Below are 144,179 nucleotides of genomic sequence, written 5' to 3'. Positions count from 1 at the left end.
TCAGCTTAAAATCGCAAGTAAAGTTGCCTATAAATAAATAAATAATATAGTCATGTTGACCCTTCTGAATACTAAAATCTTGCATTCTCCCAGTCCCTCTCAGGGAAATTACCATAATTGTATTTCAGCAGTTTTCAGAGAGCTGTGGTCTGTGTAAGACCTCCTCTAACATGGCCCCTAATGAAACTACCTGCATGAGAAACTGTAAAAATCATCCTAGCCTTCTTCTGAGCCTCCCCGCAATGCTGTCTGCACTACCCTTCTCAGCTCCACTGAACTGATTGCTTCCTTTTATGACTAGCATTTTCCTGCCTTAGAGTTACTACATGCAGATACACTGCTGCACTTCAAATGGTATAACTGTACTACAACTTTGTGAACAGCATATCTATGTTTGATTAAGTTTGGGGTGGAATTTAATGGAGGTGGTGCTTGAAGCAGTCTAGTTCTTACCCAAAGTGAAACTTTCTCAAAATGGAAGGTCAACATCTTCATCAGATCCGTCTCCAAAATGCTTTTGTTAATGAAAGGGAAAAAAAATATGCTCCTTTCCTACCTAGAACTCTATTATATTTTAGTTAAAAAAAAAAAGTGCCATTCCTCACCTGCACGCACCATGAAGCATGCAAAGATTAATAAACTGTCCAGCATGCAAAATACTCCTGAGCATAGATCTGCATCTGCTATTGAGCCTCATGTATCATTTCATGACTAGCATGAGTATACTTGCAGCGAGGTGGTCAAGTATAGTTAGTACACCCACATGGAAGGCTATTCCAGCAGGTACTGCGGGGACTTGCTACGCACTTTTGACTAACTAAGCTCTCCTCTATCCGCTGCTTCCTCTCTCAGGAGCCTGTTGACACTCATAAAACAATGGCTTTAAACTAAACAGAGATTAAAAAAACAGATGGAGAAATGTCATACCTTTCTCCTTCACAGTGACGTACTTTTGAGTATTTGTTGTGGTACCTCAGCTACTAGCAAGGGCCCTCCCAAGGGTATTACCGCTGGGCTACAGCCAGAGAGGTGGTGTGGTCGCTGCAACAGTGCCGTCACCCATAGAGCACCGGTGATGGTGGCAGTGGTACCCCCCTGGCAGAGGAGAGTCTGGGCCCTCTGTGAGGATCAAAACTTTCTCCAGCCACAGTCAGTGATGTTGCCATGTGATCCTGTGGCCAAGAAAGCCCTTTAAAAGTCCTCTTGTCCCTTTTAAACTCCAACTTTAAAATCAAGGGATGCCAGTCTGAAAGTATGTCTTCTTTCCTCCCCACCCTCCCCCCAAGGACTCAGGTACACTTCATTGCTTTTATGATTGTTGTTTACCTGTTGTTGCTTTATGGTTGACTTTTCCCTCTGGTTTCTCATCATCTGAAGCCAATTTAGGTTCTATGAGTTTCAGCAGTTTTCCTGGGAGAGGCATTCATGGCCAGAGCACAGCTGATGTGTTCTAGCAGTAAGGCAGCTTTTGTGTACGTGACTAACAGCATACAGAGTGATGGGTGTGTGCAGACTTCTTTTCCATTCAGGGTCTGAACAACATGATCATCTTGAAGTACGGAATGGGAAATCTGAGCTGTAGCACACTTGTATTGAGTTATATGGGTATAACACAGAACATATCTAGCCAGATAGATACACATGCACGCATATGTACATGCAGCACGTTATCTATATGAAAGAAAAAACCTTTAGCTTTAGAGAAGTCACTGAACATACAAAAGGTGAACTTTGGTGTGTAACATCAGTTGTGCTAGGAACTGCAGCTGAGAAAGGTTGTTTACACTGCTATGAAACTATCACACAGAGCGTTTTACCTCAAGGGAAAGACCTATTTCTTACAAAGGGGTTTGTAGGCAATGGGACCAAAAAAAAAGCACTATAAAGGTGCATATTTTGTTCTGTAATTTCACATAATAGCACGGCAAGAGGTTTTTCATGGCAAGCAACAGCAAAGGACTTAAATAAAAAATACTCACAGCATGACTGATGAAATGTGGCATTTCTGTTCACAAATTAATGCCTCCCAAATAAGGGAATTGTGCATGAATTACAGAGGAAAAAGCAATGGAACAATAGGAGGACAGAGAAAAGGGACTGGCATTGTTAAGCTAACATCAAACGTGCTTCTTTTCTGTTCTCTGTAATTGCCTGAGCCAGTGTCAAAAACCTAAATAATCATAACTGAGAACAATTTCAGTAATAGACTCCAGATCTGAATCAGTATAACTTGCACTGCAGCATTCCCAGGATTACTTAAAGTATCTTGACAAATAGATATTAAAGAGCAGTGGTGAGGGGCATGAATGTGAAATGGCTCTGTCACCTGTGGGGGATGCGGAGGCAGTGGCAGTGCCAGCCCATGACTTGCACCTCTGTGTCACTACCTGAGTCCTGCTACAGTTCACCTTAATCAGTGTTTTATCCCTTTCAAAGGATAGCCATGGACTTCAGTGAAATCACTTAGTTGCTAATGAGGGATAATTTAATGATGGGCAATTTAAGCCCCAACAGAGCACTTGCATTTCAGGTCACAAGCTGCCACCACTGGCTGGTGGTCTTAGCAGAAAGGCTGGTTGCTGAGCAGAGGAGAGCCAGCTCGTCTCCATCAGTGCTGCTCGGCACAGAGCTAGGAGGAGCGGGGGTTGACCCTCCTGCGTTATTGCTCCTGTCTGCCCCTCCTGTAATGGAGCAGGAGCTCACAGTCTTCTCCAGCGGGCTCCTGGCTTTGCTTTTCCAAGCCACTTCTGAGCAGTCACCTCTGCCACAGCACCTGGCTGGGCAGACAGCTCCTCCAGGTATGGATGTGGCAGGGTAGCAGCGGCCAGTCCCATGGGGCTGGCGTCCGCCGGAGCCCATCAGTGACGGGCGAAGAGACAAAGCTGGCTCTGTTCCCCTCCTGGGAGCCTGCCATGCTCTGTGTGGAGCTGTCTCTGGCAGCTGGGTGCCAGAGAGTGTCTGTGAAGCTGGAGAAGGGACAACACGTCCTGGGACAGCGTGGGATGCCGGGATTGCAGGGCTGGCTCTGAGGACTGGCTCTTCTCTCACGTGAGCTGCTGGTGTTTAAAACCTCACTGGTGCAGAAATAAATGCAGAACCAGCTCTCTATTCACACCCATGTTAACAAGAAAGTATCATCCAGAGAGGCCTTGGCAGGCTTGAGGAGTGGGCATGTGTGAACCTCATGAAGTTCAACATGACCAAGTGCAAGATCCTGCACCTGGGCTGGGGCAACCCCCAATAACAATACAGACTGGGGAATGAGTGGATTGAAAGCAGAGAATAAGAAGGACTTAGGAATCCTGGTGGATGAAAAATTGGACGTGAGCTGGCAATGTGCGCTCGCAGCCCAGAAAGCCAACCATATCCTGGGCTGCATCAAAAGAAGCGTGGCCAGCAGGTCGAGGGAGGTGATTCTGCCCCTCTACTCTGCTCTGGTGAGACCTCACCTGGAGCACTGCGTCCAGCTCTGGGGTCCCCAGCACAAGAAGGACATGGACCTGTTGGAACAGGTCCAGATGAGGGCGATGAAAATGATAAGAAGGCTGGAACAGCTCTGCTATGAAGAAAGGCTGAGAGGGTTGGGGTTGTTCAACCTGGAGAAGGCTCCAAGGAGACCTTATTGTGGCCTTTCATTACTTAAAGGGGGCTTAGAAAGACAGAGATTTTTTACCTGGGCCTGTATTGACAGGACAAAGGGCAACAGTTTTAAACTGCAAGAGGGTAGGTTTACATTGAAGAAAGGAAGAAACTTCTTACAATGAGGGTGATGAGACACTGGACCAGGTTGCCCAGACAAGCTGTGAATATCCCATCCCTGGAAGTATTCAAGGTCAGGTTGGACGGGGCTTTGAGCAATGTAATCTAGTGAAAGACGCCACTGCCCATGGCAGGGGGGTTGGACTAGATGACCTTTAAAGTCTCTTCCAACCCAAACCATTCTGTGATTCTGTGATTCAGCACGGAGACTGCCCTAAGCGCTAGTATACAACAGCTGTATACAATGCATGGTTTTGAGTTGTCTAAGTTGACTTGTTTCTCCCACCAGTGCCTAGCACATTTTACTTCTGTTGATGCATGTAGCACCCTGATGTGGACACTCCAGAGGTCCCCTGTCCAAGTTGCACAAGCCACCCCAGCAGCTCGCACCAGCTTTGCTTGAGGTTGATGCTGACTTGCTCATGGCGAGCAGCGGATCTGCACTGACCTCTGATGAGCAAAGTACACTGACAGGACAGGCTGGGGCAGTATGATCTGACACAGCCTGTGCAAAAGCCCAGCCAGCAGCAAACCTCCACCTGAGCTAGTTATAATCCCATTCCTTTGGTGCTCCTTAATGCAATTTAAAGCATTAAAACCAAATTTACCTTGCAAAAACCAGCAAAAAAGGCAGCTTCTCTTAAGATAATCTGTTGCTTCAGTAAGCAATGAAAGCTTCTGTGAGAATGTGTTGATCATTAAGAGCTCAGCTGAACTCCTGGTCAGATTGAGGACAGTACACTCTCCTCCCTGGGGTGGTGGCTGATTGCTGACAATGATTTCAGCTTTCTCAAGCTGCTAGCTGCTGGTGTAGAGCATATGCTGCTACAATGCTTTTCACTAACTGTGATAACAGAGGTCATGTTCTGCATGGAAACACAGCAAACACGCAGCAAAGACACGACAGCAGCGCACAGCACTCTTATTTGTGGCAGCCACCCAGCACTTGCTCACCCTTCTCTCCTTGGGTCAGCGTTTGTGAACTTGTGTTTACAGAGAGTAAACCAGTGCTCGGCAGGGAAGCCAAGCACCTAGGGCTCATGCAGGTGGACATCAGGGGCCTGAGATGCCCCTTCTGCTGGGTAGGTAGTGCTGGCACACAGAGGAAGGGCAGTTAATGCTGCACTTGTTTACTGCATCCACACTGCTATTCCCAACTGCATGACTCTGTTCGTGAGGGACATTAAGGCTGCCCTTCTTTCTGCAAATCCTTAGCTGACACTATCTGCAGCTTTAGTACCTGCGCTTCAGTAGGGCTGAATACCATCTTGCAAATAGGTTTATAAACAGTGCTGCCGTGATGGCTGCCATCTACAGCAAGTGCACCCACAGATGTGCTGGGGACCCCCGCAGCCAAAAACACGGTTCTTCCCCAATTGCATCGCAAAGCAGAAGCATGCACTGGCCAGTTGCTTCCTCACCGGGCGGTCACTGAAGGGACCTCTGCTTGTGGTCCCAAGAGGATAAGTCCCAGGAGGACTCACACAGGTGTGGTAGCTGTCCTCTCTGCCAGCAGCCCCAGCTAAATCAAAGATGGCCGGAACTTCCAGCCAAGGCTCCCTGGTGTGGTGGAATCACACATGCAAAAGGCTTGGTGGCCTCCTCAGTGGTGCTGTCACCGGCATGACACATGACATGGAAGCAGCTGGTGCTGATCCAGCGGGAAAGTTAAATACAAATATAAAAGATTCTAGATACATTTGTAAGTACAGAGGATGACCTTCAAGATGCTTCAGTAAATGGGACTGCAATGCCCATGGCTGTGCGCGAGCAGCTGTTCAGCACGTGATGGCCATGCCAGCCCATGGAGCCACCCAGGTCCAACTGTCGGTGCCTGCTGGGGTGCTCGGAGCAGAGCGTCTGCCCGGGGTGCTGGGGGCCTCTCAGGTGGGCACATGTGGAAAGGGACATCGTGGAAAGTGCTGATGATCTTCCTTGTTTTACACTCCTGCTGAGCAAAGACATAAAAGCAGCATGGGTCTATGCTATTTCTGCTGAGCCTTCATAGGGCATCTTCTTTGTATTTTCAAAACCATGCTATGCAATATTCTAAGAAAAGTACCATCCTCCCCTACTTGTTAATATATGCATTTCTAGAAGTTAAAAAGAAATGGTTATATGCTCTGCATCTTTGTCTTATTGTATTATGCCTTTTTTTTTTTTTCAGTGAAAAACCCTCAAACCATTTATTTAGGTCTCTCAACATTAAAGCAGGTACTGTGTCAGCCTGATCTAGGACAATGGCTCTTGTGCCACTCAGTCATGTGTTATGGTGGGAGAAGAGGCTGAAACAAAACTGAAACATGTCTGTGTTTTCTTGTCTTTCCCCAAGTGCAACTTGTTTTTTCCCCCCATATAATAAAAAATTTAGGAGGTACACTTTTGACTTGAAAAGCCAGCCTTGGCAGACAGTCTGGTCTGGCAGACCTCCTGTGCCTTTTGCAAAGGAGCAAAACCAACATCACTTTGTGTGATTTGAGAAGTACACTTGCTAATGCAAGCATTGAGTTTGACCTGGATGGCAAGCTCCTGCCTACCTGTCTGGCTTGGTTTCTACCAAGCCAGGCTCCTGTGGTTTGGGCAGTTGCCCAAACCCCCCTTCTCCAGGAGGACCTTGGGCACTCAGGTGGAAGCTAGGTCAGCCGAATCTGGGAAAAAAATCAAAACTTCTGTCTGAGTAAAAATGTGGAAACACTGCTTTTAAAATGAAATTTCTCTGTTTAACACTTCTGTTAAAGCGGGACCAAAATGACTTCCCAAATTTGCAGGCTGTTTGAATCTCCCGATTTCTGTTTGCTGAGAATTGACTAAGCAGTTTTGCCAAGCTGTAGTCACCAGATCCAAATGCAATGCCATCCAGAGCTGGTAAGTGTTGCTTCTGCCTATAAAACTTTTATTTTCCCAGTGCTTTGCTTTCACATTTCCAGTGGTTCACAGTTTGAGATTTTGAGAAGATAAGTAGTTTGCGGAGAGTCCTTCAAAGAGGAAATGCACAAGGTGCTCTTTCACTGACATGACTTCCGGGATTTTTTTTTTTAATTGCCTCACATAGACTACAGAAAAATAATTTGCCATTAATATTTTATCTTTTTGCCTTAGTATAGAAAAATACTACCATGAACTTTTCACATGGGCCATGTTTGCTTGTTACTCTGAGTGTTGTTTTGTAAATAATGATGCTTGCTACTTTTATAAAAATGCAGGACAAGTCTTCTGTCCACCGGGTACATTCCAGTGATGCTAAAACAGAAAACAATGAAGATTTCAGTGGACTCACTGTTCCAGCATCTTAACATATTTTAACCAACAGGATACGATAAGAAGATGCAGCTTGCTTCTTCCAGTGTATAACCTCTTTAAACCTGCAGCTGACTTGTGTAAACAGTTATTTTCTCAATAATTTCTTCTATAAGGAGCCTTCCTGTGAATTGCATAATTTGAGGCAGAAAAAACACAGTGAGCAAAAATATCACTGGGAGAGCCTAGAGCATGAAAGGAAAAGAATAGGTATTTTTCCCTCCTCTGATTGCCAGCAGCAACGTGTGTTGAGAACATGCATCACGCAAGTCTGATCTCCCAGGACAATGGCTGCAAATTCAATTGCTTCCCCACTGCTGCCTCCAAGCTTAATGTCTCCCCTCACCAGTAGTTCAGTGTGAGGTGTATGCAGAAACTGGCACAGGTGATGGGGAAAAGGAACAGTGACAAGTGGCAGGGATGGAGCTGTTAACTTCACACATTTCTGAGCAGTGGAGAAAGAGTTTGAAAGTGAAGGGCGGGGGGAAAGGTGTAGGAGGAAACAAGAAACAGCAGGAGTGGTGGAAAAAGAAAACTGGTTGAGGAGGAAATAGCAAAGATTGATGAGGTAGGGAGTATGGCGCCCCAGTAAGAGGTAAAGTAGCTGATTACAGGGAAATGAGGTGTGTTGTCTCCTTAATTTGGAAGATAACTTTTTTTTCTGCAAGTGCATACATTCAATTGATATCAGATGTCAGGGGATAAAGAGATTTCTGTCTTATTATGACCCAAATCCTGTCGTTTCTATAGAGGCAATGACTCAGAATACATAATGGTAATTTGTAGCATCGTCACTACATTTCCTGCAACGTGAGCATTAGATTGCACAGTACCCTAGTCATATAGACAAAAATTACCTCTAATCTAGAGTAGAGGTACCAGCCGTGAAACAAAAAGCCCACTGATAAACCCGTCAACTGAAAGGATGCAGGGGAGGCTCTCCACCTCTCTGCTGGGATGTCCCTGTCAGATGGCCTGGCCGGGGCCAGGGCTGGGTCCCTCACACCTCCCACCCCACTGCAGCACCATGAGCAGGTACATTCCCAGGCAATACAGCAAGTCTCGTGTCTCTTAGAAAGATGGGGCAATCACTTTAGAAGTATGTTAGTGCAGACTGGCCGCAGGTTTAAGATCAATCTGTAATTCAGATTTACCAGCTTGGTATGGGGATGCTGTCTGCCTCCGCTCTGAAGCCTCGCAGCACCATGCGGCACACTGTGCTCCGGTGATGCCTAGCACACCTGTACACGGGACATATTGCAAATAGCCCAGCATAACAGCAGCTGAAGTGCCTTTCCAGGTCCCCGCCCCTGTCTCACACACAGCTGAGGCAGTGATTTCTCTTAGGAGTTGTATGCCTGTTTCTAGTGAGCAGGTGTCTCCTCGCCGCCTGCAGTCCTCCCTCCTACAAGTGTGTGCTCTACAGAACGCAGTGGTTTTGGCTCACATAAAACACGGTGCGAGAAGTGACCTGACTGGGTTCATCCTATTTCTATTCTTCTTTTTTTTTTTTTTTTTTTTTAGTTTTCTACTCCTACCCATTTCCTGTACGCTTGCTCCCAGCTTGCTAAACCTTTGCACTGGGTGCACAGTCGCAAAGAGCTTCATATGCTGAGAGGATCCATGTTTCTTCACACTCCTCCTACACGACTTCAAAGATGAACTTGTTATGGGGCATTCCAAATTATAAGAAATCCCCACATTGACTATACGGACTGGCTTCTACTTTTTAAGCTGTGCTATCAAAATCATCCTAGCTACCGGTCAGCACAAGCAGAGTTGTGCATTTATTGGACTAGTAAGTTAGGCTGTGGCTAGAGGAAGGCATGCTGTGTTTTGCCAATAACATATTCTGGTTTCATCCTGAGAGGAAAGTAGGCTGATAACTGTTCTCTCCAATAAGAACAGCACTAAGACACAAACACTTAACGACATGTCCATATCCCACTTTGGCTTCTGTTACACATCCTTATGGGAAATTCTTTATGTACGTAGATGGCTCGCACTGCAGTCCAGCTTATATCCACCTCTAAGTTGATGGGATTTAATTGAATCAAAGATGAGCTGGTATAGAAAGGTGTGGGTGGAAAAGAAAGAGAAGGCACCATACAGGTGTTCATGGAACAAATACATACAGCCAATAAATGTCTTCTTGTGAATGACACAGTGAGGAAGTAAAAAACTTTCATCACACTAATGCTGTGGGAAAATCTGTGTGTAGCTCAAGCACGTCAGAACAGAAGAGGAACCTATTAGTGTATTGGTGTCTTTTGAGAACTGCCTGGGGTTTTTTTGTCAGTATTAAGCCCCTGTCCATCTCATTTATTTTATACACCCAAGTTTCAAAATTATAATCTCCTGGTGAGAGTGGTAGATAAGTAATTAGCAGATACGCTGCACGCAACAAGCTACTTGTTCTGCAGTAGTGCTCAGAGGCAGAGAGTGTATCATCATTTTTCCAGACAGTCAGTGTGTTTAATTGATAGCCTCTAAAGATGACAGTCTCTTGTTGTTGCCTTTTCATTCTTGCTCACCCTTTTCTACCATTCTTTGATACTCCCATAAAGCAAAATAATCCCCCAGAACTGCTAAAAAGGAGTCAGCATCCTCTGCCCACATCTTGCCTGTCTCTGCAGTAAGTCTCTTGGATTTCATCAAATGTGTAATGAGGGGTGACACTGTGATTCTCATAAATGAATACTGTCTTATGTCAGAAGTGTCCTAAGTGACAAAAAGAGGTCATTTTAATGGAGACCGTCATCACCTTTTATTTTTCTTCCTGAAGAACTGTCTGAATTCCACCTTTCAACCCTGCTCAATGTCAGGAGAGATGCTTGTACAGAGTTTGCCCTGACAGTCTGGTCCAGGTGTGCAGCCATACGTAGGTGAGGCAGGGAAGGTGCATCCATTGCATTGCAGAGGGTCAAACATTAGCAGCGTGTTTCCCTGATCAGATTCTGTTTCACCACAGTGCTGGGAATTGTTTTGTGCTGCTCGACATCTCTCTAGGTCTACCTGATAATTGCGGGGGGACCAAGAACAGTTCCCATGCTGCAACAAAGCACAATGAAAGCTCAATTAGGCAACCTACTTCCAGCTGCTGCCTCCAAACCTCTGCTTTGGGGCAAGTTATTTCTGTGCCTGAAAGGGGCAGCTGTGTCATGGTGCCTTTGACCTGCTTCTGACTGGGGCAGCAGGATTGCCAGCCACATTTTGGAGACAACTGCAGAGAGGAGAGAGTCTTGCCTCAGACTCGGAAATCTCTTTTCTGCACCACAGGAAGCACAGAGAGCTGCCAGGTTCCCTACAAAGGAAAAATTGATGGGTGAGAGGAAAAATAATTTCAGATCATTGTTCTGTCTCAGTCATCGCCCTGTTTTACAAAATATTCTGCTTTAAAATGGGATGCCTCACAATCCAAGATCTGGGATGCCTCACAATCCAAGCTCTGTTTCTTTGTCTCCTGATACAAGGTTCAGGTGAGATGGACCAAGTGTCACAGACTACTTTGATTTTCATGGAAGCCCATATCAAACACCAAATGCCTGTGTCCAGATTACCCCACCTCATCCTAGTTTGGGGCTGGGATGTGTGAGTTACATCTTGTGCTTTTCAGCAGTTGTGTACGGGGTCCTGCACTTCATTTGAATTGGCCCTGAAAAAAATCCTAACGCTTATAAATATTTTGACCTGCTGCTGGGCTATAGAAATCTATTCTTAGCAGCAAATGGTGCTATGGCAACTGTCCCTGCAATATGACACAGCAGCAAGAATTCTATCTTCTTTTAATCCATAACTCCCAAAATACCTTCTGCACATCCCAAGCCACCTGGCTTTCCCCACCCTCTTCAGAGCCAGGGAAGCAGCTCCTTCCCAATTTATTTTTCTAGTTCAGTCTGAGGCAAAGCTATCTTGAGCCAATTTAAGTAGATCTGAAATAACACACTCAGTCCCAGCTGTCATAACCTATATTGCAGGATATTCCCCTTGCTTTCCTATGACACTTTTCCAGTTGCTCATATGATCTCTTTTCCCCTCAGGACTTGCTAAGTAATTCTTTGACATGGGCTCTTCCTCTTTGAATAGCCTACCAAAGGTGAGTTGAAATCTTCTGCTTGCACATATTTAACCAATATAACATACTGCTTATTCAGAAGTTAACATTTCTATACAAAGCCTCCTCTGACAAGACAACCTTGTGTTTTCTGAATTAGTTTATGTCCATTACAATAGCTAGATTTTTGGGAGCCCATATGTGTCGGGAGCTTGCTTTGGTTGGGATCTACCTACGCTCATGCTAAAAGATGGGTTCTGCCTTAAAGAGCTGAAGACCTGGTATTATAAACATGCTCAGAACTAGCCATTACACATTCAGATCTGTCAGCAATAGACCTATAGAAGAATCTGAAACATTTCAACTCTCCCGATCCACGCTAATTATCTACTAATTTCTCAAGTACACTGTGGGCTTGTACATGGCATCCTGCTAGTAATTGGGAGCTGCAAGTGCTATTTGCTTGAGTACCGAGCCACCTACAAGTTTCACAGCATTTGGTGAGTAATTGAAGGATTTGTGTGTTCAGTACATCCCATATGCCATGAATGTCTTCAAGTGGCAATACAGTGATAGCAATAACATGGTTATTGAAGATTGTTATCTGCAGATAACAGCTAAATTCACCTCTGATGTAACCCCACTGGCTTTAGCAGGCTGACAACTACCCTGCAGGTGGAGAAGCAATGGGCAAGGCTGTAGGATGTAAGGTGGCTCTTCCTGCTATCCTGCTCGGGCTCTCTTTGTGCTGCTGCCCTGACAGCATGCCACTTGTGTGTGTGCAGTACCAATTTGCTGAGGCATGGCTGATAATATCATTTACAGCTCTTCAGCAGGGTCCCACAGGCATTAGAAAAGTAAATTGTCATTGCCAGAATGTGGGCATGAATAAAAATACTTGCCCTGATTTCTCTGCCATAATAATCATAATTTCTAATATAAATTATGGTAACCTTCTTCCTCTCATGAAAGGTGTTTTAACCCTTCAGTGAGAAAGGCTGGTGGCAGACTAAGTATAATGTAATGTGTTTTAAAATTAAGCACTGCTTCTCCGATTTTTTTCTTCTTGCTTAATTTTACTGGTCCTGAAAAGCATTTTAAGGCAACTATCTTCCTTTTATGAAATGCAGTTTTCTGAGACTTTTGCATTTCAACTAAGTTTTTTCTGCTGGAACGTAAGTCCTCTAAAATATGTACTGTTCATATTCTGTGTATTTCTTCCAGCTTTCTGGTCATCTTCCTGCTCCACAGGAGGACGAATCATCAAAATGTTAAAGCTTAGCAGGGAAAAGGGAGGGAAGGGCAAGTGGATCACAGGTCAGAGCCCTTCTCTGCCGCAGCTGTGGGATGAGAGACCTAAGCTTCACCCTCAGCCGCTGGAGCCGAGTAGTTTCACTCTGTGTCGGCACCTGTTAATTGGAGCATAGGTTTGAACTCGATGCTCATGCCTCAGGTGAATGCCCTGAGCCATCCGTCTACCCAGCCTGCGACACTGCCATCCGGCGGGTACTGAATCATCCATGCAGCAAGGAGCATCTTCAGGAGGAAAGAAAGTGACATCCTGACATGCCCTGAGTGAGAATTTGGACCCTCAGCCCCGAAGGCCAATGGTCTGTCTGCTAGGGTCTGGGACAAGCCTCTTTGCCTGGACAGCTTTAGGGTTAATCAAGCTGTACCTTCATTTATCTTTTTTTTTAAAAAAAAAAAGAGAAAGCTACTTCCCTGGCAGAAAATGCCGTGCTGCTTTAGTGCACCCTGAGCCCGTGTTTTCAGCAAAAACCCCACAGGCAGGCTGCAGCCCCCATGGATGTGCCACAGACATGCGCCGTCAGCTCTCGCTCTGACAGCAGCACTCGTGTCATTGGAAAAACTCCCTCCTGCTGCGCCTGCATAAATAACTCTTCGTTGTGCGTGTGCATTTACGTAGTCAGAGTTTTCTGAAGTTTCTGGGGGTACAGGAGGGGGAAGAAGTGTAAACCCCGCTGGGACTAACCCTGTCTGGCTGTGTACAGCTCTGCCTTCGTGTGTTTTCCCAATCCGCTCCTCCCCTGCCTCCTCTCAAGCTCTCATCTTTTCTCCCTCTCACACCCACCGGCAGAGATGAGCTGTTGCAGCAGTGACTAATTGTGTCAGCTCGGTGGCAGGACGGCAGCTCCCTCCCTTCCTCAGGTGCTTTCTAGGGGAGTCACTCAAAGCTGCAGGTTTTTTGAGGTTTTCTTTGGTTGGGTTCATGCATGCCTACCATAGACACTGGAAGCCAGCTACCCACGCAGCGGGCATTGATGTCCAGCGGCATCTGAGATCACTGTGGCACCCAGGTGTTGATAAATGAGGTGAAAACCACAGGGGCAGTCCACATCACCACCTCCCCGGGACTTACATTTAGTCAAGCCCTTACGCTTTGCATCATGCCTTTTGTTTGTTACCATCTGTCGTGCATTTAGCACACGTTTTTAACTGGGTAATTATTTTATCCTTATGCTAAGCATGTACTCCAGCACCCGTCATTAGCAGTACCATGTGTTCAGTTCATGCCATACATCTTCGAGTACTATATTTGGATGTCTTTGTCATAAAATACCACAGGTGTCTTGTGGAGGCCTCAGATAGTCCTTTGATGGACTCCAGACATCCTCGTCATTGGCCCATTATCTAGTTGTTTACCAGTTGCACTCTCAATCACCCTATTATATTAATTGCAACGTTCCAGTAATTAGGTTTCCTGTTTTTCAGGCCTGTATGCTATTACTTCAGCCTGCAACTACACACAGACCAGGAACAAGTGCTGCCAATTTGCATCACATACCAAGCAAAGGCAAACCAAGCAAACTTCCTCAGAGAGCAGGGGAGGACATTGAAGTCTGCGAGGACATCGGGCACTACAGGGCAACGCAGCTCTCTCCCCACTGAAGAGAAAATTTGAACCCCAATTCCAATTTATCCTACAAGAATTGAGATTTCCCAAGCCATTAGCCAACTGCATCATGAATACCAGCAGTAGTAGTTTCATCTCATCTTTAGCATCTTTAGCATTTATTTTCCAAATGCAAGAAGATATTCAGCCTTTTTTATACAAGGTCTCCTGGAAACTTCTTCAGCTTTATTTTTTTTTTCCTTCAGTAAATCACTCCACTCATTATCAGTTGTTCCACATGTGTCTTCCCGTAGGAATTATTTGCAAAATCATTTTATTCCTATAGAAATGCATTTATATCCTACAGGTATCATTTGCAATAAACACATTTTATTCTGCTGCATTGGCCACATTGAAAACTGTCTCAGGCGTAGGCATTTTCCTGTCCTTGTGCAAAAATACATGATCTTGTTCAGGTTCTGAAAATGTTGAAGGATCTGCTTGACACTAAATTAAGACTATTTACTTCCAGACTGCCTCCCCCACCCCTACCCTGCCACCCCACCATCCTGACCCTCTCCATTACCAGGCTTCCTACACCTTGAGTGTTTATGCCAATGAAGTTGGTGGAGGAATCCTTTCTGCCGAATGAAGTCTTACTCATTAAGCAGCAATTTGTTGTTATATTTAGCACTGGTTTCCTCACTGAGCACACTCTACAATGTATCCCAGAAAGTACCTGTGGTTTCTGTGGGAGCTTCGTGTTAGTTGCTTATGAAATATTACCTGTTATGCATGTTCTCCAATGAGGACCGAGCTAGAGTGGAGACGTTTCCAGTGAAACTTTTGGATCAGCTGGGACTGAAGTTATTCCAGCTCTAGCAAATAAAAAGCAGCATGGTAAGGAGCCTGGGAATGCCACTGACACAAGAAAACACCAGCCCCTAAAACTGGCAAGGACACTGCAATGGGAGCAGCATCCAAGGGATGCGGGGCACTCACTGGGCACTGAGGGTAACGGCGTGCAATGGTCTGCACAGGACTGCGACACCTGAAGGCACAGCCAGGACCCTCCAAACATGGGCAGTTTAGCTAGGGCTAATCACTAGCCTGTCCAGAAGAATCCTTTTTCTGGCCCCGTCTATGCTAATATCTCAATGGGATGCTCTGTTTTGGTGTAAGAAGGAAGGTGTGTACAACACATGCTCGGGGTCACAGGGCTGAGGTGAGCATGGAACAGCAGTGGGTTCTCACCTTAAGGAGAGGTAGAAGAGGTTGTGCTTGCACATTGAATCATAGAATCACAGAATCCTTTAGGTTGGAAAAGACCTTTAAGATCATCAAGTCCAACCATTAACCTAACACTACTAAGTCCACCACTAAACCATGTCCCTAAGCACCACATCTACACATCTTTTAAATACTTCCAGGGATGGTGACTCCACCACCTCCCTGGGCAGCCTGTTCCAACCCTTGACAACCCTTTCCATGAAGAAATTTTTCCTACTATCCAATCTAAACCTCCCCTGGTGCAACTTGAGCCCATCTCCTCTTGTACTATCACTTGTTACTTGGGAGAAGAGACCAACACCCACCTCGCTGCAACCTCCTTTCAGGTGGTTGTAGAGAGTGATAGAAGTCATTCCTCATAGGAGATACCAGTTTTATAGTTACTTCACAGTCTTTAGAAATACATATTTATTCAGTGCTAACAATAGTTTAAAAAAAAAACGATTAAAATAATAGTGCCTGTTTTAGTACTTGTTGAGGGAAAATGAAAGATTGGACAGGTTTTTAGGTTGAGTACACTCCCTGGTCTTATCACATATGCATCACGTTTCCTACTCCCCATATCTTCTACAGTATTTTTTAGTTCCTTTTAAAATACTCCTCCTGCTGAAGTGCAGACAGATGCATCTGATTAATTGTATCACGGTAACATTCCTCAATGGCTACACAAATAGTTCCTTCTTCTCCTTCTCCTTCACTTCCTTCTCCTTCTCCTACTTTCCCAGCTTAAGTGACATTTATTTTTATGCATTGCTGGATTTGAGGCCCAAGTACTACTGAGGGTTTAACTGAGGCCTAATGCTACATTTTGCACTGTTCTGAGAAACTGGGAGCGACAATTTCATGTTTCTCCTTTGTTCCACAATGGACAACACTGTAAATGGTGGGGAGCTACTGGACATAAGCCACTCCTTCTTGCCTGCAATATGAGTTATGTTCCTAAGGAGGTTTTTTTGCCTGGAAAAAGATGATAAAGCAAATCTTCTATGTCAGTAGAAAATCCCATGCATTTCCATTCTTATTAACCAGAGCAACTACTTATCTTTTTCCTGCAGTGCAGCTTGGACACAACATAGTCATACTGTTGAGAGAAGACTCAACTGGAGGAATGACTGAAAGGACACAGCAGAAAACAGAAAACGATCACAGCTCCTTGAGAACCAGCTACTAAATCCTGTTCTAAAAAATATATATACACCAGCAATGAGCACAGAGCAATTACTTATTTCAAAAAGGCATTAATGTACAGAGTACAAGAATAAGCAATTTATTAGCACACTGCTTTTTAGTATAACAATTTCACAGCCTAAATGCACTTTAGAAGCAATTATCTCTTGTAATATGAGCTCTGGATACAATGGAAACAGAAAAAATATCTCTGTAATTAATGACAACTTAAAATCTTCTGCATCAAAAGACTTTTGCCTGCAAGTCTTTTCACATGCAGCTATGTCTGTGAGGCTAATGCGTTTTTCATGTTTTCACATGCCACAGTGCAGGTTTGGGAAACGGGGTGTGTGGCTGCCAGCTTCCAGGGCTGAAGTCCAGGACCACCGCGACAGGGACCAGTGGCTGGGGCATCTCCCCTTCCTGCAGCTTGCGTGCTTTGGAAATCCCAGCAATACTGCATGCTTTTCCATCAAGATTTGGATGCTGGCACAAAGCCACTGATGCCTTTATCCCCAGCAATGCTCTTGACCAGGAAAGCTCTGATTTCAAGACCCACTCCTGCCCTTCCAGGACAGGAAGGTAGCAAAATTATGTTTTCATCAACATGAACTTGTTATTGAACCCTTGTCCAAGAGAGTTCTAAAACTGCTATATAATTGCACGTTATATTTTAATCACCACCTAACCACATCCTTTATGTACTTTTTCCTTTAGGGAAGAGGCCCTGTCCATGCTGGGTAGAGGGCTGGTGGGTATAAGTTTCTGTGCTTGTCTGGAGGTTCTGATGTGTATAGGTACTCTGATTTCAGATATGCTTAGCTGGCCAAGGTAAAGCATATGGGGAAACCTAGGCCCTTTATGGGCAGCTAAGCTGGTGTCAAGCACCCTAGCTTCATAACAAGCTTGTTAACAAGGACTAGGACTGCTTCTGCCATGACTTCACAGAGCTAATGTGTCTGGAAAAACACGCCCTTTTTTGCCATTATGGAAAGATATCTAGGGAAGCTAAGAACCTACTCGGATCAACTAAAATATATATTTTTTTAAGATCGTGGCTCCACCTGTGCTAAAAGGACTAACTTGCTATCCCTACACACCAGCTTAGAAATACTGATTTTTTTTTCACTGTGGACCAGACAAAAGGCATGAACTTTCCTTAGGTGACATAGGTAGGGCTCCTAAATTTGCTGATCACCAGTAACACCTTGCTAACTAACACCTTTGTATGTTCCAGTTTGGAAACACTATCTACGTCTACTGTCCAGTACACAGGTACACCACAGCTCAAAGCCAGAGCACCTGTTTGGTCACCCCACACAACCTCTGGGTAACTCAGGTTCAGGAATTACACCCAGCCACTCTTGCACCAAGTTCAACATTTCTTGTTTGCATAGAGCATATCTAGCACGAACTAGTGTAGTAAACTTGAGGGCTGCACAGAAGCTAAGGCTCCCACACACTGCTTAGTTGGACAGCCACATGTACATATACCTGTCACAGAAGGTGTGCAAAGAGTCTTCAGCTAATTTTAAGGAATTTTACATAGGCATATAGAAACTTTATTTTCAGAAGGGTACAAGTGGATCCAGCAATTCTGGGGTTTTTCTTACTAGAGCTGTTGACTGGGAAGTTACAGTGCATCAGGTCCCTGCTTTTGCAAAAGCATGATGTTATTCCTCAGGCTATTTTATGGCTGAGCATTTCTTGTTAACCAAATTAGTGGTTGCAAGCACAAGGGAGGAATGCAATGGGCCTCTGATGTAACAGAAATCCACTGGGGTTGGAACAATCTGTTTTGATCTATAAAATTCCTACAGGGAAGTTGTAAAAGTCACAAAGGTCTCAGAGTTACTTACTGAGGTAAATACTGGGTCACCATATATTTAGCAATGATAACACAAACCACAGAAAAATAGAGAGTAGGAAAAAAATCTTCCTCCACGTTACTATAGAGGGGGAAATAGGAAGGGGTTTGCCTGAATGTGTTCTCAGTTGCTTCTCTTTGTACAGATAAATCAGTGAATGCTCTGTTGTGTTTTCTGTGCTCTAGGAGGTCAGAGTGCTCAGAGAGCGTCTGTAATTATTTCACTCAGAGTCTTCCCTCTATGGAGAGAGCGGAAAAACAACTGCAGCAATCTCATTGAAAAGTTGGACTTTGGGGAGAGAAAAAAATTCTGTCATGTTCTGTCTTCTTCTGCCACCTGGTTGGTGGAATAATATTTTGTGGCTTACAAGCATCTGCAAGATAACAAGGTGGTACCCTAAGATTAGATCAAGTGGGCATTTACTCCCTATAGCAGTGGATCATACTGCAATGATGAGGTAAAATCAGAACAGATGTCTCTTGGAGATTTTCTTAGGGCTCCTTTGATCCCCTGTACAGTCTTGCTTTTGCCACAGAGCAAAGAAGGTCAAGGCCAGGCGCTTCCTGAAGGCAAGCAAAAGGCTCTGACTGCCAGAGGATGCTACCCTGCCTGTTTTGTACCAAACAGATGTGAAACCTAGTTATATGCACAGAGCAGTTCATGGCTGATGTCTCTGTAGATATTTTCTCATGGTGGAGAGGGCTCCAAGTCCTTGGGTAGACCAAAGGTCAAAAGCTCCAGGCACTTCCATTACATGCTGTGATAACTGGAGATGATTTCTAGCTGCTTGCCAGGTTGCCTCCTGGGTGCTTTTGAAAGGCTTTTTTTTAATAAAAAGGCACGTGCAACACACAGTGTCTAGGCTATGCAGTGTTCTAATATGATTACTGTAGTGCAGCACCATAGCAGAGCTCACCTGACAGGTGTGTGGGGGGTCTTTTTTCAGTGATGCCTTTTCCTGCTGGCATGCAAGACATCATGAAACCCAGCAGGTACTAGTACTGCAGACTGTAATGAGAAAAACATCAGAGATAAATAGTAAATGAGCAGAAACCTACAGATTTTGCTGAGCATCATGGTATGAGCAGGAACACCAGGTAGAGCTCACCTAAAATCTCCAGTCAGGAGGTGGCTCATCAAAACTGAGGGACACCCAGTGAGTTCATATGAAACATGCAGATCTGGCCTGTCATGATGCACCTCTTGGCACCCAAAACAGTGGTGTGTCTCTGTGTCCTGAATGGGTCCCTGCTGGAGGAGGTCTGAGCAGAGGTAGGTGTTTCCATACTGTGCTACTTTTAGCTGGGATAGAGTTAGATTTCTTCATAGCAGCTGGTATGGGGCTATGTTTTGGAGTTGTGCTGAAAACAGTGTTGATAATACAGGGACTTTTTAGTTCCTGCTGAGCAGTGGCTTACGCAGAGTCAAGGCTTCTGCCTCTCACCTCACCTCACCTCACCAGCAAGCAGGCTCGGGGTGCACAAGAAGCTGGGAGGGGACACAGCTGGGACAGCTGACCCCAACTGACCAAAGGGATATTCCATACCATATGACGTCATGCTCAGCAGATAAAGCTTGGGGAAGAAGAAGGAAGAGGGGGATGTTCAGAGTTACGGTATTTTGTCTTCCCAAGTAACCGTTATGTGTGATGGAGCCCTGCTTTCCTGGAGATGGCTGAACACATGGCTGCCAATGGGAAGGAATGAATGAATTCCTTGTTTTGCTTTGCTTGTGTGTGAGGCTTTTGTTTTACCTATTAAACTGTCTTTATCTCAACCCACGAATTTTCTCACTTTTATCCTTCCGATTCTCTCCCTCATCCCAACGTGGGGGGAGTGAGTGAGCAGCTGTGTAGGGCTTAGTTGCTGGTTGGGGTTAAACCACAGCGCATACTTCTGGATGGTGTATTTCCATTTCTCTTTTAAATATTTGGTCTTTCTTAACTATATCATGCTGTTAGAATTGCAATGCTCAAACTTTTCTTAATTTCTCTCAGCTACTTTTAGAATAGAATAGAATAGAATCGTTTAGGTTGGAAAAGAACTTTAAGATCATCCAGTCCAACCATTAACCTACTCTACCAAGTCTACTCTAAGCCAATCAAGGGTAGACTAGACTAAACCATGTCCCAGAGTGCCACATCTACCCGTTTTTTGAACACTTCCAGGGATGGTGACTCCACCACCTCTCTGGGCAGCCTGTTCCAATGCTTGACTACTCTTTCCATCAAGAAATTTCTCCTAATATCCAATCTAAATCTCCCCTGGCGCAGCTTGAGCCCATTTCCTCTCGTCCTATCACTACTTGGGAGAAGAGACCAACACCCACCTCACTACAACCTCCTTTCAGGTAGTTGTAGAGAGCGATAAGGTCTCCCCTCAGCCTCCTCTTCTCCAGTCTAAACAACCCCAGTTCCCTCAGCTGCTCCTCATAAGACCTGTGCTCCAGACCCTTCACCAGCTTCGTTGCCCTTCTCTGGACATGCTCCAGCACCTCAATGTCTTTCTTGTACTGAAGGACCCAAAACTGGACACAGTATTCCAGGTGCAGCCTCACCAGTGCCGAGTACAGGGGGACAATCACCTCCCTGCTCCCGCTGGCCACACTAGTCCTGATACAAGCCAGGATGCTGTTGGCCTTCTTGGCCACCTGGGCACACTGCCGGCTCATGTTCAGCCAGCTGTCAACCAACACCCCCAGGTCCTTTTTGGCCAGGCAGCTTTCCAGCCACTCTTCCCCAAGCCTGTAGCATTGCATGGGGTTGTTGTGACCGAAGTGCAGGACCAGGCACTTGGCCTTGTTGAACCTCATACAGTTGGCCTCAGCCCATCGATCCAGCCTGTCCAGGTCCCTCTGCAGGGCCATCCTACCCTCCAGCAGATTGACACTCCCACCCAACTTGGTGTCATCTGCAAAGTTACTGAGGGTGCACTCAATCCCCTCATCCAGATCATTGATACAGATATTAAACAAGGCTGGCCCCAAAACAGAGCCCTGGGGAACACCGCTCGTGACCAGCCACCAACTGGACTTAACTCCATTTACCACTACCCTCTGGGCTCGGCCACCCAGCCAGTTTTTTACCGAGTGAAGACTACACCCATCCAAGCCATGAGCTGCCAGCTTCCCAAGGAGAATATTATGGGAGACTGTGTCAAAGGCTTTGCTAAAGTCCAGGTGATTCTTCTCTGACTCTCCCCAGTTCCTCTAGTTATTGTATAACTTTTTTTTTTGTGTGACATGGCACTCCTCTCTGCTACAGAGTCCTCCACACAGCATCGCCATGGGTTTTCTTCCCACAGAAGCTCTAGCACCTTCCTTTCACTGTTTTGGTACTTCAGCTCTATTCTTGTTCAATCTCTTTGGTTGGGTGGTTTGTTGTTAGTATTGCCAAGCATGGCAGGGCAACAACGAAAGCTCTTCCAGCTCTCATATTCTTCTCAGTTGTGACTCTTTCTGTCTGAGTTTTAACTATCTGTTGTTGTCTTTATCCCATTGCACCAAGCTTATTAAACTGATCCTCTACCATGGTTGTGTCAAAACATGTCCTAAAGCGCATACAATGGAAATCTCTTAGTTCTTTCCTTTCAAAGTAGTTGTTTCTTTATTTAAATCAATTCATTAGAGTAATATTTCTGCTTACTGTGTCTATGTTAACTTCAGCCTTCTTCCCTCTTTTTCTGATCAGTGATTTCACTACCTTCTGCACCACTGAAGGCATACACTGCTGAAAGCAGGAGGTAAAGCTTCCTGTCCTGCTATCCACTCTCACACTCAAAACTGCAACTGATGCCCGACTGTGACAGCACTCCAACTTTCTGTGCTATTCCTTTAGTCTAGTTTTGTAATGAAACTCCAGTGAGCGAACATGTTCTATAAATGTCCCTTTGTATCTTGGGTATCTTGGGCAAAATATTGCAGTCCTTACTAACTTTGCACATTTTGCACCAGGGTGCAGAGTTTCATCTGAACAGCACTAATATAAAAGCATCCACTAAGATCTGGAAGTTACCCATTGCACCGATCCTTCTCTGAGCACAATGATGACTTGCAAGAAATGGGACGAAATAAGGGTGAAGAGCCCTTCCACCTGGAAAGACTCCCTCTCCAGCTGTCCAGTTCTGGTTCAGCCTGGCTTGTGATGCTCATGCTGGGCACTTCTCAAGTGGTCTCTTAATGCAGATGTTCTGCTTCATGCAGTTTTGTTTCCTTTTGTCTGCTGACACATTTCTTTCACAATGTGGGCTGATTTCTAGATGCACCATAGATTAGGGAGCTGCTGAATTTAAACACTGACCTTTAGCTTTCCTACCACCTCCACTGATGCACAATTTAGTTTCACTCATATTGAAATTTGCAGAATTACTCTGGGTAAGAACACAAAACACTTCCATCAGTCACGAATCTAGAATGCAGACTGATTTGATCAGTTTCACTTGATGTATTTTAATAGGAATAAACCTCACTGCAGCTAGTTTGGGGAAAATTTGTCAGCTACTTTTGTTTGTTAAAAGTTACTCCCCAAGAAGCTCTATAAGTTTGAGTTATTAGATATGTTTGCTGAGGTTCACATTATTTCTCCTCATGTTATGGAAAATATAAATGTTAGGAATGTTACAACTGAATGTTTTGATATAACTTTCTGTGGTTCACAGGAAAAGAAATACTTAGGCTTTAACTAAGTAAATTTAATCTATGTTACATGATATAGCCAAAAAGGACAAAGTTAGAGGTGAGGTTAACATTTGACTAATTAGAATAAAGCTCCAGAGATTAGGCAGTACTGTAGCGCTGCGATATTTCTACTCTGAGAATTTGGGTATGAAAGATAACTAGAGGTTCAGCTCTGACTCTAATAATCCTTATTAACAGATGGCTGCACAAAACTCCAGGATGTGACAGCACAGTAAGTCAATAATGCTTTGTGAATAAGTGTGATGAGTGATCAGCTTCACTAACTTGAACTGCTAGTATTTGCTTTTTGTCAATCCTTTCTTCCAAACATGAAAATTTGTGCATCAGAGAAAGTTTTGGAACTCTGTGGCAGCTGTTCATCTGCAGCATAATGCTTGACCAGTGCTGTTGGCTCACTGCCATTCACTACTCCCCCACTGTATGGGTTTCAAGCTGGCTTCAAGCTGGCTGTCCCTGAGCACAAGCCACAGCAAGGCTTGGGGAAGCAATGGCACAGGAAAAGGGAGAGCAACAAACCAAAGACATTACTCCAGAGCAACCCACAGGTTAAATCAGCTTTAATGAATGCACCCAGAGAAGAATAAAATTAATTCCTACATCTTGAAACTGAATAACATTGTCAATTCATTAGACAAGGCATAAACAAGTATGTAGCTCAAATAGGATCTGTCTATTAGTGAGGGAAAAATCTCCAGCTTTATTTCTGTGGCAGAGCAGTCCAGACAGGATTGCTGAAATCCATTCTGCAGATCTCCTGAGCTGCTCTGATATCTGTAATTTTTATATTTGTTAACATTTTGGCACCTTCCTCCACACAAGATTAACCGTAACATTATTCATCCTCTGAATGCTTTATGGTATTGAATGGTTGTTTCTTCATCTGCTTAAAAATAAGGATGAGCTATTATATTTAATTAAATACCTTAATTATATCCAGGAATCACCTGTTGAACTTGTCACGGCTCTGCAATACTTTTCATCTTGTAGATCAAATCCTTACAGCTGGATCTGACTTTTATCCCACCTTTCTTTGAGCAGATCTCCAACTGACATCATACATCGTCCCTCTGAATTCCATACACATTCTGGATATAAAAATCTCAAAGTTGCAGAAGCACTTTTTTGCATGTTACAGCAAACTAAAAGCTGGCTCCCTTCCCACTAGATACACAGCTGTGCTGTAAAGGTCCACGCTTTTGTGTCCCATGAGCCTGATGCTTGCAATGCCTTGCACCTGGCAATGAACCCACAGTCACTGGATGGTGCACTATGCAGCACCCTCTGATTTCAGCTGCTGGGAGCAACACAGGAATATCAGCCCAGTGCTCTCATTTCTCATGCTGTTTAAAACTAAAGCCCAAGTCTAGATTTCCAAGGCCTACATGGTTTGGCTTGAGACGTTGGAGGGGCTAAAATTGATAATGACAATATCCAGTCTCCTGGGTTTGGATAACAACCTTCTCCTGATGCCTGGTCTGCAGGCAGGCCTTATTCTCTCGTGGAAGAGTATTCCCATAAAACAGTTTCTGAATCCCACTTGCACAGGAGAGCAACACTAACTGAGCAGTCTGGTGGTAACTTGGCTGGTTGTGAGACAGTTGCCATCTTCGGATTTGCCACGTGTATGACCTGGCTGTGGCTGCAGGTCCCCGTGCACGGTCAGAGGACTGAAAAGTGAGTGCATCCAAATCTCCCTGTACTGCTTCCTGTGCAGCATCTGTGAAACACATCCCTCCTCTTAGACCTGTCTGCCATGCTTTTAGCAGAGGTAGATTTTTCTGGCTATGTATTACCAGGCTAACTGTGCATCAAACTTCAAAAACAACTGGCAGCCTATAAATGCAGTATATATAAAAATAAATAAATAAATCAAACACGTCTTTGTTGCTACTTTAGAAGAGCTCTGGGACCACATTAGCCTGGGTGAAGCATAAAAGAGCAAACAATAAAGGTGAAAAGCAAGCCAATATATGTAGGTGGCTAAATGGACTTAAACATGTGATTATGTCACAGGGGGGTATGGGTATGAATCACAAACTGCACTGCCATTTTTAAAATGAGTGATGCAGTGAAATAGACCATGCTATCATTTTAAATGACATAAATGGGGCTTAACCTTATTTCTTTCTATCAATCTTGATTGATTATAACTTTTTAAAGAAGTATTTAATTGTTAGGAATGCATTTTGCTCTGTTTTTCAGAGTGCACTGCTGATGAAGTGTATGATGAGTCACCTAATTGAACAAGGATGTGTGTCATTATATAAGGAGAAAAACAGATTAAAAGTACCACCCAAATGCCAATGTGTATTCTGATTTTGATTGCAGTAAATAGACTTGGGAATATTTTATTTTATTAATAAAAAAATTAAATAGGTTGAAAATTGGTTTAGGCTGGAAGATGAGGGACATTAGTTTAAAAATAAACAAACAAATAAACAGAAAAAAATATGCTTGCATCTACTGATCCGCTGAAAATTTCAATGTCTTCTGGTATTTCTGGTATGAGAAAGAAGAAAATTCTCCTCTTTTCTCAGCCACTAAAGAATCTGGTATTTCCATAACACCCACTAAGAAGATGCTTGGAGAGCAAGTGATGTTTCCAGTACAAGTTCCAGGCACTAAAGCAGTGGGTGGTTTAAAAATGTGGACAGTAGCCCTAAGGTGAAGATGGAGGCCCTGCAATCGCTTGCATTATGTGTCTGGGTGTGCACACACTGCAGGGTTAGTGCCAAAGGCTGTGGCAAACAACAGCCCATTATTCTTTCCGTAAATCCCTGACTGATAATGACATCAGAGCCATTAAAAATAATGAGCTGCTCATATCTCATAGACGTAAAACCCCTTATGCAGCATTTTCTGGGGAGGTGGGAAGGGCAAGAAAAGCTCTTTCCCCACGTGGGGACAGTGAGCATGCTGTCACAGGCGCCTGGCGCAGGGCTCGGCCCTGACTGCCACCTTTCCTCCAGGCACAAACAGCCTTATAGCTGTGCTGGTACATGGTAGGAAGACCACCGGTACCGCTAAGGTAAATTATTTCCTCCTGTGAAGCTGTCCCTGCAGAAAGCTCAGCCTGGAGTTACTTAAGTCTGACCTTTCCATGCTGGACTGCAGTGCCCTGGCATCGCCCAGCACGCTGCCTGCCTGATGCAGATGGAAAGCATCCAGAAGTTTCGGACAGACCGTCCCTATGGCCTAACTTGGAGCTCGGTCCGTATATCCTCCATATAACCATACAGTCAAACCACTGCTCATGGTGACCGTACGAACCAGACCTTGCTCGGGGTGACTCCTGGCCCTCCAGCTGCAACTCCTCAGGATAAAAAGCTCTGTAAAACCTGCAAGTTTTAGCCCACAATCAATTACCCCTTCTTCCCACTTCCCAAACCAGCACTAGCTGCTTCTGTAGGTTTTTGAGGCTACTTTACAACCTGCTTGCACCGTGAAGCCCCGCACCTTTTCAGGATCCAGTTGGGACCCAACCAAGTCAGTGGTGGAACACTGCCTGGCCAGGGACTGGGGTCTGTGTGCAAGGTGGGGTGAGCAGGCAGGGGACAGATGAGGGTGGGCGGGCAGGCAGGCAGAGGTTCGCGGGAAAGGAGATGTCTCCATTTGCCACCCACCATCCCTCTCCTCTGGCCAGTCTCTGGCCTCTGGAGGAGACCTCCCGGTCTCCCGACCCCACTGGGAACTCTGCGGGTGACGGGCACTCCCCACCCGTGGTGGTAGAGACCGATTCCCCCCCATCTCAGGAAGCATCCATACTGCGAAAGGCCAGAGGAAACAAAAGCAAACGGTGGACAGGGCTGGTACGTGGGTCTAGTCTTCCATCTCCTATGGCTGCTTTTCAAGAATTCATTTTCCTTCTGATAAGGTACCCAGTCCTGCCCCTCCTCCCACCGCCCTTTCCCCACAGGAATAAATCTCCTGGAGAGTTTCCACTTGCTAGGCTTCAGGCGGACACAGACCTGGTCTAATATAGCTTGGGCTGCTGTAGACCACTTTTCTATTAATAACTCTTCGTTGCTCCAGGACTTATGGCCCCTTGTACTTCTCAGTAAGTTATATTTATATGGCACTTATATGACGCAGCAAGTTTGTAAAAAGCCACAGCTGCGTAAACAGAGTCTGTTGGGATCAACTGATTGAATTCAACCAAGCTCCTCATCTGCTTTCAAATCAGACCGTACTAATTTAGAGAGACTATTGTTCACGTGCCATGAAGCAAAACTTACCTTAAGAGTGTTTTACATTTAAATAAACAGATAAGGAGAACATACAGGCATTCCTGGGCAAAACTACACCCATAGCTTGAGTTATACCCACATAGATACTGAACCACCTGCAATAAACATTCAGAAAAGACACAAGCTGAAAGCCATACTGAAAAGTGCATGTAGGAATTGGGGGAGTGTGTGCAGGTCAGCGTTATAGCAGTACGAACTCATTTGCATACAAACACTTGCATGCAAACATAGACAGTCAGTTGTGCACGGGCTTTGCACAGCTCTTGTAGAGCTCGCTTTTTATATTAGCTGGGCTTAACATATAAACCTCAGGATCTAACTTTTATATTAATGATAAACAGTTGCTTGTTTTAGAATGAGCCTAGGTGGATCAGTTAATTAAAAATAATAATAGATTGCCACCTGCTAATTAAGAGATTAATTAGTCACACAGTAAAGTGTCACTTCTCCATGTGAAGGCGCTGACTTCAAGTTGTCTTGGAGGAGACTGGCTTTCTGCCAATACCAGTAAGTATATTCACAGAAAAAATAAACTCTGATTATTGATAAGTACTTTTCCTTTGAATAACAGGAGATCTGTACCCTCAACGAAATTATGAACTGCAGCCTCTTCATAAAAGAGCTGTATCCTCCCTCTTTTGGCAGAAAAGAGCTTCTGTGAGGTTCTAATGACCAATATTAAAAATGAAATGCATGAGGATAAAAATCTTCAGGGTAAGGAAAGTTAGTTATTTGTTGATGTAAGATGTTGGTTTAATCTACTTGGTTCTCTGGTGTAGTAAATAGTTGCATGAAACCACTGCTCTTTGGGTGGTAAGTGAAACACTAAAATGGCAGACTCTATCAGTAACTTCCCACCTGTATCATCCCAACAGCAAGCTGCATTTAACAAAAATGTCAACACCCTTAAAGCCTCCTCCTAGCAGACCTTTGCTGGTCTCCAGCTCCCAAAAAACCCACATATAATGGCAAAATGGAGAAAGCAACCACTGTGCTTGCAAGTAAGTTAAAAAGTGTGTCTGAAAATGTTCAAAGACAGGAACAGACTGTCTCGACATCAGTACAATTTCAGGCAGCCCCACGTTAATTCCCTAGCTAAGAACCAACATAACCTCGTAAAAAGCCATGCTACCCTAAGGAAATGGCTCTTAGTAGCTATAAGGTGCAAGACGCGTCGTACTGCCTCTGTGTGACTACAGGTGTGTTAATAATAATATTGGGAACACAAATACAAAAGCCATCATGTTGAAGGCCCAGGAAAACAGACACCCTTGTGACATCAGAGCTGAAATTATGTTGGATTTATGAGATCTGACTAAGATAAAAGATGGCCTGCAAAATTCAGCTAGGCATATGTGTTACTCATCTGCATCAGAAGTTCACCACCAGAACAGAGGTGAAGCTCTGCATCTATAAGCACATGAGCATACCATGATGCTGTACACCTAAACGGGCAGCAAACACAGACTCATGTGCAAGTGAGTACCTCAGAGGAGCTGCCGTGCCTGCGACAGTACCTGTGATCACCTCTGATGAGAAATGCTGCAACTGCATTGCTGTGGACAGTAAACCTAGCTTAACTACTGGGACAGGAGGAGGGAAATCATACCTAATTAAAACTGTGGAGGATGGGATTTAGACAGGCAGAATGTAATCCTTCAGTCCATCTTCATGGTCAGTCTCAAGGGATAGTGAAGCGGCCAGCATCTCCCATAATACCTGTCAGGTGAAAGCCCGTGCTGCAGAGTTACGTGGTGGGCGCAGAGCCAGGACTGGATGGGAGGGAAAGATGCAGTTTGCCACACCTCCAGAACTGTTTTTAAAGCACACAAGCTTAACAACGCAAACACAGTCCTGGCTTTGGATGGTACATGCCAAGTGAGACTACCAATCCAGACAGGCTTCAAGACAGGACTTTCTTAGAGTTTTCCACAAATCTGTTTAAAAGTCACGTTTAACAAATTTGAAGGGCCTACAGGAAAGTAAAATTACCACAATGATTCCAGCCATTATTAGAAGAGTGTTGCTTTTTTAATCAAATGTAAGAACATAATCTGTGAACAAGTTTCAAAGAACCTCCATATCCTACTGATGCTGCAGGGACCCAAAACCTTTGGCAGTCAGGCAACAAAAATCTTACCAGCATTTTGATACCTGGCATTGGTGTATTCCTGTGCTCTGAAGATGCACGTATATGCTGTGAAAGCACCACCTAATGCCACCTGTCCTTCTCCTCTACTCCAGGCATACTCCTTGGAGCAGTGGCAAGGGATTACCCAGTATTTCAGTCACTAGGACGACAACAGAAAACGTTACATCATGGCATTTCAAGTGAAGGAGGAGCAGAGGATATGTCCTGTAATTTTAACAAAAGAGAGATACTGTCGAGCAAAATAAAATTAACCCAGTCAATGAATTGTGCTTCATGTGAATCTTCTGTACAGTAATTGTCATGGACAGAGACATACCCGCACACATTTTTGCAGCTGAAAGGAAATATTCCATTTCCAAGTTGTTACCCAAGGCTGGCACCTGTTTATTAGGAGACAGGCTGATCCCATGCCCTTTATTTGAGACATCCCCGCTTTGATCCCCTAATGGAAGAGCAAGAGAACCTGTATTAAAAATAGCAGGAGACCAAATTTCCAGCTATGGCAAGCCAGAAGTGACAGTAGTGGATCGATGAAGAGGAACAGAGAGAACGCCATAACAGGTGTGGGTTCGCACTAGCCCAACACATTCCTGCCCTCTGAGGCACATCGCTCCTCACAGCGGTAGGCAGAGCAGCTTGCTGCAAACTGGTTGCTTTAAGACGAGCAGTTCTCTGTCCCTGGTGAGATGAGAGTTCAGGACACCATACCTATCAGTGGGATGGCAGCAGGTGCTTGCTGTGCCAGTCAGGCAAAACGGCAAACGTAGCTCTCAGGATGGCGGGGTAGCAATCTTGAACCTTTTGTCAGTTTTGCAAAGCACTCACTGCCTGCACTGATGTAGTAACAAGGTGATAGCTGGCAGCATGTTTGAAAGCTGGTGCTGGAAGATCAAAATGAGGAAACATAAAGTAATAGCAGGCTCAAGGGCGAGAGGATTACAAGATTACTTTTTGTAAATGGTTATTTTTTCATTCTCAGTTGTGAGTGAGTCCTGAGAGGCTGTAGAACAGAGCTCAGAGAGGTTTGTTCGTTGAACAGACCTCCTCCTTCTTATGGACAGCACTGTGTCTCCACAAGTATGTGTGATTTTTGGATGGTATGCCAACTCTGGATGGACAAAATTGGTGCTAAGAATCTTCTAAAATCCTTGCCAAGGTAGAAAGAGAAGTTGTGTTGGCCTCACTAATTTGGTCAGGTTCCCTTTGGCACCTTATGGTGGTAAAGTCTTTGAACACTTCTTTTATAGTCTATCCTTGTGTGAATTCCAGGTAAAGTTGTCACTGAAGGATCGTGACTGCAGCATTTTATATACTTGTGAGCTCTCTGCCTAGAACCAAGAGGAAAAAGAAAAGGCCTGTGCAGTCTGCGATGGAGCCTTGGGATTAGGCTGTGGAGGACATAGACAACGTCTTTCTGTTGATAGCCCTTTGTGATCACTTGGGGGTTACAATCTTGTAACAAATATTCCTTTAACCATGTAGCTCTCCAGTTCCGTCCCCAAAACAAGGGAGCTCCAACTCAAACCACTGCCCAAAGTCCATGTTGCACAAGCAAGGCATCCCAAGGCAGAGGTGTGGGGTCTGTAGTGAGACTCCAGCAGTGCCATGGGGAAAATACATGCCATGGTTTCATCCCTTGCTGCTCCAAACTAGTCCCTCACACTGGCAGGACTCAGGACTGTTGCTGTGCAAGACTAGTAAGGAGGTGGTAAATCTTTACACATGTACTTATGGCTGGGATCGAGACATGGGCAGGCTTGCTGGCAGAGTAAACCTGAACATGATGAAAAGAAACATTTTAGATGTTGACTGTGTTGTACACTTTGCACCAATGTTCAGGTACGATGGTCCATTCTCAGCATCCTGCAGAAACACAGGAAAGCAGCACATATTGCAGAAGTACCACAATCTCTTTTCACAGCTAGGGTATCAGACCTGTGCAGAGCTGCCAGCTCCGCCCCTTGTAGGCTGCTCATAGTCCATATAATACAGCCGGTCACACCAATGTCAAATGGCACATACAAATAATGCTGAATGAAGCTAGAGTCACAGTGCCGGCGAGGCAGCACAGGCACAGACGTCCTGTTCCCCAGTTGCACAGCACCGGCCGTGGGGCCACGCTGAAGCCCTGCACGTTTGCAGCCACATGACGTGCAGAAATTCGTTAGTCACCTGGGCAAAACCTGAGACAACAAGGATCCTGCGGACCTTTAAGCAGGGTTGAGCACTCTTGCAACTGTGGGCTGGCATGCCCTGCAGGGTTATCTGAGGCTACCCAGCTATTTTTTTGCCAAGCAGGTAGCTTGTAATGTATTTCTGAATATGCAGTGCCGGAGATGACAACCAAGTGAGTCCAGACACTTTTCTCCTTTTGCTATAAAGCATTTGCATGCTTTCCAGTTAATCTGATTTTGTTCAACCAATTCTTAGGCACAACTGGTTGAACTTTTTCAGGTAGCAGGATCAGTCCCACAGAGTTAAGTATGTCAGCTCTTGCAATCATCCCTTGTCTTTTGAAAAGGAGCAAAGCTATGACCTTCTTGTGCAACTACCATACCCAACATACTACATCCACTCGGAGCAACACGGATACAGGGCCCACCAACTCTGCTCCTGACTTGCGTCCTTGTGTCTCCTTCACCCTGCCCAAACAGTAATTTGAATCAGTCCACAAATTTGTTTTAGGTCCTGTTTTCAAAGAGCCAAAAATCTGTTGGGGTCCCTATGCTGTCATGCAAAGAAAATAATACAACCATGTTTTGTGTCCATGCTCTCTGTGAGCCATGGTGAGGCACACGTTATCAACATCAGTCTTTCAGCCATGGTAGGAAACACAGGGAAAATTTTCTGTGCAGGTTTGGGGTACACTTTCTGCAGAAAGTTAGCACAGGGTTGGGCATTAATGTTGGTCAGAAAGTATTTGGCTTCAATAGTCATGTAAATAACATTTTTTTGGTACAGAGTTGAACATTTCATATTAGGAGTACTCCCAAATACCTCGCAGAAGATGTATTTTGTGTCCTCCATCCTCCCATTCTGCCTTAGTTTACGAAGTCCTAGTAAAATTGTATCTCTTACACCTCTCCCTTCCCCTTCCTCTGTTTCACACCAAAAGGACACTCAGGCCAAATGTGAACATTTCATTTGTCTGATGAAGATGCTTTCTACAGCTACATTTTTTCCATTAAAACTACCAGCCCTATCTTGAGCTTAACCGTGATTTCAACAAACTTTAAATGGTATGTTGACCTTTTGTTTTCCCTGTAGGCAAATTAATTTTCCCCTAAAACCACACACTAGCTAGACAAAGACAACTTTATTCCAGCATGCTTCCAATGCCTTTTGCTCAGGTTGATAGAAGATTATGCTGAGTAAGGGATATATACAAGCTCTCTTACCATGCAGGAACCCAAGGCAATTGCCTCGTCACTCACTCTGTAATAAGGAAATCACATCAGAAGAAGAAAGCAATGTGTCCCGCATATTAAAAAAAATTAAAAAAGAAAACAAATATGTAGCGGAAATGAGAGAGATAGACAGGATCTTCTCAGACATGCAACAGCTTCAAGAGCCCCAGACCCCAGCTGCAGCGGAGGTGCAGGCAGAGCCTGTCCCAAGCAGAACTGCAAGTGCAACCTCTGGGGAAAGCAAAAGATGGAAGCTAGTGACTTCTGGCACTGAGAGGAAGGCTCCTGCTCTATCTAAAGGCCTCTAACTACAACACAGGTTCACTGCCCTCAAGCCTGAGGAGGAGCTGGGTATGCTTTCAAGAGAAGCATCTGGGCCAGCTGACCCTGAAATATGCAAGACCACCAGCAGGAAGTGACAAGTGACAACAGTGTTGCAGGGGACAGAGGCACCCACCTGCCACCCCTGGATCCGGGATGCTGTGGGGAGACCACTGAGGCTTGCCTGACCCTCTGACTAGTACCCCGTGATGTTCTTACATGTGGGCACCAGTGACACTGCTGGGGAACCTGGAAAGCATCAAAGGTGACTACAGAGCTCTGGGGGTGACAGTCAGGGGCATGGAGGACCAGGTGGTGTTCTCAGTCCTGTCAGAGAGGGTAGAGGGTGTGAGGAGGAGGAAGGCACTGGTACTGCCTGTCAAAAACTGGTTGTAGAGCTGGTGTCAGCCAACAGGGTTTGGTTTTGGACCACGGGACCCTGTTTGGAGAGCAGCATCTGCTTGGGAAAGATGGGATCCACCCCACTAATCTGGGCAAATGTATCTTTGCCTGGAGGATGGCTGTCTTACTAAGGAGAAAAAAATACAACTAAAATCTTTCGTCAAAGGCATAAATATCTATTTAAACTATTATTTCTGAGAAAGAAGAGAGATATTTTTTGCAGAACAGAGGGCTGAAGGCTAAACTAAACACCACAAAAACCAAAGTCCGCTGTAACTAAATCTGGTGGAAGCTCCCCACACAGCACTGGCACATATACACTGTGGTGTGACATGGAGGACCAACGTGATCTGATGTTTCAAAGGCTGGAGTCTGAGGACCAGAGGAAATGTCCCTAAGTCCCATTCAGATGTTTGCACATGCAGGCCCTGGTACTGACCCTGGTGGGTGCCCACGGGATGGGGGGACCCTTGCCTGGGGCAGGCACCTTCTCCCCAGGTATAGGACATCTTGCCACCTAAGCAACAAGTGCCAAACCAGAGTTTGTCTCTGTGTCCTTCTCCTCCATTGCGTGGGTCATGCACAGAGGGCTTCCAACTTGGGTCAAAAACCAGGAGCAGGTAGACGAATGTACCCCCCTCAGGGTACGTTTGCAGGATGGCACCAGCATCCAACAGCCTCAGCCCTCAGCCTAAGGCATCTCAACAGGCAAGGAATAAAAACCCTGCTTGTGTGACGGCTCCAAACAGACGCTCTGCCTTTCAACAAAGGGTGCTAGCACCCAGCCCACCCGGGGACTCACTGGTGTCTCCGACAGGTCCAGCACGCTGCAGCAGCACGATGGCTTGTGCACGCCGAGCAAGCCAGTGCATTCTGGGCTGGCTGGCACCCTTGTCCCAGCAGGTTTCCAGTGCACCACCACCCCCCTCTCTGCAGCTAAACTGGTTGAGTCCTTAATAATGAAAGTGACAGCTGGTGCATGCACTGCCCTTTTTGGGGGGGGGTCAGTGCTGAGCAATGGTACTTGCAAATTAACATCTTTGATAAACACACCAGCTGCCATGCTCGGTGTTCTCCAGCCAGCGGGGGGTCCTCACCTGGCATCTCGATTCCTGCCAGAATTTCTGCTCCTTCCTGCTCCTCTAACGTGATCACTCACACCTTTACATAAGAGAGGTAAAATTTACCAAAAAAAGAAAAAAAAAAAAGAGTTTACATGACAAATTATTGTTTGGCGAAATTCTGGTCTAGCGATGAAAAAGATAATGTCACAACTGATACCTAGTATTTTGCATAATATTAATAACATGGCATAATCCAAGTAATGCTATTATTACTATCAAGTGTGACTAATTAGATATGTAAAAATAGCTTTTCTCATCTCTAGAATACCTAAATACCCCTTTTATTTAAGATTTTTAATTTTGAGTGCTGAACACGTGAAGCAGAGTTTGACAGCTAAGAGCATTGCTTGTCAGTGAAGACTGGATAATTTTTGCAGAGCTGTGGGTATGACAGAGAAGGTATTCTGCAACTTGAGTACCCAGACCATGTTTGTACAGCACCTAGGGGACTGAGCTCTCCTGCCTTAAGGTTTGTTACTGCTGCCAAAATGCAAATATGAAGTCATTAAGCTGCATGAGCCCCTCAGGAGCAACAACCTTGGGGCCCCCATTGCACAAGGCCACTGTACAAGCAGGCAGTGACACCAACGCCAAAAGCGATGGGCTCAGCAGTTAATCGTTAACAGTGGGAGCCGTCTCTTTTATTGTGCCTCTGTTTGCAGGGTCTCCCAAGGCAGGCCAGAAAACCCCTGCTCGCTTTCGATCGGTTTGGGAAGTATGAAATGAGAGGGTCCATTCTAGAGGAAAGAAAAGCTCAGCAGGTGTGAATTGAAACAGGTCCATTGATTTTGCACCAGTTTGTACCAGTAGACAAATTCTCTCATTGTCTTATCCAATTTAGCCCTGCAGGGCTGATGTTGTTAACAGTGTTGTTGAAATGTCTGATAACAGACAGAAAAAAGTGTGCGTATTTTTAAATATGTGTACATATGTCTAGAAAGTGATGGGGGTAGAGGGAGGAGAGGGCGAGCTAACAAAAACTCCCAGGCTTCAAACTCTCTTGCCTTTTTCACTGACTTTTACTGACAACCTTTTTCTGATGCCTTTTTTTTTTTAAATGACAGTAAATTTATTATGGCTGTCACCACAACAGGTAATTGGTATGCTGTATGTGCTAAGGAATGGGAAAGTAGTGGGTGACAAAATTGCACTACTGTGCATAATTGTGGACTGGATCAGAGCACATTGCTGGAGAGCTGCAGTGGGTCTGGAAACACCCCGCTCCTTCCCCTCCCCTCAGCCGCCTTCTAGTTCTCCTGTTATTTTGGGGGTGCTTCAGGATTCTCCCAACCCCTCACCGAAACTCTGCCTAAAAAGTACCTTTCACATCATATCCTTCACAGTATAAAAATGAAAAGCCTTCCAAATCATGTGCTAATAGGGACAATTATTTCCTCAGTGTGTAGTGGTAATTATTAATGACTTAAACCCACTCAGCACTTTGGATAAACTGAGCAGTGGGTATGCATTTCTGTTCCTCTCTGCAGCAGGTATGACCTCTTTCCCACTGCATCCACTAGCTATATTCAGTGGAGCAATTCACATGCTGTGGCAGAGTGAAAAATCAATGAGGGATTTTTTTTCCCCCTCCCTTCTGGAGATTTGTTTTTCAGTGCAGGTTAGTTACCTCCCCCCAAAACCACCACACACTGCTACTGGCTGACTCAGCCATTACTGACAGGAGCAGCTGTCAGAAAGTTTGCCTTGGTTTTAATCCTTTAGATTTTAAAATTTTGTGAAAGGCATTCAGTGTAATAGATTACTGCAATTTAGTATAATAAATAGGAGCCTGTTTTGTATCTCATCTCATCTCCCTCTCCTTTTAGCGTACAAAAATTATTTTATTGAACGGGACGTAGCAAAAAATTATCCAAAACCTAACTTTACCTGCCAGTTTCTTCCTGCATAAGGGTAAAGTTTATTCTTGCAAGGTGCTGACTCCGGTAATGTTTATTTGCCTGGGCAAAAAGCACCTAGTTCAGCAAGGGTGATCAGGACTGTGTGCCTGGGTTGCTGCCTCTTTGGCTAATTGTTTTTCCACTGAGGGTGAAGCTTCCGGACATTGGAAGGACATGTTGCACGCTCAGGAGCTAGGCATTTGTTACCCTTTCTTAACTTTCCCACAAAGTCATGTGCAAAGTAATGGGACTTCTTTTCACTTGGCATGTGGAAAAAATGAAGGACCACCCCTGGCTTGCCAGTATACAACTTTCCGCACCTGCTGCACTAAGAGGAATGGATTTCAACTTTATGCAGTACTTTTCTTTCACAGTCTTTACAAAATGATGAGTAAGGTCAGTGCAATGGGGTCTAAAGGCGAAAAGCATGTGGCCACTGCGTACTCGATTTTGTTTACACTCAGTAAGGTAATGCAGGCTGTTTCACTGAATAGGGGAAAGTTGGCTGAAAAGCAGCATCCTCTTCTAACAACAACAAAAAAAAATTACTGGCCTTCATGATCACTTTTGTTGCTTCCCACTGTGGGCTTCTTTCCCCAGTGCTGCTGAGCTCACATACTCAGGACTACCTGCTCCCTGGCAGTGCTGTGTGCCTGCAGGAGAGAGCCTAAGCGAGACCCCCAGCCCCACTCTCCTTTCACACGGGCACCCTGCTTTCCAAAGCCGAAGTGAGGCTTTTCCTGTTTATTGCCCCAAATCCTGCTACAATGAAGGAGCTGCACTACCTTCTTCATAATGCTTAGGCAGGGCTGGACTGCTCTTTGGGGTTGGACCTGGACCTGAAGACAGTGCATTCTCCACCCCACAGAGGGTCTCTGGCATTGGCCCCAGGTGCATCCCCCAAAGCTCTGTCCTAGTCTGTGGGCTGCCAGCTGAGCCAGCACCCAGTGCTGCTCAGTTGGCACGCCTGCCTGGGACAAAATGAGCACATTTAAGCAACAGCCTGTTCTTTTTTGTTTCCATCATGCTGAATACATCCTCCTCCTGCCCTCGGCGCAGGTACAGCCTGGTCCTCAGCAGCGCCGAGACTTCCTCCATCCTGTAAATCCTCTGTTGCTAAAGCTGCCTTGGCAAGTTTTCTTGTAATCTGAAAATAGCTATTCCTGGACCCACAATGCCAGATGTTACTGCGGCTTTGGGAGCACCTTGCACTTAGCTAGCTCCCACCTGCGCCAAACCTTGTCTTTGGCTGAGCATCTGTAAGCTGCCATTCTGTGACACTTTTGGTTGCAACCATCGCTGCCCTGAAACTTTCAGCACAGCATGCTGTCAAGCAGGAAGAGGACACATACATCTTTCTTGGGTCTAGAAACATCTCTGCAAGATTCAGTAATGCCAGCTTGAAATGCCAGTACTGCCAGTAAAGCCAGCATTTCTCTCCCTGAGGCAGCTGCAGTATGTCATATCAGTGCCACCTCCACTGCCCCTCTCTGCAGAGGAGGGTCCCTAGTAAATTCTACAGAAGTGTTCAAAAGTCTATAAAAACACGAGTTTCAGTGAAATCTTATAGGATTTCCCTACAGATATAATTTCTGGTGCGTTTGAAGTGTCTCAGTATGGCCCCGAAGCTTGAGGACAGATAACATCATACAGTGGAATGTGTGGTAGCTTTATTTTTGGTGGCTTTAATCACCACTGCTTTAAATACATTGAGCAGAATATAAGGACGATGCTTATAAGCAAGTACAGTCCTCCGAGTCTGAGAATACATTTGCCTCACTACACATCCTAATTGGGTGTCCTTTAATGAAAGTGAAGCTTTGGTGGAAAAGATCAGCAAATAACTACACAGCTCAGAAATTTCACACATCATAATCCCAGTCCTTCAGCTTCCCTCTTCCCCATGCTGTGCACTGTTCATCCCCAGACAGGATCATGTTACAGCTCTCCACCTCCTGCTCTGTTCCTGCTGTTCTGAAATAAGAGAAAAACAGCCTCCCTCTTGCTTAATTGATGTTGGCTCCTATGGTGCAGAGTACGCCACATTTTGTCAGAGCATTTATAGTTATTGACATTCATTTTATCAGAAAGAAACCTTTGAAACAAAATCAATGCATTGCTCATGCAAGAAGCAATAAAGTCATTTTGGACAGCATGGTGGTTTCATCTGCAGCCCACACCTCTTTACAGCTGTGAAAGGCCAGCTGGATGCTGCAGACTCTCAAAGGAGCAGTCAGTGAGGAGGCGGAAGAGACAAAGGAATAAACCTCTGCATCATAAAACATGAGATGGGGAATGTTTCTCTTCCATTATGTGGATTGCCCATCATCTCAGTTCATGGGGCCACAGTGCAGGTGCTTGGCTTTTTACTTGGAAAGTTGAGGAACTGTAGGAAAGAGTGTGAGAGCACAGGTGACAGTGCTCTGCTGCAAGGGTGGCCTGCAGGCATGACAAGTGAGAAGGGCGTTTCCTACCCCTCCCAGAATTCGATCCTGAAACTCACCTTATTCATGATGAGGCAGAGGTTTATATGATGACAGTGTAATTTTCTTCCTTTTTTTTAAAAAAAGAGAAAATAAAGATATATTTCCACTTGCCACAGATGTGAAGAAAAGCTAGAAAATACAACTTGAATGCTGCTCTACAGGTCAAAAAATGAGACAGCAACTAAAAAAAGCCCAAGCTTTATTTTAATCTCCTGATATTTGTTCTAGCTAATTATATTGTTCTGCTGGGTCCTGCAATTTTTAAACATCTGGGATCAGCAGTGCTCATTTGCACCAGTCACAAGGCTATGCTACTGCTCATCCCCCTCCTTTGAGCTTTGCTCACGGGTCAGCTCCTGCGAAGATGCTCACGTCAGAGCGGAAAGCAAGGCAACTCTGTTCACGTGCAGCCTCTGGCTCTGCTTGCACCTCTTGGGGCACCAGGTGAGGAAAGATGTGGTGAGAAGGATGGCTCAGAAGGAGTCTTGGCTCCCTGGCTTCATCTCTTCTGCTGCCACAGTACCAATGCTGTGTCTTTTCACAGTGCAAAGGTGCTGCGGTTCCTGTCAGCACCCTCAGAGGCATTTCTAACCGGTTTTCTTCAGGGTTCCTATGGCCGATGGCTGACAGACAAGTACTTCGGTGTCTGACGGGCTGCACTTCATACCAGGGTCTCACCACACACCTCGGACTATACCATCAGATGTGGTGGACCGTAGAAATGGATAAATGATGACACAGTTGAGACCACCCTTAATTCAGGGCCATTTCTCCTTTCTCCTCACTGCAGAAGTGAAAGAAAGGGCTGAACGACGACAAGAAATGGTTGGAAACACACTGAAAATGAGGGAAATCATCTTCAGTGGAGGTGAGGCCTCCTGCCGTATCTATTAAAAGTGTTCTGGGACACAGAAAGCCATCCCCCAGGTCTTGAAACTGCTCACCTGGAGAGCAGTGCCAGAATGGTCCGGTCTGAAATGAACTCTTGTCAGCCACCTCCAGGTGAGCCTGGTGATCTTCTCAGAAATGAACGATCTCTTCTCTGCAACACAGTAAATATTAACAAGAGTTTCTCAGTCATACCATTCCTTAGGTATTATTATTTTAAAAGTAGAGCTTACCAGCTTCTGTCACTGGGTGCTATGCTCCCAGGAGCTGATTTGGTCCCAGCACAGGCTGTCAAAGTGGGTCTTCGCAACAGGTCATTTTTTGACTCTAAGTCATACAGTGGCTAAGCCAAGCAAATTCCCTGGGGTAACTATTAATTGCTTTTATTTAATGTCACATTTTGGTGCAGCTCTTAGGTGTCAGTGTCCACTGCAGCTGCTGGAGCTGGTCACTGGACTGAGTACTGACCAAGGAAGTCCTGGCTGTGCAGTGTGGACCTCTGTTTTATTCTTTGTAAATAGATCAGCAAAAATCATTGATTAGACATGTCCCTGTCCCAGAATAATGGGATTCACTTTAAAGTCATTCAAATTGCAAAGGTGTATTCTTATCTCCTTGTAAATTCCCACACCTCAGTAGATGCTCAGGTTTCCCTCATGCTGGGGAGGTCTAGCAATTAATTGCTTTAGCTTGCAAGCCGAAAGGCAGGCTGCCACCTTGTCACCAGGCACGGTTTGTCTATAAGGCTGTGGGGCAATGTCAAAGCACACCACTTTAAAACAAGGAATACACCTTTCTCTTACACTGATTATCATTAAGATTTTACATTTGTTTTTGTTTCTTTTTTTTTTCCTAACCCTAAAAATAAGCTGTGGAGACTAACACACAGCTTCTGGGCCCCATTTTGGCCCCTTTCCACTATGCCTAAGGGTTTGTCTGTACTTGGTTACTCACTGAAATAGCAACTCTGGATAATTAAAATGGCTTTACATACATATGCACACACACACATACATATATATATATAAAGCCAGCAACAGAACAAAAAGCATACACAGGCTTTGCTTGGCTAGACAAAACAGACCAAAAGGAGCCAGTTATCCATACCATTTGCCTAAAAGTTTCTTCCCATTTTTACTCATAATGCAAGTGCCCTGCTGCAATGGAAAGCTCCAGACAGAAACATTTTTCCTAGCACTTTGGCAGTTCTCATTTCTGGGTGGCAGCAGGTAAACTGTAGTGAAAATATGAGAGGGCATTTTCCTTTTGTAGTTCTTTTGAGATTACTGGGTAATATTTCAGTATTTTCACTCCAGTACATCTCATTTTTTGCCTAACCACCTAATTACAAATTTCTTCTTATTACTGGTAGGCATGAACTAGCAACCTGCAAGAAAATATGTCCAGTCTCAAGCTGTTTGCAGTCAATATCTCGAGAGATGATCCAGGGTTTTGGAGACAAATAATAGGTCTGTGATTCATCCCTGTGATTTTAATAGGCCAAAATTACACCTGCAGATGAAAACCCTGTTAAGAACTAGGGTGCTTGACACAAGGATCTGTATTTTGCAGTGTGGGTTCCATTTTGACATTTTGAATATTCTTACAGTGACTTATCTGAGTGAGAAGATAAGCCACTTGGACAAGTAAAATGATACTGATAATTTGGTTTAGCTTTTTACAAATGAGTTGCCCATGTGTGTTCTCTGTTTCCTTGGATACTAGAGATTTCATGACACAGTTCAGCCACACATACATTTTCTATTCCATTACAGCATGTGGAATATGAATGAAAAATCCTCAGAAATTGTTAAGACATAAACAATACTGCAGGTGTAACCTTAAGCAGGAACCTCCTAGACAGGGTCAGACAGAAGTGGACAGGGAAAGCAGAAAGTTCAAGATCTGCATAGACTTCTCAGTGGTGCTGTCTCTTGCTTTTCTAAGCAGGTAAGACTTGCGTGGGAATATTCTCTTTCCTTCACCATTCTGAAGCTGCAGTTGTTTTTGCTTTTGGCATCCACCTGACTGACAGCTCAGAATATGATGAGTTAGACCATGTGCATAGTTTGGACTAAAGGCCAGTCCAGTGCATTTTCATACCAGTTTTCATAAGCCCTTGCACAATCATAATTGTGTGATAAAAATCAGAAGCTCCATCCTCAAAGCTACACTTAGGTGTGCAGACTGATTTACTAATCTTAGGAGCCAGTTTACAGACAAATTCACTTTTTCTGTGCACTCGTGTGACTATTCAATATCAGAATATTTGCTTAGCATTTTCTAAGTCTTTTGCAAGTCATGAATATTTTCCCAAAAATGGACAGATTACTGACTAATTCCAAGTTAGTTGATAATTGTAAAACAAAGCTGGTTTAAACAGTCTTACAAAATTTCACTGGATAACCTTTAATAAGACTTGCTTAGTCTGGATGAAAGTGCAGGGAAGACCTAGAAAAACCTGGTGAGTACATTCCAAAGAGTTCTTCCATCTTTAGGTGATGGTTTCTTTGTATTTAGTAAACCTAGATGGACTTTTCCCAGGAATTTGTTGAATTATTTTGAAAACCCAAACAACTTTTACCATTTACAATGTCTTGCAGCAAGGAGTGATACAAGTTAATTGTGTGTTTCGTGAAGAGCCACCTCCTTGTGCTCATCTGGAACCTACCTATGTTTATTTCAGTCAATGTCCCCAAGGTTTTCAGTTGGAAGAGCCCATGAAAAATGGTCAACGCCTTCAAGTCACTCAAGTTTTTACCAACCTGTAAGTTCTGCTCCTTTCCAGACTGAAGTGTCTTAAATTATTCGAATTTTTATCATAGGAAAGCTCTTCTCTAGCTTCACAAATCTTGCCATTCTTCTCTGTAATTTCTCAATTCTTTGACTTTTTGTCAGCTGTTTCAAACCAAATGCAGTGTCCAAGATGCAGATATATCACAGATATACATACAGTGGCATAATGGCATTCCCTGTTTAGTCCTTTACCATTTTCTGAGCAACTTGGATATTCCTTCACTTTTCTGACCATTGCTGAGAACTGACATGTTTTCACTGGATGCACCTCACCTTCTACAAGCCCTTTTCTTTTCCTGTTGCCAAAAAAGAGGAGACACAGTTCCTAACTTAACTGCCTTACTCCAATCTCTAAATTAATGGGATGAATTAGGTATTTAAACCTTGTCCAAGAGAACCTGTAAAGAGAATTTTAGGCAGCATATAGCAGAATGTCATTATTTACTTTCAAATCCTGGCAAGGCACTGAATATTTTGTGCTGTTCTTGGAACACTTTTGTTTTATCTTCCAACTTCTAGTTCAGATGCACAAAGCTTGCCCTCCACCTCTTTGCATTTCGAGCTTCCTTCAGAGGGAGAGGAACCTCTGTGAGCTGGGGGGTGGTGGTGCCAAGGCTCTGCACTGGTCACTGAATGGGGAAAGCAAAAGGCCATTACAAGTGACACAGGATTTCACTAAAGTGCTGAGGTATATCTTATCTCCTTTTTCACATCAGTGATGGTTGATATGTGGTGGCAACGTTTCCACTGAGAGTCCACCACTGACACCTGCATGTCCCTTAAGCCATGTCAAGGTTTCATTGACACTGAGGGATATTCCCTGGGATACAATCTGACATATTTGGAGCCACTTTGCAATGGCAACATCTGCCTAACAGGAGCAAAGGCCAGCATGAATCAAGCCATTGTAGCAAAAGGCGCTGGCAAAGCTTCCTAGCTGGATTCTCAGACGTGTTCTTGCCCACGATGTAGGAAGGTGGGCTGGGAGGGACCTACCACCCACTAGGGCAGGTCTCGTTTCCAAAAGGCATCAAACCTTGGAACGTCTTGTGGGTTAGTAATATGCTAGAAAACGCATCAAAAATCACTTAGTAACTAGGCTTACAAACTTTATTTTTATCAGTTACACTGCAGAAGAAGTCCTAACAAGAGTGATGGCCCCTGCTGCATTAGAAGAATGCAGGCTTGCGGTTGGAGAGGGTTCCTGCGTTTGGAAGCCTGTTTAACTCCAATTCCCTCCCAGGAGAGTGGCTTGCTTCATGACTAATGCTCAGCACAGTTAAGTGGCACAGCTAGAGTTCTTGGCAAAGCAACATATGGTGTTTTCAAGCATTGTAGATGTTTCATTGCTTATGTTTCCCACTCGGTTACCTCGTGACACTTCAGGGCACCTCTTTGCTCTGTTTATCATTGCTGCACTGGTCCTTTTTGCCTTTGTTTTCAAGAGTTAATTATTTACAGTATTGATACTAGAAATTCATAATACAAAGACAGATATACCTGTGTATGCACCATTTTCAGGGTTTCTTGTAATTGAGTCTCCACACTATGCAAAAGCTTTTTGATGCCAGACTCTGCCTCTACTTTCCGTCAGATTGTGCATGCTACTCATGAGTCGGGGACTCTGTGCAAAGCACTGAGTCGGCCTTGGTTTTATGCCAACTAGAAACTCAATACACTTTTTGACTGCTTGGCATGTGTCTTTTGGAACAATAGCATTTTCATTTGCACAAGTAGCCTTTACATAAATAAGCTTGGTTCAGAGGCAAGGCAGAAAGATACATACACACACGGAGCAATAAAGCCCAGCCACACCAGGGGGGCTTACCAGTTAGTACAGTGTGTTAATTCAGGGAACCACATTTGCCCTCTCTGGAAAAGCCACTGTGATATTTTCTCCAGAGTCTAATGAGCCAGTCCCAGAACAATACTTGTGAGTCATCTGTTTCCATTTGCACAAACCTGGTGTTAAATGAAATAAGAGAGAGGCAGATAATCTGTTTACGTTCACAAGGCTGATGCTAGAGTGAAATGTAATGCTTCAGAGGGAGTCTACAGGGGGGCAAACTGGACTAACCTGGACTGCTGAGAATGGGGGTGGACTCACCAAAGAAGCCAGGGGGCTGTAAGGTTAGTTCTCTTACCAAATCTGTGTCCCATTTACTTCTTGAGTATACACTGAGGAACAAAGAAGGAGGTTTTTTTGCTGGGGTCTTCTCGAACCTACTCAATTTTCCATCCTCTGAACATTTAAGAGAACAGCTTGTCCAAACAGGAGTTTGTGACAGCAGTACTAATGTTAATAGGCATGCTGCCCTGGCAAAAATGAGGACCTTTGTTTTTTCAACAGTACGTGGCCAAATCATTGAAAAATGTTTCATGCACAATAAGAAATCTGAGATGAAGAACGTAAATACATGTAGGGCACCACTCTCTGCTGCAAGCTGGCTGCTCCACCCTGGTTCAGCAGTGTCACCCAGCTCACAGTAGCAGCATGGCATCTCATGTGCAGAGAGCCCCGGCATCATCTTTGCCTTGCCATTCTCACTCCCTGCAGAGACCATTTCACAGAGAGGGGCCAAACCAAGGCACCATTTTGCCCCAGAAATCTTCAAGCTGCTGAAGCTGTCCCAGGATGGCCCTGCTACCAGCCATAAGGCAGAGAGACCCTGAGTCTGATCTACATTTCGGTGGGGTGAGACCTACCCCATAGTGAGCAGAAAGCAAAACTGGCCTAGCATGACGTTGATCCCTGAGTTTTGCAGCATGTATCCTGGACATCAAACCTTAAGGCTTTCTTGGGAGAGCACAGAAAACCCAGGAGCCTCATGACCTTGGGAAACTCAGGAGAGTGACTGTCTAAGACCTGACTGCCATGGCATGTAAGGAGCTTGGGTTCCTCTCTAACCTCTGTAGGGGTCTGACTGGCCATCACCCCAATCCCGGAGAAGTCCAGGTGGTTTTCAGCCCCTCTTCTGATGACTTTTAAATCCCTCAGGATAAAATAAAGCAAGTCAAAACTCACATTCGAACTAAACTAAAAAAAAAAAAATAATTACATCTTGTAATGTGTCACCCAAGTCATATTATTGACTTCAACAAACAAATCCATTTCCAAGGGAGAACAGCTGAATCATAGCAAACTAAATCAAATGGAATCAAATTCAGTAAGAGAGTGCTATTGCTGGTTCAAAGTCAAACTGACCTGTAACTTTTGACCACTCAACCCCCATACAGTCCTGTTTCATTCATACTGCTGCCCTCTTTCCAACAACCACTTTTGTGGAATTTTCAGATATAGAAAAGGCATAATCTAGCTTGCTTAGTCACTCCCATATGTGTTTTTGAAGTTTATGTCTTTTTCCTTGATTTATGTTCATATTTGCAACGATTTGTGGGTTTAAAAAAAAATATCCTACCTCTTAATTTGAGTTGGATGTGGGCTGCATCAGGTCCCCACAGAAGAAATAAAAGCTAGATAATTTATTTTACTTTAAGATGATATGAACAAGTTCGGTAACTTGCTTGTGTTCCCTGATACTTGACCAAAGTTCATTTTCTGCTCAGGCAACACTTTATGTCAACTGCTTGCTTCACTCACTAGATAAGCTCGGCAAACGATGTAATATGATCAAAGCAAGGTAAATTGGGTAATGGTGCTTGTCGATGCACATTCTATCTGATAAACATGTGTTTGTACTTGTGTGAATCTCATTTTCTGCAAAGCTGAGCTTCATAACCTAATGGTACTTCATTTTCCCACCTCACAGGCACAGGACTTTCTTTTGTCCTGCCTTTTATATGTGTAAAAAAGGAATGCATATGTGGTCTAAACAAAATCAGGAATCAGGTCAAGAGCACCTTCACTTGGACCAAATGCTGACCCCTGTTTTGTCTTCGGAGTAGGAAACAGAGTAGCAGGTCTGAAGGGAGCACACCAGCAGTCCAGCTTACTCTGGAGCCTATTTCTGGGAAGGATTAGCTGCATGTGTGCCCATCTTAAACCATTAATGCATCTATGGTTTACTAAATATCAGATATGGGAATAATACCCTGTAATAATAATAATACCATAAACAATAATAGTACCACATTAATAACAATGATACCACATTAATAATAACAATACCACATAATGATAGTAATGCCACATAATTAACAGATGCTGGAAAAAAATCAACACAAAACTGGCTCCCCATGAAAAAGGAACTGACATTGACAGAATGCGTAATACGTATTTGCACACAGACATTCACCCCATGCTGACTTTGCCTGGCTGGTCTGCTTTAGCACATTCAACATATGTTTGTTTACTGTCAAAGTCAACAGCTCTGTGGTGCACAGGTTACTGCAAGATCTTTCCTGTGAGTCTCTCCTAAATTGCGCTTTTTTTTTTTGCCAGATAAGAACATCAGCGTTCCAATGTGGCCCAAGCCATACTCAGCAACTACTACACTGTTTTAGAAAAAGTCTTTTTCTGGATGGAAACGTAAGAAAACACATCCACTATGTTGCTTTGCATTTAGGTCCAGGTATCTGAAGGAAAACTTCATTTATTTTTATGTCATCTTTTCGTATTCTAAGAAATGGGATATCTGCAGACTTTTTGTGAAGAAGAAAGTGAAATTTTCTAATGAGAAAAAGTAATATGCAAAATCAGGGAAGAAATTACCATAACAATATACATTTGCATTTGCAAATACCTTTCATTTCAAATTGCTTTATGAATCCTAGATTTTGCTCAGGCTTAGTCTTTGTATAAGCATGTCTACAGTTCATGCACATACTTCCTATAAGGTCCCATGAATTTATTTGCACAGGTGATGCAAAATCACAAGCATCTTTACTCACTGCTGAAATCACAACTGTATAAGGGGAAGCCTGCCATGAAAAGGAAGGGATTAGTAGTAGTAGTAGTAGTAGTCAAAGTAATGTTTCTCAAACACTTTCCATCTATTACTTGTGTCTAAGGATCTCTTCCAGTAAAGTCATGCAATGATCATCACTAAGTCCAGAGGGTGCTAGATCAGGCCCTCCTGATACATCCTCCTGCACCACAACATTTGAGGCAGCACTTGAATAGCCCTGGCTCTCTTTCTTGTCTCATTGACACTACATCTGCCTACATAATCGTCAGCTCTCTTTATGGCTGCAGTCTATCCATTCCCCAGCTAAAATTAAACTAGCTCTAAACTAACCAGAGATAAATTAGTTAATGTAACACCTCAGGCTTCAGCAGCTTAGTCTTTAAATAGGATTTCTGGCAGATCTGTGTTTGCCTGAGATGCATCCTGCTGCAGCTGCACTGCTGTAGGTAGCAGAGCCCTTAATTGTATGGTTGCTAGCTGGTTGCTACCAGCAACTGTGTAGAAGTTGACAGGAGCACACTAGCCAAAAAATGTGTTAATTAAATCAGAGTTAGCCCACTGCATGCAGGAAATGATGGGAGACCAAACAGGTGGAATATATACCCAAAAGTTAAAACTCTGATATTGGCTGGTCAAGCTGGAGGAAGGTACGTGGCACACTTGCAGCTTCCTAGGCCAGTAGAAGAATTGAGCTGAAGAAAATCATTATATGTCTGCCATGAACTGCACTCAATCCAAGGAAATAAAAATAATCCACATTAAAACAATGTCTTCTTTTATTTGCCATAAGTAATTTATATTTTACTTAGGAAGGTTAGGTTTGGCCTCTTACTTTTTGCCCTGCTGCCACTCAGGCTCTGAGCTTAAAGAGACAGCCTGGGCTGTTTTCTGTAGCAGTGGAAAGACCCTCTGTGTAGAAGTTCCTCTTGATAGAGAAATCCATTTTTCCTGCCATTTCTTTTCAGAAATTAAAATGTTTCTTGATTTAACTTCTTTTCTTGTTCTTTCTGAGAAACCAGGCAGGAAACCTGCCCTCTCTTTTCCTTTTCTTCCAGATGTTTAAAAAAGCTTAGTAGTTTTTACAAATTCAGGCTTTCATAGTTCCTTTGGAAATGCTGAAAGTTGCATAGGAACAAGAGAAACAAGAATTCTCATTGTTTGAAATGCATCAGACCTTTCGCTACTGTGGTGGTGCAACAAGTCACTTGTTAGCCTGTTAGCCAAGCTGTCGCAGAAAGTAAGAGTGAAAAATTTTTTGCTGTTTGGAATTAAGTCAAAAAGATAATTTTTTTTTTTTTCCAAAATCTTTTCCCACAGAAGCGCTGGTGAAAGAAACACTCTTCAAAGCGCAAAGGGTTTGTTGTGGGAAGATTTGCTTTTTTTAAAATTTCAGAGCACCAGTTTCCCCTGGGAAAATTGTCATTTTTGCAGATTAACTAACCCTTTGGTAAAAGACCTGCATACTTTATCTACAAACTCAGTCTGACCCTTGTTGAAATTATGGGATTTACTGCTAACATTAGAAAACATGCGGGATCCAGGCACCTGGGCTGGAGTCACGTGAGAACAGCCTAAAATATCTTCCTGTGTTTCCCATGAACAGCCCTTGGACAGGCCCCTGTGCCCTTTTCAGCCCTAACTTTCAGCTAATTTCATGTTTCATCTAAGTTCTGAAGGCTGAAAATGGGCCTTCACTTGGCCAATACCTGTGCCTTGTCTCCCTCAGGAAATTTTACCATCCAAATGTTTGCTGGTCTACAAGCCCAAGCCAGAAAAAGCCCAAGCCAGAAAAAGCATCCTCTTCCTGGCAAGACTTGCAGTGTAGACCAGCTCTAACAAACAGGGACCCCATCTTTGCTAGTGTCTCTGCTCACTGCTGCAGGGCAGGCAAGAGCAGGAGGAAGCACGTGGAGCTAAAACTACTGGCATTTGTCTTTCTCCTTGTTTGCCCAGCCGAAGAGGTCTGACAACACCTCATCAGCAAAAATCCTCCAAACAATCGAGGATAATTTGAATAGGGTCTAATTTAAAGAGTTCCTACTATAACTACACATTTGACTATTTTTATTATTTTGTGCCTACAGAACAAAGTATTGGAAGTATATGTGGGCATTGACAAGTTTACCCATTTGGAGAACAATACTTCCCAGAAGAACAAAGCTTAAAAGGCACCAGATGGTAAAATAAAAGCTAAATCTTTTTCTGTTTGTCGTGGTTTAGCCCCAGCCAGCAACTAAGCACCATGCAGCCTCTCGCTCAGTCCCCCTACCCCGATGGGATGGGGGAGAGAATTGGAGGAGTAAGAGTGAGAAACACTCCTGGGTTGAGATAAGAACAGTTTAATAATTGAAATAAAGTAAAATAGTAATGATAATAGTAACAATAAAATAATAATAATAATAATATACAAAGCAAGTGATGCACAATGCAATTGCTCACCACCCGCCGACCGATACCCAGCCAGTTCCCGAGCAGCGATCGCTGCTCCCCGGCCAACCCCCCCCAGTTTCTATACTGAGCATGATGTCATATGGTATGGAATAGCCCTTTGGTCAGTTTGGATCATCTATTCTGGCTGTGCCCCCTCCCAGTTTCTTGTACACCTGGCAGAGCATGGGAAGCTGAAAAGTCCTTGACTAGCATAAGCAGTACTCAGCAACAACTAAAACATCAGTGTGTTATCAGCATCATTCGCTTACTAAATCCAAAACACAGCACTATGCCTGCTACTAGGAAGAATCATAGAATCATAGAATCATAGAATGCTTTGGGTTGGAAGGGACCTTGAGAGATCATCGAGCCCAACCCCCCTGCAGTAAGAAAATTAACTCTGTCCCAGCTGAAACCAGGACACTGTTAAAGAGATCAATAAGCTAAATTAAAAAGATGCCATTCATAGTAGAAGTGACATGATACAGAGGACAACAATGAAGTCCTTTTCTGCAAACATCTGTTACATGCATTGGCCTGTAAGGGGATACCTGGCAAGCACGTGTACTTAGCATGTCTGCAGTCCATTCATCAGCTTTGGCAGCTATTTTGGACTTTGCAGCGGAGCAGCCGGGTGTCTCCAGGTGGTCACCATGCCAAGAACAGATTCCCTCCACAACCCCTCTGGGGGCAACTTCTGGATTTGTCCCAGTGTGAGCTTCCAGGCGACGGTGGGCACTCTGCTGCATGGTGGTTATTCCGCTGTGAGATTTGGATGTGTTTTACCAGCAGCCTTTCACTTTCTTATTTCCCTCTCAGCTAGGCCCTCAGAAGCTCATTCATTATCATTAAGGGATTTGCCCATGCAAGAGCAGAGGGCAAGTCTTGTCTTCTCCTATGCACTGCCTCATGTGACCTTAATATCATTGTCCTGCTGGGACAATACCTTCTGTTGTTGACTCATTTAATGCCTTTAATGGTTTAGTGTGTCTTTAAATTTATTTCAGTGTATTTTTAAACTACAACAAATAAAAACTAGAAAACAGAAGTCTGTGTATTTATTTAGATAATTTAAACTGCTGCTCAAGCATTGTGATATTTGATGTATTTTAGAGCAGACATTACAGAGCCACATCAATTTTGTCTACATACCATGGAAGAACAATTAAGTGTGCTGATATTCTTCTTTAAGAAAAGTTTCTGGAAGACATTTAACGTATTGACAAAAGCCAACAAAACGATAAAGCCCTCCAGACTAATGAAACAGACACCTTGGACAGCAGAATTTAATGTTCCTCTTCCTGATTCACATTGTACTAGTCTAGGTGTGATATTCTTCCTTAGATACAGACAGAACTTTAAAATGTATTTAGAAATCAAAATTTTGCCAATATCAGCAAGAGTTAGAAGCCTGTACACTTCTGGATTGTGCATAAAACTTTCATAAGGTGAAAATGCAATCTATTGGTCTAATTCAACATTAGATTATTTGATTAAGTTCTGTATCAATGTTAGATTACTTCTTATTTTTATTTTTCAAAAGAGAGCTAAGATTTTTTCCAGCTTTAGTTTTTTATGTTAATCTTTATGTTGGATTGTATTTTATTCAAAACCTAAATACCATTATGCTCTGGTCTGCTAGTAATTTAGGCACTTATGAAGATAACAGCAGTCAAGGCCCCTAATTCCATATGCACCAAAAGTGTTTACTGTCTGGTTTATGGCTATGTCATTAATATTTTTTGAGCGCACAGTGTTCTGGAGCAGTTCTGCAAGCAATGCATAAACTCTGTAACACTGATCCGTCTCTGGCTTTTAGACAACTGGCTTTTGCTCAATCATTTCAAATGAAAATGTAACATTAACCTCTTTAAACCAGCTTTTCAATTATATCCACTATAAGTACTGGTGCAAATGCAGGGAAATATATCAGTATTACTATTACTAGTCTTTATAATCAGGGGAACATCTACTTTAGTTTAAGTGGAGAGTGTTTGGCTTTGGAACAAAAGAGCCTAAGTTAGCTGTACCCTCCACGGTGCAGGTTTGGGCAGAAATTACATCTATGATTTAGCCCCAGATTAACATAGACTTTCAAATTATTTGTGCATGACAGTATGCCCAAACCCACTTAAAAACTGTATTTCTGTACTTGATAAGGATATTAATTTTTTAAGAAAAAGAATTTTGATCCTCATACGCTCTTAGCATGGCATGGCATATCTGACACTCAGTGGGCGTTGTTTCTATTCTGCAAGTAAACAGTGAATACTTATTTTTCAAGTAAAAACCAAATTTTACTTCCCAATAGCTCTTAATCACTATAATAAAAGGTATCTGAATTTAATTATGTCTTACTTTCAGTAGCAGGCCAGTTTTATAAAATAATGTAACACACTGAAATCTGTCAGAGTGTAATGTATACATAGGTTTGTAAAGACAGATGCTACTTCCGTCATATAGGTGCGTGCAAAGATACTGTGGGGAAGGGCACATTCTAAAACTCTAGATAAATACTGAGAGTTTGGTGCAAACATTTGGCAAAAAGGGCAGTTTAACAGTCTGTCCATTTTTTGGAGTGTTCTGTGCCTACTTTTACAATCTGGTACAGGAAATATGTCTGAATATTGAGGGCATCCATCTCTGGGCTCCCAGCTGTCATGTTGCTGCACCAGCTGTGTGCAGGGTTGCCCCAAGCCAGGACAGCATGGGGGGGACTGCACAGAGCCTGTCCGTGCCTCCCAGTCAATACTCAGTGGATGGCTGTCGTGGTTTAGCCCCAGCCAGCAACCAAGCACCACGCAGCCGCTCGCTCACTCCCCCTATCCCGATAGGATGGGGGAGAGGATCAGAGGAGTAAGAGTGCGAAACACTCCTGGGTTGAGATAAGAACAGTTTAATAATTGAAATAAAGTAAAATAGTAATGACAATAATAACAATATAATAATGATAATAATAATAACAATATACAAAGCAAGTGATGCACAATGCAATTGGTCACCACCACGCTGACTGATACCCAGACACTTCCCGAGCAGCAATCGCTGCTCCCCGGCCAACCCCCCCCAGTTTCTATACTGAGCATGACGTCATATGGTATGGAATAGCCCTTTGGTCAGTTTGGGTCAACTATTCTGGCTGTGCCCCCTCCCAGTTTCTTGTGTACCTGGCAGAGCATGGGAAGCTGAAAAGTCCTTGACTAGCATGAGCAGTACTTAGCAACAACTGAAAACATCAGTGTGTTATCAACATTCTTCTCATACTAAATCCAAAACACAGCACTGTGCCTTCTACTAGGAAGAAAATTAACTGTATCCCAGCCGAAACCAGGACAATGGCATATGCGTGTGCACACGGTCAGAATGAAAATGTCCTCAGGTCTGGAGCATGAGAGAAAATGGCATTTATTGACAGAAAACAGGTAGGTTTGATGCTTTTTCATGAGCTCTGACAGCAGCTGCCATCTCAGGTCATTCCCAAAGAAAGCTTTCCACACCTGAGGAGGAATGCATAGACCACTCTGTGCTGTGAGCGTCATGTAACGCAGCTACAACACAGGTGTGGGGTTTGGCCATTCAGTACAATTTTGTATCACATTTACTTGCAGACACTGTCTTTTATGCAACATCTTTTTGGTCACCTGGAGGCTAACTCAGAAGAAGTGCATATTGAGAAGTATGGCCTGATTCACTAACAAGCACACTAAAGCACACCATGATTGAAATCTTCAAAATTCTGGTGTTATTGAATAAAAAGCATTTGGAAGAACTTGATGTTTGTGTTTTGGACCTACTCAACCATGTCAGGTTATCTATGCATGTACCTGGTTATGGGATTTGGCACTTGGACTAGGATTTAATTCTGATGGAGACTGCATGTGACATGACACAGCAGACAGGCAAAGGCTCACTCTGAATGGGTGTCTCTGTAGCCGTCAAGCAGCTCCTATTTCCTGCAGGTGGTCCAGCAGCAGTGGTAGGGCACTGTCAGCATCTGCTGCTTCATCCACCCAAGTAAAATCTCATCTGATAAAAGCAAAGCTATGTAAAAGCTATATGAAATGAAAGGGTTAAAATACATTTTGGTCACTTCTCATTCGGATACTTCTGAGACTGAGTCGTGACATGATGCTTAGAGCCAGATTTGAAAGGCCCTTTTGACTTCATGCCTATGGACACACTACTGTGCCTCTGCCTTTACCGTTGCAGAAACCTCTTTTAGGGCAAAAATGATAGAAGCAATTGTGATGTGAAAAATAATCTGGCAGTCAGATGCTCACATCACCTTGATTGCACCCAAAAGAGACTGAGGGCAGGATAGGAAGGAGAGCCATAGGTGCTGGTCTGTAGGTAAACCATGCTCCCCATGGGGGTAACTCATCAAACCAGATCCCCATCAAACTCTGCTGTTTCCAGGTATATTGCCTCCTACACTTCCAAACAAGCTTCTCCCCCAGCCATGTGACCTGAGCCAGCAGATGGGGAATGGAAGAGACGCAATGTCAGCTCTTTGCCACCTGGGACATGGACACACTGAGAAAATCCTTCTGGGTCATTTTAGCTGGCTTCGGGAGAAGACACAAAGTGACCTTACTGTATGTCAGGATCTAATGCCACAGGCACAAAATTAGAGTGTTAGAAGGATTGCTTTTGTTTTGAAGAGGTTCTGAAATGCTAGTGTGTATACGCTGATGTGTTAACAGATGCCTCCAACACAAAGATCATGTTAAAGCCATGCATCTCTCTGCAGTAGAGTTCTCCAAGTGGGGGAACTTTTCAAATCACCTGACATCAGCATTGTCAGAGAGTCAGTGTGCCTAATTACATGCTCGTTTGCCACATGAGTTATCCCTGGGTCCTAGCAAATGGTTCACTCAGATGAGTGCTCAGTGCATTGCTGTGACAGAAAAAACCCCAGCAAACAAACAAAAACTCAAAAAGGTCAGCAGAGATCTAGTCGAAAAAAAGGACGATTCCTCTTATGCAGAGCAGGGATCAGACAACTCATAGTACCTGGTCATAAACATTAATTATCCTCAGCACTGCAGGATACAATTGGGATACTTAAAGGTCCTCAGTAGGATGGCATGCCCTGATAGTGTAATTTGACTTGCAGGAATGGTCAGGATCCAGATTTACTTTCCTTAAAAGAAAACATAATTAACGGGAATAGCTCTTGACAGATATCAGAAGGGGAAGGATCGAAGAGAGAGAGCACATCAGTCCTACTGGAGTTCTCCAATAAAACAAAAAAATTACACTGGGGAAAAAAAAAAAATTAACTTACCTTGGAAATGGAGAAAATTGCCTGAGAAATTCTGTCAGAGCATATAACAGTTTGTTTAATGGTGTGGCTGTGCAGTGAAATCGTTTCCAAGGAGAATGTTGAGCTTGAGGGATGTTTTCCAGCTTTATCATGTACCAATCTAGAATATGCTACCAAATGGACTATTGTATACTCAGGGGTTTAATACCTCTCTCAACATAAATTCAGCTAAATATCTGTAAAGGGTGCCAATCTGTATTTTGTTTTGCTTGGGTAGTAACTACCATTTGCTTATTTATAGGGCACTGATAGTATACGTTCATCACTTTACCGACATGTGCCTTTCAACAAAAGAAAAGCCCTGGTGTCCTACAGCTCATTGTGGGTTCCTTGTCCTGTGGGTACTAAAGTGACTGCTCAGCCACAAGGCAAGGACGAGAGTGGCAGGGGCAAAACTGGCTTTAAGCAATCATTTGTGCTGCCTCATCTCTGGGGTTTACTCACCTGAGTGGAGTTTGGAAGTGTCCTGTTAATATTTATGTGGGAAGTGGATGGTGCCTGTGACTAGTACCCATGGGAAACACAGGAAAAGGTGGAAACCTGTGGATGTTATTATCAACAGTGCTACGGAACAGCCTACACCATCACACACCTGTTTGGCAGCTGGCTTTGTGAGCATACTACTCTCACCAGCATTTAAACCACTTATAATCTGACCTTGACCTTTAGATTTTGGTCCATTTTCATACACAGCTAAACCCATCTGATTATCTTGGGCTGTCTGGTGATGAGTTACCCCTGCTAACAGTCCCACCTGTTTGTATTATTCTGGAATTATACAATATACTGTGCTACATATTTTTTCCCCAACCTGCCAGAGAGCTCTGTAACATACAGCCAGGCCTCTCACCTTCCTCATGCCTCTCATCTTCCAAAAGTATGTATAGCAGGCTATTTCCTCACGCAGGTGTAATCAGCAGCTTACCCTTACTTACACACTTCACTAAGGGAAAAAGCTCGTTCTATGGCTTCCTGTGTTTCCTTATCAGTTGCCTGAAGCACGGCTCAGTCTGGTACAAGAGCTTGTTTGTGAGGGGAAAGCAAGAATACTTCCCATTCTCTGTTGTGCCCCACAATGTTCTTTTTTTCAGCCAAACATATTTCTGTGGATTATCTAACTAGGGGCTGCTGTGACCTGCAGGCGTGCAATCCATGTTACCTACCAAGGATAGGATACTATACACACACTCTACATATGTTTGCGTGCGTTTTTTTTCTAAATCATATATTTTACAGCTGTGGCTAACAGCAAGACAAGTACAAATGTAGATGTGACTATTTGATCTTGCAAGTGCAAGAATGGTGCTGCAAAGTGAATGGTTAACTGAATGCTGACATGCAATTCTCAACACTGTCATTCTACAGTGCGCGGCAGTGCCACAATGCTATCCACACAAGCTCCCCAAGCACTACACACTGGAGTGCATGCTCCAGTGTAGGGATGGGTGGTGCCTTTGTGACATGTCTCAGGTCCCTCGAGCAGCTGTGCTGGAGGCAGGAGTGGCATCCTCTGAATCCCTGTCACCATTCCAGGCCCACCGCATCGCCGTGCCTCCGCTGTGAGCTATTTCACTCCAGCCGTCTCCAGCACCTTGCATATTTGATATCCTGTTATGCATGTAAAAAAATTCCGCACCTACATGCAAGTGACTGTGTTTCATACATCTTGATAGCCCATTCATTTCCACTGAGAACAACAGCTTGATATTTTGCTGTTCTGCCAACAGGCAGAGACTAATCAAAAGTGCTCTGCTTTCATGTTCTACTTTGAAAGGGACAAAAATCTGATATCCTAAGAAAAGAAAAAAACCCAAATAGGAAAGAATAAAAAAATATAAGAACATAATCTAGTTACTGATCCCCGTTTGACCCTGGGATACTTATAGATTATAACGTTTTCAACCCCTGTTAGCACAAAACTTGCCTGACATGGAAGATTTCCAACAGAAGAGTACTACTAATGTTCCTCAGATTAATTTTCACTTTTGGCTCATTTCAAACCTTTTCTAATTTCTACCTACTGCAGAAAGAAATCAATAATGGTCATGCTGATCCTTCTCAGGTAGCTATGCAGTAGTAGCAATCCAAGAAAAAAAAAAATATCCTTGTCATTTTATGCTCCTTGCTGGCCAAATATATAAGGAATCAGTGTCCTCAAACACATCTGCAAATCAGCTACACAGAGTATTTTTCAGGTTCCCATCACAGCCTCAGCTTCCTGGAGCTATGCTGGAATCACAAGACCAATCTTGTGTCATGGAGGGCTAAATGGTATTGCTACAGGCACAGTTTTGTAGGAACGGTATGCAGGCTACCAGACCAGTCCCTGCATATGGAACTGGTAGTCTCTCCTTGCCCTGCTGTCTCATCTATCTCATCATTTAGAAGCAGAAACCTGCTAAAGTTTTTCCACTGGGGCTCTTCTGGCTCTAAGTATTGTTTTAAAATCCAGAAAAATGAAGACAATAGTGTAAATGAAGGGCTTTACAGCCTCCTGAGCTCCCCTCGCACTGCTTGTGAATGCTGTTTCTGTAGTATTTGTGGTTGAGACCCAACCACAAGAAGTCCTAAAACCTGAAGGCAGTGTTACAAGCCTGAAAAACCTGTCCAAAAGCTTACCAAAAAGCATCAAGTTAAACACAAATGGTGTTTGTGTCAACTTGTTCACACAGAAACATTTCTACTGGGGCAAATGTTCAGTCAGCACAGAAACCAGGAGTACTTATCCCAGCGTCACATAACTTTGAGACTGTATACTCCACGAGAGATATCATGAAAGATCAAGAGAGCAGGATAATGTGTCGAGGGTCTTCACCATATCCTTTCCTCTAAAATAGTACCAAGATGCTATCTTACTCCCACAAAAATTTACTGCATCTTTTGCCTAAACACTTATTTTACCTAATATTGGCACAGACAGGTATATTCTTGCACAGATACTGTCAGGTTTTACAGTAAAGTGTTCTGAGGCTAAGTGTGAAATTAGAGGCAATCCTTAATATGGTCTGGAAGGTGTTTCTCTTTGATAAATGGGTGTTGGTCAAAGAATACTCAGTGAATGTGAATAAAACCTGCTAGCTAACTGCTAGTTTTTGTTACAAGAGTAGATCTGTGAAACCCACAATGTTTAACTCAGTGCTACTGAAATCTGGAATAATCTGTGAAACTGGGGTAGCTTTATGGCGGCCATGAAAACAGTAATTGTTGTCTCCATTTCAAGTTTATTTTTGAATCTGAATTTGGACAATATGACTTTTTTGCTGTAAATGGACTTTATGTTTTCTCTTTTTAAACCACAAAGACTTGCTTCTATGTTAACTAGCAGTGACTGTGCCTTGCATCTTTCAGCCATATATCCAGAATAATGGAGGCAAAAATTGTGACTGTGATTGACATATGTGTGTTGTGGTACTGGTTTGTGCCGTTACAGTTCCAAGTCACGCACAGGCTCCGCTGCTTAAGCATAAGGACTTACAGTAACTACAAAATGAAAAATGTAGAAGTACAAAGTTCAAAAATGTAGCTTTTTAATTCTGATTAAAAATTTAATTCTGATTACTAATTTAATCACTTAACTCTCATAGCTACCATAGCACCCTGTAGGGACTAGAACTGAGAAAAATAAAGGTAATCACAAAAAATTAGAACTTTAATGTGCCCATTATGAAATTAGTGCCAGAACTCTTAAACACTTCCAGTTGTAGCAATGCCAGGCCACACATTTGTGACAGACCAAGTGATTCTCTTTATTTCTGTACAGCAGTTTTGCTTTTGTGCACAAATACGCTTGCACTTGCTCCTAGTACAGGTCAGCTTTGCCAGCCAGCCATTTTCCTCATGCACCTAGGAACCCTCTTTTCTGCAAGGCACACTTCCCTAGAGAACCTTCATTATATTGGTAATGCATTCTCATTTACCTGCCTCTGACTTATTTGAGTTTTATGGAGTGCTGCTGAGAGTGGCTTGGGTTAGTAGACTCTTGGCCTTTATGTGACAGGAGGAAGAAAAGCTCCTGACAGCCCGAAGTAGGCAGCCAGCTTTTCGCAGAAGGCACAGAAAAGGCCAGTGAAAGTGAAGGCATAAGAAAGTTCATCACACTTGACTGCATTAATAACCAGTTACGGAAAAGTAGCAGAGGAGCTGATAAATTAAAAACTCATGATGAAAAAGAAGTGGCAGAGACAGCTGCTGAGTAAGGTCTTGAAGCCCCAGCATGACTGATGCTGTCAGTAGTGTGACCTATGCAGTGTGCCAGTTTCAAACACAAGCAGCTGCTAAGGTTGTTGATTGAATATACAAATGTGTACCAGGGAGAGCATCCAACTTTTTGCTGTGTTGAGGTTTGGCCAAGCCTAAAACTTCCTGTAATTTTGCCAGAGCACATTTCTGTCCTCTGCTTGCCAGATCTAAGAAGGAAGGTATTTTGGAAGACTGGGACTTGAACTTAGGACTATCACTTTCATCACATTCAGAATGATTTTAAGAAAACCTTTGAGGCTTAGGAAACACATTAGGTTTGTGTTTGTGTTTTACTGGCACCCCTGCTATCTCTTTTTGTTTGTTTGTTTCAAGTACAGTTGTGGGAAACATTTTCTTTTCCTTTTATAAAAGGAAAGGGAGATGAACAAGGAGAGAATTACAGAATAGCCAAGAATGGGAGATGATGTGAAAATATATGAGGAAATTCTAGCAAATGGAGAAAAAGAAGGAAAGAATTGGAGGGAAAAAGGAAGGAATAGGATGAATTACTAAGAGATCAGGTTCAGTTGTCATTTACACAGTTATAAATCAGGAGAGAGTCAAGTACACTAAAATGATGTGCTCCTGCTCATTTGGGACCCTTGGATTTGTCACATGGATTTGTTCAGGTTTTTTCATTTCCCCTTTGGTCTTCCACTTCACTTTTAGTGTGAAATCTACACTTCAATCAGGGTTCAAATAAAAGTTTATTTTCTTAAAAGATACAGGCTGTGTTTTATGGAAAGGGAAAGAAGGGAAGGGAAAGAAGGGAAGGGAAGGGAAGGGAAGGGAAGGGAAGGGAAGGGAAGGGAAGGGAAGGGAAGGGAAGGGAAGGGAAGGGAAGGGAAGGGAAGGGAAGGGAAGGGAAGGGAAGGGAAGGGAAGGGAAGGGAAGGGAAGGGAAGGGAAGGGAAGGGAAGGGAAGGGAAGGGAAGGGAAGGGAAGGGAAGGGAAGGGAAGGGAAGGGAAGGGAAGGGAAGGGAAGGGAAGGGAAGGGAAGGGAAGGGAAGGGAAAGGTAGTTTAGGTGAGCAGATATTTCTGTGGACATTATGAATACAACTTTTTTTTATTCCTACCATCTACATTCTCCTATGAACATTTACTAAAACTAAGCTATTGACTCCAGGCCTCTTTCTATATCTTGTGCTTTTAGTTTCTTTGGAGATGCCTTCTACACAGAACAAAATGTGAAAGCCAAGTTACCGTTCCTTGCCATGATGCCACCATGCAAAGTCCCTTCTATCTAAAGCACAGATTTAAGCAAAAATGAGTTAGGGTGAGTGCAATAGGCACTCACCTGGGGAACAGCAAAGAGATCTTCTATACTGCCACTGTCTGGTCTGGAGCTCCTCGACTTCTGGGGCAAGTTAGGCACTGGCAGGACAAGGTACCGGGGGACACTGACACTGAGCTGCGGCTGCAGAGCAACAAACCTTTGTGTGTCCAGGCTGCCAGGTCTGCTAGGACCTAGTGACGACCACTCTCTGCCCTCATCAAATGAAGGGGAGCTGATGGCACCAGTATGGGGCCAGATTAGATCATCCTGTAAAGAGGCATAGAGACAGCCAAACGGCTGAGTGCAGGCTAGGTTACCTATGGACAGTAAAAGCTTGCCGCTGGTTTCTAGAAAGAAAAAATACAAAAGCTGTGCCTTTAGTAGCTATCAGGTGCTTCTCAGATGACACCTGGTGGACAAAGACTAAAGAGATGAAAGCAGCCTGCCTTCACAGTGCAGAACTGTACCATCCCTGCTCACATCTGCACTACCACACTTACTGCTGGTGTACCTACCAGGTGCCCTCCCTATTCTGCTTATCCCCCCGCAGAGTGCATTATTTCAGCGCCCCAGAATAAGCACACCATCCATGTACCTCTAATAGCTTTTTCTGGCACCTGCTTACACTTTTTTTTTCACATTCTGGCTGAATCCCTGAGTTGCTTTAATTCTGACCTGTGAGTCTGAAGCTAAACTAGCATGGAGACATTGTTTTCAGAAATAAAAATACAAGGAAAGCCCATGTTGTTTAGCAGCAACTGGCTGCTTTTATAGTCTAGGATACCGAGACAATTTGATGAATGCCTTCACAAGTGGATAGTTCTACTCATAGGGTTAAAGGCTTTGATTTCTTCTGATCATTAATTTACTGTTTCTGTTTTAAACTACTTCCCGTTTGCTTCTCTAACACTGGCTGTCTTCTGCTTGACACTTTACAACTGCCCTAATGAGTTCTTGTTGAGGACCCAGAGATAAGGCACCAAAAAAAAAAAAACCCATTCTGAGTTCACCTGGAGAGAAACATCTACTTAGGGAAGTCTTTCTTCTGGGGATCCACATCCCATGAATGGATGCTTATGCCTCCTGGTAAGACAGGTGGTTTCCTCAGGGATCTCATGGATGGGAGTACCACGTTACTGTGCAGTCCTTTTTCTCTATCTGGCTTGAAGGATTTCAGGAAAATGGGAGATACTGCTGAACCAATACTGAGAGATAATGCCTCTTCCATAAAGGTAAGTGGCTGTGACCAACTCTTTGATTGCTGGCATTGCGTCTTCCAAGTTAGCAGGGTTTTTTCTGTTATTTGGGCTTTATTGTTCTCTGTATACCCAGTTCCTTTGGATTTTAACAGCTTTATTTTTGTGCAAAATCCTGAAAGCTTTTATGAAGCAAAACACACACAGAACTCAGGGATTTGCTAACTTCAAACTAAGCTGAGCGTGGGAGAGGTGGGGATGTAATTACGCTACATAATTATCTAGCTCATTTCTTCTAGATCTAGATTACCTGTTTACAAGAAGTACAGGGAGGCCACCCAAGAGTTGTGGCATTGTATTTCATCTGGCTGGGACAGAGTTAACATTCCCCACTGCAGTCCACATGGAGCTGTGCTTTGTGTTTGTAGCTGGAACAGCGTTCATACCACTCCAGTGCTTGGGTGAGCAGTGCTTGCACAGGATCAGGGCTGTCTCTCCAACATCCCCCCCCAAAGACCAGTGGGCTGGAGGCAGGCAAGAGGTTGGGAGGGGACAGAGCAGGGACAGATGACCCAAAATGACCACAGGGATATTCCATATCATATGATGTCATGCTCAGCAATAGAAGCTAAGGGCGGGGGGCAGAGGAGCATTTGTTTTCAACTTGCTTGTCTTCTAAAGCAACTGCTACATGTACTGGGGCCCTACTTCCCAGGAACTGGCTGGACATGGCCTGTTGATGAGAGGTAGATAATAAATCTTTTTGCTTTCCTTTGTTTTTGAGCACGGCCTTGGCTTTTATTTATTAAACTGCCTTTATCTTGACCTATGAGTTTTTCATCTTATTCTCTCCCCCTGTCTTGCTGCAGAAAGGGAGTGAGAGTGGCCGGGTGGGCCACAGGCATATCCCGGCTAAGATGAGTCCTGCTCCATAAAGGGAATGAAGTAACATCCTGGCCCAGCTGAAAGGCAGGATTCATCTTTATACCAGCATCACAACTTCATGCCTGAACCCCCCGGTGCTTAGAGCCAGAATTAGCCAAGCCTAGCTCTGCTCCAATACCTGAAATACCTCTGCACATGGTTTCCAGGGAATGTCTGTAAAGTCCTCAGGATTCTGAGTAACTCACAAGCAAAGTGTGTGGCAAACAATAACGTAGATTGACCATCCAGAAATTGGTGATCTACTGAACAGTATCTGAATTACACTATGACCTGAACCACCTTGTTAAAATGCTTGCTGAAAACAGGTGCTTGCTGTGGAGCAATCCCTGACCAGTTATCAGTTTGCTGATCCTGGTAACAGAAACCTTGGAAGGGCTGACAGTCACCAAAGAAAAGCAAATACAAACACATTCTACAAAACACACTTTTTTCTCTTACATCCAATAGTAGAATGAGACAAAGACGACTTTGAAACACTGCTGAGGAGAGAATACTTTTACAAGCCATTTCAGGTAGTGATCTGTGAGAATAATCCACCTTAATTTATGCTGATGACTATTTTCAGGTTTTGAAATGTTCTCCTTTACTTGTTAATTCCTATTCAGCAAATACAAAGAGATCAAATGTAAGCACAGTCATAAAATATAAAGAGGAAAAATGTATCAGGAAAGTGCTCTTAAAAACATCAATTAGGCAATAAAATGTCTTCAGCTTAGGCCATTTGGTTAACATCTGTGAACACTTTTGTGTTCTGCAGCTGGGAAAACACCAGTTCGTAAAATCTCTTTAGCTATCAAACCCACTGCATGAATAGATTATTTCTATTCTGCAGAAATGTTAATTGGCAACTCATTAAAAGTTTGATTGATATATGTGAGTGAAAAACGGGATCTCGAGATCCCAAAAATGTATTGAATGATGTGAAACTATTTTCTGTCAGGATAAAGAGGATATATTCTGGTCTTTCTGAAGGAAGCAAGCAATACAAAACCTTAAAGCCCGATACAAATGAAACCAGAGCCAGTTATTGTGGCTCCCTAACCAGGCAGGTTATTGTGGTAGTTACAGTAGTTCAGGATAGGCTCATGAGCTCCAGAATGCCCTGTTGTTCTAATTACCATCTGGACTTTGGTCAGTCGTCTTCTGTAGTAAGCTATTGCTGCATTAGATGCACAAAAAAGAAGCAAGCGTGCTCTGTGAGTTAAGAAAGAGGAAAAAAAGCAAATCGTATATGCAAGACGGTTAATCAGTCACAGCCCAATTACAACCATACTCAGCTCTTCCCAATGAACGCCAGCCACTGAGAGAAGAGCAGGACAGAGTGCTGCCATGCATTTGACAGATCGCCACATACAGGAACGGGGCGCGGCCCGCAGCTCAGGCCAGCGCTGCCCGCCGGCCCTTCAGCACACCGCTCCGACCGGACACAGCTTGCGTCGCCCAGCCTACGGCCCCAGCTCTTCGGGACAGCCCGGGGGGCTCAAACAGCACGGGAGGACGGCCTGGGGCCTTGTCTCCTCCAAACGCCCACCACCCCGAGCGCAGGCCCGCAGAGGGCCGTGGCGGCTGCGGCCACTCTGGGCAGCACCTTCCCCCTCCGAGGCGGCGGCGCGTCCCTCACACGCACCGCCTGGCTCGGACAACCCGGGGCAGACCCTCCGCCTACGCACCCCGCCTTCTCTCTGTCGAAACCCCGGCGATTTGGGGAGCCTTGCGGCGCCGACACGCCGGGCGCGGCGCAGGCCGCCCCTCGGCGACGGCGGGGCGGGGCGGGCGGCAGCGGCGGCCGCCGCCAAGATGGCTGCTCTGGCGACGGCCCTGGCTGCGGCGGCCGCCGGGCAGCAACAGGTAAAGGCCGAGCCGCCGGCCCGAGGAGCCCCTCTCTGCGGGGCGGCGGGGGAGCGCCAGCCTCACGCAAGGTGCAGGGGTAAACGCTAAAAAGAAACCCGTAGGCAGCAAGTGCGGGCTCGCCGGGCTGGCCTCCAAATGGTAGCCTCGTAACCTGAACAGGCGGTTTCAGAACCTGTGTTCCTAGCAGCAGCAGCAGCAGCTGTGTTGAGGATGGTCAGGGTTGCTATTCATAGGGTTTGGCCATTTGCCAGGGAGATTTCAGAAATTAAGCTAGTGGTTTTCTTGAACAAGGCGAAAGGGGGGATGATCTGCCTTGTGTAGATTGCATGCTTATGGTCAGGTAGGTAGTTACCCTGACTTGCCAGAGACTGACAGCCATGCGAGGCAGGGCAGGTGACTTGATTTAGTACTGCACTGTGGTGAGCAGCCTCCGTTAAATCAAGCTGATGTTGCGGTCTTTCCATTTTTCCGTTGAAGAACGCGTTTTTGTATGCGGTCATCAGCTTGCCATCGCTCATCACTCCAGTTTTATACCCGTGTGACTTCAAATTAGTTGAGTTGCGCCAGTATAAAACTAAAGTGATGCCGTTACTCTGCACTGTGGTGTTGTCTGCTTAAAAATAACCAATGAGCATTTAAAAACTACATAACTGTTTTTGAATAATGTTTGATTTTGTTATGTACAGAATGACAGCTGTTCCAGTACTGCAGGTGCTGGTCGACAGTTTCAGAACTGGAAGATGAAAGCTGAACAAGCTAAGAAAGTTGAATTCATAAGAACTGCAGAAAAGCTAAAAACTCAGTAAGTTAAACGCTTCATCATAAGTATATTTTCATTATCATAAGTATATTTTCATGCTCTTCTGGAGGTAACATAAGGTTCAAGGTAAGAATTTATGGTAATGAAACCTTTAGGCTAAGATTTCCTTTTCAGGAGCTCAGGCAGGTTATTGTGGTAGTTACAGTAGTTCAGGATAGGCTCATGAGCTCCAGAATGCCCTGTTGTTCTAATTACCATTTGGACTTTGGTCAGTCATCTTCTGTAGTAACCTGTTGCTGCATTAGATGCACAAAAAAGAAAGTGCGTGTGGCATAATTGAGTACTCCGTTTTCCTACTTAGCTCTGCTTACCCTTTGAAGGACCTAAAGCCCTTAAGACATACCAACAAAAGGGGAATTGCAGCAGCATTACAACCGCTTCCTCAGTGAAGGTTGAAAGCACTTCATCTTAGAATATCTAGGCCACTGCTTTGGAAAATGGGGGGTTCAGGACAGCTCAGGCACAGAAGTGATTTAAATCTGTTTCCCCACATCTTGAGTGAGGGCTGTAACAACTACACTGGCAGCTGGAGGTACAGGGAAGTTTCTTCTTATGGCAGATCTTTATGAATGAGGAAGAGCTGACGTAGCCACCTGGCTGAAGGAGAGGTTTGTAGTTGTGAATCCTGAATGAACAGTGACACTGAAGTCTCACAGCAGTGTTTTACGCTATCTGACTGAATTGGCTCCTCGTTGGTTATTCTGGATCCTGGATTATGGCTCAAAAATTGACTGCTGGGTAATGTAGATGTTCCCAAGCAGCTTCAAGGCATGCCATTTAACTACTGCACATTGTCTGTCTGTAGTTGTTGCACTGTGAAGAATTCTAGTGCACTGTGTGGGGAGATTCGGTACTTGGGATCTGGTCTGTGAATTCCAGTGGACGGCAAAGCATTTAAACTGTGAACCGTACAAAGCATTTAAACTGCACCCGTATAGAGGCTTGAACCATACAGCAGCAATGGTCTGCTGAAGAATCAAGCTGCTGCTGAGAGACAGAGTTTCTTGGGCTGCTGGTAGTGTTGCTTAATGCTGGGAATCCTACCGGATGTTTCTGTAGTGTGTGGCACCAGTGTTCTGCTGTTCTGATCTCTAATGTGGTGGCACCAAACTTCACAGATGCGCTCAGGACTGCAGTATCTGCAGTCCTTTTGCACATGCTGTTCTGTAGGTCAGACCCTAGTATACTGCTTGGTTGTAGTAAGGCAAAGGACATTGCACTCTTGAGTTGTATGCTAAAGCTTCTGACCTTAGTAAGACAGCAAAAGTCACCTGTAGCTCTCTGTACTATACATAAAGCAGAGTCAGTAAGGTAGCAGCTTGAATATCTTAAGTTATTTAAATGCTAATGAACATGAATTTGAATCTTCAGTTGCAGTAGTACTATTACTAGTGTTAAGGCTGAGGAAATGTACTTGTTTTGTCTGTGCTGGGGCTCCATCTATGTGTGCAACTGCATTAACACAGCCTGTCTCTGTCCCAGTGCTTTCCAATGAAACTACTCATAAGGCTCCCCAGTAGCATACAGATAAAATTTCAGGCCATTTCAGCATGTTAACCAGTGCCTGTCAGCGAGGTAATTTCCTTATTAACTTCTTTCTCTTGTTCAAATTGTTGGGTTACTTTGTTGTGTAGTCTTATAACTGCAGAAAGTTTGTCCTTGAAAACAGCAGTAGGAACAAACCAGTGTTTTGAGTAAAATCTAAGACAGTCCTGTTGACACAGCCTCAGCTGGATACTAACCTTGGAGAATCATGGGGCTTTGTGAAGTATTTGTGTCTTACTTAGTGTGGCAACCTTTTTTCCCAGGATTGCAAATATAGAAAAAGACAAAAATGGACATCTTTACAATAAGAAGAGTGATTTCAGGGTAGAATACAGCATACTAGAAGAACTGGAACATAGCATGACTGACAGCAGGAAAACTGAAAGTAAGTGGGGTTTTATTTGGGGTTTTCATTTGCCTTTTTTTTTTTTATACTCTGTTTAAATGTTAAATGTAAAAAACCTACTAATAATCAGTAGTGCAGAGAGATTAGTTCAGGTGGAAGGTAGACGCTGATAAAAGTATGGTATTTCACCATGTGTACTGCTTATAGTAGTAAGACTTGAACAATTCACTTGCAAAATTCAGAAGCATAAACATTTTGGGCCTTCTGTGCTGTTCTCTTTTAATCTGGAATGTAGCAGATACCACTCACAACAACTTTGGTGGAAAGTTACTGTTTTAGAAACTTGGAATCAATTTTGTGTGTGTATTGCAAAATCTAATGTAGTCTAGCTAAGGTACAATAAATATATACTTACTGCAGCATAAGTTTTCACATGTGGATTGGTGCCTTTAAATATGCTTTTAAACAGTTCTGTGTTTGCATTTTTCAAATTAGTGGGTAATGAATATTTGTAGTTTAAATAGTGCTGTGAGATGGTACACAGTCCGTCCTACAGTATCTGTTCCACTTACAGACTAATGAAAGACTTCAGGAAAAAAAGTGACTCCCTGGTCTGAGTGCTTAGATTCTTTCAAAAGTAATCAAATAAATCATGCTATGCCCTCTGATATAAAAGATAAAAACAAAGTTGGTTGAAGAATCATAGAATCATAAAATGCTTTGGGTTGGAATGGACCTTTAGAGGTCATCTAGCCCAGCCCCCCTGCAGTGAACAGGGACAGCTTCAACTAGATCAGGTTGCTCAGAGCCCCATCCAACCTGACCTTGAATGTTTCTAGGGATGGGGCCTCCACTGCCTCTCTGGGCAACCTGTTCCACTGCTTCACCACCTTCATTGTAAAAAATTTCTACCTTATATCCAGTCTAAATCTATTCTTCTTTAGTTTAAATCCATTATTCCTTGTCCTGTCACAACAGGCCTTGCTAGAAAGATTGCCCCCATCCTTCCTATAGGCCCCCTTTAAGTACTGAAAGGCCACACTAAGGTCTCCCCACAGCCTTCTCTTCTACAGGCTGAACAACCCAAGGACATGTAGACACAACTAAAAATACACTTACCTTACAAATTTTTATGTGTTTTAATGTGCATCTTTTAATTACGGAAACTTACCATATCCTTTACATCTTGCAGTCCTTAAGAAATGTAAGTATTTCCAAGGAATAACTAAACTAAAAAGTTCAGAAAATTTTCCAGGCGTAAGAGGGGAGCATGGAAGTATGGATGGAGATACTGTTGTGAGATAACAGAGGACAGAGATGAGAGGTGTGAGGCACTACATGCGAGATCTGGGGGAGTGTTAGATTACGATCTTTTAGGGTGTGTACTAGAACCCCCAAACTTCCCATTTACTATGTTCAGGTCTTTCAGCATGATCTATGTGCTTTTTACACTTTCTGTGGTCTCAGAAGGAACTGGTAGGGTCGTATCTTAGCTACATTTGTTACGTTTAGGTCTTGGGACTCTGTTATTCCTTCCTTAAACCAAATCTTTTAGGATAGAAGATACAGCTCCTTAGTACCTGATGTATCCAGAACGTCATCGTCATCAGTATTGTGTTTATGGATTCATGAGGAGGCAAGCGGTAACAAAGCAATTAACTGCATGAATGCTTGGAGTACAGGAAAGCATTGATCCTACTTTAGTTAACATAGCAAATAAATAAATCTCGCTGAAGTAGTACATTCACATACACTTTCCAAATTTGGTTTCTCTTCATTGCTGAGTGTTTTGAGGCCTAGGTCAGAGTCTCCCTCAAAATTCTAGAGCAGGTGTCATCTGCATAGGCAATATTATCTAAACTCTGGTTACCTGATAAAAGGTTTGGGGAAAAAAATCCCAACCCAGGTTTCATCTAGATTATGACTATACTGGTGACCTCTTTAGAAATATGAGCTACTAAGTTTAAAATCTGTTAACACTGTGTGGGGAGATACCTGGCCCGTGCAGTCAGCTACATGCAGTTACAGTCGTGTTAAAATGCTTAGTATTATGGCAGTTTCTTACGATCAAGCAGAATTTGTGTCCCTGCTTAGATGAAATCCCCAGTTTACTTTGGACACTTCATTGCTCTTGTTCTTGTATTGAATTTAATGCACAAAGAAGCTGTTGGAACTATCAGCACCTCATTTTGTTTAACAGAAGCTAAAATCCTGCAGCAGCTATCAAAAATACAAAATAACGTGAAGAGACTTCAGCAACAATTAAAAGATGTGAAGCCTACACCAGCATGTAAGTTGTGATGACGGATTTAAAAACATTTTCCTCTATAGACAGGTTTCTTGCATAGTTGGGCTTGTGATTCTCCTGCAGACTTGGGATACTCCTTCTCCAGTCTGTCTGCTTTTCCAGGAGTCTGGGGAGGGAAGAATGCAGAAATGTGAGAAATGGTGAAAGATTGTGTAGTTCTGTGTGGAAACAGAGAAACTTACTCTGTCTTAGAAGTGGTGTGGGTGTGTTTCTTCAGGCTGTTGAAAGCCAGGTATTTTCTATATGTAACTCTTTGCCTTATCTAAAATAAAGTTAGTATTCTAGTGCCGTTTAGATATAGCTCCTTTTCATCTGGTAAGAGGCCACAGAGTAGGGTCTACAGGGAACTCATTTCTAGCCATCCACATGGCTTGAAGTGTAAGTTGGAATATTCCGTGGAAAATGCTGAAACATGTTCAGTTTGGATGTTTTGAAACTTTTGGGAAATAGGTACTGAAAGAACCATTCTTCTGTGATACTCTACTACCTCATGTGGAGCTCAGGTTGAAGCCCTCCTACTAGCTGAGGGTCTTCTGATGCCAGATAAAATGCATCTCATTTAATTTATTCAGTGTTTATTCTATAAAAAATGCATTATCTTCTTAAGCTGTCAGCAGAGATACCAAGAACTAACAAGGCATTGAAGCTGAACTAAGAGTTTTAGATGACATAACTGTTCAGTTTCTTATTTTTTAAAGCCAGGTTAATTGAACTATGTGTTCAATATGTGTCCACAGAGATATTGTGCTGGTTTAAAACAGATTCTAAAGCTTTTTTCTACCATTGAAAAATAGATCTTCTCTAGACAGCTGTCTTACCGCCTTTTTCCATATCAGGACTACTGACAGCATGCTGACAGTACAGGATAAAGTCTTACTTTTATGTTTCTTTGTCAGCTTTGTAAAAGTAGTGACCTGTAGGTTAAATAGGATTGCTGCAGCCTGGTATAAACCAAAGATTTGAGTGTGCTTCTTAAGTCACTAACTGCATTGTTACAAAAAACAAAAGTGGAAACTCTTTAGGATAAGGCTGTCTTACTCTGTGATTCAGTTGAAGGTTACTCAGAATGAGACTTGTTTAATGGAAATAAACGTTTATACTGGGATTTGCATCCACTTAGCTAAATCACTGTGAAATCATGCCTTTTGAACAAATGAGAGTCTGTCTTTTAAGGCTGTTTGAGATGGAAATGCATGCTTTTTTGTACACTGAAATTAAAGTGTCCCAGAAGTCTCTGCAAGTGCCTACATTTCTGGAAAGTGCTAAATTACTGGTAAATACTGTAGACTACTTAAGTGATATGCTCTTTTCTTCTTTTCCTTTTTAGTTGTTGACAAGCTCAAGGAAATGATGGAAGAAGTTGAAAATGCAATCAATGCTTTTAAAGAGGAACAGAGGCAAATGTATGTTTATACATGCCTCAGCTACAAGAAAAAGTGCTTTCATAAGACACAATGAAAACTTTGCATTAATCAAGTAAACTGTTCTTTTGATTTACTCTTTTTCTAGTGATTCCTGTGGTATGTAAATCAAAACCCAGGCCATCGGCATTAGAATCTTGATAAACAGCCTTTTAGAGAGGCTGTTTATATAGCTATTGCAGTGACCCAATGTAACAATGATTTGCCTATGACAAGGCTTTTCAGAGAAAGGCTGCAGAAGAGATTAGATTGTGGGGGTTTTGTTGTTGCTATTGTTTTGGTTTTTAAGTGGGTGGGGTTTTTTTCCTCCTCTTTCTCTTTACTGGTGTCAGGAGGGAATTGAATTAGTTGTTTGAGTGCCATAAATGTGTGCTCTCACTAAAACTTAATTCTGATTGTGTAGTGCTTTATTTTGGGATCATTACAACCGTGCTGTCATCTGTGTTACCATTTCAGTTCTTAATCTTTGAAGAATAGCTTTTGCGTGGCATTGAACAATTCCAAAATTCATTTTCAGTGAATGAACAATGAATCCTGGATATTTTTTCTTACATTTCAGTGTTTGTTCTCTTTTCAGATATGAACAGCTTTTGAAGGAGGAAAAAACTGCCATTAATGAGCTCAGTGTCTTTGAGAGAAAAGTGGAACTGTGGGCGTTAGGCAGCTCAACAACAGAAAAAGTTTTGAAATTACCATCAGCCAGGGTCCTAGTTGGTAAAACACTGGAAAATCATCTACCTGAAGAAGTAGTAGAGTTTGAAAGATTTCTTCAGCAAACAGGAGGGTGGCAAGGAGGCTGGGATGATTATGATCATCAGAATTTTCTAAAAGTATGGACAAAACACAAAGGAAGGCTGTCTTATGTGGATGAAGCCCTTGAGTGTCTCTGTGGAAGAACAAAAGAAGATATTGAACAGCATGACAAATGGTATCAAGAATTTCTAATCTTACACAAAAGAAAGAAAGAGGTAAAATAACCCCTCTAAGGCTTTTGTAGCTTTAAGAAAAAGTACTTATTTTTTTAAATGTGTGCATTTCTTACTTTCGTATTTGTGTCTCTGGTGGTAGTGCTAGGTGGATTTCTGTTGTAGTTGATGGTATATAACTGAAGTCTATAGCGTCCTCAACTTGCCAAAAATACTTGTCTTAAAAAATTAGCAATAAGCATAGACCTAACAACACACTGACGTGGGCTGTGTATTGCCAAAGTATATTACAAATGCTTTTGATAGAAGTGGTCCAGCAAGTTAGATGCCAGTCCCAGTACAGTAAGTGATCCTATCTGAAATTGCAGTTCTTATTACATCTGTCCCTAAGAATACCTGTCTCACTGTATAGGCAATATGCCTCTGTGACACTGATACAGAGAACTATGATCCCTTCAAGAACTCTCTGAGTAACAAAAGATACACTGACATAAAAACTGAATTATAAAATAATAGTTGGAATTGTTAATTTGAAGAAAAAAATTAAGACCTGAAATATGTTTGCATAAAAAAAAAGCCTATTACATCAACATTCATAACTACTACAAGGTAATACAAATGCCGTAACTTAAATAAATTTAGGAGGCATGTATTAAAACTATGTGTGTGATCCTGTCACGAATGCAGGTCTGTGAATCCTGCTGATTATGTCAGTTCACTATGAATGAGTGACTTACACAGTTTGCTTTAGTAAAAGAATTTACTTGTAGCGAATTGCAGAATTTGATTATAATATTTTTAATGGCACTCAATCACCAATGGTTAATAAAGTGATTAGACAAAATTGATGAAAACAGTGACTTAGTTACAGATTCGAAGATGGCAAGGTTCACTCTGTTACTACATAGAAGCACATAAAAGAGAATTAAATCACAATGAGTTAAAATGATTCATAAAAGGATTACATATATATGGAATAAAGGCAAGGGGTGGGGGGGCCTCCCGTTGAGTCACGAGGTTTAGACTAGACCCCCTTGCTTTCTAAACTCCTTCTCAGAGAGGAGCCTAGGTGCGGCTAGGTCTAGTCTTAACTGTTGACCAAGTCTGAGACTTATATGGATAAGGATAATGTGTATATATATTCATATATGTATATGTAGTACATAGGAAAAGTGTATAAAGGAAATTGGATTATATGAGAGAGAGAGAGAAATCATATGTAGGGGATATGGAAACCGTCCCGTTGAGTCACGAGGTTCGGAATGGACCCCCTTGCTTTCTAAACTCCTTCTCAGAGAGGAGCCTAGGTGCGGCTGGGCCCACTCTTAGTCTCAGACTTGGTCAACGGTTTAGGAGAGTAATGCTATAGGAATAGTACAGCAATATATAAAACTATTTTTAAAATTAAATCATACATCTACAAAACTACTTAAATTGATTCATGCATGCACACTTACAACTATAAATGCATATATGAAAATAGTATACCTGTTAAAAATTCCCCTCGAGTTTAGTGAAATACTCACGTCTAATGCCTTGGCATTTCTGAACGGGCAAGAGCAGAGCCTCGAGGAGTGAAGAATATCAGCAGCCCAGGCTCTGTTGTCGATCTCCGGCAATGGAGTTCCGGTGGCAGCAGACTTTCGGAATCTGCTAGTTTTCGCTGACTCTGAGAGACATTTTGATCAGAGGGAGATGCTGGTGCGGCCCGCGGCGGTCTGGGAGAGCTCAAAGGGCCTCACTTAGGACTGCTGTTTATAGGATTGTGAGATGATTGACTTTAATCACCAGTAAATTTCCATCCAAGCCACAATTCGGGTCGGCTTGTTGCTGGAATTCCAGCAGTGATGATACCACCCTGTTTCAAGGCTGTCTGGGGTCGCTGTTTGTTCTCGTTCCCCTCGTTAGCCGAAATATGAATCTTGATAAGAACAGAGCTGCTCTCTGCTCCAGCCATGTAGGAGTTTCTGGTACAATTAAGGGGCGCTTAACGGACCAGCTCGCTACACAAAAGCTGCGGCCTGGAATTCCTGAGATTGTAAAGCGGCCGAAGTAAAGGTGAAAAACAGAACAGAAAAACCGGGGGGGGGGGGGGGGGGGGGATGTACCACCACAATCCACCCCGTGACTAAAGCCAATCCATCTCACCCACAGAGTGGCGGTGTGGTCGCCTCTTGCCTCTGTGCCTATAAACATATCAATGCCATGTTCCAATTATGATTTTTGAGGGAAATTTTTGTTTGGTCTACTAAATTAGTAAATTTGATTAAACAGTTTCATATATGCGAGGAGGTATTGGTAACAATGTTAGTTGTCTATCTGTTTTCCACACTTTAGCGTATAAGACTACATTCAATAGCAAACTTAATACAGTAAAAATAAGTAAAATTATAGTAGGGTGTAATAGTTGATTCAGAATCCCTGTTGCCGTTGGTGACCATCCGAATAGGGTATTCCACCAGTGATGTTCCCCGTCTTTTCTGACCTGTTCTAGAATGCAATGTATCCTTTCTGTGTCGTGATGGATAGTAATCAGAGTCTTTTGTCCATTGATCTGAATTCTTTTTAGCAGTCTATCCAGGTTGCTGTGCTGCAACAGTTTTTTCACCAGTGTGAGATTCATTCCGATGAGGGTAGGTGATAAGTTTTGATACAGCATATAGTTAGATTGTAGCAATTGATGGGTTAAAGCAGGAGCTGAATAGTTAGTCACATCCTGTGATGTGGATAAAATTACAGATACAAGTATTCGAGTGGTTGTATATATCTATAGTGATGTCATCTACAGATACAGAGTCACAGAGGGTTCTCATACAAATGCATCCCTGTCCAGTGTATGTAAGTACGGTTTCGGGGGCCTGATTGGGATGTATTTCAAAATGACAGACACTCTGTTCGGTGTCGAGACAAATGTCTTGGGCCTTAATAGTATTACTTTCACAAATAAACCCCTGTTGTTCTCGTACAACACATGCATCGACATCAGTAATTTGCCACTTATTCTCAGTTTGTCGGGCCCATACTCTGTGTTTTAAGGGGTAAAGTACAGCTCTGTTGTAGTTTAATCCCAGCGCAATGATTGGGTAGATGGTGTATACCGAAGCATTGCGTATTGTCAGTATGAAAGCTGTGGCTTTACTGTTGGTGGGGTTGTAGGTAAAATTGATTAGACGCCACCAGGATTGGAAGTCTCATTCAAACTGGGTTGCATTATCCCAGATTATCTTTCGAATCTTGGTAGGTAAGGTTCCCTCCTCACCTTCTCTTATAATTGTTGTTACAGTAGATTGTATCCACCGTTGGGCCTGAATACAACTAAGAGCGAGGGAGAGATTGGTTTGAGCTGCGCCTAGTGCATCCATGATTAGTTGGTGATCCTTTTCATTAATTCTTTCCCACTCAGGCAATATGCCACCTGTGAGCCATTGATTAGTACCTAGCGTGGACAGAGAAGACTGTAAGGGGTGTTCTGATTTGCTCAAATCATTCGCTGTTGTGCTTAATTTATTCATGAGAATTTCAGCATCTATATTATTCAAGACTCCCAATCCTGCCCCTATAATACTTGTTACATCTCTCTTTATTTGCTTTGGGGATGTGAGGGTTTGTTTATGTAACCACATTAACCATCCTGTATAGGACGTATGTAAGAATGGTGAGCAGGTAGGCTTAATTGTAGAGATATTGGTCTGCATGAGGAGTTCCACCTGTTTAAGGGACCATGATGGGTTAAATAATATTCATTGTTGTCCAGTACTTTTGATCACATACGGTCCAATTGCAGAAATTTGTGGGGATAGTGATTTTCTATCCATCCCAATAGGGGCAGGTGTTATTGTACTAGGTTCAGTAATGCTTATTTTGAATCTAAAGGATAGCCCTATGTTATAGTGAGCCCACAGGCAGACTACAAGAACAGGCTGTGTTAGAGTAAAATTGTACCAACAGTCCAGGTTTTCAGCGGCACAAAGTTTTACAACCTTTCCTGTTGGGTTTGATGTGATGTGGGACACAGAGATCTGAGATGCCTTTTCATGGGCAGACCCATTGACCATCCGGCATCCTATTTTGATTTCATCCCCTTTCATCCCCCGCAGTCGAGGAATTTTACCGACAGCGTCGTCTTCCTCCCAGCTCCATTCATTTTCTAAGTATACCTTGGTTCCATGCATTACCACAACGGAAAGGTTTAAATTCCCCGTATCAGAGTGTATTCCCATACTTCCGGTATACTTAACATGAGCTCGAGACCATGGCCACTCTGTTGTTCCTTGACCACAGGTGGAGAGGAGTGACGTTGCCAGGGTTTGGAATAGTAACTTGAATATGACATTTCGGTTTGTCATCCCAGGAAGGGAAAGCTGCAAGAGAGGGAGAAAAGAGAAGAAAACTGTTTCAGCGGGGAGAGTCCGAACGAGTTACCCCTTTATGATACTGGATAAATCCACCTAGTGGTAATTCTGTGTTTTGTACCACTGTTATCAATAGCTTCCCAGGCCAGTGTACCCCGAGGTTTAGTCAGAGCCATAGGTACATTTCCAATTTGTGGTAAATTAACCATGATTGGTTGACCGGGTTGAAATGTTATTGAGTATTTTCTTCCTTCAGCAGAGGGAATATTAGGCTTAGTCTCAGCAAAGAATGCTCGACTCACTGGGCTTCCGGTGGGTCCATATCGGTTATTTAATTGGTGAATTATTTTATAGAGTTGAGTATCCCACCGTGCCTTGCAAGGTTCAAGGCTTCTTTTTAATAAGCCATTAATTCTTTCTACTATACCGTTTGATTGGGGGTAATATGGGGTGTGAAATACCCATTGAATTCCTTCCTGTTTTGCCCATTCCTGTACTTCCTTGCATGAAAAGTGTGAACCATCATCACTTTGGATAGTGTCAAGAGTAGGTAGACTTGAGAACCAAGATGATAATCTTTGTATTGTGTTCTGTCCATCAGCTGTTCGACACTTAGTTGCCATGAGCAAGCCAGAGATGACTACTACTCCTGTGAGAATATAACGATATCCTGCAGAAAGTTTAAGTGGTCCAATATAATCAATCTGCCAGGTAGACCATAAAGGTTTTCCTTGTTTGATATGTAAGGGGGGTGCTTTGGCAGGGTAATGTGCGCGTAGTTTTAATTTGCATTGGGGGCATTCCGTGAGAATGGCTTTGCAGGTTTTCCTGTCTAGAGGTCAGCCTTTGCTTTGTGCAGCAAAGTGCCTCTGCACCTGTGTGGCCTAGTTTTTGATGTAGCCACTCTCCTAGAGAGTACCACTCAGAATTTTAGGAGCTTTCTATTTCTCTCTCTCTAATCTTTGCCAATTCATCTACCCTTTTGTTCCAATTTGTAGCTGGGTTTTTATTTTTAGCGTAGGCCTTTACCAATCCCATCTTAAATGGAGATTTTCTGGCTATATCTAATTATAATTGCCAGTCCTGGGTTCTCCAAACCGGGGATCTGTTTACTTCCCAGTTTAGGGATTCCCATTGACAGAGCCACTGGGTGGCACCAGCCTACACAGCATAAGCATCTACATATATCACCTTTGTTCCATTTTGTGCTGCTAATACGACTGCCCTTAATTCCCCTACTTGTGCACTACCTTCACCCTCTTCTATTACTTGTTTGCCTGTGGTGATTTCTAATGCAACAGCCCTATACTGCCATTTATCATTTATTCTTTTTGCTGAGGCATCAGTAAACCCAATGTTTTCTGTTGGTGTTCCCTCCATGAGTGGAGGTGCATCTGAAATCGGTGAGGGCTTAAAAGGTTGCTGTAATGCTAATGGGTCTGCATTTATTGGCATTTGTAATTTGGAGATCTTAGTATGTCCTTCAGTTAATTCCATTTCCTCTGCAATTCCTGTCAAGTAGGCATACCACTTCCTGACTGTAGGTTTTTGTGCTATTCCTTCGGGGGCGGGGGGGGGGGGGGGGGGGGGGCAGTTCCCTTTAGAATTGCTCCTAGTAAATTAAATGGGCCTCTTGTTTGTATAGATTGGTTTTGGTGTATTTTTTCAGCTTGTTTTACTGCTCGGACTAAGGATAAAAATCCTTTCTCCCACTCAGAATATCTCTGTTCTGTTTCTTTAAATGCGGTTGAGCTGAATAATAAAGGTCTTCTTGGTCCGTCTGGACCAGTTTGGTATAGATTACAGTAAGTACCATGCTCAGCAAAGCCCCATTCTGCTATAAAAGGGTCATGGGGGTGTACAGGTCCCAGTGATTGGTATGTTTTTAATTCCTGTATTAGAGTTTTAACTGCCTCTTCATGTTCTAGATTCCCGTTCCATGGTTTTCCCTTTCGTAAGAGTGAATAGAGTGGGCGAGCAATGCTAGAAAATCCAGGTACATGTTTCCTCCAGTATCCTAAAGTACCCATGAGTTGCTGTAATTCTTTCCTAGATTGGGGTATTTGTGATTGCTCTATTTTATTTAGAGTGTCTGGTGGGATTGTGGCACTACCTGCAATCCACCAGGTACCTAAAAACTTTACCTCTTTGCTTGGTTTCTGACATTTCTCAGGTGGGATCTCAACTTCTGCTTTACGTAATGCTTGCCATACTGCAGCTGCTGCTTGTCCTACCTCCTCAGGGGAATTCCCCCCAATTAGAATATCATCATCGGTATGGTTTCACATCCTGAGGAAGTGTGACTGTAACAGTTCAGCAAGTGCAGTATGAGCAATTGTAGGTGAGTGTACCCCTGAGGAAGTCTGTTAAAGGTATATTGTATGCCTTCCCAGGTAAAGGCAAATTTCTCTTTATCTTCCTCCTGTAAGGGAACCATGAAGAACATATCTTTTACATCTAGTGCTGTCATCCATGGGTGTGCAGCTGCTTGTAATCTAGCTGTTAAGGTGGCAATATTAGGGACTGCAGATGTTAGTGGAGCCGTATTGGCATTCAAACGCCCATAATCAATTGTCAGACGCCATCTCTCGTCTGGTTTTCGTACTGGCCAGACTGGTGAATTATATGGGGAGTGGGTTCTGGAGATAATTTGTCGGTTTTTAAGTCAGTTATGACTTTAGAAATTTCATCTCGTGCTATAGCAGAGATCGGATATTGTGGTACATTAGTAATTTTTGAATCAGGGAGGATAGGGGCTGCATGGAGTAAGTGCACTGTAACTCCCGATTTTTATCAGGGTTACGATTAATATTTGAACCAAAAGACCATATACTGCCGTCCAGAAGGCCCCAGATTCGGCTGTTCAAAATATCAAAGCCTAAAATATTTTTGTTGTGATCTTTTACTGCAAAGTGTGTAGATAACATGCATTTCTCGCCTGGGAGCCATAAATTAACTTTTGCAGTTTGACAAATAGCACTTGCTCCAGTTACTCCTGTTATCTTAACCCTTTGCCGTCCGGGTCGTATACCCAGCTTCTCGGCATCATGTTGAGTCAATATTGAAATTTGTGCTCCTGTGTCTATTAAGAATTTTATTAACTGTCGTCGAGAACCAACTGGGATTAAGATATATGGGCCATTATTATCTATCCACTGATAGGAATTTACTTGCCGGACAGACAGACCCAATTGTTGCCCGGGTGCTACTCATTTTTTGCTTCTGGATTTTGGGAGAGGAAAGGGTTATCATCCTCCTCCGTAATGGGTGGTGGTAACTGAGTGTTGGATGTAATCTCCCCCTTGCTATGTCTTTGGACAACATGAATTAGATCTTGGATAACGCTGGCAGGCTGTCTCTGAATCACAGTTCTCGGGATGCCTAATGTCAATGCTTGGTTATATAGTTCTCTCCATCTCTGAGTTTTAGGCCGATAATTAATGGGTTTCGACCCTGAGAAACTATTTGGGGGTGTATGTTCAATTCGTCTGATGTTACGATCAACATTTTCCTTTTCAATAGGTTGGTTTATCCATCCTACCTCTCGCCCATGTTTTACAGTGTCATGCATTAGTATTGCCCAGGTGGGGAGATCTCTGCACATTAAGGCCCCTTCTTGTCCGTCAGCAACCTCCCTCATGTCCAATAAGGCATTGAACTCTGCATTCCCCCTTATTTCATCTCGCTTTGCGATAAGGTAGGATTTGAGCATAGTGGGGGCTCCCTTTATTAGGGGCTTTAGTATCTCATCATTCACGACTGCTGATGTAGGACTGTCAAGAATGCCATGATCATACATGGCCTGGATACAGGCAGCTTTTGTAATAGCTGTGGAGAGTTCATTTAGGGACTTAACAGGTATTACCAGAGGCTCTCCTCTTTCCCATGCTTCAATTCCTCCGGCCCAGTATGCCACTCTGCTGGTTATCGAATGAGGATCATTTGAAGGCATGGGGCTAGCATTTAAGAAGGCACCAGGGCCCCAATATACACTGGCTTCATTGCCGTTTAGTAAAATTCTGTCCCCTCCAGATAAACATACTCTCCATAAATACTCAGTTTCAGTTTCGCCTGGTTTATGGCCATAGCGTTCTTGTAAATTAGCCATTTGGATTGGATCAAATGGGGTTATTGTCCAGGTACGATTTCCTACTCCACCCCGAGGCCCAGTAGTTTCTTCTGTTTTAATAATGGGCCTAGCTACATATGTAGGGGGATTTGGAGGAGGTAAGGAATCATCTTTCCCTGTATCGTTATTGTCAAGGTCACCCCAGATGTTTCCATCCCATTCTTCAGGGATGTTTTCTAATTTGTGCAATGTCGAGGGAATCAGGGGCTTGCATGAGCATCATCTCAACCTTTTCTGCCAATTTTTGTTTTTCCTCCTTTTCTTTCTGCAGCTGTTTCTGTAATTGTTCAATTTGTAGAGACAGTATTAATTCAGCTGCCTTCCTTCCTGCTATTTCTTCCTTTAAATCCTGCTCCCTTCTCTTAAATCCTTTTTTGTCTTTGCAGGCAGCTTCTAGGCAAGTGCCTAGCATTTTACAGATAATTCCTTTTCCTTTACCATTTTTAATATTCCCTCTGGCCACTTTTAGCTGGTTTTCCACTGCTTTCCAATTATCCCAGTTATCAAGAGCCCATTCGTCTGAGAATTTAGGACTTGGACTTATTCCATGCACCTTTAAGTAATCAGTGACACTGCTTGCCATCCTGCTGACTACGCCAAATTGTCACGAATGCAGGTCTGTGAATCCTGCTGATTATGTCAGTTCACTATGAATGAGTGACTTTACACAGTTTGATTTAGTAAAAGTTAGAATTTACTTGTAGCGAATTGCAGAATTTGATTATAATATTTTCAATGGCACTCAATCACCAATGGTTAATAAAGTGATTAGACAAAATTGATGAAAACAGTGACTTAGTTACAGATTCGAAGATGGCAAGGTTCACTCTATTACTACATAGAAGCACATAAAAGAGAATTAAATCACAATGAGTTAAAATGATTCATAAAAGGATTACATAAAAGTAAAGGCAAGGGGTGGGGGGCCTCCCGTTGAGTCACAAGGTTTAGACTAGACCCCCTTGCTTTCTAAACTCCTTCTCAGAGAGGAGCCTAGGTGCGGCTAGGTCTAGTCTTAGTCTCAGACTTGGTCAACGGTTTATATAGATAAGGATAATGTATATATATGCATATATGTATATCTAGTACATAGGAAAAGCATATAAAGGAAATTGGATTATATGAGAGAGAGAGAGAAATCATATGTAGGGGATATGGAAACCGTCCCGTTGAGTCACGAGGTTCGGAATGGACCCCCTTGCTTTCTAAACTCCTTCTCAGAGAGGAGCCTAGGTGCGGCTGGGCCCACTCTTAGTCTCAGACTTGGTCAACGGTTTAGGAGAGTAATGCTATAGGAATAGTACAGCAATATATAAAACTATTTTTAAAATTAAATCATACATCTACAAAACTACTTAAATTGATTCATGCATGCACACTTACAACTATAAATGCATATATGAAAATAGTATACCTGTTAAAAATTCCCCTCGAGTTTAGTGAAATACTCACGTCTAATGCCTTGGCATTTCTGAACGGGCAAGAGCAGAGCCTCGAGGAGTGAAGAATATCAGCAGCCCAGGCTCTGTTGTCGATCTCCGGCAATGGAGTGCTGGTGGCAGCAGACTTTCAGAATCTGCTAGTTTTCGCTGACTCTGAGAGACATTTTGATCAGAGGGAGATGCTGGTGCGGCCCGCGGCGGTCTGGGAGAGCTCAAAGGGCCTCACTTAGGACTGCCGTTTATAGGATTGTGAGATGATTGACTTTAATCACCAGTAAATTTCCATCCAAGCCACAATTCGGGTCGGCTTGTTGCTGGAATTCCAGCAGTGATGATACCACCCTGTTTCAAGGCTGTCTGGGGTAGCTGTTTGTTCTCGTTCCCCTCGTTAGCCGAAATATGAATCTTGATAAGAACAGAGCTGCTCTCTGCTCCAGCCATGTAGGAGTTTCTGGTACAATTAAGGGGAGCTTAACGGACCAGCTCGCTACACAAAAGCTGCGGCCTGGAATTCCTGAGATTGTAAAGCGGCCGAAGTAAAGGTGAAAAACAGAACAGAAAAACGGGGGGGGGAGGGATCTGTACCACCACAGATCCATAAAATATAAAAAAGAATTGTGAGAAAGCAGATGTAGGTGCTTTTTTGTCTTAAGTTTTGCCTTTAGTAGACTTTTAATTCCTGTCTGCAGTTTGTGTCCTTGGAGCCTATGTGTTCATCAGACTGAATCAATGGGAATGTGTGAAATTTTCATGAAAAACTTACCTGTTTTTCCCTGCTGTTCTCTTGCAGTCAATTAAGAAGTGGAAAGAAAAGCAGCAGGAAGAAAAAAAACGAAACTTGAAGGAGAAAGAGAAATCGGAAAAAATGCTGAAGGAAGAATGGCTACAGCGTGAAGCAGCTCAGAAGCAAAAAGCAGAAGAAGAAAGAAAAAGACAACAAGCAGCAATTGAAGCATGGAAGAAACAGAAGGCAATAGCATTTGCAATGGAACAAGCATCGCAACTTAAACTAGAAGATGAGAAGGAGAAAAAGCAACAAAAAGAACGCCAGCGCCAATGCCACATGAAGTTACTGTTGGAAAAGTATACCTTTCAGAAGAAAGAAAAGGAGGAACTTGAAAAACTTGAAAAGGAGAAGAGAGAGGAAGCTGAAAAGGAGGAAAGGAAGAGAATTGCTGCAGAAAAAATTCCTAAGTTTCAGGAGCGTGTGCGTAATTACATCTCCATTTATGCATGTTGTTTTAAATTCAGCTACTTCCTCCTGTAATATAATCTGTTCAACACTTTTAAAAATCCTTAATACCCAAATTTCATTAATTTAAGTCTATTTTTGATTCACAACGAATAACAGCATCTGTTACATACAGGAAACAGTATGAAACTTTATTTTAGACAAAGATGTTGCTTTTCCTCAATATATAAATTCTACAGGATTATTCAAGCCCATGTTTCTTTCTACGTATAGAAGTGGTTTAACTTACTTCAGTGTGAAAATGTTTGGGAAAAACAGCTTAGGCTGTGTTGGTCTCCATGCTATAGAAAATGTCAAAAGGTCTGATTGTTCTATGCAGGTATGAAATAAAAAAAGAGGTTGAAGATTCTGCAGGTTTCAGTAGCTGTAAGGTCAAGTTAGATCCCGTCTCAATCTAGATCTGATTACTGGGAACCGATGATATTGTCAGCATTCACACTAGCGTTCATTTTTATAAACAGAGATTAAACTACTACAATCCGGCTTGTTCCAGTACTGTGTAACTGTAATTTGTCTGTGCAGAACAAGCTGTAACAAGTAGCTACCCAGTGTAACTTCATTCTGTACTATGACAAAACAATTTAAAAAAAAAATTAACTGTGAAAAGGCTCCGTATATGTTTTGATACAATTTGGTTTACTTCCAAAGGAAAGTTTGCTTTTCTGTTGGTTACATGTTTCAGGATCTGCATAAACTGGAGCTAAGGATTGTACAAAAACAAGCTAAAGAAGCAGAGAAACAAGAAAAAGAAAAAAGGTTGGCAAAGTTAAGAGAGAAGGTAACTTCCCCCCCTTTTTTTTTTAATCTGAGGTGTGTGCAGTCTGGTTGTTGAAAAAACCTTTTTCCTCATTGCTCTGAGAAGCAATTATTTTTACTTACCTAAATGGTTGATAAAGGGGAAAAAATTAAATGAAAAGTCATGCTCATTATCAGGAGACAAAAATGCAGCAGGCACAGTTGTTCTAGTGTTTAAAAAAAAAAAAAAGAGGAAGAAAAAAAGGCAAGAGAATGCATTTATCTCCCAGCAGTATTCTGGGTAAAGCCTATAGCTCATACAAATGAGATGAAATATGGGTGGTGTTTTTTATTTCTTAAATGGTTTTCTACCATCAGTTCACTAAGTAGGCTGGCTTCTAGAAGAGTTTTGGGAATGCTGTCTGGGTTCTTAGAGTTTAACCTTTTAAATTATTAAAATTCAATGAGAGCAAGCCGTTGTTGCCCCTCTTACCGGTCTCATGTTTTTGACATTTCCTGTGATAGTGCAGAGGGAAAAGTCTCTTTCTGACTAGCCACCTATATTTTATTTATTCTGCACCTATTCATATGATGAAGACCTAATGAGTGTATGTAACTCACTCTGCGATCAACGAAAAAGACCAATGTTTTGTATGTTTGCTTCACTCTGAGGTTGAGATTCGCGTAACCAGAGACCGGTCCAGGCTGTACAGACCTACCAAGGGCTGGGAGGAACGCATGAAAGAGATCGCACCGACAGCTTCAGAACCACTTTTACGCGTTCCCCACAGGTAAGGAGAAGAACGATGGACACGTAGCTTGACAGAAGCACAGTCATCTATGAGTACTATTGACAGAGGTATTGTACTATTGTACTATTGACAGAAGTACAGTCATCTATGAGTACTATTGACAGAAGTATTGTACTATTGTACTATTGAGAGAAGTACAGTCATCTATGAGTACTATTGACAGAAGTATTGTACTATTGAGAGAAGAAGTACAGTATCTATACATCCTATGAAAAAGGCTTTTTTTCCTTGTTTTTAGAGCCATCCCAGCCTGGAGACAAGGCTTGTAGATGACGACCTGCCTGTCCCTGTCCGTAGGACGATGACTTCCGGGCCTGTGAAGCGGCCACCACCCCTCGGTCGTCGTCACAAAACTCGCTTGACGCAATGACCTGTATTGCCTTTGTATTTTTTAAGTGTCGGGCTTGAAACGCCATCCGTCGGACCGGCGGCCTGGCGTGACGCCACGTATTCCCCCCCCCACCCCTGCCCCGCGAGCGCCTTTGCCGGCCGTGACGTCGCCGCCGAGGGGCGGGGCGGCCGCCGCGCGTGACGCGGTGCGTGCGCGCCGGGCGCGGGCGGCGGCAAGATGGCGGCGGCGCCGTGCTCGGGGGAGGCGGAGCGGCTGGACTTCCTGCGGGAGCGGCATGTGCGCTTCTTCCAGCGCTGCCTCCAGATCCTGCCCGAGCGCTACTCGTCCCTGGAGACCAGCAGGTAGCGGGCCGCGCTCCTCCTGCCGCGGCCGGGCCGGCCGCCTGCCCGCCCCGCGGTCGGCGCCGCGCCGGCCTTCGGCGCCGCCGGGCCCCACCGCCCTCGGGCTGGCGGCCGGGGTCTCGGCGCGCCCCCGTCGCCCTAGGGCTGCGCGGCGGGAGGGACGGCGGGAGCGACCCCGCTGCCTGTCGCCCGGCGTCCCCTGCCCCTCTCGGGCGGGCGGCGGCGGCTCTTCCCTCCCCGGCGGGCGGTCGCGTTGACGGGAAATCCATCCCTCCTGAAAGGCGGCCCGCCCGGCCCGGCCTCCCGCGGCTGCGGGCAGGGTGCAGCGGCGCACCGCGCCGGCCGCCGGAACGGCCCGGCGCCGCGGTGGCGGCAGGGAGAGCGCTCCCTCTCCATCTGCCCGCCAGCAGCCGGCTCCCAAAAAACGGGACTGGATGTAGGGGTTTAGTCTGTGCTCGCTTAAACTCCCCGATATCCCCGAGGGAAGACTTGTTGATCCTTTTAATCTATTTTCAGGCCTGTGCTTCACTCTTCTAATCCACCCTGGAAGCCGATTTTAAAATAAATGACTTAAGCCTTCTGTAGTTCCAAGTCAGCGTGCAGAAGACTCCTGTTTACGGAACAGAAATAGTTTAAGTCTTCGTTAGCTAGTATAAGAGTTAAAATACTAGTGAAGTAGGTTCCTTACTTGGCATTAGAGGGGTGCTTACCCTGTAATGGCTTCAGAATGTGTCTATTTAAGATTCTTAAAGTCCTCACGTAAGGTAGGTAGTTATATTTGAGGCACAAGCGGATCAATGATTTGATTGTCCAGCTGCACTTGGTAGAAACTTGGAGACGTGTAGAGGGTTTGATCTCTTACTTGACCAATAAAATCATCAGAAGCTTTTCACTTTGTATGCTCCTGCAAGTCATGCTGTGAAGCACGCTTAATGGCTTTGATCAAGTCTTCGTGATAAATCAAGCTTCATTTCAGTTGAAAGTACAAACACTTGCCAAACCATGTAAGAATGGATAGTGCCGAACTGTGTGTGGAATAACATAGAACTTTATATTCAAAAGGAGAATTAGAAATCTTGATTTCAGAGATGCAAATCATTTATTTATTAAGAATTAGTTGATGTTTCAGTGTACGTTGTCAGTTATTTTAAGTGACAGCAAGAGGAAGTCTAGGCATGCTATATTCAACTCTTTCTAGACATTAAAGTTAGGATAATGTGCAGATGTATTAGAATCATAACACAAAGGGCTAACCTTAGGCACGCTGACATATGGAGAAAGGCTAAAGAAACGGGGTTTGTTCAGCCTAGAAAAGGGAGGATCTGATCACAGCCTTCCATTACTGAGAAACTAGTTACGGAGAAAGATGGAGGTGTACCCTTCAGCGCAGGGAGCACGGGATGAGGGAGGAGGCTATGGGAGTGAGTTGCTTCAGGGAAAATTGTTTGGGTGTAGGAAGAATGTTCTTCACTGTTAGAGCAGTTAACCACAAATAGGTTGCCCAGTGAAGTGCTGGAGTCTCCCTTGAAGACTTGGCTTGTCAGGGTCCTGGGTAATCTTGTCTAAGGCCCCGCTTTCCACAGGAGGTGGGACCAAGGATCTCCAGAGGCCCTTGGCAACCTGTTCTGTAATGTACATTGCCAAGCTGTCACAGTTTGCCACTGAGCTGAAACAGAGGCTCTGCTTTATGTGGTATCTTCCCCAGTCTTACTGAATAATGCTAATAATAAGGCCAGTTGTTTTGAGAATTCTTGAGAAATTAATGAGCTGTCTGAGCTTAAATTTAATGTGTGGTCATAGTAGGCACAATACATTAAATAAGCAGTTCCCAGTGTATTGTACATAATGGCTGTGCAACACTGAAAAAACAATTTTCTGAAAATTTCAGGATGTCACAATTTTTGGCTAATGAGCACAGTCTAAGCCTTCAGTTAGAAAAAAAAATTGCGGTCATCTAAGGTCATGCATTTTTATGAAGTTGTGAAGTTTTTATTCAGCTGGAGGTTTTTCAGTTCTCTTGTACTTATTTTTTCATCAGTGTTCTACAGGGGTACATACACGTCTGTTAACAAATTCTAAGCAGGGGACTGAACCATAAATGCATCTTCCCCACTTGGACCTTGAGGGTGCTAAGTTTGCCTTTTTGACAAGTTCAAGGTCACTGAGTTCAGCAAGCCTCCTGAGCTGGTACTGCTGCAGAAGGAAGTGCTGTTACCCTTTTATTCTTACCTTAACTCTCTGCATTTGTGTGGCTCCATGTTGAATTAGATGGGGAAACTCAACTAAATTAAAGAGAGACTTGTAAAAAGAAAATCATTTGTCAGCGAGTTGATTTTGGTTCACTGCACTGCAACAGAAACAACTGCATTTGTTTTCACCAGGCAGGGTGGTAGAGGATGATTTTCCACACAGTGCTGGTCCATTTTAACTTAAGCTGTAGTTTGTTGAACACTAATGGAGTAGGTACAATGATGAAGAAATTTGATTTCATGTTCTTAACTTACTGGCTCAGAGCCTTCCTCGTTATTTTTGTCTGTAATTATTGCATGCAGCATCAGCAACAATAGTTTGTAAGTAATCTGGTTGATAACATTTCGTACATGATCAGTCAGTACTGTGAGGTTTTGCAGGAGAATGCAACTCTCCTAGTCTCTGAAGTCTTTCAGATGGTGGTGCTTCATGGTGCTCTTTGTAGCACGCTTACTCAGTTTCTCAAATTGGTCACTTCAAATGCTTTCTGAATTCTGCTGAGAAACTAGTCTTTAAAGACATCAGAGATGTCCTTATTTGCTTGTCTTGGAGAGGAACTTAAGACAAATGATACCTGTTTTGTAAGCTTTTGGTAGGTCAATTAACAAATAGATTTCAGCTGTCAAGCTTTCACACTTGAATTCCTAAATTAATATATGTGCAGTGACTAAAGTGGTAGAAGGCATGAAGAAAACATACAGCAAAAGTGATGCCAAACTTGGGTGCTGTCTTACAAAGGGCTGCCCTTTGTGGAAATCACTGTTTGTTAAGTTTTTACACTTAATGCTATGTGTCAGCTAAGGTGCTGCTGCGAGTTGTCTTTATTAGTCTTAGAACATGTGTCTGTTAATTTTCTGTGAGGCGGGACAGCGTCTGGAGTAAGGATGCAGTATCTACATGGCTGTATCAGGACCTGTCTATGTCCAGCGGTGCCAGATGTTGTTGCCCATCATATGTGAATTCCAACACACTGTATGGGCTGTTCCTGAGTCATGCTGGTACTATTAACACAGAGAATCAGCTCTAAATAAGTAAATTGAAACCTAACGATATGTAAAACCACTTTTTACATTCATTTATCTGATATATGTATTTTTAAGTATAGGTGAGACTTATTGTCTGTCTTGCATATATAGCCTTGTGGTTTTGGACCTAGTTTGCAGCAGTTTCTAGTGCTGAAGTTGGCATGTTGTTTGTGCCACACTTAGCTGGGTAACGTAGTGTGAAAATGTCTTTAAGTAGTTTCAGTAAAAGATTGTCAAACATAGTGTTTGTGAAAATCAGAATACATACACAAGGTTTCAAAGAAATAATTTACTGTATCTGAACAGTAAGTTCCTTGGTTTTTTATAAAAGTAGTGGTTTTGCTTGAAATAGTGGGTTATTATCCAGAGTCAGATTTTGGGTTACACAGATCTGATTAATGGCAAAAGTTGATATAAGCCAGGAAGTGTTAATTTTGTGCTTTGAAAGACAATTTTTTAGTCATCAGATGGCTTAAAAGATACACTTGTTCCACATAGAAATACCTTTGTGTGCAACGTACTTTTTTTGGCTTTCTGTACTCAAAAGCTTTATTTGTAGTAATAATAGTAAAGAGTCATATTTTAGAATCCAGTGATTGCAGAGTAAGTTTACACTTTCTGCCATGAATACTTGCAGTGATGGAGCTGTACCTGGATCTGTACCCTATTCTGTGTTTGTTTTGGGTTGGTTTTTTTTTTTTTTTCCTTTTTTGCAGGGGCCTTAGAGTTGCACAGAGGGATTTTTTGAAGGGAGAATGTTAGTGTTCAATATCCAAGGAGATTATAGATTAAAACCTTTTGCTTATAAGAGTGGTATGAAAAGCAATGCAAAAGCTGAGGGTCAGAGTAAAAGATAGTGTAAGATCAAGTAACCTCAGCTTAACAAGTCACCATTATTCAACTGAGGTGTGGCCACCGCTTGTGCTATGTAATCCTAGATGATAACAGTTTTGAAGGAGAAGTTGTTGACTTAAATTCTTCTTGTGAGCAGCCACATGATGACGATAGCAGCCGGTCAGCCCACTGGTAGGAATGTCACCCTTTGAGGTTGTGCAGTTTTACTGAGATCAATGTCTGCTGCATTGTCGTTTGGCTGCTGTGTTTTAATTAGAATAATTCTTTTGGATGTGTGTTTTGGGCTGACTCACATCACCAGTTTTTCTTTAGTCTTACTGTTTATGGTTCTGATGCAGACCCACATGCAGAAATTAAGTGGCTGTAGAGGCTTCTGTCCACATCTGTCTCCTCATCTTCAGAGGTGCCTGCTACTGGTGGCCAAGGTGGCTCACCAGCTTGTGAGGTAACTGCAAATAACAACTTAGTTTCCTAAGGAAAGCTGGCATTAGCTTTTGGTTTTCCTTAGCAGCTAAACTAGTTTCTGCCTGTGTAGCAGCTGTTTCACAATCCATCATCTTATCTGGTGAAAGGAGAGCGAAAATTTCTAGAAGGATAGGCAGATGCAAGTGTGGGTGGCAAAATATACATCCAGCTAATTTTAATCTGAGTCAGAACTTCCAAGGTACCGCTATATGAAAGTTTTCTTTCATAGCAAGCTATCTCAAGTTCCTAACTCAATGCTGTTGCTTTGGTGTTCTGTCAGAGCAAGTAATGCAACTGTTTGAGGGGGTCATGCTGTAAGCTGGATGACTGCGATGGTTTGAGGTAAAAACAAAACCCTCAAAGAAGGTGTTGGTTAACAGGTATGGTAGCACATGTCTATGGAAGGAAACAAGCTGTGGGCAAGATGGACATTGAGCATGCTAGCTACTGCAGTCCTGTATTGGATACTTGGATTTGACATGCTTAATTTTCGATGTTTAATTAAGTTAGTCATCTAGGCTCCTTTATACCAAAGGACAAGCAATAAGTACCTCTAGATGGTGATTCATCCTGTGTGCCTATTTATACATTGATTGGTTACAAAGGAAACGTTGCTGTTTGACACCTAACTTTAAGCATCTGAAATTGGGTTTGGGACACAGTGAGAGACAGCTTACTGCAGTTCAGGGTTACCTTGCACTTACTGCATATTTAGGGGATTGTTCATGTAAGAATTGATCACAGAGAACTAGTGCTCCATGTGTTAATAACATAGTTTACTTTGTAGTGTTTTTTTCAGGTAAGCAGGCCCTTAGGTTCATATCTGAATTGGCATTTCATTACTATATAAAAGGAGGGGTGGCTTATATGAAAAGCCTTGTTGAGACAGAGAAATGTTTACAGTACAAAGAATCGTAATTTTGTGTAGTAGATAAATTTCATGCTTTCTGAGCTAGGCTCTATGTGTTGCACCACTGTCAAAGGCTGAGAATTCATAGATATTGCTGTTTCTGCAACCGTTTGTTAATTTCCCCATGATATTTATGGTGGGAAGTGTAAGTCTTATCTTTTTCTTTTAGGTTGACAATTGCATTTTTCGCGCTCTCTGGTCTGGATATGTTGGATTCCTTAGATGTGGTGAACAAAGATGATATAATAGAATGGATTTATTCCCTGCAGGTCCTTCCCACAGAAGACAGTGAGTGAGTTTTTAGTTTTTTTATTGATATTAACATCTTTACTTTTGCTTTTCACCTGGGGAATAGTGGATGGCTCTTGGTTTTTATAAAATACAAGGTTGACCTTCCTGACGTGCTATCCTGATAATTTCAGAAAGCAATGTCAAGCAAATTGTAGAAATAGATCCCTCTAAAGTAATAAAGCTAGAAAAAGTTATTAGTTTGGCTTTTTTATGTATACAAGGTGAAACTATGAAATTAATTTGAAGATAAGACAGTATAGAATGGTAATGAAGTTGCACCTTTAAGCATCTCAGAGGAATGTTTCACCTGGGTCTAAAAGAAATGCATGTGTTATAGAAGTACTACCAGTCTGCTGGTGATTATATTGACTTCCACTAATTGTAGCTATGCCAGGAGCTCTGAGCACAGGTGTGGTTACTTGGAACAGCTTTTGGAAAATGGGAGGTGTAAGGTTAAGAAGCAAAAGGGGTAAACACAGTTCCTGCTTGAAAATGAAAAATCTGTTCCTTAGATCTGCGAAGGTTAAATTTACCTAAGGTTTTTAGAAGGAGTAATGCTGTTGCTGCATCCCAGCTGTCCTCAGATCGGAAGGTGCATAGCAGATCCAAGCCCGGGAGGGAGCACACAGGAAGTGTCCCTTTCCTGGTGACTTGGCATAAGTCAGGCAGGTGCTGTTTCTGTGGGCTAGGTGGTATTGGCAATTTTTCTGTGGCAGCACAGGTGAATGGCTAATAGTGGTAGAGGGGGTGGAAGAGAGGGAGGTGCGGGTGAGGCACTGCTGCTTTATGACAGGAGGTGCTGGCATGTTAAGTGCTGGTGTGGGGATAGCTGTAGGCTGGTCTCTAGAGAAAAGGTAATTCCAGGTGCCCATCTGTAAAATCATGAACATGTACCTTGTATGTTGGATGTTTGTAGAAAGAAAATTGTGTGTTTCCTTATAATATCTAGTCTAATTATATACTACAAATTAGGTCTCCTCCTTAAAAGCAGTTTTATGAAGTAAACATATGGAAGTCAAGATTGCTGATGCTTGATTTTTACAGTAATAAAAAGATCCCTTTTCTTGTTCTGCAGGCTTACAAACCATCAGATGTACCTCAGGCATTAGTTCTAATATGTTTGGTTTTTTCTTGTGTTGTATTCTCAGAGTCATTATAGAAAATTAGGGGGTTGGATCATGTAATTATGCCTGCAACATTTTTAATCATGAGAAGGTTCCTGTCCCTTAGCATTAAAAAAAACTTCCAGGGTGTACATGCTTTGGTTTTAGGAGTTGCTCATTTTCTGGTATTTATCCCAGTCTTCAGGAGTGTATGCTGAAAGAACGGTGAAGTTTGCAAGAGAGATGAGAATAGCCATTTTTTGTTTGTTTGTCTTTGATACTGTGCAGTAATTCTTGGGGTGGGGGTTCTACCTAGGCAGTGTTTGGAATAGTCCCACTGTCAAGAGCCTCCTAGGGAGGGCAGGTTAAATCTCGGCATGCAGATGGGGAGGCCAGCAGTCCGGGGAGGCCAACAGTCCAGGGCACAGCTGAGGTGTGCTCCTTCTTTTGCTAGCTATCATCCCATCGTAAAACTACAGGAGAGTAGTTTTTGGGAGGGCACTTTTGCAGTGCGTTCTGTGCTTTTAAGTAATAAATCTCTCCTTTTCACCAGAAGAACAAACTTCCCTCCCATCCTGTTTTTTCATATCACATCATAAAAACATTGTTATGCTCTTATGCTTTTGGTAATAACACTGCCTAGTCACTTAACCCCTAAAACTTCAGCATTATTTTTATTCCATTTTTACATCATCTAATGGACAATAGATGATGCAAGATGTAAGTGATACCAACAGCAGCAAGTTGGGTATTGGATGACTAAATGTGCAGAAAGGAATTATACCGTCCTGTAATGTCTACTTTCAATAAAATGTAGTAACTTACGGTTTTTAATCATGGATGTGCGCAATGTTTTTTAATTGGTAGTCTCCCTGCAGAAGAGTTCTGACTCCCTCTTATGGCCTGTTTGTAGAAGTAGCTAAACTCTGGTAGGCTACAGCAGTGAAGGTTTTGGTTTCAAAATGCTTGTGCATCTCTAGTTAAAGAGAACAGTTGCTAGCTTGATGCATCAGAATCCTTCTGTCTCAATCCACGAGTCTTCTCCCCTTCTCTCTTGTTTTCTCGCCCTCCCATGGGAGGGGGAAGTGAGTGGGTGGCTGTGGGGGTGCTTAGCTGCTGGTCAGGGTCAACCCACCACAGCAGGGCATTACAGAACCTGGTAGAAAATTCAGGATTTGGTTTAGAATGCTTCTTAGATAGATTCTCACAATATACTGTGATAGTTTTAGGTAACATGTTTATATTTACTGGTATGTGTTATGTCTGATGGCTACTGAAAGCTTCGATTCAGAAGTTTGTAGCCTTTGAAATTTTTATGTGAAACTAAAGCTCATGAATGCAAAGTGGTGAGATCTTGATCTTGCTGAGTGAGAAAGCAAATATATACTCTGTGAGCCTAATTGAAATGCAGGGAAGCTGAAGGTTAAGGTCTGTCAGATAGACGGTATTGTTCTGTGGATTTATTCTAACTGTGATTCAAACAAATAATGTCTTTTAGCTACCATTATTTCAGCTCAAGTGTTTTAGAGACTGAGTCAATACTAATTCTAATTAGGAGGGAATGGCATGTCACACATGAACCGACCCTCACACAGAAACCTACCACCCTTAGCTGAACGCTTGCTGTCTTCTGCTTATTTAGAGGGCCCCTGTCTTCTGTATAACTCTTGCAAAATAGTTTGGCTTTATATTCTGTAGATTTTGGCCATTGTTACTTTTCCTTCACTTTCAGTAAATCCTCTGCTTAGGTGCATGGCTAATACATGTTTTTGTTTTGTTTGAGTGTTCATTGCAGAAAGACCTCACCGTGTTTCCTTTTAGAAAGAAGTTGAAATCTTTTTCTTTTTTTCATTTTGAGGAGGGTGGTGCTCTTTTACAAGCCTTATCAGAAATGTTACGTATTTACACTAAAACATGCTTTTTAAAGTGTTAGTGAAATTGGAAGAGGGTTGACAAAAGACTGTGTTTCAACTGCTTGTTCTTAAGAATCTTGTCACGTCAGAGCTTTACTGTTTTTCCTCTCATAAAGCAGCTCTGAGACAGAATCTCAAATTTATTTTAACTATCTTAAAATGCAACTCTTAAAAATGTAAGATGTATCCCAGTTTCTTGCAGGTCACATTGCAAAACTGTTCAGCACTTCTGAAAGAGAGTGAATCCAGAGCTCTGTGCTTAAGTAATCTAATGACAGACAGACAGTGGAGGCACACTCCTTGGCCATATTCATCCACCATCCTCCCCCATAGCAACACTGACACTTGTTTGACCCTGCTTGAGATCTGGTTTAGCTTGCTGAAGTGGCAGAAAAGCATGCATTTATTTATCTAACAGAAGGTTACCTTTGTGTTGCATTGGTGAACTGTGTTGGCTGGGAGTGCTAGTAAAGGAGAGGGAAGAAGATTGTACTTTCTGACAGCTGGATGCTTCAGCGGCTTCTCTGTGCTAAGAAATGGCACCAAAAGGAGAGCTGAGACATAGTTCAGTTGAGGGTCTGAACCCCCAGGACCCAGGCATAGCAGGCTGAAAAACATTACACTACATCAGGGACCTAAAACTTTCTTCTGTCAAAGTCTAAATTTAGATTTGTAATAATACTTCTTTACTTGTGTGTCAGTACTGAAAAAAATGGATAGAATGTCATTGACTGATTCTGAGATCGTTGTTACACGTGAGCTTTCTGATATGAGTTTCTTGAGCATAAATATGAATTCTCCAACATAACCTTCTTTAATGGTTACATTTGAAGTATTTATTTGGCTGTATAATGGGCTGCCATTTTAGAGAATGCAGCTTTGCTTTTTATGATATATTCTGGTGCTTTGATTTATAAGAATAATTATTTTTTAGCCCTAGTTCAATGAGAATTACTTAGGCTTACTTTTATCTGGATGTACTGACTGTGTCAGCCTATGTTAAAGCTGTGATTTTTTTTTTTTTTTTAATATTAAGATTTTAATGGTGTGTGTAAGCTTGCATCTGTAGTTAGCAATATGCGAAAAGCCTTGGAACCAGAGGAATGCGTAGGTAACCTGAATGGGAGGAAGTAGTGGGAAAAATTATCAATCTTCCCATGCAAGACAAATAATAGAATATAAATAACAAAAATGTCCTGTCTGTAACAAAGGAGCTCCCAGGATAAGACATCTGTGGTCATCACTTGGAGCTCTGTTACATGTCTTAAGGACTTTCTGGCCTACACACATATAAGTAATGTGGTTTTCTTCACGGGAAAAATCTCAGCTCTTGATTTAAGCGTGGAGTCTTTTGGTTTGGGAAAAGGGTCAGTTTTCTTTAGTTCTGTTGTCAAATGTGAGACATTTTTCCAGGTGGGTTTTGTTCAGCTTGCAATAGTCATGCAGCGATTGATAAAACATTTACTACTTTTTGCTCTGTCTTAAGCTCTTTCAGAAAGTGGTTAAATATGCTTAACTCTGAAAGTGAACACTAGGTGGTACCATTTCATAACTGCACTTGTACTCGATGCTTCAGTGGACTGTGCTGGAGCTGAACTGGTCATTCCAGCAAGTTTTACAAGGGACATAAACTATGATCATATCCTTTTCATTAGGGTATGTTTAATTTATAATTTTATTTCTGATTCTGACAGGCTGTTTGTGGTTCAGAGAAGTAGGCAAGAGTTTGATTAGCACTACTAAGCTATTATGTAAGATAAGAAGTACAAGTACTTTGCAATGAAATAGTAAAACCAACTTCACAGAAGGTGAGGTGGTGTGCATAAACTGAAAGGCAGTGGTTTTACCCTCGTTCCCATTTGGTTTTGAACTTGTATGCTCACAGGAAGCTAAAAAAAATTTGGGACATGACATCAGTGTGCCAGTCATCTGGTTAGAAATGAGCTGTTCTCATTCTCACTTCCTGTTTTAACACTTCCTTTGTCAGCTCAGCACTCTATTTTTTAGTTCAAGAATTGTAACTAGAAATCTAGCAATTTACTGGCAGTGCTGAAGGTCTAGGAAGCATCTATGACATGCACATTAATGACAAAGTTTTTTTGTTTGAAGGAGGGGATAAAATTCCCTTTAAAGATTATGCAGTAGTAAGGGCATTGAAGAGCCACGCTATTCTTGTGTTTCTCCTAGGAGCCAGTGTATAAAGTCTGGGATGGGAGATTGGAAGTCACTGACACAGAGAGTCAAAATAGATTTTAAATCAATGGTAACAATGAAGTTAAAAATCCAGCATTTTAAAACTACCAGTGCTGGGTTTTAGTTGGTAGCAGTTTAGCAGTACAAGAAAAGTTTTAAAATACTACATGAAAATTGGACAGCTAAAGGGAATAATATATCCTGATTTCATTAGTGTGCTTTATTTTTAATCTCTTTTTTTTCATAGTAGCTGTCAAGTCAGAAGCCAACCAAAGCGACCCACTAAGAGCACACTGCACTTGGGTTTCACACGGCCATTTCTACCTTGATAATGAATTATAAGCTACAGTCTAAAAGGCCAGTGATGGGGATCAGTCTTGCTGGGATGACTCCTTCCATCTAGAAACTAGCAGCTGAGTTCTGCTTGACTTCAGAGCAGTCCTAATTGTAGCATGTCTTCGTTTGCAGCAGGCCAGAACACCTGTCTGCTAGTAGGACAGCAACTGTTTCCTGGATAAAGGGTTTCCACATTAATGCCATTTCAAAGTGAATTTTGTAGTTTACTTGAGCACTTAAGACACAGATTCATTTTTATTGAAAATGGGCCGAATGAATAGTGACTTTTCCACAATGTCACCTAGGAAATCTGGTATTTAAGAAGTAGGAATTCTAGTTCTTCTCTTACTGATTCATTCACATTGTGTCATTTTTCAAATTGTGATGTTTTTTGGGCAGTATCTTTCAGGACCTTAGATTAGTCCTTAAGACTAATATTTCTTGTGCTTTCCAGAACCTGTTGCAACATGAAATGCAAGTCTTTGACTCCAGGAGCTAACAGACAAATGCTCTCTGCTGAGAAGGCTTAAATTCTAACAAAATATAACACTTATGCATTTCTTTTGTCTACAAATACAGATACTCCTTCTGTTTTGTCTTTGTGGGTATGACTGTAGTGTACCAGTTTTTAGTGCAGGCTGAAATGACCTTCATTACACCTGTAGAATCATTAAAAAGTACTTTTGATTGAAAGATGGAGGAAGTGGAGAAGTGCAGGTGGGGTTTTTTCTATTAAGTAGTAGTTCACTCCATGTAAATTAGATCCAAAGAGTTGTCTGGTAGAGAAACTTGTATACTTTAACCATGTTGATAAAAGCTTCTAGTTTAAACATTGCATACATGCAGAATTTATTTAAAATTAGAAGCTGATAAATGTGCTGATAAATGACACCAAAGCTGGTAGACCACATTGCATGGTGATGGTTTTTAGGACTTTTAGCTTTATAACGATTCTTGTTTGGTTAGTCTGGTGCAATTTTCCCTCATCTCCATGACGATTTTTAGGTTAAAGGCTGAAGAGCTGGTGACAAAAATGGGGAGAGAATTTAAGAACACCCAAGTGCTGTTGAATTACAGGACTCATTAGGCTTTTACTTTCAGAGGCTGTGGAGCAAAGTCATTGAGTTTTTGCTATGCAGAAGCAGATTTGAGTCCTGCACACCTGTACTTAGCTCTAGACAGTATGTGGTGCACACTTCTGTATGCTGCAGGCTCAGGTGCTGTGACACATTTAAAATAAATTCTACTGAATCACTAACAGAAGTGTTCGATGGCTACAGTGTTCTTGTACCTGTGTATTGGGTGAGAGAAAAATGGCTCCAATTAAAAATTTGCCTTTCATGTCGTTTTAACTGTTTCGCTCCAACAGTATTGAGTTAGATCGGTGCTAGCTTAACACTGTAGATTGTTTGTCCTTGTACATGTTGCAAAGTATCTTAAAACAGTTCTGCCTGGGAACAGACAGTATTACCAGGCAGGAATCCAGAGAGGAAAAAAATCTGTTAACTCTTGGCACTTTCCCAGGGGAGCAATCTTTTTTTTTTTTTTTTTTTTTTTTTTTGGTGAGCATGGAAGACAATTCTGTGCTGATACAAACACTGTATTTCCACCAAATCAAAAAAATCTGTTGCTTTGTTGTTACAGCAGGATCAAGTTTGCTTGTGGTTTTCTTTGTTTTGTTTTTTTAATTAATCAGGGTAATAACAAACTGATACTGGGAACATAATGAAAGACACATGCAAACTCTAGTAATACTGTGAATAGTGTTGAAGTAACAGGTCTTGATCTTGACTAAAGAATTAATGGTTTATAATGAGTGTTTCAGCAAAGCAAGTTAGTTAAGTCTATTTTTTTATCTTTTCCAGGATCAAACTTGAATCGCTGTGGATTCAGAGGCTCTTCTTATTTAGGGATGCCATTCAATCCCTCCAAGGTCGGTTAAGTGCGTGTGTGTATGTGTGAAATATTTTCAATTAAGCATTAGATGATCTTGTGTGTTTTTTATAATATTAACTGCATAATTATGGAATTTCTGGAAGGCAGGGATTTTTGCGCTGTTAATACACTGAAATCATAGAATCATAGAATCATCTAGGTTGGAAAAGACCTTTAAGATCATCCAGTCCAACCATTAACCTACACTACCAAGCCCGCTCTAGACTAATCAAGGGTAGACCAGACTAAACCATATCCCGAAGTGCCACATCTACCCGTTTTTTAAATGCCTCCAGGGATGGTGACTCCACCACCTCTCTGGGCAGCCTGTTCCAATGCCTGACCACCCTTTCCGTAAAGAAATTTTTCCTAATTTCCAGTCTAAACCTCCCCTGGCGCAGCTTAAGCCCATTTCCTCTTGTCCTATCGCTAGCTACTTGGGAGAAGAGACCAACACCCACCTCACTACAACCTCCTTTCAGGTAGTTGTAGAGAGCGATAAGGTCTCCCCTCAGCCTCCTCTTTTCCAGGCTAAACAACCCCAGTTCCCTCAGCCGCTCCTCATAAGACTTGTTCTCCAGACCCTTCACCAGCTTCGTTGCCCGCCTCTGAACACGCTCCAGCACCTCAATGTCTTTCTTGTAGTGAGGGGCCCAAAACTGGACACAGTATTCCAGGTGCGGCCTCACCAGCGCCGAGTACAGGGGGACAATCACCTCCCTGCTCCTGCTGGCCACAGCATTCCTGATACAAGCCAGGATGCTGTTGGCCTTCTTGGCCACCTGGGCACACTGCTGGCTCATGTTCAGCCGGATGTCCACCAACACCCCCAGGTCCTTTTCCAGCAGGCATCTTTCCAGCCACTCCTCCCCAAGCCTGTAGCGTTGCATGGGGTTGTTGTGACCGAAGTGCAGGACCCGGCACTTGGCCTTGTTGAACCTCATACAGTTGGCCACGGCCCATCGATCTAGTCTGTCCAGGTCCCTCTGCAGGGCCATCCTACCCTCCAGCAGATCGACACTCCCACCCAATTTGGTGTCGTCTGCAAACTTACTGAGGGTGCACTCGATCCCCTCATCCAGATCATTGATAAAGATATTGAACAAGACTGGCCCTAAAACAGAGCCCTGGGGAACACCGCTCGTGACCGGCCGCCAACTGGACTTAACACCATTTATCACTACTCTCTGGGCTCGGCCACCCAACCAGTTCTTTACCCAGCGAAGAGTATGCCTGTCCAAGCCGTGAGCTGCCAGCTTCCCGAGGAGGATATTATGCGAGACGGTGTCAAAAGCTTTGCTAAAGTCGAGGTAGATGACATCCACAGCCTTTCCATCATCTACCAGGCGGGTCACCAGGTCATAGAAGGAGATCAGGTTGGTCAAGCAGGACCTGCCTTTTGTGAACCCATGCTGGCTGGGCCTGATCCCCTGGTTGACCTGTACTTGCCTGTGGAGTTCGCTCAAGATGAACCTCTCCATAATCTTCCCCGGCACCGAGGTCAGGCTGACAGGCCTGTAGTTCTCCGGGTCCTCCTTCCGGCCCTTCTTGTAGATGGGCGTCACATTGGCAAGCCTCCAGTCATCAGGGACCTCCCCTGTTAACCAGGACTGTTGATAGATGATGGAAAGTGGCTTGGCAAGCTCCTCTGCCAGCTCCCTCAGTACTCTTGGGTGGATCCCATCCGGCCCCATAGAGTTGTGAGCGTCCAGGTGGCATAGCAGGTCATTAACTGCTTCCTCCTGGACTATGAGGGCTCCATTCTGGTCCCTATCCCTATCCTCTTGCTCAAGGGCCTGAGTACCCTGGGGATGACCGGTCTGGCTGTTGAACACAGAGGCAAAGAAGGCGTTAAGTACTTCAGCCTTTTCCTTGTCCTCGGTGACAATGTTCCCCCCCACATCCAGCAAAGAATGGAGATCCTCCTTGGCTTTGCAGAGCCAAGAGCCAAATCTTTGCAGAGCTTTTAAGAAACGTACTAAAATCGTGTGCCACTTGAGTTTCCAGGGCAGTGAAGAAACTGACATACAAATTGTGGCTTGTCTCAGTGCACTCTCCCCTTTCTCTGATCTGTTACTGAAATCAGGAAACTTCTCTAACTCAAGAACTTCACCTGGTGGAGAAGGGCAGAATAGCTCTGTAGTAAGTGGTGCAGCACATGCTGGTCTTCAGTATTCCTCTTCATGTGATGAAACACGAGTGTTTGATTGCACCTGGTATCCACTCAAACATAGGCAAGGCTCTGCTCATCTCAGTTTGCCATTTCTGTAAGAGAGGACACTTTGAAGCCCATGGAGCTGAGGTTCAGGAGACTTAAATGTGTATACGAAAGGAAATGGCCTTTAATACAAGAGAGAAAGGAGTTAGCAGAGGCTGCTGAAGATGGTACAGAAGGTCTGATACAGTTGGAAGAGGGAAGTAGAGGCCGGTGTGCAGGAAGGACTGTGAAAGAGGTATAGTAGTTCTATCCTTTGTTTGAGAGTGAAGAGTCAAATCTCACTAAAGAGTGGATGAAAAATGTGGAAGAGCACTAAATTATCACCAAGTACTTGATTTTTGTAGTGGACAGACAGCAAGATTTTAAATATAAATTAACAGATGAATCTTGGAATATGAAATTGCAAGCAAGGATGGACATCTGATACACTAATGACTCTAGCTGAGTGTAAAAATGCTTGAACTAACTTGAGTATGAAGATAGTACAGCAGCCTGTTTTGGCCTTATTTACTCTTAACAGCGTAACTTTATGCTTCTGAATAACTACTGGGAATGGAGTAATAACTGCATATGCCTCTCTGCATAGCAAGTCAGACAAGTACTCATAGCAGTAATATTCAGAGGTTGCGCTTTCTAACAAGGGTAAAATAATTGTGAAGAGGGTTTTTTACATCTCTACACTGTACTACAGCAGCATGTGATAGGCAAGGTAATTTGTCTCTTGGTTTGCTTTAGTATTTATCCTGGTTTACACTACAGATGGTGTCTGCAGTGAGCTCGGACTGTAGTAACAGGATGAATTCATCATGTGTTTTAATTGGAATTAACCTCAGTGGCAATCCAACCACCTGCTGAGCTTGAAGGAAAAAAGGAAAATTTCTGCTTAAAACCTAAACCAATTTGGCATCTGTAGTGGTGACTTATTGGGATACTTTGTTAAAAATAGTAGACAATAATTTCAGTAAGAAAAAGACTGGTTTTACTCAGAAGATGGTTGTCTTTGATAAGTCACCTAAAGAAGCTGAGGTTGTCATGCTATTGTTGTAGCGTAACAGCATTATAAAATGGATGAAGACACAGTTTTACCAAACTGAGATAATAAAAATGTGTCAGTCATGTTTCCTCAAAGGTTTGGGTCAGTGCCATGTGGTGTAGTACATTAAATCAGTGCATGCTTTTTTGAACCTTTTTCAAATCCTCCCCAGTGTATAAAGCTTCAAGAGCGAGTTCTGGGTATAGTTCTGCGACCTTGTAAAGGCCTCTGAAGACAAAAAGTCTGTAAGATTGGCAAAGTGTTGTTACCCCTTCCCAGCACTTTCTGGTGTTTTAATTTAAGTCTCAACTTCCAATAGTACACGCTTCATACTTAAATATTCTCTTTTCAAGAAGTGTGTTGTGGCCCATCAGTGTCTCATAATGTGTTAGCCAATCTGCAGAAGGGACAAAAGGGTAGAATCATGTAACCTGTGGAAATTAGCTACAAGGTCATTATCTCTAGAAAACTGTCTGCAGATGGATATGCTCTTTATTCAAGTGTTGCAATACATTTTTTCATTGTATCTGCATTAGAAGAATCAGTTGTGCTTGATTTATTGGCATACAAAGGTTTAAAGTATTTCCAGCACTGTTGCCCTAAAACGTTCTGAAATAACTTAGAAAAAGAAAGACTTGGAAATCCACTGTGATGACTTTGAATTATGTTTAAGGTCTTGTCATTTTTCTTTATTCATCATTTTAAAATGTTCTGTTAAATCTATGTCTTGAAAAAAGCCTGTAAGCATCTTGGATTTGCATTGACAGTTATTATTTATTACATGCCACTACAGTGATTTCATTCTTGAACTCTGAGAAAGTGCCATACTGGAGGTAGCCAAATCTCTTCTGTCACGAGGGACCTTTCAAAATAATAGAAAAAAGCAAGGGATGTGTTAGAATTGCCAACTTTACTAAATGTTACCAGGTTAGCTCATTTGGTTTTGGTTTGGGGGTTGGGTTTTTTTTAGCTGTTACCCTTTCAGTGTTCGATGGTAGTGTCTGTGCTGCTTTTTGGGACTGTAGCAAAAGTGAAACAAAACCATATCCAGTTGACCAAATCACCATACACAGCCTTTACAAGCCTTAACAATCTTAACTGTAAATGAAGGCTGAGAGTGCCACTTCTATCACTGCATTTAAACATCAATAATTTAAAATTAGGTAACAATTATTTTCTGAATGGCTCCAGGTTCTGCAGTCTCTCTGATTTGTTGTTATTGGAGTTTAAACTAGCTTTTTAATTTAGGGGTGAACAGTCTCCTTAGAGTTTCAGATAGGCCTAGGTCTTTTCAATATTTTTCAAGTGTTATAAATCAGTTTTAGGGACTAGATTGAAAGCCAATAGCTGGAACTTCTATGTAAGATTGCAGTAACATATGCTTTCACTTTGGAAAAAACGATCTGTTTTGTGTGCCTGACACAACATTGTATTTTCTCAAGGCTGAAATAATCCATGTTTGTAACACTGATGCCAGGTGTGAGAAGAAAGTGTTTTGAAAGTGGGACTCTGGCTGTGTTGGAGAATGTTTAGTAGCATTCTTTATTAGTGTTCGGAGATACCTTGCCCATGCTTTTGCAGCAGAGAGTTTCTTGGCCCTCTCTGCAGTGGTCAGCAGGAATTTTTGGTCACCATGAGTTATGTTTAAATAGCTGTCTGGGTGATGTGGCAGGGAACGTTATCACGTCACTGAACCAGATTTAAATGTTTAAAAACTTCCACTCACCTTGCATCTTTAAGTGTTAATTCTTTTTAAGGAAGGCTCAGGTTGTAGAGACCATAGAGCAAAACTGGTTTACTCCATCATTGAGATCCAAGTTAATGTTTCCTGTTTGACCTACAAACTGTAAACATCACAAAAGGTGAAGGGTATAGAGAGAACAGGACCTGGCCATATCCCATCATTGTCTTCTCGGAGTATGTCTGCACCAGTGTATTGGTTCAGATCAGTAGAGAGCACTTTATAAGAGCAGTTTCATGTGCTTGCTCCAGAAGAGGACGACACGCAAACTGGGCTCCTTTTAAATGAAACTGAACCAGCTGTGCTCTGACTGAACTTCTCCATTAGTGGGCCATTAGTCCATGGAGCCAGACTACAGCTGGCATGGACTGTGAAATGCGTATTGTCTGGGCACCGGTACTGCAGCACCTACTGTTCTGCCCTCCAGACCCACTCCTGTTGCATTACTCCTAAATGTAGACATAACCTTACTGGATCAAGTGTGTTTCTTATGGTTGTTTAGTCTAAGTGTTTAACAATCAATCCACAGTTTTAACATCTTTCTTGTTGCTAGTCTTTGAGGTGTAACTTCTGCCATTCTTAAAATAACTTCATTCTGTTTATCTTTGTGTCCTCAGCTCATGAAGCTCACAGTTTGAGGTGGTGGGAGCAGTGAGGTTTTTGTGCTTAGGCTGACAGTTTGCTTAGTTGCTGCTGTTGCTTTAGTCTACAGTGCCTGTGAGGAGAAGTAGTTGTATATCACTAGAAGTAGGCTTTTTTACTTTGTTACAGAACTTAAAAAGGAGCTTCTTTTTACCAAGCCTGAAGATGCCAGTTAAAAATCAGGTGCTTTCACTACGGTATCTTTGATAAATTTGGGACAAATTTCAACAGAGTGTCTGAATTACTTTGTCCTTCATAGCAGAGGCAGTCTAGCAACACTTCCTCCCAGCCATGCAAATTTTAGAGGTATTAGCAATTATCTCATGAAGTCTTTGAGACTTGCTGTAATCTTTTGCATTTGGAGAAGCCATTCCAGTCCTACTTTGTGATATCAAATTGTCACAGGGCCAGTTTCTGCAAATTTTGTGAATTCTCAATTTTCTGCAAAAAAGTATTGTTCTCTTGGGTAGTGGGGTTGGGGTTTTTTGTTTTGCTTGGTTGGTTGGGGCTTTTTTTCTGAAACTTCCAATTATTCTGCTTGTTGTCCCCTCAAAGACATTGTGTTACTTGGGTTCAGGTGTTCTGTTGCATTAGTGCGTGAAGTACATATTGGTGTGTGTAGGTACAACATAAAATTTGAAAATTAGTATCACAATGAGTTTGAAATAATTACATGGAACCTAGAAGATAAAGTGAATTCCAGTACACTTACAATTTGAACAGTTATGGTTAGCATACAGAATATATTATTATTATATTATTCTTCTGGTGAATAAGTATATCTGTTTTATTTGTTTTTTTAAAAACCACATGTGGTGAACAAAGATCTGTTAGGCTCTCAAAAGCTTCCAAAATCCTACAGTAATTACAAATATGAAACATCATGTTGGCCTCTGTGAGTATGCCTTGTAGTAATTCCTGTATGATCTCATATTTGATTCTGATCCTTCTGTATTTAATTTAATTTTATTGAAATATTGACCATATTTGTTGGTATTTTTGGCTCTAAACCAAATGTTCTCAAGCCATTGGCTGTATACCAGGGTGTTGGACCCTCTGTCACTTCCACTGGCTTTTTTAGTAATTACATATCAAGCTATCTAGCAGTATGCCAACTTACTGTATAAAGAATTTAATTACTTGCTACATGATAATCCTGTGGTAAGAGGAAACTATTAGTAGTAAAGGTAGTTGTGTGACCTACGAGCAGTTGTTCTTGAACACTGAGATCATCTACCTGACTCCCCACATAATGATGTTTCAAAATCATGTATCCTAACAGTCTTTTCTGCATTACTTTGTTTATGTTCAAGGACAGAAGCAGATGGCAGTACTAATTTAGCTGTGAACTTCATGATTTTATGTACAGGCAGCAGACTCTATTGTTTGCTTTGTATGCATATACAAGTGTGGTTTGTGCTCTTTACTAAAACTACCAAACTTGCAAAATTTTATACAGCTCTGGTGTTGCTGAAACCCTGTATTTGGAAAAGCAGTGTGCTACCACTACACGTTGAAATGTTTGCATGGAAAAGGAAGTACAGATAGAATCTGTACATTTTCCAGGTACTGTAGTGATTGATGCAGTTTATTTGGGGAGGATGGTATTTAGTTTCATGAGCAAACAGTAAGTGCTTATAACACTTTGTCTGCAGCCTGTTTTTACTGCAGCAAGTAATAGTATAATAGAAATACTAAAATACAGAATTCACTACAAAATAAGGGCCCAGTTATGTAAAATTGTTTGTAGGCTACCAAAGCTTTACAGGCAATATGGCATTAGCATGTGTATAGAAAAGTACAGTTTAAAAAATCTTGTGAAGCAGGAATTTTCAGTTACTTTATGTAGACACTGTGTGAAAAATGTCACTTGAAGGAGGATGTTGTTTGAGAACTGTAGATGCCTTAGAAAATTCCCTGAATATCCAAGGGCATTTGTAGTTGTTAGAAAATTGGGTAGAGTTTTCATAAATACAGTTTTGAAAAGCAAGTCTGAATATCCTTAGAGTACACGTTCCTTGCTTAGTGAATGTAGTCTTCCTCTGGAAATAATATTTTCAAATGTAGAGTCAAACTCTTTCACTATATCTATTACTGTTTGGTTATTCCTGATGTCGGTGTCGATTTGGAAATGAACTACCTATGAAACAGTTAACATTGATTTGCAGGCTCTGGCATTTTCAGTGTATTTGTGTGAAATCAGCAGAGGCATTTTCTGCACTTGCCCTGCTCTATGTTATTGGAAGTAGGAAGAAATTAAGTGTTCCTTTCATTCCAGTTTAACTTAATGATAAAGGTGTTTGGAAACTTAGTTTTCTTCGTAGTTGCTGACAGGAGCTGCTGGGACATTTTGTAAGCAGTTGGTCCTATGTTGGAGAACCTTTCCAGATATTTTTCATCAACTAGTGTGTGTCTTGTATTTCATTTGACACAATGCGTGAGAAGCTTTAGCTACAGAGCTGGGACATTGAGAATTCTTTTAGAGCAAGAATGGGTTCAAATTTGGCTTTTTAGAACAGAGATTTGCTTTGCTTAAAAGTAATCAATTACATTAAACTGAATACTTCTCTGTGTCAGGGCAAATTTGTATAACCCTGTATGTCTGGATTTTTGGAGCAGAATTTTACATTTGAAATAAGCTGATGCATCACAAGGGTTAAGCTGCTTATAATAGAATGTTTAAGGGCAAGGTCTTCTGAAAAGAAGATGTTTGGTTTTGTTAGATGTAAAATCCGTAAAATTGCTGTGATAGGCCAAAGTTGTTCCTTCTGGAATTAGAGCCTGTCATCCATTCAAGTTAGAAAAACATGTTTCATGCCTGCACTAGCTTTTTCTAAGGTGTTTGAGGGCACAGCTCTCCTCCATCTGTGGTGTGCCCGATGGGGGAGTTTGTCTGGGACTGGAGCACCTCTCCTAGGAGGAAAGGCTGAGAGAGCTGGGACTGTTCAGCCTGGAGAAGAGAAGGCTCATGGGGATCTCATCAATGTATGTACATACCTGAAGGCAGGGTGCAAAGAGGACAGAGCCAGGCTCTTCTCAGTGGTGCCCGGTGCCAGGACCAGAGGCAATGGGCACGCACTGAAACACAGGAGGTTGCCTCTGAACATCAGGAAACGCTTTGTCACTGTGAGGGTGACTGAGCACTGGCACAGGTTGCCCGGGGAGGTGGTGGAGTCCCCCTCCTTGGAGATATTCAGAAGCCATCTAAAGGCAGTCCTGGGCAACTAGCTCTGCGTGACCCTGCTCGAGCAGGGGTCTGGACCAGATGACCTCCAGAGGTCCCTGCCAGCCTCCACCACTCCGTAATTGTGCGTGTGTGACTGGGGGATGTGCAAAGCAGGAGACAGTGATGGGGGCACTAGCAGCTCAGGGGTAGGAGTGGAAGCTGTTGAGTTTTGTGCCCCCTTCTTAACAGAGAGTCCAGGGCTGGAAATGAGGGAGAGGACGTGCAGCTCGGCACTCACTCCCTTGTTCCCCTTCTCTGTTGCATAGCCCAAGCCTTTTCCCAACTGTGTTTGATTTCCCTAGTGTGAGAACAGTCCCTTGCTGTCCAGTGGGTAATAAGGATTTTTCTCCTAGTTCCTTGTTAGAAGCAAAGCTTTTTGGCTTTGGAAATAAGCATGACTTCCCTGAAAAATACCAGTTACACATAACATAATCTTAAATTTGGTTTTATATTGCTTTTTGCATGTGGTTTCAGGATGCATTACAAAATAAAAATGGCAAGTGACTAGGCAATAATGTTAGTAAAATGTGATTTAAAAACTTGCTTGTCCCTACTACTCAGTATTGAAATAGCATCCTGTTCAAAATAGTTGTCTTTTAGTTGCTCCAAATTGAACCATCCTAAGTATCCAAAGTCGTCTTGTTACATGTGGTTTCTGTTTTCATGAAGTGGTACAGTCCAGGACATGCCTATAAAATATCAGCAGGAAAACCAATAATTTTAGCACAGCTCTATGAATCCCCCACCCATTATTGTGATTTGTATCATGTAACTAGTCAGCATTTAACTCTCATTTTAGCTTCTCAGTTGACGTTATTTGCTATGTGAATACTTTGTTTAAGCTCTGATTATTGTTTTAGAATAGAGATGAAAGTAGATGAGAGGCTAATTTGGTATTGCTTCAATTGACAGAGAGATTACTAATAATCCCTCACACTGCTTTCTAGATCATTAGATTGTAAAATCTTTGTTGAAGGGACCTCCAGAGGTTTGGCTGTTTAACAGTGCTTACCCAGCTGCCAGGAAGCTAATGCCCAGTGTGGTGTGTCAGGATAAACTTAGGTACAGTTGAACACATCCCATCTTTTTGCTTAACTCTTACATAAATACCACTCTTGGCAAAGCTTTTTTCCAAACCTTCCTACTGACCAACTGTTCACAAGGGTAGCAGAGCCATGCAGTAGCTTAGTATGATTAGAAAAGCTGAGGGGGATGCCTTCAGTTTAACCGTAATGAGTGAAGGGAAAAGAACTTGGCTTACCTCGTAATGTTTTTTTGAAAAATGAATGTTTGACTGTAATACAAGGTCTTATGATGCTTCAATATTTTTATTTTTTCCACTTTTTTTCTAGGGTCCAGGTATATCTCATCCCTATGATAGCGGGCACATAGCAATGACTTACACAGGTCTGTCATGCCTGGTTATTCTTGGAGATGATTTAAGTCGAGTGAATAAAGATGCTGTACTGGCAGGACTGAGAGCTCTCCAGCTGGAGGATGGAAGGTAAAAGATATTTAATATTCTGCAACTCTTTGGAAGGTTAATAGAAAACCCAGATGTGGAATAAAACATAAGAAACATGTTTTTTATGAAAGTAGCTGTATAATCTCTTCTTTTTATTAGAAAACGCTTCAGTGGGTAGTCAGTATCAAATCAGTATCAGTCATAGAACACATGCCAGTTTACAGGACCAGACAGCACTTTGTGTGTAGATTTGCTTTCGTTTTGGAGAATGATGGTATTTGCTTACAACTGTAGATACTTACTGTTGGAAAGTTAACAGATTGGTTTATGTCTTGAGGATAGTAGTTTCTCTGCTGTCCTTCAGATAAGTGAGGTTTTCTGTGTTTATATTCTCTGGTTTTTGCAGGGCCCTGGAACACTATTATGATCAGGGTTGCTCTGCTTTGTGGGAGAATGGGCTTTATTTAGTTTTGAGAGATTCAAGATATCAATGTACAGGGTGAATTAGCCTATATATTACTTGTAGCAAGAGTATAATATTACTAAACTTCATTGTGAGATCTGTCCTTTTTGCGTGCATTTTTTAATAGATGGTATAAAGCCCTTGACCTACTTCCATTGGTGGAGCTTTTTGTTTGTTTGTTTTTAATGCAGGCTGAAGCTGGTAGCTAATAAAAACTTCTGCTAGTGCACATGATATGTCTCTGTTGTTAAATTTTACTGAATGTCATTTTTGAAAGAGTATTTTAAGAAATGCAGAATTATAGAAATGTTGTTCCTGAAGGAGTTCTCTTTCACTTCGCAGTGAGATTGCTGTCATCCTTTATGAGTTAAGAAAGCTTTTGTTTTGGTCAAATGGCTGTGTATCGCCTAGGCATCTTCTATAATTACAACTTTTTTTGTAACACAACTACAAAAATGCAGTGTTGCATGTTTTTTTAGAAAGGAAAAACAAACACAAAACTCCAGAATGTAAGTGGTGAATATGAAGTCTATGATATACAGTTTTCTGTTATTTATAAAAGTAGACTGACCTTAATGGGCCAAGTCCTAATATATGTATGCAGATACATATACATGTATTTTTTGATGTGCTGCTGTTTGCAGTTTCTTCAAGCATGTGGTGGTGCCTTTTCCATTGCTCCAAGCATTGCTGTTATACATTGGACCATTTTTGGTTTTGAAGTATATCCAAAAGGAATGAGTTGCTCCCAACCCACTAGCATCTTGACATGCTTACTTGTCATGTTGCCTGATTACAGTAATAAGCTACATGCAGTTAACCTCTTCTACATGTTTGTATCGTGTGTTGTTTAAATGTATAGACTGATAACTCTTATATGTGATCCTGTGTTTTATATTCCCTGCTGAAGAGTGCCAGCTAGCCCCTGTAGGGAAAGGAGAGTTCCTTGCACTGGTATAGAATGGTTGCTTTGACAGGGATCAATTTCTAGTGTGACAGACATTTTCATACCTATGTAAACTGCTTTTACTGCCCCAAATCTGAAAGGAAATGTGAAGGCCAGAACTTGAGCTAACATCTTGTCCAGATGGAAACAGCAATTTGAGCTCCGTGAGGGAAAGAGATGTTTTTCTGGTGTTACCTTAGTATAAGTATGCTAGTCTTAGTTAATAAAAGACAGGTGTGAAGAAGCAAAAACTTTAAAAAAAAAAAAAAATATTGGCTCTTTTTACATAAATGTGTGTATTTTAATTTCTACCTTACCTTAGCTGAATGCAATTTGAATTACCTGGATAACATAGCGAGATTGTAAACCACAGTACTGGCACATGTTAAGGAGTGTCTTGGTTTCCCGGAATGTCCTGTGCCATATCCAGAGGGCAATGGAGTTCATCCCTATCTGAGCTGCAGAGAGCAGGGCCTGGCACCATTGGGGTTAGGAGAGATGAAAGTATCTCCAAGTAAATGTTGGAGGCTTTTCTATGCAAGAAGATAATGGGGTACAGACTTGAATTGCAGGGTCAAAGAGGGAGTGTCATAATGGTGATACTTGTGCTTAAAAGACTGTCTTTAAAGTCAAAAGTACCTTTTTTTTTTCTTTTTTTTTTTAAGAGATTTGTCAGGAGAACTCATCAGAATATTCTATTGTGCTGGCTTCTTGCAAATGGTTAAGTCATCAAAGTATACTGACTAGCTCTTTGAACCAAATGGAAGGCTTGTCAGGCAGCAAATCACGGCATCCATCTTCATTTTAAGGGTCTCTCAGAGAGCACAGGATTGTACCTAGATAACCCAGACACAACAACTTTAAAATGTTCCTAGAGTTTCAAAAGATTGTAGCCATAAGAAAACAAAGACTGGATTGAAGGTAATTTCCACTACTTGTATTAGAAATGGTAGTAATAACAATTACATTTATACATACATGGGAAACTGATCCTGAAGTTGCAGTCAGGCAAAAAAGCCTTGTGAGCCATTAAGATTACTAGGAAGACAAAGAATTCTGTCCAAACAGTAAATGTTAAAATGGTAACTCATACATCAGTATATACTGCAATAGGTGAAAGGCTGTGAGCATTAACATCTTTAAATAAATAAAGACCAGTGTCATTACATTTGTGGTGGTTTAGCCCCAGCCAGCAACCAAGCACCACGCAGCTGCTCGCTCACTCCCCCTATCCCGATGGGATAGGGGAGAGAATTGGAGGAGTAAGAGTGAGAAACGTTCCTGGGTTGAGATAAGAACAGTTTAATAATTGAAATAAAGTAAAATAGTAATGATAATAATAACGATATAATAATGATGATAATAATATACAAAGCAAGTGATGCACAATGCAATTGCTCACCACCCGCCGACCGATACCCAGACAGTTCCCGAGCAGCGATCACTGCTCCCCGGCCAACCCCCCCAGTTTCTATACTGAGCATCACATCATATGGTATGGAATAGCCCTTTGATCAGTTTGGGTCAACTATTCTGGCTGTGCCCCCTCCCAGTTTCTTGTGCACCTGGCAGAGCATGGGAAGCTGAAAAGTCTTTAACCAGCATAAGTAGTACTGAGCAACAACTAAAGACATCAGTGTGTTATCAGCATTATTCTCATCCTAAATCCAAAACACAGCACTGTGTCAGCTACTAGGAAGAAAATTAACTGTATCCCAGCCGAAACCAGGACAACATTGCTGGGAATAAAGTCACCCAGGCCCCTAAATCTTAACAGTTCTATTCATTTGGCTTGGATTAGTTAGAATCATATCTTCTAAACAGAAAATCTAGCATAGCTTTGGGTTGCATTTATGTGAATACTGTGAATAGAAGTAACTCATTTTTAAAGGAAAAATTATGCAATTCCTTGAACTGCTTTTCGTATTTTCTGATATAACAGGCTATACAGTGTATAATGACAGAAACGTTTCTTTCAGTTTCTGTGCAGTGCTGGAAGGAAGTGAGAATGATATGAGGTTTGTGTACTGCGCTTCCTGCATCTGCTACATGCTTGATAACTGGTCAGGCATGGATATGAAAAAAGCGATAGACTACATTAGAAGAAGTATGGTGAGTATTTGCAAAGTGTTATTCCTAACTACATTTTAAAGTTACTAGCCTTATTTCTCAACTATGACTAAAAATCTCTCTGTCCATACTGAAATACTATGGTAATTTCTTTTCTGTTCCTACTTTAGCAAGTTGAAAATGAAAAAGTACATTGTTTTTTTGCATTTGTATTTTCATTGTAATGTTTGTACTAGCAAGATAATTTTATTTGGTGTGTTTTGTTTACTGCAAATTAAATCTGATCTTTTTTCTTTAAAACTCGATTTAAAATTGAAAGCAAGTTTTTGAAAACTGGGGTCTGAGGTTTCTATAACTTAGAAAAAGTGTGTAAATAAAGCACTGCATCAATAAAGTTCTCACATTTCAATGAGCTGTAGTCCTGCTTTTTAAATGATATACAGAATCAAAGGAAAAACTAATTATTGGCATCAGTTTAAGCTTCATAAGTGTTTCTAGTCATGCACTTCATTATTTATTTATTAGATATTTGGAATGAAGGAAAATGATAATATATATACATTTTTTTCTGTGTCTGTGCAAGCTGTCTTCATATTTGGTTGGAGCAAAAGAGTTTTCAGGTTCTTGTCATGATGTTTTCATTAGTTTAATTGAGTTTCATTTTCCAGGATTAAAATAAATGTTTTTCAAAGAAGCTGAGTAAGCTTGAAAACTACAATTTCCTGAATGTGAGTAAGCATACAGAGTAAGCTCTTCCAGTCCACAAAAAAGAGCCAGTTTATGATGATGTACAACTGGTTGTAAACCGGTATGTTTCAGTAGTTGCTGCCAGCAGTGAGATTGTAAAATTTAAGTGAGAAACAAGTCTGCAAAAGACTTATCTCCTGCTTCAGACCAAAATGGTTTTTATTTTTTGTTTATTTTTTATGGAGGTACGTAGATGCATAAACATTTCTTACTGTACATCACAAGAAGCTTTCTGGCACACTGCCATAGACTGGTTAGGAGCGGAGTTTTCTTCATATGTTCTTTTTCAAAAAATTTAAAATCTATTTCATACATTGTGCATTCATGACATTAGCCTGCATATGGGAATTGAGTGTATGAACAAAACTTTGTACTATCACACCTACGTTGCTTTTAATGCCTTTTAATACGTTTCTACTCTGATTACTCCCCCCAACAGTTTCCCTCAGCAGGACAGGGGAGAGAATAGGAAGAACAAAAGCAAGAAAGCTGATGAATCGAGGTAAAGACAGTTAGCTATGTGAAGAGAAGAGGGAAAAACAAGTGATGCAAAGGCCATCAGTCAGTCACCACCTCCCACAAGCAGACCCATACCCAGCCAGTCTCCAAGCATCAGCCACCTTGGAAGACACCTCCCTCCTCCCCACACCTTCTGCTTCTGCTACCCCAGTTTTATAGCTGAGCATGAGGTTACAACATATGGAATATCCCTTTGGTTAGCTGGGGTCAGCTGTCCCAGCTGTGTCCCCTCCCAACTTCTTGTGCACTCCCAGTGTGCTTGCTGGTGGGGTGGTGAAGTGAGAAAACGGAGAAAGCCTTGATGCTGTGCTTGGTGCTGGTAGTTGATCCAACAGCTGTCCCCTAGAGCCCATGTCTCCCCAACTTCTGGCAGGTCAGCTTACGAGCTCCTGAGGTTTATGGTCCCGCTACAGTTGCTGGTACTCAGACCACGTGTCTTACCCACCAGCTATTTGGGCCTAAAGGTTGCTAGCATTCACATATGCACACACTCGGGATAGCTAGCGCATGTCCACAGACAATAGTTAAAAAGAGGTTATAATAAGCCTTGGACTGACCCAGGTGATCAAGGGCAGGGCTCAGCCATAGAAGCATATGGACCAGCAGTCTATTCACGTTCTACTAGCACCTTTTATCGCCTTTCTCCCCTCTCTTTTCCCTTGCTTGTTCTTCCCCAGTCTGCTTTAATCTTTCCCGTTCTCACCATTGGTCCTTTCCCTAGCCATCCCGTAATAAGTTGTGTACACCCCTGCATTTCCCATAAAACATCCCATAACAAGTTTTATACAATCCCAGAATTTTCTTCCCCTACATCCCATAACAGCCCCTGTACCCCAGTAGTTAGTAGCCCACGCCAGTTAGCATGGATTTCCAGGGTGAGAGTATCCTTGCTGAATCCCGTCGGTGGGTTTCACCCAGGGACAATGATTTATCCGTTCTCCTTTCACAGTCTGAGGGAGCAGCCAAGTCAGAGTGCTTGCTTTTCACTGATTAGGTCAGGAGGGTTCTTCCTCTGATCCTTGCTGGACCTTTGAGTTTACTGAGGTTAGCATAATCAGATAGCTTAGCAGAGCTACAACAGGAGAATCAAATATTAAGAAGGAATAAAGAAGAAAACTAAAGAGCAAAATCCTCATCATGTTGTTCTATATACCACATCAGCTGTCAGTTAGCATTTTGTACACTTGAGTGTGGTTTTGGTCCCAAAGGATATGTTGGAACTAGGAAGGGTACAAAAAAAGTTGAGTTGAATTGTCAGAGGTATGAACCAGCTTGTGTAAAGGGAGCATTTAATATACTAAGACTTGTCATTATGGAAATGAGATAATTAAGTGGAGTGTGACAGAGGTATGTAAAGTCCTAAGTAGCACTGAAAAGATGAAGTGAGCAGGGAGTAATTCTTTCTTTCTAAGACAAGAACTAGAGAGCATCCTATGAGGCCATTGGTAGAGCAGGCAAGGGGAGATTTTTTGAAAGTTTGGAGCTTTGAAATGGCATTGGAGATTTACTGTCTACAATGATCTTGAACCAAATTTGTAGTTTGCTTCTAGAGCCTTAGCATTAATCCTTGTACCTGCAAATTCCAATTGTTATGTTCCTATTGGGAAAATTGATGCCACTTGAAAAAAAAAAAAAAATTTGCAGCCTGAACAGAACAATACCTGTTGGAAGGGCTGGTAGTAATACTTCAGTTGACCAGTGAAGTAAAACTGGAGTCTGGGAATGGTTGAAGTCCAGAAGACACTGTGGCTTATCACAGACTGTGTCTTTTCCTGGCTAGCTCAGAGAGTAACTTAAAGAGATCCTGTAAACAGTGTTCTGTAGGCAGCAGTCATCTTAGCATGTGTTGATGTCTAACAAGAGATGCTGTGTTTTTGTCCAGGTTTACTGTGAATTGGTAGATTGACTATACACTGTGTTCAGTAGGACTTATTTTTTAAAAGTGTTGGTATACTGTTAACTCACTGCAGAGCTGGCATGCGCATGTATACTAGATTTGTCTGGGTTTTCTTGGTGTGTACTGTTTGGTCAGACCAGTATTTTGATGCACTAACTTGGATGCAAGTGTCTGGCACTTCTAGGCAACTACACAAAATCTTTGCATCCTGCTTGGTCACATCGTAGAGTTGAAGATGTGTCTGAAGAAGTCTCAAACGTTTAGGGAGTAGCTCTTTGTGAAAATCATTTCACAGTGGTGGTTGTTCCTTCTTCTCATTCATCTCTTACCACGACCCCCCTTGAGACATATTCCACTTCAATTACCTATCACATGAACCAAGTATTTCTTAACATGTATTTCTTAAATAAATACAATGAATGTGAAATGTGGGATCCAAGAACATTAGCTTGATTTCTCCTGTTAAGTTTTTGTAGATGGTGCTAAAAATAACCTATATGTATTACAATTAAAACTAAATTCTATTTGAGATTATTTCATTTGTTTCTCCTTGTGTAGCTAGCTATACAGTGAATATTGCTATAGACGTGTTTGCAAATGCTTATTCCTGTTTTGCTGCAATGTTACCTTGTTCTGCTACTTCCATTAATTATAAAACAAAAGAGATTGCGTTGCTCAGTAGTGAACTGCTGTGACAGAAAGGTATGGGTTAGTTTTACTGTCATAAGTCATCATTTGTACATAGGTGAAGCAAGTGATAGTTCACAAACTTTTTTTCAGTTATTCAAATTGGCATACATGTGAAGTGCAACTAATCTGGATGGAGAGTAGTATGACTAGTTAAACACAGTAATCTTTGTAATAAGCTTCTGCATTTTTTGGCTTATTCTTTGGAATTTATTCTCTTTGATGCAGTGTAAGAATTGTGACAGATATAATTCAATACAGCTGAAGGAGGAGAGGGGGTTTGTGTAGTTAGGCATGTCAGAACAGCAGAAGATTGTAAAATGAAACAATGGTGTTGCTTTATTCGGAAAAGTATCTATGTTAAAAAGAATTTAATCTTCATACAGAACGGCTAGCCCTCTTGTTACCACTTGACTAAAAAGTGTTTATACAATACTGATCACAAAAATGACTCTGGATCAGTTTTATCGTGGGTAAAATAGCCAGGTTCCAGTCACACAATTTTTATCAGCATAGGTTAATTTTTGGCCTTCACATTCAAAAGTCCGATATATCACTAATCAAAAACCAGCAGACACTAAGATCCTGAAATTCTGAATGACTTCCATAGACTCTAAAATACTGCTTTTTGCAACACTGCTTGGTTTGCCACAAATTTGTTTTTTTAAGTAGAGATATTGCAAGAAGCTTTAAGTATAGCATCTGTTTCTTCTAGTATAGTAGAGTCCTCTTGAAATGCAGGTATGTGAGTCTGCTGATATAATTAAACTTGTTGTGAAACTTTCAGACTGTGAAGCAATGATTGTACCCAACTACATTTACATGTTTCCTGAGGATGGTATTTAATAATGCAGTTTTCAGGTTGCAGTAACCTAGAGCTTCTTTTGCATATAATTTCCTTGGTCTTTTCAAAAGGACAAAGACACAAAAATATTTCCCTAGTTCTTTAATGCACACAAGTTCCCAAAGAGCAGCTGTTGTCTGTAAATAAATAGACACCAGTCAGCCAAAGGTCAACTATTGTCTATTAAAATTTCAAGCTAATTGTACAGCCCAACATAGCACACTGTCTGGGATGCACACTTAACAGCTTTTCTCCAGAGCTAATTACTTTGTTATACATAAAGCAAACCACCTCCTCTTACAATTACTGTTTGTAGAGTTAATTAGCTTTGCCAGCATAGCTTTGCTAATCAGCTTGCCTTTGCTTAGCAATTAATGGGTCTGTGGAGTGTGGTAGCACATTTGCATTGTGTTCTCAAAAGGCAGTGCGAAGAGTTTACACTGTGTATTTTAACATTCAGGTGTTCATTGGTATTACTTAAAATTGACTGGTTCAAACTTTAGAAGGTCAAGCTGCGGCTTGAAGTGTATGTATCAGATGTTAGTCTTTTTAGTTGCTTCAGCTTGCAGCGGCAACTCAAAAACTGAGGACTATACTTTTAATGTATCTTCTGTGTCTGCTTCTGTTTCCTTTTTTCTTCTCAATGTCAGCTTTAAAAATAGATCTACAAAGTAATCCTTAAGTCATTCCTAAAGACATGCTAGCTCCTGTAGCCATTCTTTGGTTAGGACTATGGGAGTCATTAGTGGTCTGTCAAGGTGTCCTTTATCTACTAGTCACTGTTAAATGTTTTGCAGAAAACATGCAAAATTCATAGTTAACATCTAAGGTGGTGGTGGTGGGGAGTTAAAATTGCTTTCTAACTGTCTGATCAGGTATCGAACCAATCGTTAATTCAGCAGGTAATATAGAATAAGTAGGACCTGTGTGATTTAACTTCAAAAGTTGAACTTCATTTTTGTTCCTACTAAACAGTTTGGTATGTGTCCAGTGATTATTTATTAAGTGTTCTATAAACTCTTGTAGAATAGGCATTTTCCATTTTATGAATAACTTGCTGTGATCTCTTGTTTCTTATCATGCAAAATGATTTAATGAATTTTTAGGGAAGAAAGATTGGTATTCCTATATATACAATACCATCTGCTCCTAGATTGCTCATAACAGAACTGTACTATAATATTCTTGGTGCTTAGTCCATCAGACTCAAGTTTCTCCTTTTTGTTCCACTTAACAAAGTGATTTTTCAGCATTGTCAAGGTATTTTTTAACAGTAATGTTTTATAGGGCAGGTTAAGGTTAGTCCAGTAGTATGCTTTATTATGTTGTTGCTCCCAGTTTCCTCCCCACCTCTCTCCAACTTAATTTTTTTTTTTTTTAAAAGCCTGATGTTCTTGCTCCTTACTAAAGCATTTCATGTACTTGAGTATTGTACACACAGTAGTACCTTGCGTTTTGCCATTTTGTATGTTAACCAGCTTTGGGGTTAGAGACAGCTTTAATTTATCCATTTAATTTTGTTTGGAATTAAATATCCATTTTCTCTTTTTATAAAGACAAAAAAAAATCAGGTTTTTGTTTCTTTAATAGTTATATGCATCTCACGCTTTCCGTTTTTGGCAAAGACATGTTTACCCATTTTCAGACTTTTAACATACATCACAACTAAAATGAACTCCGTGAAAGTCATAAAAGCTGCCTGCATTGAGACAAGACTGATTTATTAACTGTTTTGGGCCAAGAGCTTTTTGAGGCATAGGTTCATAGTTTAATCAGATTAGATGGTGTTATGGTCTGATGATAATTTTGCTAGTAAACTGAGAAATTGCAATGTCTGTGAAAGTGATGTGGTTCTAAAGTAACTGGTTTGTGGGGTTTTTTTCTTCAGTCTTACGATAACGGCCTGGCACAGGGAGCTGGACTGGAATCTCATGGTAAGAATGTTAAAATGTTCTATGTCTATTTTTAAGACCGGGATTGAAGAAGCTGTAAGAGGTGCAGGGTATTTCATACCTTTCCTTCTTTACTGATTTTAAGAAAGTAGGATGAGGAGGAGCAAATCCAAAACATGCCTTAACATCATCTGTCTTCTTCGCCTTAGTTCCAGCTTCATATCAGACCAGATGGGCTCTTAATATATCAACTCCATTAATCTTACCTCATGAATGTTTTGTTGAAAGGTGTTGGCAGTAGTTCTTGTCTGTTGCTGACAGAGCAAACTTTTTCCACATGTACCATTGCTACTCTGTGGATTTATCTGCAAGAGATTTTGTGCAATGCACCTGATAATCTCCAGTTTCAGCAGCTATTAGTAAAACCTAGAAACATTTCCTCTGAGAGATTACAGCATCCATTGGGGGCTCAAATCTTGAAGCAGCAGTTAATTTTTGTAAACAGTTGGTAGTTGTGAAGATAGGAATTCCCAAGGACTGGTATTTTTAAGCAAAACGTTTTCTATGCCATGAGGTAGTGGTCTGCCCGTGACAGAGAATCTGTTGACTTTTCTGTGACTGATAAATAAAGCTATCAAATGTTTGCTAGCCTTATCCCTACTGCTGAGCTTTGATAGTATTCCATCTGTTTTCTTCCTGCAGGATGGATAAAGTTGAAAAACTTAAATTAATAATCCTTACACGTTTACAAAATCGGTTAACTAAGTTACTGTAGAATGCTAGTGATAACAGCATTACTTCTGCGTCCTTCTCCTGCTGAATTTCAACATTGGAATGAAAATAACCTTAGAGTTCCTGGGGTCTTCTAGCACCAGGATAGTGTAAGGAACTTTGGGCCCCAAGTCTTGGATCAACAGCTTGCTCATGGTCTTTCCCAGGCTGTAATTTTATCATATCAGTTAATAGAATGAGTTTTGATGGACTTTAAAGTGAAGGCCATGATACACAAAGAAAATTAGTTTCTCTTCTAATTCCAAATTTTACTTGCAGTTTCCTTGACAACAAAAAATTTCTTAGACGTGTAATTTGTGTTTATTACAACCATGAGAATCCAGCAGTCTTTTCATAGTATTAACCATGCATCTTTTTCTTTTTTCCTCTTTTTTTTTTTTTTTCCCTGGCTTTCTGCTCATCAGACACTTCTGTCTGTTTATGTCCTCAGGGGGATTGTGTCTGAGACTGCCTTTGGCATCTCTGCTTCAGTCTGATTGCTGGCATCCCAATAGCTTTCTTTTTTAAGTTACATATGAAGAAATGTTTTCTGTTGCATTGCAATTTACTTACTTCTGGACTGCTGTGTAATGTAAATTGCACAGCACTGAGAGGCAATCCAGCCTTCAGAAAATGAATTCAGGTTTATTTGTGCAAGAGTTGGGTTGGGCTTTTTTTCCCCTTTGACATACACACTGAACTAAAGTGTTTTTATTTATTTGGCTTTTAGACTTAAAGTTAACACTTTCATACTTTCAAAAATCCATTGATTTAATTGTTACTACCCTAGTTAAAGTTCTGACTGAAGTCATACATGCTTCAGTGGAAATCTGGGTATCAAGACATTGCAGAAACAACTCTCTCTTCACAGGTGGCTCTACATTTTGTGGTATTGCATCGCTGTGTTTGATGGGCAAACTGGAGGAAGTTTTTTCAGAAAAAGAACTGAACAGAATAAGAAGGTGGTGTATAATGAGACAACAGAATGGCTACCATGGACGACCCAACAAACCTGTAGACACTTGCTATTCCTTTTGGGTGGGAGCAACATTGAAGGTAATGTACAGAACAGCTACAGGATAGTTACTGACTCATTTTGTTTTCTTTAAGCATCGTATCTTTTCTTTGCTTCTAAGAGTTACATATTTGGCACAAGTCCATGAATATGCACAGATCCCCGTAAAGGTCTTTCATCTTGCAAAAATGCAGGATACAGAGGTTTACCAGATTAGTGCTATCTCTGCTATCACTGCTTATCTCATAACTAGGCATTATATTTTAGTATTAAGAATATACTGAGATTTAGTGTATTACTGTAATGGTCTAATTTCTTTTCAGCTCTTGAACATATTCCAATATACAAATTTTGAGAAAAACCGCAATTACATCCTGTCAACTCAAGATCGCCTTGTTGGTGGATTTGCCAAGTGGCCAGATAGCCATCCAGGTAAATTTACTTTTCAAAATTATGGTGAGTGTGTTCTAAGCTAGAAATACATTCCAGCAGTCAGACATCTGAGAGGTCTAAAGGAAGTTTTTTTTCCTTGGTCTTCAAAAAATGGAAAAATCCTTTAAAATATAATGACATTTTCATAATTTAAGGGAAAGATGGGGAGCATATTTTTCCCTTGTCAGCCACAGAGTAAGGGAGGTATTGTTTAGACTATCGCTGAAAGAGTATCACTGTTTATTTAGAGCTGGACAAGCTTTTCCGTATGTGTTTTAACTGTTCTAGTTAAAGGGAATATTGTGCAGTGGGTATCTTTGGAAGTGGCCTGAGTAAAATATTTCAGAACACTTGTTTCCTTAAAGGAATCCCTTAAGCTTATTCAGAAGTCATTGATGTATTTAAAAACAGTCAAAGTTTACAGTGTGACATATGATTTATAGATTGTAGTTACACATAGCAATTATATGTAGTATATCTGAAAGTTAATTATTATCCTTCTGGAAGTGGTTAATTTGAAATAGTGAAAAATTTGAAAATATGCTAAAGTCTTTTAATTTGAAATAATTTCAAAAGATGCTAGAATTCAATGAAGGTATTGCAAACTTGTGAAAACAAACCCTGTGCCAGTAGTGTTTCCCAGTGGCATTTTGTACAGGAAAGATAAATAGTCTGTAAACTGACCAGAGAAGATAAAAGAATTAGTCATAATAAAAGATGAGTCTGTTCAGAATCTGTGCCCTGATATTTCATCCTTTCATCATTTCATTTTGAACAACGGTTGAGAATTTTTCAAGGTGGACCAACACTGAAAACACAGTGCTTTTGATAGATGTGCTGTTCCCACTGGCCTGAAAACCAGCTTAGGATTCCTGAGGACTTAGCTATATTTACTCTGCATTATACAGATCAGTCCGTATCACTTGGAGGAACTATTTCTGTTTATCTTGATGAACCATTTACTTAGTGAGCTAGGAATTTAAGAATCTGTTCAAAACTCCAGTTATGTGCAATGTTCCTTAACCTGTCTTTTAGTATAGTTGTGATTGATTGAGAGAAGATTGAGAAAGGCAAGACTAATAATAAAGCTGTTTTGGTTTGACTTGTGTAGTGGTCCAGCCTGAACACTGCTGTTTCCTATAAAGCAAGCTTTTGCTGTCTCTTTTGTTTTCATGTGATAGGTGGGCTTATTGCAGCATTCTTTCCTCAGGCCGATGGTGACATAAGTCTGTGTTCATGTTTTGAAGGCCAGAGTAAAAAGTTAATGCAGTTCTAATGTGAAGAATGGCTATAAGTGCACATTGCAAAGATTCTTTCTGTGGAACTGTGATTTCATTGTTATAAATACACAGTTGAGCTTCCTACAAGCTCAGTCTATTCTCTGAAAGGCAAGCTGTCTTTTGATCGTTGCATGTCTCCACAATAAAGATTTCACACTTTACTAACATGAAGCGTCTGTGCAGCTCAATTGTTCTCAAAAGCCTATTGGTTAAATGTACACAGTCCTCTTGACTTCAGTGTAGATGCAAAATGTGAAGGTAATGAGAGTGGTATGGGTCATCTGGCAAATGAGTTAATAGTTCCATTGAGGCTCAATATGGACAGAAACAAGTCATTCTCCTTGAAGCATTTAGCATGTGTAAAGCTGGTAACAGTGGCTTCAATTTCGTTTTGTTGCAAAACTCAGGTGTGACAGAATATTCCAGGGAAAGTTTGCAAAGTAAGAATATGCTATTTTTTTTAAAGGTGCTTTAACAGATAGATTCAGAATTTGAACTTACGTAGCTCCTACTTTATAATAGCTATGTTTAAATTTGGATAGTCAACCTGTCCTTGCTGTGCAATAATGTTTTTAGGACGAAGACTAGAAGGAATTGCAGAAAACGGTCAACTACTTGTGATAATCTATGTGTTACAAGGACTTCCAAAGTTGCGAGTAACTTTTCACAACTGATAATTCAGGGAGATATTATTTTGTAGTGTTGATGTTCTCATGCTAACAGACATGAATACATTGTTGGTTCTGGAGGCAAGTAGCATTATTTAACACTTTTTCTTGATTTAAAATAGTGTTTGGACCAGCATGCTTATTGAGCAGTGAGCTTAGAAAACTTTCTTGCCTTTCAAAATAAAGCTAAAAAGTCAAAAGACTCTTAAATGCTAGTAAACCCCTGAAAACATGAGCATAAGTGAATCAGGACATGACTGTTGCTCTCTTTATAGTGATCTACAGGTTGTGAAATATAGGAAAGGCTTTTATCTGAAAAACCTTCTGAATATCATTGTAGTAGTAGTAGTACTGTTTTATAAAGCAGGCACGGGCACTGGCTTAGCAGGGAGATTCTTACTTCAAACCAGAACTGAACACCTACTGTATTTGTTACAAGTGACTGATACATTTTTCTTTTTCCCCAGGACTTTCATGGTAATGGGTTAGATCTGCTACTTTGTGTTAATATTACTTGTTACAAACACTAAACCACATTAAAGTGATTTAATGACGTTAATTTTCTGCATAGCAGCCCATATGGTGCTGTGTTTTGGATTCGTGACCAGGACAGTGTTGATAACATGCTGATGTTTTAGCTGTTGTGGAGCAGTGCTTACACAGAGTCAAGGCCTTTTCTGCTCCTCACGCCACCCCACCAGCAAGCAAGCTGGGGGTGCACAAGAAGTTGGGAGGGGACACAGCCAGGCCAGCTGACCCCAACTGACCAAAGGGATATTCCATACCATACGATGTCAGGCTTAGCATATAAAGCTGGGGGAAGAAGGAGGAAGGGGGAAACGTTCGGAGTGATGGCATTTGTCTTCCCAACTAACCATTTCATGTGATAGAGCCCTGCTTTCCAGGAATTAGCTGAACACGTGCCTGCCGATGGGACATAGTGAATGAATTCCTTGTTTTGCTTTGCTCGTGTGTGAGGCTTTTGCTTTCCCTATAAACTGTCTTTATCTCAACCTGTGTGTTTTCTCACTTTTACTCTTCCTTTCTTCTCCTCCCATAGGGGGGTAAAGCGGGGGAGGTGAGTGAGCAGCTGTGTGGTACTTTAGCTGCCTACCAGGGTTAATCCACGGTGTTTTGCTAGAACACATAGCTAAGCCATTTGGGTTTTTTTCTGACTTTTGCCTAAGTCATGACTGAATTTAAATAAACTTTTCCTTCAAAAGGAAAGCTGCATGCCCCAGGAGGTTGTGCAACAACTCTGATGGATCTTGCTTGTTATCATAGAACCGTAGAATCATTTAGGTTGGAGAAGACCTTTAAGATCATCAAGTCCAACCATTAACCTAACACTACCAAGTCCACCACTAAACCAGTTCAGGATAGAGTAATAACAAATTTCATGTTCCCTGGCTTGGTGGCTGGATTATTTTTTAATGAAAGTAAAACTAGGAATCATTAAGGTTGGAATGAACCTGTAAGATCATCAGTCCAGCCATCAACCCAACACCACCATGCCCACTAAACCATGTCCCAAAAGGCCACATCTACCCATTTTTTGAACACTTCCAGGGATGGGGACTCCACCATCTCTCTGGGCAGCCTGTTCCAATGCTTGACTACTCTTTCCATGAAGAAATTTTTCCTAATTTCCAATCTAAATCTCCCCTGGTGCAGCTTGAGCCCATTTCCTCTTGTCCTATCGCTAACTACTTGGTAGAAGAGACCAACACCCACCTCACTACAACCTCCTTTCAGGTAGTTGTAGAGAGCAATAAGGTCTCCCCTCAGCCTCCTCTTCTCCAGGCTAAACAACCCCAGTTCCCTCAGCTGCTCCTCATAAGACCTGTGCTCCAGACCCTTCACCAGCTTCGTTGCTCTTTTCTGGACACACTCCAGCGCCTCAATGTCTTCATTTTAGCAAGGGGCCCAAAACTGGACACAGTATTCCAGGTGCAGCCTCACCAGTGCTGAGTACAGGGGGACAATCACCTCCCTGCTCCTGCTGGCCACACTATTGCTGATACAAGCCAGGATACTGTTGGCCTTCTTGGCCACCTTGGCACACTGCTGGCTCCTGTTCAGCCAGCTGTCAGCCAGCACCCCCACGTCCTTTTCAGCCAGGCAGCTTTCCAGCCACTCTTCCCCACGCCTGTAGTGTTGCGTTGGGGGTTGGGGTTGTTGTGACCAAAGTGCAGGACCCGGCAATTTTTTTTTTTAACTGTAAACTGATTTTATTATTTTGGAATAACGGAATGTTTCACTAACAGAAACTTTAAGTGGTGTTTGACCAAGAACACATTTATTACAAAACAAAGAAACCAAACTGACAAGTTGGTATAGCATTTGGCTACAATGCGGCAGCAGTCTTGCTTTTTGTAATCACAAATTCAAGGTGACCCGGGTTAATAAAATTCACCACCACTGTCATCTGGCATTTAAAAAAAAAAAAAATATATATATACACACATATATATACACACGCATATAGTGCTTTCAGTAGCAGTGGGTAAAATGGGGTTCAGTCAGTCTGTGTGTCTGTTCCTGGCCTGCAAACACTCTTTGTATTCCACTACTCTGCATCATCTAGCTCTGGTTTCCAACTTGCATGAAGCCTCCGTGCCCTGACATCTATCCTCGATTCATCACATGGCCTGGCCCTGACTGACCAGGCATGCTTCTGTCACCACTGGGTTTGTGGAGGTATCCCTCTCCCTTCACTCATTCTTCTGTCAGACCCGTAGCCACCCCAAGTACCTCAGGAGTGACAGTCAGGCCCTCCATGGTGTTCATCTGGGTAATGCTGCCCATCTTGATCTGGTATTCCTCTCCAACTGTCTCTTCTGTCCAAATAATGATCTTCATAACAGCCACAATCCCTGTGGTCAATGTCGTGGAAGCGGTCTTGACGACTGAATTCAGAATGATACCTATCATCCATTGCTATTCGCTTCACCTCTGGCCAGTACAGGTCACCTCGCTTGCTGTCAGGATCATAAGGCCTTCTCATGGCAGATTGTTCTTCTTGTTCGTAGCATAGCTGTTCCTGCTGACATCGCAGCTCTTCCTTCTCTTGCTGGATTCGTTCCTGTTCTCGTCTCCCTTCCTGCTCTGTGTGCTTTCTTTCTCTCTCCAATCTCTCTCTCTCCAATCTCTCCCTCTCCAAGTGCTCTCTGTCAGGATGCTGCCTTTGAAATGCAAGTCGTTCTTGCTCTCTGGAGCCTCTGTGTTTCATCCCGCTCATGAATAGCTTGAAGACATTGTTCTTGTTTTTCTCTCGCTCCTTCTCTCTCCCTCCCTCTCTTTCTGCCCCCCCCCCCCCCCCCCCCCCCCGGACATTCATGTTCTCACTGTTCTTTGATTTTATCAAATGGTACAATATCTTGCTTTTCTTTACTCTCAGATTTGCAATCCTGGCTTTGTGTACTCCTCTCTTTTGATGTAGAAGTTTTCACACTAATAACTGGTCCCTCTTTAGATTTATCCATTACCACTGTCCTTTCAGTTCCTCGACTCTCTGATTTGCTTTACATCTTTACATGCTATGCAATAAGAAAGAATTGGAAGCAGATGTGAATTACAGGTTATGCAAGAGAAAGATCAAAAGAATTAACATAAAAGAGTGAAAGGATGAAAATGAGTGTGTACAATTACTATATGTAAAACACTGAAGTGAGATTTGCTCTCGTAGAAGTGTAAATACACCTTACTTTGTTACATTTTTAAGACAGCAGCCAAGCAGTTGCGAGGTTGCATGCTGTGCATTCCAGTTTTGTGAGTTACTTATGAAACAAAATATTTGGACCTATGGTTTTTGACCTTGAAAAACTTGGTGTATTTCATAGCTTGAAACAGAGGAGTACGCAGGCTGCATATATATATTTTTTGGCTAGACTTGAGTATTAAGTTAGCATTGCACAACTGTTGAACTTTGTGGTTAAACCCACCAAATAGCCATATACAGATAATTAGTTTTGTATATGGGTTTTAGTGCATATCAATGCAGCTGTCTGCAGGGCTTAATATACTGTATTTCCTGAAGTTGAGGTCTCCTTGCCTGACATACTTTCTGCAAGGTCAGTAGGGGCTGTATCTGCTGAACATGCTTTTATCTGCATGTTAATGTTGATAAGCAGAAGGCTTCTTTCAGAGTCTCTCTATCCCGATACCTTCTTGTAATAGCATTGTAGTCAAATACGAATTTATCAACAAAAGATGACTAAGTATTGAGAATTTGTAAGGGGCACATTAAGTTCACATCCTCTTTCCATTTGTGATTTCACGGGCAGATAATCCTATCTAATGGCTTGCTGCTGCCCAGAGGAGGCAGGCTCACTTCTCTTTCTCCCAGCTTCCCCAAGTACAGCTGCACGTTCTTTCTCCTTTTTGCACTAGCTTTGGTGTGTATAAAATCCTTCTGCAAACAAGTTTAATTCACTAAAATGTCAGAAAACTGTCCATTTTCTTCTGCTTGGGTTAATTTTCTTCCATGTTTTTTCAATTGCTTTAGGTCATGGAGGGTGTTCAGCAAGCTGTAGTGCTGGTAGGCAGCAGGAGCAGCGTGGGACAGGGGAATAAGAGCATCCCTTTTTGGTGGCAGTCATCTGTTATGGCTGATAAAGCCACCTCATGAATTCCTATCCTTAGGGTATTCTCTCAGGAAGGGGGGAAGCTAGGTAAAGTAATTACTTCTTTCATACTTCTAAATCTTGCTGTTTGGCAGCTACTGGCACTAATTTTGGTGTTTCAGTAGTCAGCTGTTCATCAAGTAATCGGCCAAAAAATTTCTCTTTTCATATTTGGGAAAAAAAAAATTTGTGGACAGAAATTATTTCCAGCTCAAATTCTTCTGCTGCTTGGCCTGAGCACTCAGAAGAAATAAAGCAGTGGGCAAAAATTGTTACAAAACAAAACTAGACTGTAGTTTGAGAGATGGCAGGCTATCAGTTCACACTGGTGGCTTTGGGCAGAAATTGATTTCTTCTGTCAAAACTCAAGTTTAAAATGTAGCACCTGTTTTGTTTTCCTTGGCTGTAATTTTTCCGGGGTGTTGGAATCCAGGAACACTGGGCTGTTACAGCCTGACATAATTTTCTTTTTCCTTTTCTGTCCTTCTTTCAGATGCTTTACATGCCTACTTTGGGATCTGTGGTTTGTCATTGATTGGAGAATCTGGTATTTGCAAAGTTCATCCCGCCCTGAATGTAAGCACAAGAACCTCAGAGCGCCTTCACCACCTTCATCAGATCTGGAAAACAAGGACTCTAAACAGTGTTCAGACGACACACACCTCTCTACATGAATGATTTAGGCTTGAATTTAGTTCTGGTAGCATAATTGTAGCCCAAGGTTAAAAGCCATGTATAACCAATGTGCTCTTTTAAGTGCTGGAGTCATACAATCAGATCTGTGTTGCTGGCATCACTTCGGTAGGGAGTTGCCTTCAGCAGGTTATTCTGCATTGTGAAAAAATATTTTAATTATATAGAAGTTTGTCACCGCAGACTGTAAATGGCTCTTCAAATGGCTTTACTTCTAAGAAATCCCTTGAGGCATTTAAACTTCATTTTTATTTTATTTTTTTAAATCTGTGCATACTGTGTCAAAATATATAATGGGGAAGTATTTTCAAAATCTGTTTACATATCATACAGTATAGCACAGAACCTTGGAGTTCTTTATGATCTCAGTGTTTGACATATTTTTGGGTAGAGAATCTCCCATATTAAGTCTCAGTTAAAAGTTACCTTTTATCGTATACTTTCAGATTCCATAAACTTTGTTAAGAAAAAGGCAAGTAAATACAAATAAAATTATTTTATTCAATATACTGGACTTGTTGTGTGGCCTTACTAAATGGATTTCATAATTCTTCTGAGTAGCTTCTACACAGATGCAGTGGATTATTAGCCAGACAAAGAGTTTTCATCTGAAATTCTCTCTTCATGTGAAATTCAGTGAGAGTGGCGTATGGATGTAAGTCAATAAGAGACACTCAACACAGTCTTTTGGAAGAGTACATAGCTGTGTGTGAGAGCAGCATTAGAACATGTTTCTGAAGTCAAGCCTTGGCAGTACATTAAAGTTGTGCAACTACACACCAATTATTTTTTATACCTATTTCCCTTTTAGTGTGAAATAATTCTGCGTTTCGTAACCATTCTGTGTAAAGAATGAAATATTGGGCTTTGAAGTAAGTGGCAGTGGTTTACTGTTAGAGAGATGATGAACATTCTCAGCTTATTTAGTAGTCGTGCCTTACTTCCTATGCTTGAAGTGCTGCTCAGAATCAAAGCAAATACCTTCGCAGCTGTTGTGTTTGTGGCAGGTCAGTTTGTACATTTCCGACACTAGGATGTCTTTCTACTTACCAGTCATTAAGGCACATTCTTTCTTCTAAAGGACTTCCAAACAGATAACTGAAGATCTCTCACTGAAGATCTCTCAAGCCAGATTAAGCGCACCGTTTGCCAGTACTGAGCCCAAAGAGACAGGATATAGACCCTTTCAGTCAGCAAAAAGAGCTTCGGGAATAACCATGGTTCTGATCTTGCAATGCAGTGCAAGTGAAAAGGGTAGAGTAGTTGTACTCCTACCACACATCAGAGATCCAATGGACATCTTCAGGCTACCAGAACAGTCACGGTGTCCAAACCTGTAGCAGCCTTCCTACTTAAAGAAATTGTTTTTATTTCTATAAGCAGATTAATTTCCATGGCAGCATTGGGAACATCACCAGTGGTGGTGGTCTGCTTGGAAAAGCAGAGAAGGAGCATGGGGCAGGGCTTGGAAGTAAGACGTGATGTAGGCATGTCCCCTTGTAGGAGGAGAGGCTACATAGCTGGAAGAACTGTAAGAAGTCTGGAGTGGTGGAGGCAAGAGGACTGTAGGGCTTGTATTGGGGAGGGGGAATGAGGTGCTTGAGTAGGACTGGTGCAGAGCAAGAGAATATTAAAACTGGGAGATACGGAGGGTAGAGGCAAGAGAAAAATAAGGAAGGGAATGTGGAGTAAGAGTGGAACCAAAATGGTGGAAAGGATTTAAGCTGCCCAGGATAAGTGTGTAGACTCTGGGGGGCAAGAGCAAGAGGGAGGTACATTAGTACCTCCTAATGCAAGCAACGCGAGGGAGTGAAGTGAGGAAGATAGAGCTTGGGAACTGGTTTTATTCCCCACATCCTGAGGTGACCTGAAATTCAGCTGCAAGTAAAAAGAAACAGATTTCTAAAAGAGAGGATTTGCCAGGCTGGGGCCGCACTACAGCAGTTCCTGTGGGAGGCCGTTCTCCTGGAGGGGCTTAATGGGATGTTGGTCAGCAAAGGCTGGGGTAGCGTCCCTGAACAGAAGACTCAGGTCATGGGGGTCTGCCTTGCTGGGAATCCATTAAAAAACAAGCAAACAAAAAAAACCTTGGGTAAAGTAATTTAAAATAGCACAGTATTTGCTTGTCCTTGACATCAGATTGTGGCCACAAGTTGACCCACGCTAGGGTGGGGTGGTTTTTTGGGACATGGTGAAGTTACAATGAAGATGTGATGTAATTGTAGCTACCACCCCTACACATGCCTCTCTGCCTTGCTGGAGAACTGTCTACCAGTTTTTGAAGATTTAAATAAGGTGCTGTAAGTCTGCTGGGAAACAGGCCAAATATTGATACTGTCTTACTTGGCTTCTTGAGGAATGATGTATTGGATTATCTCGGGGCAAATCTGTACTTGCAAAATCCTAAACTGTGGCTGCTGAATTTCCCTGCCTGTGACGAGGTTCTCGTCTGTGAGGAATATCAGGGTAGGGAAGCAAAAGTAAGGTGACAACAGTGAAAAATCATACTCTGAATAACCAGTTAGTTTCTCATGTCAAGTAATGAACTGTGTTCTGCTTTGAAAAGCAGCTAATATTTCTTGCTTTGTTTTCTCTATGTGTAAGCTACCTTGGGTTGTTCGTACGGATTTTACATTTCCCATCTCCTTCGCCCCCAGTTATTCTACAGCTTTTTTTTCCCTCAGCTAAATAAAAGCATCTTTTCAGGCTGAATGTTGACAGCAGAGGTATCCTTCCCTAAAGCCTGCAGGAAGCATATTTGTTTCCCATTAACTCCCATAGTTTGTTCTGGAGCCAGCAAAATGTGTATGCCTTCACACCACACTAAGAATTAATTAATTAATTGGTTTGAAATCTTTAATCTTTTTTAAGTTGACAGAAATCTGTGCCAATAATCAACTCTGCATGCATGATTTGCCATTCTTAATGCCCCAACTGATGTCAAGCAAAACAAATTGTGAACATCAAATGTTCCTGTATAGCAGACATTTTGGTTTTGACTGTGTAGTTAATGCTAGATTGCACTGCCTCTCCCATTTTTGTGATTAGCATGTCTTCTCACTAGAAAAATGTTAAAGGATAAATAGATGGACAACAATTTCACAAATAAGAAGAGGAGTTTGTAACCTAAAATCTGTTTCAAAACAGAGACGTCCAAATGCAGCTAAAACATAAATGTGACCTGTGAAGCTTAAATGTAGCTAGAAAAAGCAGACCATGCAATTAGTGTCCACCTGTAATAATTTTGTGTTAACCACAGCTTTACATTGCTGAGGCTGAACCTAAATAAGAAATTAAATTAAATGTGCTAGAGGATGTAAAAAATGTCTTGGCTGTCAGGGCTTGCACTATGCAGAATAGCTACACTGCTATAACCTTCTGATGTTCCAGCAATGGTGTTGTACAACAGACCCGCTCCCTAATTCTTCCTGCTTATCAAGGCTGTATTTATAAAATTAATGCCTTATGTAATCCTCAGCAGCACTCAAAGCTTGCTGATGTTGGCTTGGGCTGGCAAATGTATGCCAGCTGGGTGCCCCTATCTTACCTGAAAGGCTCACAAGCTGTCTGTGGTTCTACCTCCTCTTCCAGAAAAACAGCTTTGAACTGGCTTCTTGAACAAAGGAAGTTAAATGTATCCTTCCAATAGGATCTGAGGACTGAGGTTTTAAACATCATCATTAGGGCTTTCACAGCAACTTGATTTGTACATAGCTTCTGGTAGATATAACAGCATTTTGGAAGACTGTTGCTAAGTATGTTTGTGTCTATGGACTTTGCATCTTGGGAAATTTTGTTCTGAATGGAACAATCATCAACTGTGAAATTGGGTGTTGGAGAAATACCTGAAATATGTATGTTGAAGCACATATTAAGTCTACCACGCTCCATGCTGTAACTCCCTGTAACAAAGTAAAAGACAACCTAAGAGGAGCTTTTTCAGCTACATCAAATATGCTGTTCTCTGTGCAAGCCAATATCAAAAGTGAAATATCCCTTAGAAACAAGAGTGTTCCCAGGAGAAACACATTTCACCGTTGTAGTGAGTCCTCAGCCATTCAGTCTGGGGTTACCTTGTGAGGAGGGGAAGGATCAATGATTTCCAAAGTCGGAGCCTTTGCAGACAGCCCATCTCCTTGCATTTTGGAAGAACCCTGCTATTGATGCCCCTGTGGAGGTAGAAGACATGCTGTGGCGTTGTGAGACGGAGAGAGACCCCCAGATAAGCAGATCCTATTGCTGCAACTAAAATGTGAAATGTCTCTGAAATTCATCAGCTGGATGAGAATACTGGTCTGCTTAGGTTCATGTTAGAAACTGTGGTTGTTCTGAAAAGCTCTTGTTTTGCTATTGCAAGTAGGGACCACTTAACAAGTTTTCCTCACTTTAGACAAGCACTGGGTGAAAGAGAAGAAAGTCTCATAATCTTTATATTAAATGATTATTAAATTACTCCACTGAGTGGTTACAGTATGTGATAGATTTACACTTTCAGCCCATCAGTTTAGAGCTTTTTTCTTCCTGGTCTCTATTTGCCCAATTCATTTCTGAATTTAATAAAAATCAGTGAACTGTTGCTTTGGGAAGCAGGGAAAACTATTATTCCTTGTGAGCTGTAGCTCACGTGGGGTAGGTTTTTTTGCAAGCCAGTCAGATGCCCTGGGTGAAGAACTGCCCATACAGCGTCTTCTCAGGGCACAGGAAATGGCAACCTCCAAAGGTTTTCAAGCTGAATCCACCAAAGATGGCACACACACACACCCGCTTTGTTTTTGAGGTACTGGCAAAGTGCCTTGTTTGATAACCGCAGTGCAACAACATCCTTTAAAATGTCCACTTGTAGGTACAGGTTCTGTGCTTGGGAATGGGACTGGACAGAAGTGGCCATTATCACTGGAGAACAAGCAGGATCCCGAGGAAGGAAACAGTCCTGCCTCTCAGTAAAAAGGGGAAGGTCATCAAGGAAGAGAAAATCTGCGTAAGAACAATCTGCAACCTCTCACTTTGAGAATTTCAAAATGTGCATGGGCAGGGAAATGTTTGCGGTAAGGAAAGAGCTTTCAATGTGCCAGATTAGGTTGTTCATGTTAAACTCACAAATGAAAAGGAGGGAGATGTGTATGTGGAAGCCTGTGTTTTGACAGTTTTAGTCGTGTATGCATGTGAAGGTGGCTTCCGTGTTAACTCGTAACACTGATGACAACCAGGTTCTGGTGTGAGGAGCAGGAGCTACCCTGTGCACTGCTTAAACCAACCACCTCACATGCTGGCAGTCTGAGAGAGCGCAGAGGCCTTCATGAAGCTATTTCTGCAAGAGCCGTCCCTGGGTTTCCATCCAGATCTCTCCCCATGTCTCCTTGGCACATGGGACAGAGGCTCTGCCTCACCCTGGGAGGGAGGATCCCACCATATCCTTTTATAGGAAATCTGCAAAAGGGCAATCTGAGATGAAAATGACAGAATAGAAGTCAAGGTACAGCTTTCTGTTGTTTGTCACCCTTCCTGAGTGCTTGTGGGAAAGGAGTGGTGCTTATGCTGCCTAGAAAGTTATCCAGGACTGCTGTTGAAATTGCATGCTGCCTTGGGATAATTTAAAGGTTTCCCTGAGCACAGAGCTGTATTTATTTGCTGTTACGCTGTCCAGGAGTCTTCATTTAGCAACCTTCTTTAAATTATGACCATGTCTTACTAAAATAGGCTCACTTTACAAAATTACATTTTAATCTTGGACCCAGCCTTCGTACTGCTTATACCATTAAAGCTTCCTTTAAGTTTGGACTCACTGTGGAGCAGCGTTGCGCCAAGAGGCATCTGTGTGAACCTACTCCCCCCCGGGGAGCTTTTGTCAGGGGTGCTCTTTCACAGCAGCTTAGACTAACAACTGTCTGAACGACTTAGGGACAGCTGATCCTGCCTTGGGACAGTCTTAAGGACCCTCCTGGACTATTTTTTACAGTTCCTTAGTTCTACTTCAACACAGTAATTTTTTAAATCCCCCCCTCCCCCCACCTGCAAATTCTTAAATTAAGGAGAGTTTTGCTGATGGGATTGTTTAACGTAGTGCTGATCTGCAAGTTACATAGATGTGAATTGGGGGGGGGGGGGGATGTTTCTCTAAATAGCACAAAGATACTTCAGAGGAAATCAGAAATCTTAGAGGGATTGGGCATATTTGCACTCTGTTCTATATGCTCATACTTTACAGATCAGCTGTCCCCATGCGGTGCTGACTGCCCAGCATCCTTCTGAAATGCCTCTGAAATACGCAGCTCTCTGGTGGGGCCAAGGACAGGATTCTGCTAGAGGTGTGTCTGGATGAGGCTTTCCAACACAGCCACAGGGCTCCTCTATATTTTTTTATATGGCTCTATATATAACTCCCTGTATATGGCCAGACAGAGTGTGTCCTGCAGAGTGGTGATAACATGTGGCCTCTGTGGCTTCCCAGTTGCTATAGATAGCTTCCTGCACAGACCATGGAAACTGCTACTACCACCGAACTTCTCTGATGGCTCTGTGCCTTGACATTTGTTTTCAGTGTAAATAAACTCCAGCCCCAAGCAACTTCCTTCTGCAGAATGAGGAGCTGCTGGTAAGAGCGAGGACTGCGATGGTGGCCTTCTAAAGAAAAGGTGTAAGCCGTGTTAGCGAGGTGAGCTTCCCTGGCCACATGCCACGTCCTGCCCGCTTTCCCCTCTGCTGCCCCAGGCTTATCCTCATTTTTATTAAACCCAGATACGAGGGAACAGCAGAGGCACGTGTTTTATCCCGCTCTCCCGACATGCACACCCCTCCCCGCTGAGGTTCCTGGCTTTGAGGACGAGTTGGGAACGGCAGCTCTCGGTGGGGAAGGTGCTCCCCAGCCCTGAAATGGCTGGCGGTGTGCTCCTGCGCTCGGTGGCACAGGATCCAGGCAGGCACTGGAGCCTGCCCTCTGCCCTGCGGGGCCCCATGCGTTGCAGCACATAGGCTCCTTAGCACATTTCTCCTCCTGCTCCTGGCTGGCCCTAACTCTGAATCTTCCCTACCACTTGCCTGTAACCCCTCTGGACTGTTGCAGGCTTTCTCAAATCCCATGACTCCAAGTCATGGTCCAGGAGGCACAGAACAGGGGGGCTTCACAGGTCCCTGCACGAAGCAAAGGCAAGCACGCTGCTTTTGGCTGTGGCAGAAACCTGAGCAAACACTCAGACTGGCATTTGAGATGTTACGTAGCGTCTCATCCCTGGGGAGGGCAGTTTTTTAAGCTGAAGACTCCACAGGCCATGAAGAGCAACAGTTCCCACGATCTCCCTTCTATAAAAGGAAATTGAAGTCTGCAGCAGCTGTTGATCTGATAGCCAGTCTGGACTGGATCCCCCTCCCATCCCCTTGCTGGCTGCCCAGACTACTCCAGCTACCCACAGATGACTTCTGCCATCAGAACAAGCTGAGCCTTATGGTAGTTTTTGATGCTAGCCAGATTTGGAGAAAACAGGAACATTAAAGGAAGTTGGGGTTTTTTTCGTCTTTCAAAGATAAGTGCTCTGATGTCAGTCACTGTGGTGAAGGTGCTTGTCTTGTGGGCTGAGTCAGCTCTAGCCTACATGCTTTGGCTCATCTACTGGTGTCAGGAACAGATTATTCTTAATTGCTTTAAACTAATGGTAAAAGTAAATAAACGAATAAAATCAAACCAGGCTAAAATGTCCTTTTGCCAACACAGTTTATTTCACCCATCCCAGCTCTACATGAGAACAGTAAAAATGTAATAAATAACGCAATATTCCTAGCTAGTAGGAGAAGGGTTTGTCTTGTCTTTAACCAGTTTGAAATCCTTGGCTAGCAAGTTATTTGGGTAGGACTCTGGGAGGAGCCACCACTGGCAGACCAACATGCATTTGACTTTCCTCTCCTTCACAGCAGGGCAAAGCAAGCATGCCTCCATGAAGTTGGTGTCTTATAGCTGAATCAGATTCCACTCAGGCTGCTACATCAGGGAGCCAAGTATGCTGAGGAGAACTGCAGAAGTTGCCAAGAGGCCTGTAGAAGTCAAAGGAATGAAAAGAAACTTGCATGGAAAACCAGGGAGATTTCCTTTTCTAGAAACTCCAGCATAGTGCGTAAGTGCTTGTCTGCCCGAGGTAGGGCCCAGACTCCCATCATGAGGGACTCTGCTTCTGCATATCAACCATGTGATAAAAGCAACCAAGCCCACGCAGCAAGGTTTGCACTAGCTCACTCTGCACTGCGGCACGTACGGGACAGGAACGTCTTCAAGTACTCAGGGCTACCACTGTCTTACGGTAAGGGCTGGCTGTGGCTGCGGCTGGCTCTGCACCTTGCGGTGCTTGGCTTGTCCTGCACTGCAACACGCACAGGGAACCAGCCAGGACACATTGCTGTCCCAGGTCCTCTCCATGCTCCACACAATGGGACCAGGAGCAGGAGTCTCACTGTACTTCACCCTCAGCTTTTTAGCATTACAAGGAACAATTTGCTTTGTCGTGACTTCAGATAAACTCGCCTAAGTGACATTTTCAGCCTTTTGGTCCACACTGCACATCCCTTTATATACATAAGCCAACTATGTTTAAGCCAGTGGTTCTGTGAGGGGTCACCAGCACTTCTGTCAGTCTTCAGAGGGGAAAGGAGACGCAGGAACCCCCCACCACGGGCATGGTGCTGCCCGCCCAGGCTGGCTGTGACAGTGCTCCTGCTGCGCTGCAGCCCTGCAGGCAGGTACTCCAACAGCATGACACCTGCCTAAGTGCTGATCCCAGCTGGATACTGGTGTTAAAAGCAGGTTATTGGTGTTAAGGGTCTGGAGAGCCTCAGACACCCAGAGGGAACACAGGTAAAGGGGCAGGCTCATTCTGGTACAGTGCAAGCCTGGGAGAGGCAGCAGTTGCCCGGTTCATGCAGAGCACTGCAGGGTCTGCACAGATTCAGTCCACAGGGAGCTTAATCCACTTTCAGTGGGGATTAGAGACTATTAACCCATGGATAAACGCAGGGGAAGAATTTTGTTGCAGGAACATGGGGCATGCCAGTTTGAAAAAGGAAAGTTAACTCAAACCTAATCCTGGTGTAGTTAAGCTGAAAGAAAAGTGCAGGAGCCCAGCTGATGCATTTAAACCTTGAAGGCAAATCTTTGGACAATCTTTGTAGAGAGGCATAATACTCTCTGAAGCCCAGCTGAGTCTGAAAAGCTTACGGGTCTATGCTGCCTTCTTCAGAGCCTTCACTGTTACAGACATACCTCTTCTGCAAAACACAAAATCACTAAAACATACATTGCCGCAGTAGCATGCAGATCTCAATAGCACTTATCTTTCCCTTATGTTTCCCTGATTTGCATGCCTCTGATTTCTTCATTAGGCAAATTCTTTTAAGTAAATGAATAGAATCAGTAGATCAATAGACTCAAGCCTGCTGTGTTTTGCTCAATGAATATTTGTTAAAACTCTAGATACCCAAAATTCTCTTTATATTGTCAAACTTGATTAACTGTAGTTGTAGCAAAAAATGGCAATTACATTATATATTCATGGTATGCATCATTACGTACTTTAGCTGATTCCTTATAAATATCTAATAACATACTCAATACATTAAATATTAATAGTAGTCTACATACTTAACCCATATTTCTTAAATGAGCTTGTTCCCAGGGGCATGTGATATTGTACTAGTATCACATGGGACAGGCTAGGAGGAAATCACACATAAAGATAATTTCTCACACACCACAGATGCAGTTTTCACTCTGTAGTTTATTTTGTATGTTTGTGCCTCACAAATACTGAATGGATATATTTACAGTATTTGGACAGAAGCCTGTAAATGGAGCAAGACAAAAAGATGAGAGGTAGATATCTCTGGTGTCAAAAAGGTCTGAGCATACTAGAACAAAAAGTCTGGCTCCAAAATATTGTACATTTGAAATTCGCCTTTTAATTTTCCTGCATTTGCCTTTGCCAGAGGACCTACAGCCAGAAGTAAGGGAAATGAGAGGTACAGGCTAAGGGTGAGACTCTTTCTTCTGGCCATTAGGAATGGATGATGTTGACTTAGCCACAGAGCAGTGGCAGAACTCCTTCAGTATCTCATGTTGATTGTTGCTGTTTGTAATATTTAGTGTTACGAGTTCAGCAACCTTTTTGGTTTTGCAGGTATCTATTAGAACAAAGTATATAAAAATAAAAACCTGCTTCAGTCTGTGGTGATGGGGAGTAAAAATTTGATCACTAAGGAAGGCTAGAGACATTGAGGAGGTAAAAATCAAATTCTCCCACAGAAAATGAGGACGTGAATTGGCAGCTGCATCACAGAGAGAGATCTGGGGATCTCAGGGAATCACAGGCTAAATCTGAATCCTGAGTGGCATTTATTGATACAAGTGTCGGGGAGAAGGTGCAGGAGTTTGTCTGCTTGAGGTGGCCTTGGTGGGACCTCAGCTGAACATGGAATAGAGGCAGAAGCAGACGGTACCTGGACCATTCACCAAGAGACTCCAGGTAGTTGTGCTCCTTTTTATTCCCCAGAGCAGCACAGGTGGGAATGGTTAAAAAAAAATCCCCCTGTCCTGCCTAAAAGAACTAGTGGGGATGGATTTTATTACGAGGAGAGATTTAGGTCTGCGTGCAGGTACTCTCAGCTTTGAAATACAGTTTGGTGTCATTTGTCCTGCTTGTAAAACCTTTCCAGGCATCAGAAGGTCTCGTATATTTCATGGCAATTTTTTTTCTGCTAGTGACAGTTCCAATTTACATCACTCCCTGTGGAAGGAAGTAGTTTATATAAAATTCATAAACTATTTACACAAATTCTCTGTAGTATTGCTCAAGTTGGATGTAGGCCTCTGAACACCGCTGAAAGAATAAAAGCAGGTCACAATCCTTACCAGAGGCATGCACACATGGATATGACTTTAAGTGCTGGGTTTTTTCATGACTTCAAATGTTTGTTCAAGTGTACAATTTAACACTGAAGTAGCTCATACTGAATACAGGCACAGTTTTCCACCACCTTTAACATCATCTTTCTTGCACCTCCATTGCTCTGGCATTGCAATTGTCAGTGACATCAGAGTCCTCTGAGGTGGAAGTACATCTACACAGATCCATTTCCCCCATGCACACTGTAAAATGGAAGCACTACTTCTCTCCTCTGTGCTGAATTATTTGTGTCAGCCCTTCCCGTATCGCCACCTGCAACTGGTTTCAAACACTCTTTAAGTAGATTTCCTCAGGTAATGATAGCCAACAACTTCAAGTGTCATGTACAGGTGCACAGTGGGGGAAGACCCCAGCTCAGGATGCTAGACAGCTGCCAAGGGTGCACGCTTGAGTGGATTCCCTGTATAATGGAAATCAGAAAACACCTTACCATCCTAGGGGAGCGGAAGGAACAGAGCATCTGATCAGGCTCCACTGCTCAGATTGAGTTCAGAAGTAGAAACTAAGATGGAGAAGGAGATCAGCCAGAAAATCTAGAGCTGTCACTGCTGTCCTGGGAGAATCAACATAATTTACAGGTCAGGAAACACAAATTTCCTTTATATTTTAATTTCTATACCAATGTGCCAAGACAGAGCCCTGTGCTGCATGATCTTTCAGGATTGCAATACAGGGCCAGATTTTTCGCTGGTACAAAATTATATGAATTAGTTTATATCAGTGGATTATCTAGCCTGGGATCCTTGCTTTTTTGGAGACCTTCCTGAAGTCTAAGTGGTATAAAGCAAATTAAATCCTTCCACTGATTCATTTTAACATAATATGACATGCGCCAAGACTGATAATTTCATGACAACTGGAGGTTTGAATTGATTTTCAGACATCCTGGTTCCACAGAAAGGAACTGACCTGAGAGACAAAACAAAAGGAAGAAAAGCATGAAAAGCAAACTCATATCTGCGATTTATGTGGAACAGGTGAGGTGCTCCCAGCTATTTCTGACATACAGCCTACCTCAGTAAAGGTTGTGTAAAACACAGAGACCGGTTACCAAGAGGGGTGAAAGTCCGTGGGCCACCAGCTGCAACACGAAGCTTCTCCATCTGTCTCCAGCCTTCCAAGTGCACATTCCCCTGTCAGCCTGCAGCCACTCAAGACAAAGGCTAGCACAAACTTTCTTCCATCTGAGGGGAGGTAAATGGGATCCCTCAGAATGGCTACAGGAATCGATATATGCTGCAGAGAATAGTCTGAAATTCCTAGCTAGTCTGGATCATGGAGACAGCTCGTGTTAATGATACTGAACCATCCACAGGGCTCTGCCCAGGACTCCGCGGAAACACTCTCTTCTGCAGGGCTGATGGCAGAGAGCGCTGTCATACAGGGGCCAGGATCATCCCAGCGAGAGGTGCTTGGGAGGATGCCATTGCCGAAGATGTGAAATCAATGCAAAAGTGGTTTGTGGCATCCTCCTGCTTGCCTATCCCTGGCAGCCACCCAAACCTGGAGTGCTAGTAGAGCTAACGCTGAAACAAAACTACTCCAAGAAAAGAGCATGAATGAACCATCAGCTTCTTCCGCTTTCTCCCATATCCTTCTTGCCCTGTCTGACTTCATGACATGAGCTACATTTGCATCTCTTTACATATATGGAGCACTCTAATGAGAACCACAGCACTCCCCTGCTCTGGTGGACAGCACAACTCAGCTGTGACTGGGGTGTTGATCAATTTATGGAAGCAGGATATGAGGAGGTGAAGGGAAGGGAACCAGGAATCATCCTTTCTGTCCCGAACCCTTGAATTTCAGCCTAGGCTGGCCATAACCTACACCATGTAGCAGAAAGGAAAAAAAAAAGAAAATTAAAAAAACCAAATTGCACTGGTGCAGAAAAAAAATCATGAGACAGCAGCCAGAAATTCAGAGCATAGTTCAAAATACCGGTGTGATTCATGGCCAAAGAATGCAAAACAAAACTGCTGCTTCAGAGCAGGCGCACAGTGCATGCACCAGGGGAGACCCTTGTCTCACAGGCTTTGGGAGATGGTTGTGGGGGGTTGTTTAACATGAACATAACAAAGCTGCAGTGAGATGAGGAGCGGACATGCCTCCAGCTCACAGGATTCCAGTGGAGTAAACTGCTGCATGTTGTCTTCTTGCACTGCGGAGCAGAAAGGGTTGTAAATTCCTTGGATTTTCACACAGCCTGTCATTACTGAGCAGGAAGGTCAAAGGTATATTTGCTGCTTGGTGCTGGTTATCGTTCTGAGATTCACACTGGTACTGTGGTATGACCCTCCTTGATGCGGGAGTGCCGCTGTTGCTGAGGCCACCACCAGCGTGGTGTCCTGCAGTTGACTATTGGACTTGACCGGCTTGGGAGAAGCGAAGCACTCCTTCAGGCTGTCCCTCATCCCAGCCTTGGCCAGCCCTGCTGACAGCGCTCGACACTGATCCAAAGAAATTACAGTAGCGAAAATTTCATATGTCAGTGCCATTTGGTGAGCTGGAATTAAATCAAAGAAGCAAAATATCTCACATTGAGTTAAATTATGTATCAAGGACCTCTCAGCTGCATGGGTGATGACAGCTGACTGTCCCCTGCGCTGCTGCCCATTGTTTATTCCTGGGCTGTTTGCACAAAAGCAATGCATGGAACACTGATAGCCTGTCTATATCCCAATAATGAGATATTTGATTAATGAGTCATCTGATATATAGAATTGTACAGTATCTAATAACAGAAAAGTCTGGTAGCTATTCATGAGCCCCATTTCTTGAGAAAGAAAGGGTATATTGTTTCAGTGAGTAACCTGCAGAGAGAATCTGGGATAACATTACTACCATATCAGTACGCGTAGGAAATACAGCCTCCGAGGGGACACATTATACTGTTATAAAACACCCTTTGGTATGTTTTCACCACACAGGGGTGATGCGCTCCATGGGCTACCTGATAGCTACAGCATACCGGTGGCTTGCCCCCTTCCACCTCTCAGTTTGGGAGAGAGCTGGTGAGAGAGTAGCAGGCTGGCCACTCACCTGCCCCGCTCCCCCAGGCCTTGGGGGGTGCTGGGACTGTTGTGTTTGGGGTAGTTTGAGACCAGAGGAGGAAGACATGAGGCAGCTGCTGGCTGAAGTGACCTGAGGTGCCTCCACCAGAAGCAGGCTATTGCAGCAGCACAGAGAGGAGACAGGCACAGAGCAGGCATGCGATGTCTGCAACATCTCACCACCATTCCCCAGCTGTCCCCTGGGGCTCCCTTGCCCACTGTGTCTGGGTGGAGTTTTGCAGTGCCTTTCCTGGTAGCTGGCCCTCTTGCCTGCTGTGAACATTTCAGTGGGCCCAGAGACTTGCCTTCCTCAAGCAGCGCAGGGTACTTGAGTTGCTGTGACCAGTTTTTCTGCCACAGGTGTATACAGGCATATTGTATCCGTCTTGAGTGGCAGCATCAGGCCTGGGATGCAGAAAAATAGATGGAAGTTTTCTTCCTGTTTGAGTTACCCCACAGACAAGCCGCTAGCCAAGTGCAAACACACAAGACAGATCATACCTGCAATTATGTACATTACATTAGCAGGTGCTCTGCAGGTGTGTTGAGACACATTTTTTCATCTAAACAGAAGCTTGGAATTTAAGAAAACCAGATGGAGCCTGGGGACAAATACACCATGCTATACCTCAGCATGCATCCTGCTTTAAGCTGTGCTTCCAAGTCTCTTCAAAAAGAGGCATGCCCACCTTGGGTGCTGCCCTGGGCGGACCCGGCTGCAGCATCTGCCCCATGCCATGGGCTCAGCGAGGGCCGAGAGTGATTTATAGAGTAACACTCAGATTTGGTGAGACCACAGGTAGGTATAACCTCGCCAGCTTTAACCCAGGTCTCGTGGCCACAGCATCTGAGCAGAGATGGTGTTTCTGGGCACCCCGGCCTGCCCTGACCATCCACCCGCGCTGCTGCTGGGCAAGGGGTTTTCGCAGGCACCCACGGTTCCCTCAGCATGCTCCACAGCATGCTCCACAGCATGCACCACGGCATCCACCACGGCATGCTCCACAACATCCTCCACAGCATGCTCCACAGCATCCTCCACAGCATGCTCCACAGCATCCACCACGGCATCCTCCACAGCATCCACCACGGAATCCTCCACAGCATGCTCCATGGCATCCTCCACGGCATGCTCCATGGCATCCTCCACGGCATCCTCCACAGCATGCGCTCCACCGCATGCTCCACAGCATCCACCACAGCATGCTCCACAGCATCCACCACAGCACCCTCCACAGCATCCACCACAGCATCCTCCACGGCATCCTCCACAGCATCCTCCACGGCATCCACCACAGCATCCTCCACGGCATCCTCCACAGCATCCTCCACAGCATGCTCCACAGCATCCTCCACAGCATGCTCCACAGCATGCTGCACAGCATGCTCCACAGCATCCACCACAGCATCCACCACAGC

At 42.6% G+C, this 144,179-nt stretch overlaps 2 protein-coding genes and 1 pseudogene across 2 annotated transcripts; 2 read left to right on the top strand and 1 right to left on the bottom strand.

Annotated features, from left to right (window-relative positions):
- The first annotated feature begins 58,508 nt into the window (after positions 1–58,508).
- Positions 58,509–85,193, top strand: CCDC112 (coiled-coil domain containing 112). Its single transcript, XM_075726972.1, has 11 exons — positions 58,509–58,532; positions 64,783–64,833; positions 65,523–65,638; positions 67,465–67,586; positions 69,748–69,837; positions 71,183–71,258; positions 71,854–72,244; positions 82,916–83,332; positions 84,060–84,155; positions 84,785–84,903; positions 85,163–85,193. The coding sequence occupies exons 1-11, from the start codon at positions 58,509–58,511 to the stop codon at positions 85,191–85,193; spliced, it is 1,533 nt and encodes a 510-aa protein (XP_075583087.1).
- On the bottom strand, positions 74,469–76,422 carry LOC142596634 (uncharacterized; annotated as a pseudogene).
- A 299-nt stretch (positions 85,194–85,492) lies between the features above and the next one.
- Positions 85,493–129,270, top strand: PGGT1B (protein geranylgeranyltransferase type I subunit beta). Its single transcript, XM_075727106.1, is given in 10 exon segments — positions 85,493–85,617; positions 91,292–91,410; positions 98,824–98,891; positions 109,106–109,257; positions 112,607–112,739; positions 119,280–119,325; positions 120,926–121,110; positions 121,393–121,501; positions 128,568–128,699; positions 128,702–129,270. Coding segments are annotated over 10 exon segments (1,116 nt in total). The 3' UTR covers positions 128,749–129,270.
- Positions 129,271–144,179: the final 14,909 nt, after the last annotated feature.

This window comes from Pelecanus crispus, chromosome Z (genome assembly GCF_030463565.1).
Source record: "Pelecanus crispus isolate bPelCri1 chromosome Z, bPelCri1.pri, whole genome shotgun sequence".
Classification (NCBI taxonomy): Eukaryota; Metazoa; Chordata; class Aves; order Pelecaniformes; family Pelecanidae; genus Pelecanus; species Pelecanus crispus.
Note: the sequence above shows the minus strand (reverse complement) of the source record. Positions and strands in the feature narration are given on the sequence as shown.

Coding starts and splice junctions, on each gene's coding strand:
- CCDC112 (XM_075726972.1), top strand. CDS start 58,509: ATGGCGGCCATGAAAACAGTAATT. Junction 71,259..71,853: donor AAAGAGGAACAGAGGCAAAT/GTATGTTTATAC, acceptor TTCTCTTTTCAG/ATATGAACAGCTTTTGAAGG. Junction 84,156..84,784: donor TGGCAAAGTTAAGAGAGAAG/GTAACTTCCCCC, acceptor CTTCACTCTGAG/GTTGAGATTCGCGTAACCAG.